This window comes from Pseudophryne corroboree, chromosome 3 (assembly GCF_028390025.1).
Source record: "Pseudophryne corroboree isolate aPseCor3 chromosome 3, aPseCor3.hap2, whole genome shotgun sequence".
NCBI lineage: Eukaryota > Metazoa > Chordata > Amphibia > Anura > Myobatrachidae > Pseudophryne > Pseudophryne corroboree.
Genome location: NC_086446.1, coordinates 68,736,095 through 68,857,990, shown reverse-complemented (window position 1 = coordinate 68,857,990; position 121,896 = coordinate 68,736,095). Strand labels below are relative to the sequence as shown.

General features: G+C 48.7%; 1 protein-coding gene and 1 non-coding gene across 3 annotated transcripts; both read left to right on the top strand.

Annotated features, from left to right (window-relative positions):
• Positions 1-321: 321 nt before the first annotated feature.
• LOC135054768 (uncharacterized) lies at positions 322-112,330 on the top strand. Of its 2 annotated transcripts, XM_063958090.1 has the most exons (4): positions 322-517; positions 2,610-2,765; positions 46,077-46,183; positions 109,963-112,330. In XM_063958090.1, exons 3-4 carry the CDS (start codon positions 46,102-46,104, stop codon positions 111,933-111,935), a joined length of 2,055 nt encoding a protein of 684 aa, XP_063814160.1. In that variant the 5' UTR covers positions 322-517; positions 2,610-2,765; positions 46,077-46,101; the 3' UTR covers positions 111,936-112,330. The 2 variants fall into 2 exon arrangements, with proteins under 2 accessions (XP_063814160.1, XP_063814159.1); XM_063958089.1 differs by lacking the exon at positions 2,610-2,765.
• Positions 13,712-13,822, top strand: LOC134899912 (U5 spliceosomal RNA). Its single transcript, XR_010173456.1, has one exon. It is a non-coding gene; the product is annotated as a U5 spliceosomal RNA (small nuclear RNA).
• Positions 112,331-121,896: the final 9,566 nt, after the last annotated feature.

Sequence of the window (121,896 nt, the reverse complement as noted above, 5' to 3'; positions counted from 1 at the left end):
GTAAATACTGGCTGCTTTATTTTTACACTGCAAATTAGATTGCAGATTGAACACACCCCACCCAAATCTAACTCTCTCTACACATGTTATATCTACCCCTCCTGCAGTACACATGGTTTTGCCCAATTGCTAACTTTCTTGCTGCTGCGATCAACTCAGAATGAGGGCCATTGTTTATAAGTTTAAGATTTTTTAAAATATACAATACATAAATGTTCAATCTGCTCCCATTATACATTGGCATTCCATCTACGCAGAGCAGAGTGTCATTCCTTATTAGTATCTCCTCCCTCCCTTGTTCCCTCCCCCTGACACTGAAGACACAGACAGCAGTCTTCAAGTTCAGCACCCCCCTCCTCCTCTCTCCCCTCTCCCCTCCGTGGATTCACAACACACAGGAAGTCACGTGGTGCCCATGTCCACGTGCTTTGGAGGAGCGTGCAGCACGTGAGTAGAGGAGCAGCCGCACCGCGGGAACACAGTCACAGAGAGGAGCTGAGACACTGCAGAGGCGCGGGTACATTTTGCTGCAGATGAGGGGGGAATGTCATGTTAAATGTGTGCTGGGGGGGAGTGTAGGTGTAATATTAATGTGTGCTGAGGAGGGGGGAGTGTAGGTGTAATATTAATGTGTGCTGGGGAGGGGGGATTGTAGGTGTAATATTAATGTGTGCTGAGGAGGGGGGAGTGTAGGTGTAATATTAATGTGTGCTGAGGAGGGGGGAGTGTAGGTGTAATATTAATGTGTGCTGGGGAGGGGGGAGTGTAGGTGTAATATTAATGTGTGCTGAGGAGGGGGGAGTGTAGGTGTAATATTAATGTGTGCTGGGGAGGGGGGATTGTAGGTGTAATATTAATGTGTGCTGAGGAGGGGGGAGTGTAGGTGTAATATTAATGTGTGCTGAGGAGGGGGGAGTGTAGGTGTAATATTAATGTGTGCTGAGGAGGGGGGAGTGTAGGTGTAATATTAATGTGTGCTGAGGAGGGGGGAGTGTAGGTGTAATATTAATGTGTGCTGAGGAGGGGGGAGTGTAGGTGTAATATTAATGTGTGCTGAGGAGGGGGGAGTGTAGGTGTAATATTAATGTGTGCTGAGGAGGGGGGAGTGTAGGTGTAATATTAATGTGTGCTGAGGAGGGGGGAGTGTAGGTGTAATATTAATGTGTGCTGAGGAGGGGGGAGTGTAGGTGTAATATTAATGTGTGCTGAGGAGGGGGGAGTGTAGGTGTAATATTAATGTGTGCTGAGGAGGGGGGATTGTAGGTGTAATATTAATGTGTGCTGAGGAGGGGGGAGTGTAGGTGTAATATTAATGTGTGCTGGGGAGGGGGGATTGTAGGTGTAATATTAATGTGTGCTGAGGAGGGGGGAGTGTAGGTGTAATATTAATGTGTGCTGAGGAGGGGGGAGTGTAGGTGTAATATTAATGTGTGCTGAGGAGGGGGGATTGTAGGTGTAATATTAATGTGTGCTGAGGAGGGGGGAGTGTAGGTGTAATATTAATGTGTGCTGAGGAGGGGGGAGTGTAGGTGTAATATTAATGTGTGCTGGGGAGGGGGGATTGTAGGTGTAATATTAATGTGTGCTGAGGAGGGGGGAGTGTAGGTGTAATATTAATGTGTGCTGAGGAGGGGGGAGTGTAGGTGTAATATTAATGTGTGCTGAGGAGGGGGGAGTGTAGGTGTAATATTAATGTGTGCTGGGGAGTGTAGGTGTAATATTAATGTGTGCTGAGGAGGGGGGAGTGTAGGTGTAATATTAATGTGTGCTGAGGAGGGGGGATTGTAGGTGTAATATTAATGTGTGCTGAGGAGGGGGGAGTGTAGGTGTAATATTAATGTGTGCTGAGGAGGGGGGAGTGTAGGTGTAATATTAATGTGTGCTGGGGAGGGGGGATTGTAGGTGTAATATTAATGTGTGCTGAGGAGGGGGGAGTGTAGGTGTAATATTAATGTGTGCTGAGGAGGGGGGAGTGTAGGTGTAATATTAATGTGTGCTGAGGAGGGGGGAGTGTAGGTGTAATATTAATGTGTGCTGAGGAGGGGGGAGTGTAGGTGTAATATTAATGTGTGCTGAGGAGGGGGGAGTGTAGGTGTAATATTAATGTGTGCTGGGGAGGGGGGAATGTAGGTGTAATATTAATGTGTGCTGAGGAGGGGGGAGTGTAGGTGTAATATTAATGTGTGCTGAGGAGGGGGGAGTGTAGGTGTAATATTAATGTGTGCTGAGGAGGGGGGAGTGTAGGTGTAATATTAATGTGTGCTGGGGAGGGGGGAATGTAGGTGTAATATTAATGTGTGCTGGGGAGGGGGGAATGTAGGTGTAATATTAATGTGTGCTGAGGAGGGGGGAGTGTAGGTGTAATATTAATGTGTGCTGAGGAGGGGGGAGTGTAGGTGTAATATTGGTGTAATATTAATGTGTGCTGGGGAGGGGGGAATGTAGGTGTAATATTAATGTGTGCTGGGGAGGGGGGAATGTAGGTGTAATATTAATGTGTGCTGGGGAGAGGGGGGCATGTTAATGTGTTATGGGAAGGGGAGTGTTATATTAATGTGTACAGGGGAGGGGGGATTGCTGGCATATTAAAAATATGTTCTGCACGCTAGGTTTTCTGCTCTGAAAACCCAGTGGTGCAAGCAAAAAAATGAAAAAAAGGGGGAATACTCGCCGGCTCCGGCGGTCCGCTGTCATCTGTTCCTGGCTGCTGTATTCTCTGACCGCCGGACCAACTCCTGCATGAAGAAAGAAACCAGTCAGAGAAGGTAAGTGTAGTATAGTATGTGCAGGAGGGATACTATTGGTTGACCACGATTGGTCGACAGGGTTGCTAGGTCGACATGTGATACTGTAGGTCGATATGAGTTTTTCACAATTTATATTTTGTCCTAGAGGATGTTGGGGACACCAAAAGAACCATGGGGTATAGACTGGATGCGCAGGAGACATGGGCACTTTAAGACTTTCAAAGGGACGTGACCTGGCTCCTCCCTCTATACCCCTCCCCAGACTCCGTTTTATAAATATGCCCTGCGAGACGGAGGCACTCGGGGGAGCTCTACTGAGTTTCTCTGAAAATACTTATGTTAGGTTTTTTATTTGCAGTGAGGTCTGCTGGCAACAGTCTCCCTGCTTTGTGGGATTGAGGGGAGAGCAGTCTAGATCCACTTCTATTGAGTTTCAGGGCTCTGCTGCTGCTGACAGGATGCCTCCGCTCCTGAGGGGAGATGAACAGTCTGCCGTCACCCCTTTTCAGAGCCAGACAGGTGAGTATTTAGAAGAAAGAAGACATCTCTTCATGAATGACGGCATTACAGAGGTACCGCGCAGCGGCAAGCAGTGCGCACCGGGCTCCCGTACAGACACACCGCTGGGTGCAGGGTGCTGGGAGGGGACACCCTGGGGAGCTTAGATATACCTCAATAAGGCTGGCATGTGAAGATACAGTGTCTAGGCACTGTATTTCTCTATCGTCCTAAGTGGATGCTGGGGTTCCTGAAAGGACCATGGGGAATAGCGGCTCCGCAGGAGACAGGGCACAAAAAAGTAAAGCTTTACTAGGTCAGGTGGTGTGCACTGGCTCCTCCCCCTATGACCCTCCTCCAGACTCCAGTTAGATTTTGTGCCCGAACGAGAAGGGTGCAATCTAGGTGGCTCTCCTAAAGAGCTGCTTAGAGAAAGTTTAGTTTAGGTTTTTTTACTTTACAGTGAGTCCTGCTGGCAACAGGATCACTGCAACGAGGGACTTAGGGGAGAAGTAGTAAACTCACCTGCGTGCAGAGTGGATTTGCTGCTTGGCTACTGGACACCATTAGCTCCAGAGGGATCGAACACAGGCCCAGCCATGGAGTCCGGTCCCGGAGCCGCGCCGCCGACCCCCTTGCAGATGCTGAAGCGTGAAGAGGTCCAGAAACCGGCGGCTGAAGACTCCTCAGTCTTCATAAGGTAGCGCACAGCACTGCAGCTGTGCGCCATTTTCCTCTCAGCACACTTCACACGGCAGTCACTGAGGGTGCAGAGCGCTGGGGGGGGGGCGCTCTGAGAGGCAAATAAAAACCTTATAAAAGGCTAAAAATACCTCACATATAGCCCACAGGGGCTATATGGAGATATTTAACCCCTGCCTGACTAAAATAATAGCGGGAGAAGAAACCGCCGAGAAAGGGGCGGGGCCTATCTCCTCAGCACACGGCGCCATTTTCTGTCACAGCTCCGCTGGTCAGGACGGCTCCCAGGTCTCTCCCCTGCACTGCACTACAGAAACAGGGTAAAACAGAGAGGGGGGGCACATTAATGGCTATATATTGTATATATTAAAGCAGCTATAAGGGAGCACTTAATTATAAGGCTATCCCTGTTTTATATAGCGCTTTTTGGTGTGTGCTGGCAGACTCTCCCTCTGTCTCCCCAAAAGGGCTAGTGGGTCCTGTCTTCATTAGAGCATTCCCTGTGTGTTTGCTGTGTGTGTCGGTACGTGGTGTCGACATGTATGAGGACGATATTGGTGTGGAGGCGGAGCAATTGCCAAATATGCAGATGTCACCCCCCAGGGGGTCGACACCAGAATGGATGCCTTTATTTGTGGAATTACGTGATAGTTTATCTTCACTTAAACAGTCGGTTGAGGACATGAGGCGGCCGGACAATCAATTAATGCCTGTCCAGGCGCCTCAAACACCGTCAGGGGCTGTAAAACGCCCTTTGCCTCAGTCGGTCGACACAGACCCAGACACAGGCACTGATTCTAGTGACGACGGTGGAAATTCAAACGTATTTTCCAGTAGGGCCACACGTTATATGATTTTGGCAATGAAGGAGACGTTACATTTAGCTGATACTACAGATACCGTAAAACAGGGTATTATGTATGGTGTGAAAAAACTACCAACAGTTTTTCCTGAATCAGAAGAGTTAAATGACGTGTGTGATGAAGCGTGGGTTGCTCCTGATAGAAAGTTGATAATTTCAAAAAAAAAAATTATTGGCATTATACCCTTTCCCGCCAGAGGTTAGGGCGCGCTGGGAAACACCCCCTAAGGTGGACAAGGCGCTCACACGCTTATCTAAACAAGTGGCGTTACCCTCTCCTGAGACGGCCGCACTTAAGGATCCATCAGATAGGAGGATGGAAGTTATTCAAAAGAGTATATACACACATGCAGGTGTTATACTACGACCAGCTATAGCAACTGCCTGGATGTGCAGTGCTGGAGTAGTTTGGTCAGAATCCCTGATTGAAAATATTGATACCCTAGATAGGGACAAGGTTTTGCTGTCGTTAGAACAAATAAAGGATGCATTTATCTATATGCGTGATGCACAGAGAGATATCTGCACACTGGCATCTCGGGTGAGTGCTATGTCCATTTCAGCCAGAAGAGCCTTATGGACACGACAGTGGACAGGTGATGCGGATTCAAAACGTCATATGGAAGTTTTGCCGTATAAAGGGGAGGAGTTATTTGGAGTCGGTCTATCAGACTTGGTGGCCACGGCTACTGCCGGGAAATCCACCTTTTTACCTCAAGTCACTCCCCAACAGAAAAAGGCACCGACCTTTCAACCGCAGCCCTTTCGCTCCTACAAAAATAAGAGAGCAAAGGGCTTGTCGTACCTGCCACGAGGCAGAGGCAGAGGGAAGAGACACCAACAGGCAGCTCCTTCCCAGGAACAGAAGCCCTCCCCGGCTCCTGCAAAAACCTCAGCATGACGCTGGGGCCTCTCAAGCGGACTCGGGGACAGTGGGCGGCCGTCTCAAAAATTACAGCGCGCAGTGGGCTCACTCGCAGGTAGACCCCTGGATCCTGCAGATAATATCTCAGGGGTACAGGTTGGAATTAGAGACGGATCCTCCTCATCGTTTCCTGAAGTCTGCGTTACCAACCGTCTCGTCCGAAAGGGAGATGGTTTTGGACGCCATTCACAAGCTGTACTCTCAGCAGGTGATAGTCAAAGTACCCCTCTTACAACAAGGAAAGGGGTATTATTCCACTCTATTTGTGGTACCGAAGCCGGATGGCTCGGTAAGGCCTATTCTAAATCTAAAGTCCTTGAACATCTACATAAAAAAGTTCAAGTTCAAGATGGAGTCACTCAGAGCAGTGATAGCGAACCTGGAAGAAGGGGACTTTATGGTATCCTTGGACATCAAGGATGCGTATCTCCACGTTCCGATTTACCCCGCACACCAGGGGTACCTCAGGTTCGTTGTTCAAAACTGTCACTATCAATTTCAGACGCTGCCGTTCGGATTGTCCACGGCGCCTCGGGTCTTTACCAAGGTAATGGCCGAGATGATGATTCTTCTTCGAAGAAAAGGCGTATTAGTTATCCCATACTTGGACGATCTCCTGATAAGGGCAAGGTCCAGAGAACAGCTGGAGACAGGATTAGCACTATCTCAAGAGGTGCTAAGACAACACGGGTGGATTCTGAATATTCCAAAATCCCAATTAATCCCGACAACTCGTCTGCTGTTCCTAGGAATGATTCTGGACACGGTCCAGAAAAAGGTTTTCCTTCCCGAGGAAAAAGCCAAGGAGTTATCCGACCTGGTCAGGAACCTCCTAAAACCAGGAAAGGTGTCAGTACATCAATGCACAAGAGTCCTGGGAAAAATGGTGGCTTCTTACGAAGCAATTCCATTCGGCAGATTCCATGCAAGAATATTCCAAAGGGATCTGTTGGACAAATGGTCAGGGTCGCATCTGCAGATGCACCTGCGAATAACCCTGTCACCAAAGACAAGGGTGTCACTTCTGTGGTGGTTGCAGAAGGCTCACCTATTAGAAGGCCGCAGATTCGGCATTCAGGATTGGATCCTGGTGACCACGGACGCCAGCCTGAGAGGCTGGGGAGCAGTCACACAAGGAAGAAACTTCCAGGGAGTATGGACGAGCCTGGAAAAGTCTCTTCACATAAACATTCTGGAACTAAGAGCAATCTACAATGCTCTAAGCCAGGCGGAACTTCTCCTGCAAGGGAAGCCGGTGTTGATTCAGTCGGACAACATCACGGCGGTCGCCCATGTAAACAGGCAGGGCGGCACAAGAAGCAGGAGTGCAATGGCAGAAGCTGCCAAGATTCTTCGCTGGGCGGAGAATCACGTGATAGCACTGTCAGCAGTGTTCATCCCGGGCGTGGACAACTGGGAAGCAGACTTCCTCAGCAGACACGATCTTCATCCGGGAGAGTGGGGTCTACATCCAGAGGTCTTCAACATGTTAATAGACCGTTGGGAAAGACCAATTGTAGACATGATGGCGTCTCGCCTCAACAAGAAACTGGACAAATATTGCGCCAGGTCAAGAGATCCACAGGCAATAGCTGTGGACGCACTGGTAACTCCTTGGGTGTACCAGTCAGTGTATGTGTTTCCTCCTCTGCCGCTCATACCAAAGGTATTGAAGATCATACGGCAAAGAAGAGTAAGAACAATACTAGTGGTTCCGGATTGGCCGAGAAGAACTTGGTACCCGGAACTTCAAGAGATGCTCACGGACGAACCGTGGCCTCTACCTCTGAGAAGGGACCTGCTACAGCAGGGTCCCTGTCTCTTTCAAGACTTACCGCGGCTGCGTTTGACGGCATGGCGGTTGAACGCCAGATCCTAAAAGGGAAAGGCATTCCAGAAGAAGTCATTCCTACCTTGATTAAGGCACGGAAGGAAGTCACCGTGAAACATTATCACCGCATTTGGCGAAAATATGTTGCGTGGTGCGAGGATCGGAGTGTTCCGACGGAGGAATTTCAACTGGGTCGTTTCCTACATTTCCTACAATCAGGATTGTCTATGGGTCTCAAATTGGGATCCATTAAGGTTCAAATTTCGGCCCTGTCAATATTCTTCCAAAAAGAATTGGCCTCTGTCCCTGAGGTCCAGACTTTTGTCAAAGGAGTACTGCATATACAGCCTCCTGTGGTGCCTCCGGTGGCACCGTGGGATCTAAATGTAGTTTTAGATTTCCTCAAATCCCATTGGTTTGAACCATTGAAAAAGGTGGATTTGAAATATCTCACATGGAAAGTGACTATGTTACTGGCCCTGGCTTCTGCCAGGAGAGTATCTGAATTGGCGGCTTTATCTTATAAAAGCCCTTATCTAATCTTCCATTCGGATAGGGCAGAACTGCGGACTCGTCCGCATTTTCTCCCTAAAGTGGTATCAGCATTTCATCTGAACCAACCTATTGTGGTGCCTGCGGCCACTAGCGACTTGGAGGACTCCAAGTTGTTGGACGTTGTCAGAGCTTTAAAAATATACATTTCAAGGACGGCTGGAGTCAGAAAATCTGACTCGCTGTTTATACTGTATGCACCCAACAAGTTGGGCGCACCTGCTTCTAAGCAGTCGATTGCTCGTTGGATTTGTAACACAATTCAACTTGCACATTCTGTGGCAGGCCTGCCACAGCCTAAAACTGTAAAAGCCCACTCCACAAGGAAGGTGGGCTCATCTTGGGCGGCTGCCCGAGGGGTCTCGGCATTACAACTCTGCCGAGCAGCTACGTGGTCGGGGGAGAACACGTTTGTAAAATTTTACAAATTTGATACCCTGGCAAAGGAGGACCTGGAGTTCTCTCATTCGGTGCTGCAGAGTCATCCGCACTCTCCCGCCCGTTTGGGAGCTTTGGTATAATCCCCATGGTCCTTTCAGGAACCCCAGCATCCACTTAGGACGATAGAGAAAATAAGAATTTACTTACCGATAATTCTATTTCTCGGAGTCCGTAGTGGATGCTGGGCGCCCATCCCAAGTGCGGATTATCTGCAATACTTGTACATAGTTATTGTTAACTAATTCGGGTTATTGTTAAGGAGCCATCTTTAAGAGGTCCTTTCTGTTATCATACTGTTAACTGGGTTTAGATCACAAGTTGTACGGTGTGATTGGTGTGGCTGGTATGAGTCTTACCCGGGATTCAAAATGCCTCCCTTATTGTGTATGCTCGTCCGGGCACAGTACCTAACTGGAGTCTGGAGGAGGGTCATAGGGGGAGGAGCCAGTGCACACCACCTGACCTAGTAAAGCTTTACTTTTTTGTGCCCTGTCTCCTGCGGAGCCGCTATTCCCCATGGTCCTTTCAGGAACCCCAGCATCCACTACGGACTCCGAGAAATAGAATTATCGGTAAGTAAATTCTTATTTTTACCCCCGCCAGGATAAATAATTATATAATAGCGGGACCAAAGCGCGCCATTATCGGGGGCGGAGCTTCGTCCCCACAGCTCACTTGGCGCCATTTCCTCCTCCAAGCAGCAGCGCTAGTCCTTCCTCATGGCAGCGGGTACCAGGGGCAGATAAAAGAGAGGGGGGGGGGGGAGGGCATAAACATATCTATATATATATATATAAAATTTATATAGCGCTGCAGCTCTGGTACACTTCAGGGTGTTTCAGACCTGCACATTGGCGCTGGGGTGTGAGCTGGCTATCTCCCTTTGTGTTCCCTGACTGGCTTTGATTTGGGTGCTGTCCTTCTGTAGACGACATGTCTGAGGCTGATTATTCCTCTCCGGGGGATAATTTATTGGGGACACCAAATGTGTTGGGGGTGGCCCTGTTGGCACAGTCGACTACTGACTGGTTGACTACTTTGAATGCTAATGTCACACTTTTGAATCAAAAGTTTTGCTCAGTCTGAATCTCAGATCCAGCTATGGCAGAGATCAATGGAGGATGCTTTATTGCACCAGTACCCTACGGGGTCACATAAACGTAATATTGACCAGTTAGTTGACACCGATACCGACACGGACTCAGGACGATGTCGACTATGCTGATTCCAGGTTGGATCCAAAATTAGCAAAGAGTATTCAGTATATGATTGTAGCTGTTAAAGACATCTTGCATATTGATGAGGACCCTATTACACCTGAAACTAGGGTCCTTATTTACAAGGAAAAGAAGCGCTCGATTACGTTTCCTCCTTGCTTTGAACTGAACTCTTTTTCTCTGACGTCCTAGTGGATGCTGGGAACTCCGTAAGGACCATGGGCAATAGCGGCTCCGCAGGAGACTGGGCACAACTAAAGAAAGCTTTAGGACTACCTGGTGTGCACTGGCTCCTCCCCCTATGACCCTCCTCCAGACCTCAGTTAGAATCTTGTGCCCTGCTGAGCTGGATGCACACTAAGGGCTCTCCTGAGCTCCTAGAAAAGAAAGTATAATTTTAGGTTTTTTATTTTCAGTGAGATCTGCTGGCAACAGACTCACTGCTACGAGGGACTAAGGGGAGAAGAAGCGAACCTACCTGCTTGCAGCTAGCTTGGGCTTCTTAGGCTACTGGACACCATTAGCTCCAGAGGGATCGAACACAGGACCCGACCTCGATCGTTCGGTCCCGGAGCCGCGCCGCCGTCCCCCTTACAGAGCCAGAAGCAAGAAGTTGGTCCGGAAAATCGGCGGCAGAAGACTTCGGTCTTCAACAAGGTAGCGCACAGCACTGCAGCTGTGCGCCATTGCTCCTCATGCACACCTCACACTCCGGTCACTGATGGGTGCAGGGCGCTGGGGGGGGGGGGGGGGGCGCCCTGAGCAGCAATATTAACACCTTGGCTGGCATAGAAAGTCACAATTATATAGTCCTAGAGGCTATATATGTGACAAATACCCCTGCCAGAGATCCAGAAAAAAGCGGGAGAAGTCTGCCGAAAAAGGGGCGGAGCTAGCTCCCTCAGCACACTGGCGCCATTTTCCCTCACAGCTCCGCTGGAAGGATCGCTCCCAGGCTCTCCCCTGCAGTTTCAGACTACAAAAGGGTAAAAAAGAGAGGGGGGGGGGGGCACTAAATTTAGACGCAGTAGTAGATATATAAGCAGCTATAAGGGAAAATCACTCAGTATATTGTTTATCCCTGTGTTATATAGCGCTCTGGTGTGTGCTGGCATACTCTCTCTCTGTCTCCCCAAAGGGCTTTGTGGGGTTTTGTCCTTTGTCAGAGCATTCCCTGTGTGTGTGCGGTGTGTCGGTACGACTGTGTCGACATGTTTGATGAGGAAGCTTATGTGGAGGCGGAGCAGATGCCAATAAATGTGATGTCACCCCCTGCGGGGCCGACACCTGAGTGGATGGACTTATGGAAGGAATTACGTGAAAGTGTCAACTCTTTACATAAGAGGTTTGACGACATACCAAATATGGGACAGCTGGCTTCTCAGCCTGTGCCTGCCCAGGCGTCTCAAAAGCCATCAGGGGCTCTAAAACGCCCGCTACCTCAGATGGCAGACACAGATGTCGACACGGATACTGACTCCAGTGTCGACGACGAGGAGACTAATGTAACTTCCAATAGGGCCACACGTTACATGATTGAGGCTATGAAAAATGTGTTGCACATTTCTGATATTACCCCAGCTACCACAAAAAAGGGTATTATGTTTGGGGAGAAAAAACTACCAGTGGTTTTTCCCCCATCTGATGAGTTAAATGAGGTGTGTGAAGAAGCGTAGGCTTCCCCCGATAAGAAACTAGTAATTTCTAAAAGGTTACTAATGACGTACCCTTTCCCGCCAGAGGAAAGGTCACGTTGGGAGACATCCCCTAGAGTGGATAAAGCGCTCACACGCTTGTCAAAGAAAGTGGCTCTACCGTCTCCGGATACGGCCGCCCTGAAGGAGCCTGCTGATAGGAAACAGGAGGCTATCCTGAAGTCTATATATACACATACCGGTATTATACTGAGACCATCCATTCAGCATGGATGTGCAGTGCTGCAGCTGCGTGGTCAGATTCCCTGTCAGAAAATATTGATACCCTAGACAGGGACACTGTATTGCTAACCGTAGAGCATATAAAAGACGCAGTCTTATACATGAGAGATGCACAGAGGGATATTTGCCGGCTGGCATCTAAAATAAGTGCAATGTCCATTTCTGCCAGGAGAGGGTTATGGACCCGGCAGTGGACAGGGGATGCAGATTCTAAAAGGCACATGGAAGTTTTGCCTTATAAAGGTGAGTTGTTCGGGGATGGTCTCTCGGACCTCGTTTTAACAGCGACATCTGGGAAGTCAGCATTTTTACCCCATGTTCCCTCACAGCCAAAGAAAGCACCGTATTATCAGGTACAGTCCTTTCGGCCCCATAAGGGCAAGCGGGTTAAAGGCGCGTCCTTTCTTTTTCATCCACTAGGGGTCACTGGAGTACTCTTGGGATATGGACGGCGTAGCAGAACAAAGGCACTGAATATTTAAATTTAGAACTCTCCACCCCTCCATATCCCAGAGTACCTCAGTGTACGAACCCAGTGTTTTTTCTGTGCTCAAAGCACTAACATCGGCTTGTGGGATTCCCACACTTGGATGGAAGATTTTATTAATTTTTCATTTTGACTTTTTAATTTTTAATTTTACACTTAGCACATCCCTTCCCAGTTTCTGGAAAAACATGGGTCCGGGATGGTGCCGCTGCAAGGCAGCGCATGGCGTGTCGGTCCTCACAAAGAGCACCCTCACAGCCACAGGCAGCCCACTGTCTCCTGCAACAGCTGGACGGAGCTTACAGAAAGAAGCCCCGTCACAGCCAGGAAAAGATCAAAGAGCTGGACGGAGCTTACATAAAGAAGCCCCGTCACAGCCAGCAAGAAGTTATCAAGAGCTGGACGGAGCTTACAGAAGAAGCCCCGTCGCAGCCAGGAACAAGATGACTTGAAAGCTGGACGGAGCTTACACATAGAAGCCCCGTCGCAGCCTTGAATAGGAGAAAGGTAAGCTGGGGAACGGGGCGGTCAGCGCAGGCTGCCGCCCCGCTAGGTGGGTCACAGTGAATGCCGCTTCCACGCACCGCCCGCCACAGCGCCCAGCCGCTACGTCTGAGACTCGCTCCAGACGGCAGCGCTACGTCCGCCCGTCCCAGCCGCTCCGTCCGGCCGCCCAGCACATCCACCCGCAGACGCTCACTAACAGCGTTAACAGGGTGACAACCGGGCCGCTGCTCCGTCCGGCCGCCCAGCACCGCAGATGAATGCCAGCCTCCCTGCAAGTCTTCCCGGCTTTTCCTGAGAAGACACAGCGTTACAGGGGGGGAAGGGGGGCGGTGGAATCTGGCGGCTCACTGCGGAAAGGGTATGTAAAATACATATATAAACAGCAGTTATGTATGCAGCTATATGTGACAGTAATAATGCAGACATGTATTATAACCTGTCCTGTGATATCAGACCTATATTAATGATTATCATGTATAATAGGCTATTGAGCCTATATATTAATATCTGTGATTATCACTGTATAATAGGCTATTGAGCCTATATTAATGTATGTGATTATCACTGTATAATAGGCTATTGAGCCTATATATTAATATCTGTGATTATCAAATAGGCTATTGAGCCTATATTAATGCTGTATAATAGGCTATTGAGCATATATTAATGTCTGTAATTATCATAGGCTATTGAGCCTATATATATATATATATATATATATATATATATATATATATATATTATTCATAGAGCATGTGTTGTAACCATACTGTGATTATACTGTATAAGAGGCTATATTAACCACTGAACAATTGTAACTTGTTCGGTGATTATCACAGTCAGCATGGCAAAGGGGGCCATTTTAACATGCTTCCTGTTGTTTTTCCAGTTTGTAATTCTGGAACATTCCTGCCCTACATCTCTAAGCCACCAGAGGCGCAGGGGTGTTAGTGGGAATTTGGTTCGGGTTTCACATGCCCATGTGAATTGCTTTTCACATAAAGAATACTCTGGTTTCTCTTCAGATCGAATAAATCTTTCGCTTTTTACTACAGATTTCCGTAGAGAGAAACAACCATGAGTTTCATATAAATATGCTTTTCAGCAATAAAATATATATATGACACATAATAACTTCAATAAGTCGTGCAAGTGTCTGTCCGTTGACTATTGTGGTGTCTGTCTGCATAGCGAGTAAGGCTCTAGCGCAGACTAAAAATAATTTTAAAGATCCTATGTTAAGCATTGGCAATTCAAATTAAAAGAGCGGTAATCGGAGTCTCGGAAGTTACTCCACCAGCTCTAACGAAGGACAGTCTTTCCAAAGGGCCAATTTCCCTTTGGGTACCAGGGTGTTTATTTAACTGGTCTTATAATTTAATGCACGATTCTATGTCAAATCTCACACCGATAACTACGAGTGAGAAGGGTACATTACACCAGCACTCAGATAGTGCGGGGTTTTTGACAACAATTCATTGCTAAATCCCAGTGAGGCACTGTCTCCATATTTACAGAGACTGAGAGACTCTAACCACTATTTAATCGTTTCCAAAATGACGCGATCCGCCATTGGTAAATGCGTCTGTGTCAAAAGATACATTGGGGTCACTAGACTCTATGTATGAAAACAATGACGATCACTGTTAAGAGAAGCTGCAGAGTATATCTGTAAAGCTTCTGCTAACGCCGGTTACTTCGATTCTCACTTTTCATCGTCGCTAGTTTAAGCGCGACAAGGCCAGAGCTTGTTGGTCCTAAATTTGATATTCAGCCATTACCGCATCTAGTATCAAAACGGAAATACTTGGCCCGGCGTTTAATCCCTTTAGACTTCAGTTTTTTCAAGGCGGTGGTACAAAACAGTCACGCCTTGTAACGACAAGACGCTACAGTCAGCAAGCCAGTGGCTTGATGACCTCTTAGGCCATCTCCATTTTCCAATTGTGGAAGCGCGTCTTTACACGTTACATTGGCGGGGTTTCCAGATGGATGTATCTGCTATTTACAGATTAAAAGACAAGACTGCCTTTGTCGAACGGTTTTGCAGGTTGGCATTTAGTCTCTGCTGGTTTCAGCGGTTTTTATATCCAGGGTAGTACACCAACAGAGTCAGGGTTACTTATTCCCCTCTGTTTGGGGTAACAAAACCAGACAGCTCCGTCGCAGTCTCAATCAGCAAGTCACTTAATGCAGTTTGAAAATGGATTTTCTGCGGTTAGTATTTGCATATTGGAGCCACAAAATTGCATAATTGCACTTGATCTTCACAATGCGTATTTACCCATATCAGTTTGGTCATTACAGGTTCTAGCGTTTGCAAAACGCCACAACCATTAACCATTTCAGATCTACCATTTGGCTTCTTGTCAACGCCTCGGGTATTTATCAAAGTGATGTTGGTGAGGATAGCTCATCTCAGAGCCCTGCCAGTGACAATCGTTCCATACTTAGACGATCTGCTCATAAAAACTCTGTCTCAACAGAGTTCCTCTAACTTGCGCTACTAATATATACTGCGGTGGCAGGTCAAGTTAAAAAACAATCGCATCTAATTCCGTCTGAACGACTTCAATTCCTAGGCATGAGTATAAATACGGTAAATCAAAGACATTTACCTACTACACCAGCAAGAACAAATGTACATTTAGTAATTAGTGCAAAAGCCACGCACACTAGTGGTACATTGGTGTATTCGCCTGTTACAAATAATGATGTGTTTTCACAGCGCTTTAGTTCACCGGCCTTCACTCGCTTTTCCCTCAGGGGGGCGAGGGAGTATATACTCTGGACGAGAGTCTCAGAGGTTGAGCAGTTGTAGTTAAAAGTTCTAAAACGAATTACGACAGATTGCTGTCTATAAATGTCCTGGAACTCCGTGCAATTTACAATGCATTACATGCTTCGCTTTCAGTCTGGACAAGTGTCAGACAACGCAACGGGAGTTGCATACACAACAACAGTGAAGACCAAGAAGCCGCATGGCAATGCTGCAGGTAGCTCGAATCCTCAATTGCCCAGAACACCATTAGGTAATGTTGTCGACGGGGTTCATCCGGTAGTGGACATTTGTTAGACAGATGATCTCACCCGTCGGGATTTATATCCTAAAAAATTGGGCATTAAATCCAGAGGTGTTTCATATGTGAATCCACAGGTGGAGTTACTCTCAGGTATACATGATGGCATCTCGCCACAATTACAAACGCTCAGTATGTGTACAGAACGACAGTCAACAAGGGCAGTGGCGGTGGAGGGTATCACATTCGTGTGGTCATTCAGCCTCGTGTATCTGGCTCCACAATTTTCAGCTGCTCTCTCCGTTGCTAACACGGATCATAAGACAGTTCGTCACAGTCATACTAGTGATATCTCATGGGTTTCGAAGAGCTTGCGTCTCCAATCTCCAAAGAATACTTGCACACGATCTTGGCCCGCTCATAATACGTCCAACCTGTTACAACAGGGACCGTTCTTTTACCCCTAGTTACCTAGGTTCTGCGGTTGACGGGGTGGGGGTTCAGACCACCCTTTTAAGAGAAGAAATAGGGCGTTACAGTATCGGTTATACCAACCATGTTACGAGCTAGGAAGCCGCTTACAGCAGCTCATTATTACAACATTTTGGTGTGCCTATAGGTGGTGAAGCTCGGAAGTTCCGACATCATCTTTCAAGTTACCCGTATTCTGTTGTGTTACAGACGGGCTGGGATGGAGAACTGCGTTTATCTGCACTGAGGGTACAGGTATCTGTGGGGTCAAGTTATTTTCAAATACCTTTGACTCTATTGCGTCGGTACATACCTTTCTACAAGGTGTCATCAAAGTGCACCCTCCATTTATCCCATCTACAGCGCCAGGCGACAAGTGGGCATTAATTTTCTCACTTGGAAAACATTTTTCTTCTAGCCTTGGCTTCGCCAAGGGGTTTGTTTTCATATTTGGGTGCCTTGTATTCCAAGACACCGTATTTGAGTTTTCTCATGACAAAGCAGAAATTCGGACAAATTCCGATTTCTTATTCTTCACATCAATACACCAATAGGGGTTCCTGTGTTGACAGCACATTCTAGAATTCTGAATGTGGTACACGCATTACGCGTCTATATGTACCGAAAGTCTACAGTACGTAATACGGATACGTTGCTTGTTCTCTATGATGCTGCCAACTGAGGTTAGCCAGTTTTCTCAGCAGACATTATCCAGTTGGATAACAATGACTACAAGTCAGGCTTACTTTAAGGCTAAGTTACAGTCGCCTACGTAAGTAATAGCACATCCCACAGGTTCTGTGGGAATGTCAAGACCAGCTGGTCGTGGAGCGTCTACAACGCGGCTACATAGCATTCAGGGCACACGTTTGTGCGCGTTTACACGTTATAAGACAGTTGCGGCATCAGCATCTAGCTTTGGCTGCCTACGGTTACAAGTGTCAAACAGCTCTCCCGCCCACGAGGGAAGCTTTGGTACGTCCCAAGAGTACTCCAGTGACCCCTAGTGGATGAAAAAGAAAATAGGATTTTGGTACTTACCAGGTAAATCCTTTTCTTTGAATCCATAGGGGGCACTGGACGCCCACCCAGAGCAGTTTTACCTGGGTTGTTTTAAGCTCAGAGGAGCTTAGGGTAACACGTTTTACCTGGTTTGTATTAAGCTCAAAGGAGCTTATGGTAACACATTTTCACCGATTGGTTCAAACTATAAAGGTCTATCGGTTATGCTGTCAACTGTTTAGTTGACATTAACGTTATGGGTCAACTTTGTTGTTGTCCGTTATGTTATAGGAATTCTCCATTGTCAACCTCTCTATAGTAGTTCGCTCAGTAAAAACACTGGGTTCGTACACTGAGGTACTCTGGGATATGGAGGGGTGGAGAGTTCTAAATTTAAATATTCAGTGCCTTTGTTCTGCTACGCCGTCCATATCCCAAGAGTAGTCCAGTGCCCCCTATGGATTCAAAGAAAAGGATTTACCTGGTAAGTACCAAAATCCTATTTTCTGCCCAGAGGCAGAGGTAGAGGAAAAAACCTGCAGCAGACAGCCAGTTCCCAGGAGCAAAAGCCCTCCCCCGCTTCCTCTAAGTCCACAGCATGAGGCTGGGGCTCCACAGGCGGAGCCAGGTATGGTGGGGGCCCGTATCAAAAACTTCAGCAATCAGTGGGCTCGCTCACAGGTGGATCCCTGGATCCTTCAAGTAGTATCTCAGGGGTACAAGCTGGAATTCGAGACGTCTCCCCTCCGCCGTTTCCTCAAATCTGCCTTGCCAACAACTCCCTCAGGCAGGGAGGCGGTGTTAGAGGCAATACACAAGCTGTATTCCCAGCAGGTGATGGTCAAGGTGCCCCTCCTTCAACAAGGACGGGGTTACTATTCCACAATGTTTGTGGTACCGAAACCGGACGGTTCGGTGAGACCCATTTGAAATTTGAAATCCTTGAACACATATATAAAAAAATTCAAGTTCAAGATGGAATCGCTCAGGGCGGTTATTGCAAGCCTGGACGAGGGGGATTACATGGTATCACTGGACATCAAGGATGCCTACCTGCATGTCCCCATTTACCATCCTCACCAGGAGTACCTCAGATTTGTGTTACAGGATTGTCATTACCAATTCCAGACATTGCCGTTCGGTCTGTCCACGGCACTGAGGGTATTTACCAAGGTAATGGCCGAAATGATGATACTCCTTCGGAGAAAGGGAGTTTTAATTATCCCATACTTGGACGATCTCCTGATAAAGGCGAGGTCCAGGGAGCAGTTGTTGGTCGGGGTAGCACTATCTCAGGAGGTGCTACAACAGCACGGTTGGATTCTAAATATTCCAAAGTCACAGCTGGTCCCTACGACACGTCTACTGTTCCTGGGGATGGTTCTGGACACAGACCAGAAAAAAGTGTTTCTCCCGGAGGAGAAAGCCAAGGAGCTGTCCTCTCTAGCCGGAGGCCTCCTGAAACCAAAACAGGTGTCGGTGCATCACTGCACGCCAATCCTGGGAAAGATGGTAGCTTCCTACGAAGCAATTCCATTCGGCAGGTTCCATGCAAGAACTTTTCAGTGGGACCTGTTGGACAAGTGGTACGGATCGCATCTCCAGATGCATCGGTTGATAACCCTGTCTACAAGGACCAGGGTGTCTCTGCTGTGGTGGCTGCAGAGTGCTCATCTTCGAGAGGGCCGCAGATTCGGCACATAGGACTGGGTCCTGGTGACCACGGATGCCAGCCTTCGAGGCTGGGGGGCAGTCACACAGGGAAGAAACTTCCAAGGACTATGGTCAAGCCAGGAGACTTCCCTTCACATAAATATTCTGGAACTGAGGGCCATTTACAATGCCCTAAGTCAGGCAAGACCCCTGCTTCAAAACCAACCGGTACTGATTCAGTCAGACAACATCACGGCGATCGCCCATGTAAACCGACAGGGCGGCACAAGAAGCAGGAGGGCGATGGCAGAAGCCACAAGGATTCTCCGATGGGCGGAAAATCACGTGTTAGCACTGTCAGCAGTGTTCATTCCGGGAGTGGACAACTGGGAAGCAGACTTCCTCAGCAGGCACGACCTCCACCCGGGAGAGTGGGACTTCATCCAGAAGTTTACCAAATGATTGTAAACCTTTGGGAAAGGCCACAGGTTGACATGATGGCATTCCGCCTCAACAAAATGCTAAAAAGATATTGCGCCAGGTCAAGGGACACTCAGGCGATAGCTGTGGACGCTCTAGTGACACCGTGGGTGTACCAGTCGGTTTATGTGTTCCCTCCTCTGCCTCTCATACCCAAGGTGCTGAGAATGATAAGGAGAGGAGTAAGAACTATACTCGTGGTTCCGGATTGGCCAAGAAGAGCTTGGTACCCAGAACTTCAAGAAATGATCTCAGAGGACCCATGGCCTCTGCCGCTCAGACAGGACCTGCTGCAGCAGGGGCCCTGTCTGTTCCAAGACTTACCGCGGCTACGTTTGACGGCATGGCTGTTGAACACCGGATCCTAAAAGAGAAGGGCATTCCGGAGGAAGTAATTCCTACGCTGGTTAAAGCTAGGAAAGATGTAACGGCAAAACATCACCGCATATGGCGAAAATATGTTGCGTGGTGTGAGGCCAGGAAGGCCCCAACGGAGGAATTTCAGCTGGGTCGATTTCTGCATTTCCTACAGTCAGGGGTGACTATGGGCCTCAAATTGGGTTCCATTAAGGCCCAGATTTCGGCGCTGTCGATTTTCTTCCAAAAAGAACTGGCTTCGTTGCCTGAAGTTCAGACATTTGTTAAGGGAGTGCTGCATATTCAGCCCCCTTTTGTGCCTCCAGTGGCACCTTGGGATCTCAACGTGGTGTTGGGTTTCCTAAAGTCACATTGGTTCGAGCCACTTAAAACCGTGGATTTAAAATATCTCACGTGGAAAGTGGTCATGTTGTTGGCCTTGGCTTCGGCCAGGCGGGTGTCAGATTTGGCGTCTTTGTCGCGTAAAAGCCCTTATCTGATTTTCCATATGGATAGGGCAGAATTGAGGACTCGTCCCCAGTTTCTCCCTGAGGTGGTATCAGCTTTTCATTTGAACCAACCTATTGTGGTGCCTGCGGCTACTAGGGACTTGGAGGATTCTAAGTTACTGGACGTAGTCAGGGCCTTGAAAATATATGTTTCCAGGACGGCTGGAGTCAGGAAAACTGACTCGCTATTTATCCTGTATGCACCCAACAAGCTGGGTGCTCCTGCTTCAAAGCAGTCTATTGTCTGCATTACTTTTATATAGTTATTGTTAACTAAAGGGTTATTGTTGAGCCATCTGTTGAGAGGCTTAGTTATATTTCATACTGTTAACTGGGTATAGTATCACGAGTTATATGGTGTGATTGGTGTGGCTGGTATGAGTCTTACCCGGGATTCCAAATCCTTCCTTATTGTGTCAGCTCTTCCGGGCACAGTATCCTAACAGGTCTGGAGGAGGGTCATAGGGGGAGGAGCCAGTGCACACCAGGTAGTCCTAAAGCTTTCTTTAGTTGTGCCCAGTCTCCTGCGGAGACACTATTCCCCATGGTCCTTACGGAGTTCCCAGCATCCACTACGGACTACGAGAAATAGATTTACCGGTGAGTAAAATCTTATTATTTGATGGTATATGGAACAGCCCTGATAAAAAGTTCCTGATACCTAAACGGATCAAGGTGGCGTTCTCCATTCCCGCTGCTGATAGGGAAAAGTGGGAGATACTCTCCCCCCCCCCCCCCCCCACACACACACACAGTAGACAAAGCCCTAGCGCGCTTATCTAAACAGGTGGCCCTCCCTGCGGCTCAGTCGACGGCCCTTAAGGAGCCGGCTGACCGTAAGCAGGAGGCTACTTTGAAAGCTATTTTTACGACCACTGGGACGCAACTCAGACCTTGTTGCGTCTGCGTGGGTGAGTAGCGCTATTGAAAAGTGGGCAGATGGTTTGTCTGCTGATTTGGATACTCTTGATAAGGATAGCATCCAAGTGACGCTCGGTTATATCAGAGATGCGGCTGTGTACTTGAAAGAGGCTGCAAGAGATGCTGGCCTGCTGTGTGCTAAGGCAAATGCTGTGTCAATTGCGGCTAGGCGAGCGCTCTGGACTCGCCAGTGGAATGCTGACGCAGATTCCAAGAAAAGTATGGAGTTTCTTCCCTTTAAGGGTGGAGAGCTCTTTAGTGACGGCCTTACTGATTCAGTGTCGGCAGCTACCGCGGGTAAGTCGACCTATTTGCCTTATGTTCCTGCGCAACAAAAGAAACCGCACCACTATAACATGCAGTCCTTTCTTCCCAACAAATATAAAAGAGGCCGAGGAAATTCCTTTCTTGCTAACAGAGGCAGAGGAAGGGGGAAGAGGGCACCCGCCTCGGGTTACCAGGAGCAGAAGTCCTCCCCGGCTTCTGCAAAATCCACAGCATGACGCTGGGTCTCCCCTACAGGAGACCGCACCGGTGGGGGCACGTCTAAAGCTTTTCAGTCAGGTCTTGATTCGCTCTGACCTAGACCCTTGGGTGCAAAAAAAAATTGTGTCCCAAGGCTACAAACTGGAGTTTCAAGACGTTCCCACTCAACGTTTTTTCAAATCAGCCTTACCAGCTTCGCTCCCAGACAGGGTTCTAGTCTGTGGAGCGATACAAAAATTATGTCAAAATCAGGTTGTGGTGCCTGTTCCCCTGGCACAGCAAGGGGAGGGCTTTTATTCAAGCCTGTTTGTAGTACCAAAGCCGGACGGCTCGGTAAGACCAATCCTCAACCTGAAATCTCTCAACTTCTTCCTGAAGAAGTTCAAATTCAAGATGGAGTCTCTCAGGGCGGTGTGATCTCCAGTCTGGAAGAAGGGGAATTTATGGTATCATTGGACATAAAGGATGCATACCTTCATGTCCCCATCTATCCCCCTCATCAAAGTTATCTGAGGTTTGCTATCCAGGATACTCATTACCAATTTCAGACGTTGCCTTTTGGCCTATCCACCGCTCCGCGGATTTTCTCCAAGGTAATGGTGGAAATGATGGTTCTCCTCCGCAAGCAAGGAGTTACAATTATCCCGTACTTGGGACGATCTCCTGATAAAGGCGAGGTCCACAGACAATATGGGGAGAAGAATTGGCTGCGCTTGTAATGTGGCCAAAAAAAACCAACCTGGTTAATGGAGAGCTGACAAAAACAAAAATGATAATAAAAATTGTTTATTTAAAATATAAATATACCAATGAAATTAGCACAATATCCTGAAATATTGATTATATAGGTGTACTCTGAGCTGACCCTAAATATCAAACAACAAGTAGCAGCATTGATACAATTATTAGATGATTATGAGGGAAAGTTATAACAATAATGTAACAAACATGTGGCTTCTCACTGAGATCAATCATTCACAGAATTCATGAGATTAATATTATCTAGGAGTACAGAGGCAGCATGTACTCCGAGAAATAGGAGAGTCCCAACAGCAAATGGTTTAGCTTGAGGAAAAATGATTAGCTTATCTCTTAAGGGCTATTTGTACCGGGCGTCCCCGGTAAGATCCAGTAATGCCCTTTTGATGGATAAATGATTCTAGCAGACTGCCCTAATGGGAGCTATTCCCGTATGCTGGGAAATAGCTCTGCTAAGTTGGTACAGGACATTGTGCTGTCCCTGTCGATTCTCCAACAGCACAAAAACAGTCTCCATTCATCAATGCAATCGGTTGCAGGGAAAAATGGTGGCGGCATACGAGGCCCTCTAGTTCGGGAGGTTCCATGCCAGAGTGTTTAAGTGGGACCTGTTAGACAAGTGGTCAGGATTCCACCTTCATATGCACCGGAGAATAGTTCTATCTCCCAACACCAGAATCTCACTCCTGTGGTGGCTCCACAGCTCTCACGTCTTAGCGGGACGCAGGTTCGGGATCCAGGACTGGATCCTAGTGACCACGGATGCAAGTCTCCGAGGTTGGGGGGCAGTCACTCGGGGTGAACTTCCAAGGAAGATGGTCAAGTCCAGAAACTTATCTTCACATAAACGTTCTGGAACTGAGAGCCATTTACAACGGCCTTCTACAAGCGGAACATCTTCAAAACCTGCCAGTCCTGATCCAGTCGGACAATGTCACGGCAGTAGCATACATAAACCGCCAAGGCGGCACAAAAAGCAGAGCAGCAATGGCAGAAGCCACAAGAATTCTTCGCTGGGCGGAGAAGCATGCGAGCGCTCTGTCAGCAATATTCATTCCAGGAGTGTAGAACTGGGAAGCAGACTTCCTCAGCAGACACGACCTACACCCAGGAGAATGGAGTCTCCACCAGGAGGTATTCACACTAGTTACAAGTCTTTGGGGAGTTCCCCATATGGACATAATGGCATCTCACTTCAACAAGAAACTTCTGAGGTATTGTTCCTGCACTCCTTGTAGTTCCAGACTGGCCAAGGAGAATTTGGTATCCGGATCTTCAAGCACTACTGGTAGTAGATCCCTGGCCTCTTCCTCCTTGCAAGGACCTGCTGCGGCAGGGGCCGTTCGTCTTTCAAGACTTACAGCGGCTACGATTGACGGCATGGCGGTTGAACGCCAGATTTTAGCCCGAAAGGGTATTCCCAGTGAAGTCATCCCTACCCTTATTCTTGCTAGGAAGGGTGTGACGTCAAAGCACTATCACCGTATCTGGAGGAAATATATTTCCTGGTGCGAGTCCAAGAAAGCTCCAGTGGAGAAATTTGACCTTGGACGTTTTCTCCATTTTCTACAAAATGGAGTGGATGCGGGCCTTAAATTAGGCTCCATAGAGGTGCAGATTTCTGCTTTGTCAATTTTCTTTCAGAAACAATTGGCCTCACTTCCTGAGGTGCAGACCTTTGTAAAAGGGGTCCTGCACATCCAACCTCCCTTTGTGCCCCCTGTGGCACCTTGGGACCTTAATGTGGTATTAACATTCCTTCAATCACATTGGTTTGAACCTTTACGTAAAGTGGAGTTGAAATTCCTCACTTGGAAGGTTGTCATATTGTTAGCTTTAGCATCCGCAAGGCGGGTATCTGAGTTAGCGGCCGTGTCTCACAGGAGCCCTTATTTGATTTTTCATGAAGATAGAGCAGAATTGAGAACTAGACAACAATTTCTGCCAAAGGTGGTTTCCTCCTTTCATATCAACCAACCTATTGTGGTGCCAGTGGCTACTGGCGCTTTGGCTGAGGAAAAGTCTCTGTATGTGGTCAGAGCTTTGAAAATGTATGTTGCCAGAACGGCTCCAGTTAGGAAAACAGGGTCTCTGTTTGTCCTCTATGCTCCCAATAAAATTGGGTGTCCTGCTTCCAAGCAGGCCATTGCCCGCTGGATATGTCAGACAATTCAGCAGGCTCATTTCACGGCAGGTTTGCCGTTACCGAAATCGGTAAAGGCCTATTCCACTAGGAAGGTGGGCTCGTCCTGGGCGGCTGCCCGGGGTGTCTCGGCATTGCAACTTTGCCGAGCTGCTACTTGGTCGGGGTCAAACACGTTTGCTAAGTTTTACAAGTTTGATACCTTGGCCGATGAAGACCTAAAGTATGGTCAATCGGTGCTGCAGAGTCGTTCGCACTCTCCCGCCCGCTATAGAGCTTTGGTATAAACCCCATGGTTCTTTTGGTGTCCCCAACATCCTCTAGGACGAAATAGAAAATAGGATTTTAATACTTACCGGTAAATCCTTTCTCTTACGTCCTAGAGGATGCTGGGGACATGACCATGGGGTATAGACGGGCTCCGCAGGAGACATGGGCACCTATAAAGAACTTTTAGTATGGGTGGGCACTGGCTCCTCCCTCTATGCCCCTCCTCCAGACCTCAGTTAGATCTTGTGCCCAGAGGAGAAGGGTGCACTGCAGAGAGCTCTCCTGAGTTTTCTGTGGAAAAAGTATTTTGTTAGGTTTTTTTATTTTCAGGGAGCACTGCTGGCAACAGGCTCCCTGCATCGTGGGACTGAGGGGAGAGAAGCAGACCTACTTAAATGATAGGCTCTGCTTCTGAGGCTACTGGACACCATTACCTCCAGAGGGAGTCGGGACACAGGTCTCACCCTGGGGTTCATCCCGGGGCCGCACGGCCGTCCTCCTCACAGAGCCGGAAGATAGAAGCCGGGTGAGTATGAGAAGCAAGAAGACTTCAAAGGCGGCAGAAGACTTCAGATCTTCCTGAGGTAAGCGCGCAGCGGTAAGCTGCGCGCCATTGCTCCCACACACAGAACACACACAGAGCACTGATGGGCGCAGGGGGGGCGCCCTGGGCAGCAATAAACCTAGTTTTTGGCTAAAATGGACATATTAGGCTGCGGAGGCAGCAAATAGATGATCCCCCGCCATTTTTATTAAAATTGTAGCGGGACCGAAGCCCGCCGCTGGAGGGACGGAGCTTGATCCCTCAGCACTAACCAGCGCCATTTTCTCCACAGAAGCTGCAGAGAACGCTGGCTCCCCGGACTCTCCCCTGCTGAACGCTTCAGAGGGCTGAAAAGTGGAGGGGGGCACAATATATATATATATATATATATATATATATATATATATATATATATATATATACTAAAAGTGGGGGTGGTAAATGGCGCTAATTCCTTCTTAAAACGACGTTTCTCTGACGTCCTAGTGGATGCTGGGAACTCCGTAAGGACCATGAAAAAAAAGAAAGATTAGGTACTATCTGGTGTGCACTGGCTCCTCCCTCTATGCCCCTCCTCCAGACCTCAGTTAGATCTGTGCCCAGCCAGAGCTGGATGCACCTAGTGGGCTCTCCTGAGGTTGCTAGAAAAGAAAGTATTTGTTAGGTTTTTCATTTTCATTGAGATCTGCTGGCAACAGACTCACTGCCACGAGGGACTGAGGGGAGAGAAGCAAACCTACCTGCTTGCAGCGAGCTTGTGCTTCTAAGGCTACTGGATACGATTAGCTCCAGAGGGTTCGAACACAGGGCCCGACCTCGATCGTCCGTTCCCGGAGCCGCGCTGCCGTCCCCCTTGCAGAGCAAGAAGACAGAAGAAACAACGAAAACGGCGGCTGAAGACTCCCGTCTTCATTAAGGTAGCGCACAGCACTGCAGCTGTGCGCCATTGCTCCCACAGCACACCACAAACTCTGGTCACTGTTGGGTGCAGGGCGCTGGGGGGGGGGGGGGGAGCGCCCTGGGCAGCAATTAGATTACCTTTTGGCACAAAATGCACATAATACAGTCTATAAAATTGTATATGTGCAAAAAAAAACGCCATTAACATTATACAAAACGCGGGAGAAGCGGGATGATGACTCATCTGTCCCTGACACGAGAGTACACATGTTTAAGGGGAAGAATGCTGAGGTAAATTTCCCTCCTCTCATGAGGAAAAAGAGCGGGAATCTCCAAACAAGAGACTGCAGCTTCTCACAAGAGAATTCTCAGGCTGTATCCTTTCCCCACTAGGGCCAGGATGTGTTGAGAATCTTCCCCTAGGGTGTCCTGTTTGCACAGACGGTAGCACTTGCTATTCTCAGGGATCCTGCAGATAGCGTGCACATTCTAGTATACTACCCAGACCGGCGATTGTGTCGGCATGGGTTTATAGCGCTGTGGCAGCGTGGACAGGTACCTTATCAGCAGAGATTCAGACCCTAATATAAATATATTAAAGATGCTGTCTTAAGTGATAGATATATAATTATAAAGCATGCTCAAAGAGACATGAGTATACTGGGTCCTAGAGTCAAAGCTATGTCGATCTCTGCTTGACGTGTCCTGTAGAATGTGCATTGGACAGATGATACCGACTTAAGAGGCATATGGAAGGCTGAGGATTGTGTGGAGAAGGGTTCTCGGGCCTGGTCTCCACAGCTATGGCTGGTAATTCTGCTAGTTTGCCTTATATTACTGCACAGCCTAAGAAAGCACAACATTATTAAATGCAGCCTTTCGAATAAAGAAACAAGAAAGTCTGACGTGCGTCCTTTCTTGTCAGAGCAGGGGACAGAGGAAAGAAGCTGCACAACACAGCTAGTTCCCAGGAACAGAAGTCCTCCCCGGCCTCTACAAAAATCCACCAATGTCGCTGGAGCTCCACAGGCGGAGCTAGGCCCGGTGGGGACACGCCTTCGTAAGTTCAGCCACAAGTGGGTTCACTCCCTGTTAGATCCCTCGGGCAATAGATATTGTGTCTCAGGGATACAAGCTGGACTGTGAGAAGATGCCCCCTCACAGACGGCCCTGCGGGCTTCCCCCCTAGAGAGGGAGCCAGTGTTAACTGCAATTCACAAATTGTATCTTTAACAGGTGGTGGTCAAGGGTCCCCTCCTTCAATAAGAGGGTGTTATTATTCGACCATGTTGTAATCCCGAAACCAGACTGTTCGGTCAGATCCATATTGAATTAAAAATCCCTGAACATATACCTGAGAAGGTTCAAGTTCAAGATGGAATCGCTAAGAGCGGTCAGTGCAAGCCTAAAAAGGGGAGAATTTATTGTGAATCGCTGACATAAGGGATGCATACCTTCATGTCCCCATTTATCCACCTCATTAGGCGTACCTCAGAATTGCGGTACGGGATTGTCGTTACCAATTTCTGATGTTGCCGTTTGGTCTCTCCACGGCCCTGAGAATATTCACCAAGGTAATGGCGGATATGATTGTGCTCCTGCGGAAGCAGGGTGTCACTATTATCACGTACTTGGACGATCTCCTCATAAAAGCGAGATCAAGAGAGCAGTTGCTGAACAGTGTATCACTTTCTCTGGAAGTGTAACGGCAACACGGCTGGATTCTCTATATTCCAAAGTCGCAGTTGGTTCCTACAGCTCACCTGCCTCTCCTAGACACAGACCAGAAAGCGGTTTATCTCCCGATAGAGAGAGCTCAGGAGCTCATGACACTGGTCAGGAATCTATTAAAACCAAAACAGGTATCAGTGCATCACTGCACTCGAGTCCTGGGACGGATGGTGGCATCATACGAGGCCATCCCCTTAGGAAGGTTCCATGCGAGGACCTTCCAATGGGACTTACTGGACAAGTGGTCCGCATCACCTCTTCAGATGCATCGGTTAATCACCCTATCCCCCAGGGCCAGGGTGTCTCTCCTGTGGTGGCTGCAGAGTGCTCGCCTTCTCGAGGGCCGCAGATTCGGCATTCAGGACTGGGTCCTGGTGACCACGGATGCAAGGCTCCAAGGGTGGGGGGCAGTTACACAGGGAAGAAATTTCCAAGGTCTGTGGTCAATTCAACAGACTTGCCTTCACATCAATATCTTGGAACTAAGGGCTATATACAACGCCCTAAGTCAAGCGGAGATCCTGTTTCGCGACCAACCGGTTCTGATCCAGTCAGACCGCAGGGGTTCATGTAAACCGCCAAGGCGGCACAAGGAGCAGGGTGGCGAGGGTAGAAGCCACCAGAATTCTTCGCTGGGCGGAGAATCACGTAAGAGCACTGTCAGCAGTGTTCATTCCGGGAGTGGACAACTGGGAAGCAGACTTCCTCAGCAGGCATGACCTCCACCCACGAGAGTGGGGACTTCATCCAGAAGTCTTCACACGGATTGTAAATCGTTGGGCCACAGGTGGACATGAGGGCGTCCCGCCTCAACAAAAAGCTAAAAAGATATTGCGCCAGGTCAAGGGACCGTGGGTGTACCAGTCGGTTTATGTGTTCCCTCTTCCTCTCATACCCAAGATACTGAGGATAATAAGAAAGAGAGGAGTAAGAACTATACTCATCGTTCCGGATTGGCCAAGAAGAACTTGGTATCCAGAATTACAAGAAATGATCTCAGAGGACCCATGGCCTCTGCCTCTCAGACAGGACCTGTTACAGAAGGGGCCCTGTCTGTTCCAAGACTTACCGCGGCTGCGTTTGACGGCATGGCGGTTGAACGCCGGATCCTAACGGAAAAAAGGGCATTCCAGATGAAGTGATTCCTACGCTGATAAAAGTTAGGAAGGATGTGACAGCAAAACATTATCACCGCATATGGCGGAAATATGTTGCTTGGTGTGAGGCCAGAAAGGCCTCAACAGAGGAATTCTAGCTGAGTCGATTTCTGCACTTCCTACAGTCAGGAGTGACTATGGGCCTAAAATTAGGGTCCATAAAAGGTCCAGATTTCGGCCCTATCTATTTTTCTTCAAAGAGAACTGGCTTCACTGCCTGAAATTCAGACGTTTGTTAAGGGAGTGCTGCATATTCAGCCCCCTTTTGTGCCTCCAGTGGCACCTTGGGATCTTAACGTTGTGTTGGATTTCCTGAAATCCCATTGGTTTGAGCCACTTAAGACCGTGGAGCTAAAGTATCTCACGTGGAAGGTGGTCATGCTGTTGGCCTTGGCTTCTGCTAGGCGTGTGTCAGAATTGGCGGCTTTGTCATGTAAAAGCCCATATCTGATCTTCCATATGGACAGGGCAGAATTGAGGACTCGTCCCCAATTTCTCCAAAAGGTGGGATCAGCGTTTCATTTGAACCAACCTATTGTGGTGCCTGCGGCTACTCGGGACTTGGAGGATTCCAAGTTGCTGGACATAGTCCGGGCTCTGAAAATTTATGTTTCCAGGACGGCTGGAGTCAAGAAAACTGACTCGCTATTTATCCTGCATGCACCCAACAAGCTGGGTGCTCCTGCTTCAAAGCAGACTATTGTTCGCTGGATCTGTAGCACGATTCAGCTGGCACATTAGAAACATACATGGAAACATACATAGAAATTGTCGGCAGATAAGAACCACTTGACCCATCTAGTCTGCCCCCCTTTTTTTTTTTTTATATTATTTTTATCTCTAACCTTATTTGATCCTTATTTCATTGTAAGGATATCCTTATGTCTATCCCATGCATGTTTAAATTACTCTACTGTCTTAGCCTCTACCACCTCTCATGGGAGGCTATTCCACTTGTCCACTACCCTTTCTGTGAAATAATTTTTCCGCAAATTTCCCCTGAACCTCCCCCCCTCCAGTCTCAGTGTATGTCCTCGTGTCCTATTGCTTCTCTTCATTTGGAGAATGTTTCCCTCCTGGACTTTGTTAAAACCCTTGATATATTTGAAAGTTTCTATCATGTCCCCCCTTTCTCTTCTCTGCTCCAAACTATACATATTGAGATTTCTTAGTCTTTCTGGGTATGTTTTGTGATGTAGGCCATGCACCATTTTAGTTGCCCTCCTTTGTACAGTTTCTAATGTATTAATATCCTTTTGAAGATATGGCCTCCAGAACTGAATACAGTATTCTAGATGAGGCCGTACCAATGACCTATACAGTGGCATTATTACTTCTTTCTTTCTGCTGCTGATTCCTCTCCCAATGCAGCCAAGCATCTGACTTGCCTTCCTCATTGCCTTGTTACATTGCTTACCTGCCTTTAAGTCATCTGGACTGCCGCATCCTAAATCAGTAAAAGCCCATTCCACGAGGGAGGTGGGCTCTTCTTGGGCGGCTGCCCGAGGGGTCTCGGCTTTACAGCTTTGCCGAGCTGCTACTTGGTCGGGTTCAAACACATTTGCTAAGTTCTACAAGTTTGATACCCTGGCTGAGGAGGACCTTGAGTTTGCTCATTCGGTGCTGCAGAGTCATCCGCACTCTCCCGCCCGTTTGGGAGCTGTCACAACTGAGGGCCTGAGTTGACGGGAGGCAACCTCAGTTGTAGGGGCTGAGATGTAACGGAACCTGGGAGGTTGTATCAGACCCCTAGACATGTAAGTAACATGTAGAATAACTGCCCGAAGGCGTGACCACGACAACCAGGATAAAAGTCAATGATGTTTATTATGACAAACTCCGTAACACAGCAGCAAATAAGAAAACATAAAAGTCAGCAGGGCAATAATACAGTTCCTGGGTACTACAGGGTGGCAAGGGCCATAGGCACTGGTAGTGTGAGACAGTTCTTATAATCTTCTAGTTGGAAAGTCCTTACCAGGCCTGACTGTAGCAATGGAGAGAACCCAGGATCGTACCAGCTGGTGTTCCAGGAAAGGCTGGGCTGCTGAAGATAAAACGGCTGCTGTGGATACTGGCTGGAACCAGACTGTTGTTGGTACGGAGTGGATACTGGCTGGAACCAGTTAAATAATAAACGAACTTGAGAGCGATGAAATAATAATACCGGTGGAGAGTGGTAAACTGCAGAAAGGACACCGGCCCTTTAAGGGAAGCTGTACACTGCTGGAAGCTGGGCTGGAAGCAGGTGATTGACTTGAGAGCGATGAAATAATAATACCGGTGGAGAGTGGTAAACTGCAGAAAGGACACCGGCCCTTTAAGAGAAGCTGTACACTGCTGGAAGCAGGTGATTGCTGTAGCTGGAAACAGGTGAGTCCAGAATGGATCGGAGAGTCAGGCTACACCGCAGATGGAATGCTGGTGCGGGTCTCTATAGCAGAAGTCTGGAGACAGGAGCTGGAACCTGGAAGACAACCACAGGAGAGAGACAAACTGGAACTAGGTTAGACAACCAAAGCACTGACGCCTTCCTTGCTCAGGCACAGCTTACTTATACCTGCAGCAAGGAAGGGGTTGGCTAGGCAATTATGCAAATCAACAATACAGACAGCAGATTGGTGGAAATGATCAGATGACAAAATCCAAGATGGCTGCGCCCATGCAGACACTTGGAGGGAAGTTTGGTTTGTAATCCATGTGAGAATTGAAACAGTAATGGCGACGCCGGCCACAGGAGACAGGAGACGCCAGACTGACAAGCGCACATTTAACCACGCGGGCACAGCGGAGGCCGCGGCTGATGAAATCACCACTCTGACATTCTGCATGTGGAAACTCAGGAACAGCGGGATCCGGTCCTGGAACGCTGAGCCAGCCTTAGGAGGCATCTGAAGGGTAAGTAATGGCGTCCAGATACCCGGATCGTGACAGCACCCCCCCCCCCCCCCTTTAGGAGTGGCCCCAGGACACTTCTTAGGCTTTAAAGGAAACTTTGCGTGGAAATTTCGGACCAAGGCAGGAGCATGGACATCTGAGGCATTGGTCCAAGAGCGTTCTTCAGGACCATAGCCCTTCCAGTCAATGAGGTATTGTAACTGACCGCAACGGAAACGTGAGTCCAAAATCTTGGCCACCTCGTACTCGACTCCCCGTTGAGGCTGAACTTTGGGAGCTGGAGGAAGTGCGAAATGAAACCGATTCAGGATCAGCGGTTTCAACAAAGAAACATGAAATGTCCTGGGTATTTTCAAGAAGGATGGTAACTGTAACCTGTAGGCAACAGGATTGATGACTTGTTCAATCTTGAAGGGTCCGATGTAGCGAGGTGCAAATTTCATGCTGGGAACTCTCAACCTCAAATTCTTCGTGGACAACCACACACGATCACCCACCTTGAGAGCAGGAACCGCTCTACGCTTCCTATCGGCAAACTTCTTATACCTGAATGAGGCTTTAAGCAGGGCTGTGCGGACGTTCCTCCAGTTATTTGAAAACTGACGCAAGGTGACATCCACTGCTGGAACAGAAGTTGCGGGAAGCGGTTGGAATTCTGGGACTTTAGGGTGGAATCCATAATTAATGAAGAATGGTGTAGAAGAAGATGAGGAATGGTATTGATTGTTGTGGCTGAACTCGGCCCAAGGAAGGAGTTGAACCCAGTCATCTTGAGAGGAAGACACATATATACGGAGGAAGGCCTCCAAGTCCTGATTCACCCTCTCGGTTTGACCATTGGTCTGAGGATGGTAAGCCGTGGAAAACTTTAACTTGACTTGGAGGGCTTGACACAAACTTCGCCAAAATTTGGCTACAAATTGTACTCCACGATCCGAGATGATCTCTTCAGGAAGACCGTGAAGTCGGAAGATCTCTTGTATAAACACTTGAGCCAACTTGGAACCTGACGGAAGACCGGTGAGAGTGATGAAATGTGCCATCTTGGTGAATCGGTCAACTACCACCCAGATGGTATTAAACTTGTTGCAGATAGGTAGATCGGAAACAAAGTCCATCGACAAATGGGTCCATGGTCGACGGGGAACAGATAATGGAACCAGTTGCCCCGCAGGCGACTGGCGGGAGACTTTGTGTTGGGCACACTTTGGGCAGGAGGCAATAAATTCCATAACGTCCTTCTTCAGAGTTGGCCACCAGTAGGACCTAGAAATAAATTCAAGGGTTTTCTGAATGCCTGTATGTCCAGCAAAACGGGAAGCATGGGCCCAATGCATGAGCTTCTTCCTTAGAACTGGCTTAACAAAACTTTTCCCTGGTGGAGGCGTAGAGTCCATCCCTACCGTGGAGAATGCCAACGGATTAATAATAGGATGCTTGTCTGCAGACTCGGACTCATTTTCTTGCTCCCATGAGCGGGAAAGGGCATCGGCCTTACGATTCTGAGAACCCGGACAGAACTGGAGTTTAAAGTCAAACCTAGAGAAGAAAAGTGCCCATCTGGCCTGACGAGGATTCAGACATTGGGCGCCTTTGAGATATAAAAGATTTTTGTGGTCGGTAAGTATGGTGATTGAGTGGGAAGCTCCCTCCAACAGGTATCTCCACTCCTCCAGAGCGAGCTTGATGGCTAGCAACTCCTGATCGCCAATGGCATAGTTGCGCTCAGCTGGGGAGAACTTCCGGGAGAAGAAACTGCAAGGATGTAGATGTCCATCTTTGGCCCTCTGGGATAACACTGCTCCTACTCCAACGGAGGAGGCATCTACCTCTAAGATAAAAGGAGAGTCGGTGTCAGGCTGTTTCAGAACTGGTGCAGAGATGAACCGTTGCTTCAGAAGGTGAAAGGCCTGTGTCGCTTCCTCGGACCACTTGGACGGATTAGCACCTTTCTTGGTTAATGCAGTGATAGGCGCCACAATGGTGGAAAAGTCTCGTATAAATTTTCTATAATAATTGGCGAACCCTAAGAACCTCTGGACCCCTTTGAGGCTTAAGGGTATAGGCCAATTCTGGATTGCTTGGAGTTTCTCAGGATCCATCTCTAGTCCGGAACCGGACACAATGTAACCTAGAAACGGAATGGTTTTAACTTCAAACACACACTTCTCCAATTTACAATAGAGGTGATTGACACAGAGACGGGAAAGAACCTCTTTTACCCAGAAACGATGATCTTCGAGATTATTAGCAAAGATGAGGATGTCGTCTAGATAAACCACGACATGGCGGTACAAGATGTCCCTGAAGATCTCATTCACGAAGTGCTGGAAGACTGCTGGAGCGTTGCTCAATCCGAAGGGCATGACGAGGTACTCATAGTGTCCGTCACGGGTGTTAAAGGCGGTCTTCCACTCGTCACCCTCACGGATTCGGATGAGATTGTAGGCACCCCTCAAGTCCAGCTTTGTGAAAATGGTTGCACCACTAACTCTATCAAAGAGCTCAGTAATCAGGGGTAAAGGGTATCGGTTCTTGACGGTAATGTCGTTCAGACCTCTGTAGTCGATGCACGGACGCAGACCACCGTCTTTCTTCTTAACGAAGAAGAAGCCTGCGCCGGCTGGAGAAGAAGATGGTCGGATGAAACCCTTCGCCAGGTTCTCTTTGATGTACTCTTCCATGGAGTGTGTCTCGGGCAGAGACAACGGATAAGTTCGGCCTCGCGGTGGAACCTTCCCTGGAATGAGGTCGATTGGGCAATCCCATTCTCTATTAGGAGGAAGGATATCAGCAGAGGCTTTACTGAACACATCCGTGAAGTCTTGATATGGAGGAGGCGGAACATCAGTTGACCTGGGGAAGGAAGAACAAACAGGAAGAACCTTGGCTAAACAAGTCTCAGCACAGGAGGGACCCCATGCCAGTATTTGCGTAGTCGTCCAGTCAATTGATGGGTTGTGGAGACGGAGCCATGGAAGGCCTAAAACCACTGGATGTGTGGCTCTTGGAATCACTAAAAAAAGAAATATACTCAGAATGAAGAACTCCCACTCTCAGACGAACTGGAAGAGTCCTTAAGGAAATGACTGCGTCAAAAATCTTGCTGCCATCCACGGCAGTCAAAGAGATGGACGAGGACAGTCTCTCGGTGGGTTGGGACCACCGTTTAACATAAGCTTCGGTTATGAAATTCCCAGCTGCTCCGGAATCAAGGAGGGCAATGACGTTCCTGTAACGTTGAGCAATTTGGAGCGACACTGGGAGGTTACAGTCATGAGGAGATCATTACTCCTAGCCGGCCCTCTCCTTGGCGAGCTAGGATCTGGAGTTTCCCGGACGTTTGGGACAGGCATTGATAGTGTGCGACGGAGCTGCACAGTAGAGACAGAGAGACGTCTTCGGCGCTCAGCGGGAGATAGACGGGAACGACTAATTTGCATAGGCTCATCCTTGGATGGAGATGGTTGACGAGGAGGAGGAGCAGAAGATTTAGGAGTAGATGATCTTCCTCGCTCGGTTGCTCTCTCTCTAAAACGTAGATCAACCTTCGTGCAAAGAGAAATTAGCTCATCCAACTTAGAGGGCAAGTCTCTGGTAGCTAACTCATCCTTGATACGTTCTGATAAGCCATGCCAGAATGCAGCATACAGGGCCTCGTCGTTCCATGCCAGTTCGGATGCCAGGATTTTAAACTGTATAAGATACTGTCCCACAGTACGTGTTCCCTGGCGTAAACGAAGAATCTCAGATGAAGCAGATGTTATCCTGCCTGGCTCGTCGAAGATGCGCCTGAATGTAGCTACAAAGTCAGTATAGGAGGATAGCAGGGGATCAGACTTCTCCCATAAAGGTGATGCCCAGTCAAGGGCTGAGCCACTGAGAAGGGAGATGATATAGGCAATTTTGGTACGGTCACTGAAGAAATTGCCAGGTAGAAGCTCAAAGTGGATTTCACATTGATTGAGAAATCCCCTGCAGAACCTTGGAGATCCATCAAATTTTGCTGGCGTTGGAAGATGAAGATGTGGACTGTAAATGGGTAAGGTGGGTGGGGTTACAGCTGGTGTCACTGTAGTGGATGCACCGGACGTGCCAGGTCCACGGAGGGTCGTTTGAATCCCATCCAGCCGTGTAGAGATCCTGGAGACAGCGGATGATGTGGCCCTGTGCAGCCTCCTGATGTTCAAGTCGGGCTGCCAGTTCTTGCATCGGCCTGGCCGCTTGATCCTGGTCTCCGGCTGGATTCATTAGGTCAGTGCTTACTGTCACAACTGAGGGCCTGAGTTGACGGGAGGCAACCTCAGTTGTAGGGGCTGAGATGTAACGGAACCTGGGAGGTTGTATCAGACCCCTAGACATGTAAGTAACATGTAGAATAACTGCCCGAAGGCGTGACCACGACAACCAGGATAAAAGTCAATGATGTTTATTATGACAAACTCCGTAACACAGCAGCAAATAAGAAAACATAAAAGTCAGCAGGGCAATAATACAGTTCCTGGGTACTACAGGGTGGCAAGGGCCACAGGCACTGGTAGTGTGAGACAATTCTTATAATCTTCTAGTTGGAAAGTCCTTACCAGGCCTGACTGTAGCAATGGAGAGAACCCAGGATCGTACCAGCTGGTGTTCCAGGAAAGGCTGGGCTGCTGAAGATAAAACGGCTGCTGTGGATACTGGCTGGAACCAGACTGTTGTTGGTACGGAGTGGATACTGGCTGGAACCAGTTAAATAATAAACGAACTTGAGAGCGATGAAATAATAATACCGGTGGAGAGTGGTAAACTGCAGAAAGGACACCGGCCCTTTAAGGGAAGCTGTACACTGCTGGAAGCTGGGCTGGAAGCAGGTGATTGACTTGAGAGCGATGAAATAATAATACCGGTGGAGAGTGGTAAACTGCAGAAAGGACACCGGCCCTTTAAGAGAAGCTGTACACTGCTGGAAGCAGGTGATTGCTGTAGCTGGAAACAGGTGAGTCCAGAATGGATCGGAGAGTCAGGCTACACCGCAGATGGAATGCTGGTGCGGGTCTCTATAGCAGAAGTCTGGAGACAGGAGCTGGAACCTGGAAGACAACCACAGGAGAGAGACAAACTGGAACTAGGTTAGACAACCAAAGCACTGACGCCTTCCTTGCTCAGGCACAGCTTACTTATACCTGCAGCAAGGAAGGGGTTGGCTAGGCAATTATGCAAATCAACAATACAGACAGCAGATTGGTGGAAATGATCAGATGACAAAATCCAAGATGGCTGCGCCCATGCAGACACTTGGAGGGAAGTTTGGTTTGTAATCCATGTGGGAATTGAAACAGTAATGGCGACGCCGGCCACAGGAGACAGGAGACGCCAGACTGACAAGCGCACATTTAACCACGCGGGCACAGCGGAGGCCGCGGCTGATGAAATCACCACTCTGACATTCTGCATGTGGAAACTCAGGAACAGCGGGATCCGGTCCTGGAACGCTGAGCCAGCCTTAGGAGGCATCTGAAGGGTAAGTAATGGCGTCCAGATACCCGGATCGTGACAGGAGCTTTGGTATAATCCCCATGGTCCTTACGGAGTTCCCAGCATCCACTAGGACGTCAGAGAAAATAATAAGAATGTACTCACCGGTAATTCTATTTCTCGTAGTCCGTAGTGGATGCTGGGCGCCGTCCCAAGTGCGGACTCTCTGGAATACATGTATATAGTTATTGCTTAACTAAAGGGTTATTGTTATGAGCCATCCGTTAAATGAGGCTCAGTTGTTGTTCATACTGTTAACTGGGTATGGTTATCACAAGTTGTACAGTGTGATTGGTGTGGCTGGTATGAGTCTTACCCTGGATTCCAAATCCCTTCCTTGTTGTGTCAGCTCTTCCGGGCACAGTTTCCCTAACTGAGGTCTGGAGGAGGGGCATAGAGGGAGGAGCCAGTGCACACCAGATAGTACCTAATCTTTCTTTTAGAGTGCCCAGTCTCCTGCAGAGCCCGTCTATTCCCCATGGTCCTTACGGAGTTCCCAGCATCCACTACGGACTACGAGAAATAGAATTACCGGTGAGTAAATTCTTATTTTTTCTGATAATGCCAGACAGTGTCTTTCATATATTATCACAGTCTCTCGTTATATTTAGGAGGCGGCCTCTGATGCCGGTGTTCTGGCGGCCAAAGCGTCTACTACGTCCATTCTTGCTCGTCAGATTCTGTGGTTGCAGTTCTGGTCTGTGGATCTGGATCTAAAAAGACCTTTTATGGGAGACCTCCTTTTTGGGGAAGATTTGAACAAGATTATTGCTGACTTGGCGTCTGCTAAAACTACATGTCTGCCGAGTACTAATCCTTCTGCTACGAAGGCTAAAAGTACCACTTTTCGTTCGACCTCCAAGTAAAGCAAAGGGTCGGGTGTACCCAAAACAGGCTCACACTTCCAAAACCTCTGAGCCCAAACCTAAACGTTCCTCGGCGGCCCGTCAGCCGGCTTCCAAACCAGAAAAGCCTGCTGCATGACGGGGCGGGTCTTTCCTTGGGGGATCCCAGGGTGGGAGACAGACTTCTAGCGTTTGCTCAGGTATGGTTACAGACCACTTCAGACGCCTGGGTAAGGGAAGTCGTCACTCACTGATATCCCATCTCTCTCAAGAAACGTCCCCCTCACCAGTTTTGCTTGACAAATATCCCTTAGGACCCGGTAAAAGCAAAACTCTCCATTTGGTGGTACAATCACTCCTGGACACAGGAGTGGTAATGCCGGTGCTTCTGGCTCAGAGAGGCAGGGGGTACTAGTCAACTTTGTTCCTAGTTCCGAAACCGAATGGTTCCTCCAGGCCCATTCTCAACCTCAAGTCTTTGAACAAATTTGTGAAGGTTTCGAAGTCCCGTATGGAATCTCTTCGCTCTATTGTTCTGGCCTTGGAGCCCATGGACTATATGGTATCCCTGGACATACAGGATGCTTACCTGTATATCTCTATTGCCATGTTGCATCAACAATACCTACAGTTTGCTATTGGCAACCTACAATATCAATTCCAGGCATTACCATTTGGCCTGATCACGGCTCCGCGAATCTTCACCAAGGTCATGGCGGTTATGACGGCCCTGCTCCGCCATCAGAGTATCAGGATCCTGCCGTATCTGGAGTACTTGTTGGTCCTGGCGAACTCCCCAGGGGTTCTCCTCCGTCATCTGTAAATAGCGGTCCAATTCCTGCAAGCCCACGGGTGGCTCATCAACTGGGAGAAATCCTCCCTGGTCCCTGCTCAGAGCATGGTGCACCTTGGGGCATTGTTGGACACACTCAACCAACAGTTGTTCTTGTCTCCAGGGAAGGTCCTGAAGCTTCAGGACAGGATAAGATGCTTCCTTTCTCATCCGCGAGTGTCGATACACTCTGCGATGCAAGTACTAGGCCTCATGGTGTTGGCTTTCTACGTGGTGGAGTACGCTCAGTTTCACTCTCGCCCTCTGCAGAAGCTAATCCTTGCCAAGTGGGACGGCCTGCCTCACCGGATCAGGTCTCACATGATATCCTTGACTCCGGAGGTTCGTCTGTCACTGACCTGGTGGCTACAGGACCAACAATTGAGCAGGGGTTGTCCCTTCTGGATCTCCAACTAGGTCCTTCTGAAGATGGATGCCACTCTGAGAGGTTTAGGCGCGGTGTTTGAGCAACACACTCTACAGCAGGCTTTTTCAACCAGTGTGCTGTGCACACTAGTGTGCCGCGACCAGTTGCAAGGTGTGCCGCGGAGCTAGAGCAGCTTCCTGCACCTTCAGCGTGAACTGTTGGCACGGGCTCTTAGAGGATTAGTCGTGCTCCGGCCGTGACCTATGCATTCAAGACGCGGCGGTGTGATATCATAGGTCACGGCTGCAGCATCTCACCAGCCAGCCCACCCGCCTGCATACACATCTTCCAGTTCCTGCCTACATACACAGCTTTCCTTGCCCACACACATCCACACCTGCCGGACTGCCCATTGCACAGTATTCGCAGCACTCCACTTTGAACAATCCCCTGCCACTGAGGGACAGGACGGAGGACAGCTGACCGGTAGGGGCTAATATTTGTTATTTGATTTCTCCTGTGGGTAACAACAGGATTTATGTGGGGAGAATAAGGATTTATGGGGGGGAACAATGTGAATAATTCATGTGGGGAGAAATAGGATTTATGTGGGGAGAACTGTAATTGATTTATGTGGTGAGCAATAGGATTTATGCATTGAGCAACATGATTTATGTGGGAAGCAATGTGATTGTTTTTTCTGTGTAGGCCAATGTATGTGTGGATTATAATTTTTTTTACTGTGAGGGCCAATGTGTGTGTTTTGTTTTTTCTGTGGGGAACTTATTGTGTGCCTTGGCAATTTTAAAATATTGGTGGTCATTCCGAGTTGTTCGCTCGTTATTTTTTTCTCGCAACGGAGCGATTAGTCGCTAATGCACATGCGCAATGTCCGCAGTGCGACTACGCCAAGTAAATTTGCTATGCAGTTAGGTATTTTACTCACGGCATTACGAGGGTTTTTTCTTCGTTCTGGTGATCGTAATGTGATTGACAGGAAGTGGGTGTTTCAGGGCGGAAGCTGGCCGTTTTATGGGTGTGTGCAAAAAAACGCTACCGTTTCTGGGAAAAACGCGGGAGTGGCTGGAGAAACGGAGGAGTGTCTGGGCGAACGCTGGATGTGTTTGTGATGTCAAACCAGGAACGACAAGCACTGAACTGATCGCAGATGCCGAGTAAGTGTGGAGCTACTCAGAAACTGCTAAGAAGTGTCTATTCGCAATTCTGCTAATCTTTGGTTCGCAATTTTGATAAGCTAAGATTCACTCCCAGTAGGCGGTGGCTTAGCGTGTGCAAAGCTGCTAAAAGCAGCTTGCAAGCGAACAACTCGGAATGAGGGCCACTGTTCGGTGTGCCGCGAGTAAAAAAAGGTTGAAAATCACTACTCTACAGAGTCGGTGGACCCGTGAGGAATCTCTCCTCCCGATAAATATTCTGGAGTTGCGGGCGGTGTTCAGTGCTCTGAAACTTGCCCTGCCTTTGGTAGAGAACAGGCCTGTTCAAGTACTGTCGGACAACGCCACCGTACATAAATCATCAAGGCGGCACTCGAAGCCGCATGGCAATGATGGAAGTGTCAAAGATTCTTCAATGGGCGGAACGCCATCTGCCAGCCATATCGGCAGTGTTCATTCCGGGCGTCCTCAACCGGGAATCGGACTTTCTCAGTCGTCAGGACGTACACGCCGGAGAGTGGAGCCTTCATCCAGAAGTATTTCAACTCCTAGTGGACAAGTTGGGCCTACCAGTTGACCTGATGGCGTCTCGACACAATCACAAGGTTCCGGTCTTCGGAGCAAGAACAAGGGATCCTCAAGCAGTGTTCGTGGACGTTCTGGCTATTCCATGGAACTTTCAGCTGCCGTACGTGTTCTCTCCGGTGTCACTACTGCTCAGGGTAATAAGGAAGTTCAAACAAGAAGGAGGAATCCTACTTCTACTCGCTCCAGCGTGGCACAGACGGCATTGGTTCTTAGACCTACAGGGTCTCTCGATAGAGCGTCCCCTTCTACTTCCACAACGTCCGGACCTCCTAGTTCAGGGCCTCTGTGTCTACCAGGATTTGGCCCGACTGGCTTTGGCGGCGTGGCTCTTGAAGCTTCCGTCCTAAGGGCCAAAGGTTTTTCTGAGGTGGTCATTCAAACGATGTTGAAAGCCCGTAAACCGGCTTTGGCTCGGATTTATTATAGAGTCTGGAATTCTTACTTCACCTGGTGTGCGGCTAAGAATTATGATGCATGCAAGTTCAGTACTGCCAAACTTTTGGCGTTTCTGCAACAGGGCCTGGACTTAGGCCTTCGTCTGGCCTCCCTCAAGGTTCATATTTCAGCCTTGTCGATATGGTTTCAGAGAAAAATTGCGTCTCTGCCTGACGTTCATACTTTCACTCAGGGTGTTCTAAGGATTAAATCTCCCTATGTCACTCCAGTGGCTTCTTGGGATTTGTCTGTTCTGGACGCCCAGCAAGAGGCTCCGTTTGAACCTCTTGAGTCTGTGTACCTTAAATGGCTTACGCTTAAGGTCTTATTTTTGCTTACTATTGCCTCTGCTAGACGGGTTTCAGACTTGTGCCTTGACATGTCGGTCACCCTTTCTGATTTTTCAACGTGACCATGCAGTTCTTAGAACTCGCCCTCGTTATTTACCTAAGGTGGTGTCATATTTCCACCTTAACCAAGAGATTGTGGTTCCGGCCTTTATCTCTCCTGATTTGTCCTCCAAAGAGCGGTCTTTGGATGTGGTACGGGCTCTCCGTATCTATGTGAAGAGAACCGCCTCCCTTAGTAGATCGGATTCTCTTTGTTCTTTTTGGTTTTCATAAACATGGCTGGCCTGCTAATAAGCAGACCTTGGCCAGATGGATTAGAATGGTGGTTGCACAAACTTATGTACAGGGTGGTCTTCCAGCGCCTGCTGCTATCGAGGCTCATTCTACTCGGTCTGTTGGACCTTTTTGGGCGGCCCGCCGAGGCGCGTCCCTCGAACAATTGTGCAAGGCGGCTATGTGGTCCTCAGTGAACACGTTCATAAGGTTCTATGCCTTCGATACTTCCTCCTCCCAGGATGCTTCCTTTGGACGCCGGGTTCTTGTGCCCGCTACAGTGCGTCCCCTCCTATGAGGATCTGCTTTAGGACATCACCGATGTTGTTCACTGTGGAATACCAGTGTACCCCGCTGCAGAAAGGGAGATTTATGGTAAGAACTTACCTTTGTTAAATCTTTTTCTGCGAGGTACGCTGGATTCCACAGGGCGCCCACCCTGACGCACTTAGCTTCTTTGGGTTTGTATGGCATTAGCCGCTAGTACCTTCTCCTGTTGTGAGAATGTGGGTCTGTGTGGCTACTGACTGTTATCGTCTCTTTTACCTGCTATTGCATTGGACTGGTTAACAAAACTGGGCTTCTGTGCACGGAGGCGGGGTTATAGAGGAGGCGGTGCAAGGCATCCTGGGAACAGTCAAAGCTTTAATCTGTTGGTGCCTCGGATCAAGATCCAACTCTACACCTCAATGTTATGCCCTGTGGAATCCAGTGTACCTCGCAGAAAGAGATTTAACAAAGGTAAGTTCTTACCATAAATCTCCTTTTATTTATTAACAGTTTCTTATATAGTGCAGGAAATTCCGTTGCGCTTTACAATTGGAAACAGTGATAACATAAAACAAAACAATTGGAAACAGTGAAAAAACAAGACTGGGTAATAACAGAAAGTCATAGAGGTAGAAAGGCCCTGCTCACAAGATTACAATCTATAGGGAAGTAGGCCGTGATACTCAATGATCTATTGCAGGGGTGTCCAACCTTTCACCTTCCCTGGGCCACATTAGAAGATGAAAATTTGGTTTGGGCCGCACATAAAATAAAATAACAGTAACGATACCTGATCATCCAAAAAAACCATAGGAAACATAGTTAACATATTAAACTTACTTGTAGCTGTGCCCCTGTAGCTGCGTCCCTTGTAGCTGTGCCCCTGTAGCTGCGTCCCTTGTAGCTGTGCCCCTGTAGCTGCGTCCCTTGTAGCTGTGCCCCTGTAGCTGCGTCCCTTGTAGTTGTGCCCCTGTAGCTGTGCCCCTTGTAGCTGTGCCCCTTGTAGCTGTGCCCCTTGTAGCTGTGCCCCTTGTAGCTGTGCCCCTGTAGCTGCGTCCCTTGTAGTTGTGCCCCTGTAGCTGTGCCCCTTGTAGCTGTGCCCCTTGTAGCTGTGCCCCTTGTAGCTGTGCCCCTGTAGCTGCGCCCCTGTAGCTGCGTCCCTTGTAGCTGTGCCCCTGTAGCTGCGTCCCTTGTAGCTGTGCCCCTGTAGCTGCGTCCCTTGTAGCTGTGCCCCTGTAGCTGCGCCCCTTGTAGCTGTGCCCCTGTAGCTGCGTCCCTTGTAGTTGTGCCCCTGTAGCTGCCCCCTTGTACTGTGCCCCTGTAGCTGCCCCCTTGTACTGTGCCCCTTGTAGCTGCCCCCTTGTACTGTGCCCCTTGTACTGTGCCCCTTCTAGTTGTGCCCCTTGTAGTTGTGGCCCTGCAGCTGCCCCCTTGTACTGTGCCTCTTGTACTGTGCCCCTTGTAGTTGTGGCCCTGCAGCTGCCCCCTTGTACTGCGCCCCTTGTAGTTGTGGCCCTGTATCTGCCCCCTTGTACTGTGCCCCTTGTAGCTGCCCCCTTGTACTGTGCCCCTTGTAGTTGTGGCCCTGTAGCTGCCCCCTTATACTGTGCCCCTTGTAGCTGCCCCCTTGTACTGTGCCCCTTGTAGTTGTGTCCCTGTAGCTGCCCCCTTGTACTGTGCCCCTTGTAGCTGCCCCCTTGTACTGTGCCCCTTGTAGTTGTGGCCCTGTAGCTGCCCCCTTGTACTGCGCCCCTTGTAGTTGTGGCCCTGTATCTGCCCCCTTGTACTGTGCCCCTTGTAGCTGCCCCCTTGTACTGTGCCCCTTGTAGTTGTGGCCCTGTAGCTGCCCCCTTATACTGTGCCCCTTGTAGCTGCCCCCTTGTACTGTGCCCCTTGTAGTTGTGTCCCTGTAGCTGCCCCCTTGTACTGTGCCCCTTGTAGTTGTGGCCCTGTAGCTGCCCCCTTGTACTGTGCCCCTTGTAGTTGTGTCCCTGTAGCTGCCCCCTTGTACTGTGCCCCTTGTACTGTGCCCCTTGTAGTTGTGGCCCTGTAGCTGCCCCCTTATACTGTGCCCCTTGTAGCTGAGCCCTTGTACTGTGCCCCTTGTAGCTGCCCCCTTGTACTGTGCCCCTTGTACTGTGCCCCTTCTAGTTGTGCCCCTTGTAGTTGTGGCCCTGCAGCTGCCCCCTTGTACTGTGCCTCTTGTAGTTGTGCCCCTTGTAGTTGTGGCCCTGTATCTGCCCCCTTGTACTGTGCCCCTTGTAGCTGCCCCCTTGTACTGTGCCCCTTGTAGTTGTGGCCCTGTAGCTGCCCCCTTGTACTGTGCCCCTTGTAGCTGCCCCCTTGTACTGTGCCCCTTGTAGTTGTGTCCCTGTAGCTGCCCCCTTGTACTGTGCCCCTTGTAGCTGCCCCCTTGTACTGTGCCCCTTGTAGTTGTGTCCCTGTAGCTGCCCCCTTGTACTGTGCCCCTTGTAGCTGCGCCCTTGTACTGTGCCCCTTGTAGTTGTGGCCCTGTAGCTGCCCCCTTATACTGTGCCCCTTGTAGCTGAGCCCTTGTACTGTGCCCCTTGTAGCTGTAAAAAAAAACACACACACGCACAGACACATACTTACCGCTCCTGCAGCGCTACCTCCGTCTCCGTCCGCCGCTCCACGTGTTCTTGCACAACCATCTTCTCCACTGGGCTCCTCTACTCTCGCGCTGCTCAGTCACGTGTGCCGCTATGCAGCGGAGGAGAGCTACACTGTGACTGACAGCGGAGAGGGCGTGAGCTGTTGCTGGTCCCAGCAGCAGCAATCCAATCAGGATGTGCTGACAGCCTGCTGGGGCCGGCTCAGCTTCACGTGTGGTGTCCGTACTCTGCAAAAAAAAAAACCCTCTGCTGCAGCGCTGCTCCTGGGCCGCATTACTAGCCGACTTGGGCCGCATGCGGCCCGCGGGTTGGACAAGCCTGATCTATTGCATAAAGGTCCACCAGATTGCAAAGGTTCTTGGTGGACTGTATGATATGGTCACATATGGTCAATCATTACTGGTGTATCTATAATGGGTGCAGTGGCCCAATCTGGACCTATTTTTTCTATACTTACCTTTCCGGCATCCATCGGTGACCGTGTGTGCCCACTCCTCTCCCGTAGCCGTCACTGCCGCTGCTAGCGCACTGAACCCTAGAGACTCTGACACAGTGCCAGAGTGTACAGCGCATGCACAGAACTCCATAAAAATGGTGCAGCAGCCATTTTTTCGGAGTCCTGCGAATGTGCTGTAGAGCGTGTCGGGAAATGAGGGGGCCCACACATGGAGACTGCACACGGGTCCCCTCCTCTTTTGAGACTACTGTCAATCATGTATTTCTTTGATCCTGATACTGGATGCAGAAGAAGTAGTTTACTGTAAATACCTTTATTTTGTGCTAGGATTTGTTGGAACACTTAAACCATCATGTCAAAACGTCCAATGCCCTCTGGTGCACAAGGGGGGAAAAAAAGAAAAGAAGATGAAGAAAAATGGAAAAAAGACAAAGGTAGTGTAATGAAATGTTATAGCCTATGTGACTGTGCTATTTACTGGCTGTTGCTTGGGTTCTCTACTGTACTTTGGCAGCACTCTCTATTCTTCCTCCTTTCACACCACAGCAGAGAGGCAAGGATATTAACCCAGATGCAGAGAGATAAACCAGATCGGAGATGCACAAAACATATTCAGTATTTATTACTCAAGACTCCACCAGACGGGTGAAAGTGGGACATGTTATGGAAATGGTTAAGTAGCAAAAGATAGCATCTAGGAGTTGAGTGTAGCTGCTGCCTTGCTTGTATAAAGGGCAAGATTCAGAGATGGACATGTTCATACAGAAGCGATTTCTTTAGATGCAGCTGCTGCCAGAAAATATGCTGTTAAGATGCAGCACTAGATCACTCTGTGAACATCAGTCAACTGAATAAACCTCAGGTTAATGCTGCGGTGGCCAGGAAATCTGCATTGGGAGAAGCAGACCCTGGCCTAGGCATTTCTACAAAATGGGCGAAAGAAGTCCCCCCATTTTGTATAACTATCCCCTCTGCCACACTTCCCCACCCCTGAATGGCAGCAGCCTGTCAATCAGGCTTAGAGGCACTGCGTCCAATGATGCAGCACCTGTTCTCCACATAAGCAGAATGGGCCCTGCCCATGCACAGGTTAGTAAACATCAGAGATGTACATAAACCATAATTTCTGTAAATCTAGGTATTTGGCCCAAGATATGGTTCAGGGGGATGCATTCAGCATACCAGCAGATGGGATGCCGATGGTAATGTGACCAATACCAGAATCCTGACACCACTTAGGAAACCGGTGTTGGAATACTGACAGCCGTCATCCTGAAAGTAAGTATTGGGGTTAGGGCCCAGGGTGGGGGAGGGTTAGGCAGTAGGGAGGTGGTTAGGGTTAGGCACTAAGGGGGGGGTTAGCCCTAACCACCACCCCTGGGGGGTTAGCCCTAGTCACTACCCACGGAGGGTTAGAGTAGGGAACAAGGGAGGGTAAAGATACTTACCCCCTCCGAGGTCGGGATCTTCAGTGTCAGGATGCCACTGTTGGTCATGCGACTGCCAGCATTCCGACCGATCATACCAAACCCGGTTCAGGATCTTGTAACACATCTATCGGTGGCACTGATGATGATCCAGAAGTAGAAGATGGTACATGGCATGAGACTGCCTTTTATACACAGTTTTTACACACAGCTTGACAATCCAGCTCATGTCCCTATAACCAATACATTCTAAATCATACTCTTGCTTATAAATCAGCTTTGATGTTTTCACACTTTCTAAAATTGGGGCTTATGTAGTGTTGGATGCATGTTTCCTACTGTGCATATGCACCCAATAGCTTCATGCATCTTTAGTCATGCCAACTCAAGACGCATTTCATACTTTTGAATCCTTTATAAAGACATGACCAAAGTACTGTTTGGAGGCTGATTACTTATGGGTGCTTGACCGCAGGAGCAGGTGACAAACTGATAATGATGACAAACTATCTAACCTTCTATCTTGGCCTCTCCTAGTGGAGTGACTCCTACTCATCAGGAGGGCCACTGCCTTGATCTTGTTGACTATGGCCCTCATTCCGAGTTGTTCGCTCGCTAGCTGCTTTTAGTAGCTTTGCACACGCTAAGCCGCCGCCTACTGGGAGTGAATCTTAGCTTTGCAGAAGTGCGAACGAAAGATTAGCAGAATTGCGAATAGAATAGTGATAAGAAATTTCTTTACAGTTTCTGAGTAGCTCGAGACTTACTCTGCCACTACGATCAGTTCAGTCAGTTTCGTTCCTGGTTTGACGTCAGAAACACAGCCAGCGTTCGCCCAGACACTCCCCGTTTCTCCAGCCACTCCCGCGTTTTTTCCAGAAACGCCAGCATTTTTTCATACACACCCATAAAACGGTCAGTTTCCGCCCAGAAACACCCTCTTCCTGTCAATCACACTACGATCAGCAGAACGATGATATTTCTTCGTTACGCCTTGAGTAAAATACCAAACTTTTTTGCTAATTTACTTGGCGCAGGCGCACTGCGAACATTGCGCATGCGCAGTTTGCGACTTATCACACCGATGCAAAGAAAAAGAACGAGCGAACAACTCGGAATGAGGGCCTATGTTCGTTTTCTGAATTATAGAATTCTTTCTCTCAGATCACAACCTTATCACCTGAAAGCTCTCCTCCATTACTTCAAACTCAATGTCACTGAAGTCCTTCAATCCTCCTCAAATCCATAGAAATATTAATTAATGCTATTAATTTTCAAAAACTTTCCACCTCTCTGCAATATCTGCTCTCGCCAATTTCTACATTCACTTCTCCTGAGATGGCTGTATCACACCTTAACCACTCTAGAAATAGCCCTTGATGAAGTGGCAGCTACCTATCACACTCCATGTAGAGTTAGATGTCAACCGTGGCACTTTAAATTAACAAGGCACCTACAAAAACTCACAATAAAAAAGTAGAATGCCAGTGGCATAAATTTTGTACTCTAAGTGACTTTTTCACATAGGAGACTCTCCCAGACATTATACCTCATCTACTGACATACCCCTCACCAACTTTCCCTAATATCATTTCTCTAATGTCCTTGAGGATGCTGGGACTCCGTAAGGACCATGGGGAATAGATGGGCTCCGCAGGAGATAGGGCACTTTAAGAAACCTTTGGACTCTGGGTGTGCACTGGCTCCTCCCTCTGTGCCCCTCCTCCAGACCTCTGTTTTACACTGTGCCCAGAGCAAGATGGGTGCACTGCAGAGAGCTCTCCAGAGTTCTCTGCCTAGAAGCATTTTTGTTTGGATTTTTTTTTCTGCGTTTTACTACTTTTTCACAGGGAGCACTGCTGGCAACAGGCTCCCTGCATCGTGGGACTGAGGAGAGAGGAGCAGACCTTCTTGTCAAAGATAGGCTCTGCTTCCTCGGCTACTGGACACCATTAGCTCCAGAGGGGGTGAACGCAGGTTCTTACTGGGCGTCCACCCCCGGAGCTGCGCCGCCGTTCTCCTCACAGAGCTAGAAGTACAGAAGACAGAAGTCGTCAGGCGGCAGAAGCCTTCAGCTTCACTGAGGTAACGCACAACACTGCAGCTGTGCGTCATTGCTCCCATACACCTCACATACTCCGGTCACTGTAAGGGTGCAGGGAGGGGGGGGTGCCCTGGGCAGCAATATAAACCTCTGCATGGCAAAAAGACTACATACATGTACAGGTGGGCTCTGTACATGTATATAAAAGAGCCCCCGCCATATTTTACTAAGTTTGAGCGGGACAGAAGCCCGTCGCCGAGGTGGCGGGGCTTCTCCCTCAGCACTCACCAGCGCCATTTTCTCTCCACAGCACTGCTGAGAGGAAACTCCCCGGAATCTCCCCTGCTTACACACGGTGAAAGGGTGCTTAAAAGAGAGTGGGGGACACATAATTGGCGGTTTACATATTATACAGCGCTGCTGGGGAAAAACATTTTGTGTTGGTCTCAAGGGTTATTGCGCTGGGGTGTGTGCTTGCATACTCTCTCTCTCTGTCTCTCCAAAGGGCCTTGACAGGGATACTGTCTTCAGGAAAGGGGTTCCCTGTGTGTGTGTGTGTGTGAAGTGTGTCGGTACGCGTGTGTCGACATGTTTGACGAGGAAGGCTCGCTTAATGTGGAGGGGAAGTGCTTGAATGTCAGGTCGCAGTCAGCAACGCCGACACCAGAATGGGTGGATATGCTGAATGTCTTGAATGCAAATGTCAATCTATTGCATAAAAGATTAGACAAGGCAGAAGCTAGGGATCAGTTAGGTAGCCAGTCCATGCCTGTCCCTGGGGCACCAGGTCCTTCGGGGTCTCAGAAGCGCACCATATCTCAGATCGATGACACAGATACTGATTCTAGTGTCGACTATGAAGATGCAAAATTACAGCCAAAGGTGGCTAAGGGTATACGGTACATGATTATTGCCATTAAAGAGGCTTTGCATATTACTGAGGAACCCCGTCCCTGACACGAGGGTACACATGTATAAAGGGAAAAAGCCTGAATTCACTTTTCGATCCTTATTTGAATTAAGTGACTTGTGCGAAAAGGCTTGGGAATCTCCGGATAGGAGACCACCAGTTCCCAAAAGGATTCTCATGGCGTATCCTTTTCCACAAACTGATAGGATACGCTGGGAATCTTCGCCAAAAGTTGACAAGGCGCTGACACGTTTGTCCAAAAAGGTGGCACTGCCTTCTCAGGATAGGGCTTCCCTCAAGGAACCTGCTGATCGCAGATAGGAAATTACCTTAAAGCACATTTACAATCATTCCGGTACTATTGCTCGACCGGCTATGGCGTCGGCCTGGGTTTGTAGTGCGGTTGTAGCATGGGCAGATTCCTTATCTACGGAAATTGACACCTTAGATAGGGACGCCATTCAATTGACCATAGAGCATATCAGAGATGCTGCCTTGTATATGAGGGATGCTCAGAGAGACATTTGTTTATTAAGCTCCAGAATAAATGCTATGTCTATTTCTGCTAGGCGGCTCTTGTGGACCCGACAGTGGACGGGAGATTCAAAGCGGCATATGGAGTCCTTGACTTACAAAGGGGTGGAGTTGTTTGGAGACAGCCTCTCGGATCTTGTCTCTACAGCTACGGCTGGTAAGTCAAATTTCTTACCTTATGTCCCCCCCGCCGCATACAAAAAAGGCACCTCATTATCAAATGCAGTCCTTTCGTTGCAATAAAAACAAGAAGGTAAGTGGATCATCCTTTGTTGCTAGACGGAAAGGCAGGGGAAAAAAGCTGCACACAGCTAGTTCCCAAGAGCAGAAGTCCTCCCCTGCGTCTGTAAAGTCCACCGCATTAGCGGAGGCAGATCTGGTGGGGGCTCGTCTTGGATTTTTCAGCCACGTCTGGGTTCACTCGCAGGTGGATCCCTGGGCATTAGAGATGGTTTCTCAGGGATACAGGCTGGAATTCGAAGACTTGCCTCATCGCCGATTTTTCAAATCGGCTCTGCCGGATTCCCCCGTCAGAGAGGGAGCTAGTGTTGGCAGCAATCCAAAAATTGTATATTCAACAGGTGATTGTCACAGTTCTTCATCTCCAGCAAGGAGAGGGATATTACTCAACCCTGTTTGTGGTCCCGAAACCGGACGGTTCGGTCAGACCCATTTTAAACCTGAAATCTCTAAACCCGTACTTGAAGAGGTTCAAGTTCAAAATGGAATCACTCAGGGCGGTCATCGCCAGCCTGGAGGGGGTGATTGGATGATGTCCCTGGACATAAAGGATGCTTACCTTCATGTTCCGATATTCCCCCCGCATCAGGCGTTCCTGAGATTTGCAGTGCAGGACTGTCACTACCAATTTCAGATGTTGCCGTTTGGGCTTTCCACGGCCCCGAGAATTTTCACCAAGGTAATGGCGGAAATTATGGTGCTCCTGCGCAGGCAGGGGGTCACAATTATACCATACTTGGACGATCTTCTCATAAAGGCGAGATCTCGGGAGAGGTTGCTGGACAGCGTGTCTCTGTCCATGAAGACGTTGCAGATACACGGCTGGATTCTCAATATACCGAAGTCTTAGCTAGTCCCTACAACGCGTCTGACCTTTTTGGGGCTGATTCTAGACACAGACCAGAAAAAGGTTTTTCTTCCGATCGAAAAGGTTCAGGAACTCATAGCCATGGTCAGGAACCTATTAAACCAAAAAAGGTTTCAGTGCACGCGGGTCCTGGGGAAGATGGTGGCTTCCTACGAGGCCATCCCTTTCGGCAGGTTCCATGCAGGGACTTTTCAATGGGACCTCTTGGACAAGTGGTCCGGGTCCCATTTACAAATGCATCAAAGGATCACCCTGTCTCCCAGGACCAGGGTATCTCTCCTGTGGTGGCTGAACAGTGCTCACCTACTAGAAGGTCGCAGGTTCGGCATTCAGGACTGGGTCCTGGTTACCACGGACGCAAGCCTCCGAGGCTGGGGAGCAGTGACACTGGGAAGAAATTACCAAGGTCTCTGGTCAAACCTAGAGTCTTGTCTCCACCTCAACGTCCTGGAGTTGAGGGCCATATACGCCCTGCGTCAAGCGGAGGAATTGCTTCGAAGAAAAACGGTTCTGATTCAGTCAGACAATGTCATGGCAATGGCTCATATAAACCGCCAAGGCGGAACAAGGAGCAGAATGACCATGGCAGAAGCGACCAGGATTCTACGCTGGGCGTAAGGCCATGTAAGCGCGCTGTCAGCGGTGTTCATCCCGGGGGTGGACAACGGGGATGCAGACTTCCTCAGCAGGCACGACCTGCATCCAGGAGAGTGGGGACTTCATCAAGAAGTCTTCGCACAGATCACGGATCGTTGGGGACTGCCTCAAATCGACATGATGGCATCCCGTCTCAACAAAAAGCTAAAGCGGTATTGCGCCAGGTCAAGGGACCCTCAGGCGGTAGCGGTAGACGCTCTGGTGACACCTTGGGTGTTGAGATCGGTCTATGTGTTTCCTCCTCTTCCTCTCATACCCAAGGTGTTGAGAATAATACGAAGAAGCAGGGTCAGAACAATACTCATTGTTCCGGATTGGCCACGGAGGACTTGGTATCCGGAGCTGCAAGAGTTGCTCGCAGGGGATCCGTGGTCTCTTCCTCTAAGGCAGGACCTGCTGCGGCAGGGGCCCTGTCTGTTCCAAGACTCACCGCGGCTGCGTTTGACGGCATGGCGGTTGAACGCGGGATCCTAGCGGAAAAGGGGATTCCGGAGGAAGTCATTCTTACCCTGATCAAGGCTAGGAAAGACGTGACGTTAAAACATTATCACCGTATAAGGCGGCAATATGTTTCTTGGTGTGAGGCCAGAGCTGCTCCTACGGAGGAGTTCCATTTGGGCCGTCGACTTCACTTCCTTCAAACAGGAGTGACTTTGGGCCTAAAATTGGGGTCCATAAAGATCGAGATTTCTGCCTTATCCATTTTCTTTCAAAGAGAATTGGTCTCTATTCCTGAAGTACAGACCTTTGTGAAGGGAGTGCTGCATATTCAGCCTCCCTTTGTGCCTCCGGTGGCACCTTGGGATCTTAACGTGGTGTTACGTTTCCTCAAGTCACCTTGGTTTGAACCACTCAAAACTGTGGAGTTGAAATACCTCACGTGGAAAGTGGTCATGTTGTTGGCGTTAGCTTCGGCAAGACGTGTTTCCGAATTGGCGGCTTTATCACATAAAAGCCCATACTTGGTTTTTCACGTGGATAGGGCAGAGTTGAGGACTTGCCCTCACTTTCTGCCAAAAGTGGTCTCATCTTTTCATGTGAACCTACCTATTGTCATGCCTTTGGCTACACGTGACTTGGAGGATTCCGAGTCCCTGGATGTAGTCAGGGCTTTGAAGATTTATGTGACCAGAACGGCTAGAATCAGGGAGACTGAAGCTTTGTTCGTTCTGTATGCGGCCAACAAGGTTGGCGCTCCTGCTTCAAAGCAGACTATTTCTCGCTGGATCTGTAACACGATTCAGCAAGTGCATTCTACGGCTGGATTGCCGTTACCAAAATCGGTCAAGGCCCATTCCACTAGGAAGGTGGGCTCTTCTTGGGCGGCTGCCCGGGGGGTCTCGGCACTACAGCTGTGTCGAGCTGCTACTTGGTCGGGTTCAAACACTTTTGCAAAATTCTATAAGTTTGATACCCTGGCTGAGGAGGACCTCATGTTTGCTCAATCGGTGCTGCAGAGTCATCCGCACTCTCCCGCCCGTTTGGGAGCTTTGGTATAATCCCCATGTTCCTTACGGAGTCCCCAGCATCCTCTAGGACGTTAGAGAAAATACGATTTTACTTACCGGTAAATCTATTTCTCGTAGTCCGTAGAGGATGCTGGGTGCCCGTCCCAAGTGCGGACTTCTGCAATACTTGTATATATTGCTTGAATAAGAGTTACGTTATAGTTGCATCGGGCCTTCACTGATGCTATGTTGTTTGTCATACTGTTAACTGGGTTGTTATCACAAGTTATACGGTGTGATTGGTGTGGCTGGTATGAATCTTGTCCTGGATTAACAAAATCCTTTCCTCGTACTGTCAGTCTCCTCTGGGCACAGTTTCTCTAACTGAGGTCTGGAGGAGGGGCATAGAGGGAGGAGCCAGTGCACACCAGGAACTAAATTCTTTCTTAAAGTGCCCATGTCTCCTGCGGAGCCCGTCTATCCCCATGGTCCTTACGGAGTCCCCAGCATCCTCTACGGACTACGAGAAATAGATTTACCGGTAAGTAAAATCTTATTATTTCACTTACGTCCTAGAGGATGCTGGGGACTCCATAAGGACCATGGGGTATAGACGGGCTCCGCAGGAGACACGGGCACCTATAAAGAACTTTTAGTATGGGTGTGCACTGGTGTCTCCCTCCTCTAGACCTCAGTTAGATCTTGTGCCCAGAGGAGATAGGGTTCATGACAGGGAGCTCTCCTGAGTTTTCTGTTTTAAAGAATTTTGTTAGGTTTATTATTTTCAGGGAGCACTGCTGGCAACAGGCTCCCTGCAACGTGGGACTGAGGAGAGAGAAGCAGACCGACTTAAATGATAGGCTCTGCTTCTTAGGCTACTGGACACCATTAGCTCCAGAGGGAGTCGGAACACAGGTGAGTATGAGAAGCAAGAAGACTTCAAAGGCGACAGAAGACTTCAGATCTTCCTGAGGTCAGCCGCTGCGCGCCATTGTTCCCACACACAGCAACACACACAGAGCACTGATAGGTGCAGGGCGCAGGGGGGGGGCGGCCTGGGCAGCAATAAACCTCGTTTTTGGCAGAAATAGGCATATTAGGCTGCGGAGGCAGCAAATAGATAACCCCGCCATTTTTTATAAAAATTGATGCGGGACCGGAGCCCGCCGCTGGCGGGGGCAGAGCTTGATCCCTCAGCACTAACCAGCGCCATTTTCTCCACAGAAGCTGCAGAAAATGCTGGCTCCCCGGACTCTCCCCTGCTGAACACATCAAAGAGCTGAAAAAAGAGGAGGGGGGCACATTATCAAGCGCAGTGAGTGGGAAAATCATATAAATATATATATATATATATATATATATATATTTTTTTTTTTTATTTATTTCTCTGACGTCCTAGTGGATGCTGGGGACTCCGTAAGGACCATAGGGAATAGACGGGCTCTGCAGGAGACTGGGCACTCTATAGAAATATTTAGGACTATCTGGTGTGCACTGGCTCCTCCCCCTATGACCCTTCTCCAAGCCTCAGTTAGATTTCTGTGCCCGGCCGAGCTAGATGCACACTAGGGGCTCTCCTGAGCTCCTAGGAAGAAAGTATATGTTAGGTTTTTTATTTTCAGTGAGACCTGCTGGCAACAGGCTTACTGCATCGAGGGACTAAGGGGAGAAGAAGCGAACCTACCTAAGTGGTGGTAGCTTGGGCTTCTTAGGCTACTGGACACCATTAGCTCCAGAGGGATCGAACACAAGACCCGACCTCGTTGTCCGTTCCCGGAGCCGCGCCGCCGTCCCCCTTACAGAGCCAGAAGCAAGAAGGTCCGGAAAATCGGCGGCTGAAGACTTCTGTCTTCTCCAAGGTAGCGCACAGCACTGCAGCTGTGCGCCATTGCTCCTCATGCACACCACCCACTGCGGTCACTGATGGGTGCAGGGCGCTGGGGGGGGCGCCCTGAGCAGCAATAAATAACACCTTGGCTGGCAAACTGACACCATATATAGCCCCAGGGGCTATATAGGTGTTAATTAACCCCTGCCAGAATCCATAAAAATGCGGGAGAAAAGTCCGCGAAAAAGGGGCGGGGCTATCTCTCTCAGCACACTGGCGCCATTTTTCCCTCACAGCTCCGCTGGAGGGAAGCTCCCTGGCTCTCCCCTGCAGTTAATACACTACAGAAAGGGTTAAAAAGAGAGGGGGGGCACAATTTAGGCACAGTATACAATATATATAGGCAGCTATAAGGGAAAACACTCTTTATAGGTGATATCCCTGTGATATATAGCGCCCTGGTGTGTGCTGGCATACTCTCCCTCTTTCTCCCCAAAGGGCTTTGTGGGGTCCTGTCCTCTGTCAGAGCATTCCCTGTGTGTGTGCTGTGTGTCGGTACGGCTGTGTCGACATGTATGAGGAGGATAATGATGTGGAGGCGGAGCATGTGCCTGTAAATGTGATGTCACCCCCTGCAGGGTCGACACCTGTGTGGATGGACTTATGGAAGGAATTACGTGACAGTGTCAGCTCCTTACATAAAAGGTTGACGACATAGGACAGCCGGCTACTCAGCTTGTGCCTGTCCAAGCGTCTCAAATGTCATCAGGGGCTGTAAAACGCCCGCTACCTCAGATGACAGATACCGATGTCGACACGGATACTGACTCCAGTGTCGACGACGATGAGCCTAGTGTACCCTCCAATAGGTCCACACGTTACATGATTGAGTGTTAGGCGCCGAGGGTCCGCCCGTCAGTGCGGCCCGGCGCCTATCAACTAGGGACGCCGCAGGCAGACAGCCGCCGGCTCCCTAGCAACGCTAGACGCCGGGCGCACGGAGCCGCTCAGACCATAGCAACGGGGACGCCACTGTCGGACCGCGTTCCCCGTTGCTGGGTCTAATCAATCAGTTCTAATTGTTCCTGGCCGTGCAGCATGCAGCTGCACGGCATGATAATCATTACCCTGTCTGGATCCTGATTGGGGGGTTTTCAAATAAAAGCACTCTCAGGACTTCTCACAGACGCCGGTGTTAGCTTCCTGTTTGCTGTGTCAGTTACAGAGAGTTTCCAGTCCTGCTCTATCCGGTGGTTCCTGACCTCAGTGATCCAGTACTCGGAATTTGTCATCTATTCCTGGAGTCCTACCGAGCACCTTTAACATCCTGTGGTGTTCGTGAGTCGCGGCGTAGCCGTGTGTTGCGGCTTGACCGCTTACTATTTATTATTTCGTTTTATTGTGTTCCGGAGCTTTTGCGGAGGATTCCGCTCCCACAAGTCCACTCTGGTATCCAGCGGTGCTGGATAGGAGTAACGGATCAGTGGATCTTTTGTTGTCCTTTTCCCTGGCGGTTTGTCCGCACATACTTTTGGTTAAGTTAGATAGCTTGTAACCCCTGGCCTGGTTGCTTAGTCAGAGGGCCCCTTGTTATCACCCTGTCTCGGATTTCCCTTTGTCTCTCATTAAGACCTGAGGGGGCATCGGGGTTGGGCAGACATAATCCGCCCTTCGAACGCGGCTGCCATGGGCTCAAGCAACCATAGTCTCGCAGGGGATCTCTGATAACACGGGCGAGACAACGGAGTTAGGGCGCCAGGGGTTACTAGGCTTTCCTGCTCCCGTAACCAGCATATCTTTCCAGTACTCAGACCTCTGCCATAAGATCTCATCTGGTCTGGAGTACGGGAATCATAACATTAACACCGGCCAAACTAAAAATTAAAATTAACAGGAGTTAATTTTTTCCCTTATTCAGTTGGGAGATTTGTCAGCCTCATGAATCCCACCGGTGTTGGGCCAAATCCTGGCCAGCTTTTAGTTAGCCAGATTCAAGAGCTTACTCAGATGGTTCAGGATCTGTCTCTTCGGGTGAGGTCACAGGAAGATCTGTTACGGACTTCCCAGAGGGTCATTCCTGAACCAAAAATGCATCTGCCTGACCGTTTTTCTGGGGATAGAAAGCAGTTTTTTAATTTTAAAGAGTCTTGTAAACTGTATTTTCGTTTAAGACCAGTCTCCTCAGGCACGGAATCTCAGCGGGTAGGAATTATTATTTCTTTGCTACAGGGGGATCCTCAGACCTGGGCTTTTGGTTTAAAGACAGACGATCCGGCCTTATTGTCTGTAGACGCCTTTCTAGGGTCTTTAGGGCTATTGTATGACGACCCAGATAGAGAGGCATCCGCTGAGAGTCAGTTGCGTGCTCTCAGACAGGGTAGGAATCCCGCAGAGATTTATTGTACAGAGTTTCGCCGTTGGTCGAACGACTGTGGATGGAATGACCCAGCCTTGCGTTGTCAGTTTCGCCTCGGCTTATCCGAGTCTATAAAAGACAGTCTCCTTCAGTATCCCGCTCCTGAGACTCTCGATAAACTCATGGAGCTCTCTATTAAGATTGATCGTCGTCTCAGAGAGCGGAAGGCTGAAAAAGGAGCATCTGTCGGGTCTACTCCTTGTGTTTTTTCCATTCCTGTGGACATAGAGGAGCCCATGCAGATAGGCCTCTCCAAACTGTCTCCGGAAGAAAGAACCAGAAGGCAAAATTCTGGTCTTTGTTTATACTGTGGGGGTAAGGGACATTTTGCCCGTAGTTGTCCGAACAAGTCGGGAAACGCCTCGACCAAGTGAGTTGTGAGGGGGTTCACTTTGGTCTACAGCTTATCTCCTCAAGTAATTCATTGTTGGTTCCAGCTAAAGTTTCCTTTGGCAGCCTCTGTTCCTCGGTCTCGGCTTTTGTGGACAGTGGAGCTGCAGGGAACTTTATGGATTTAACATGGGCTAAGGCCTTAGGTATTCCTCAGGTAGCCTTGGGTAGGCATATCACCATGCATGGTTTAGATGGGAGTCCCTTGTCCAATGGGGTAATTTCTCTCTGTACCCCTCCTGTTCTACTTTCAGTAGGAGCCCTGCATTCTGAAAAGATTGAGTTTTTCCTTACCCATTGCCCAGCAGTTCCTGTGGTTCTGGGTCACCCTTGGCTGGCCTTTCATAATCCCATCATTGATTGGCAGTCGGGGGAGATCTTACAATGGGGTACCATCTGTAATAAAGAATGTATTATGCTTCCCATCAGAATAGCTGCTGTCATTCCCGCACCCATTCCTGTGGAATACCAGGATTTTGTTGATGTATTTTCCAAGGGCAATGCGGATATTCTGCCTCCCCATAGGCCTTATGATTGTGCCATCGAGTTAATTCCTGGTGCCACTTTGCCTAAGGGAAGGTTATATGCATTGTCCGGACCTGAAACTGTGGCCATGAATGAGTATGTTAAAGAAAGCCTAGGGAAAGGATTTATCAGGCCATCTAAATCCCCTTTAAGTGCTGGCTTCTTCTTCGTGGAGAAGAAGGATGGATCACTCAGACCTTGCATTGACTTTAGAGCCTTGAATAAAATCTCAGTGAAGAATACTTACCCTTTGCCGCTGATTTCTGTCCTCTTCGATCAGCTACGTTCGGCTGTGATTTTTTCTAAGATTGACCTGAGAGGAGCATATAACCTCATCAGAATCAAGTCAGGGGATGAGTGGAAAACGGCATTCAGTACTCAATCAGGCCACTATGAGTATCTGGTTATGCCATTCGGCCTGTCCAACGCTCCGGCAGTTTTCCAGGATCTCATTAATGATGTGCTCCGTGAATTTCTTGGAAAATTCGTTGTAGTCTACTTAGACGATATTTTTATATATTCTGACTCCATTGAACAACATGTTACCCAGGTGCGTCAGGTTCTGAAAAAATTACGTGAAAATCACCTTTATGCCAAGCTGGAGAAGTGTGAATTTCATGTCACGGAGGTATCCTTTTTAGGGTACATTATTTCCCCTCGGGGATTCTGTATGGAACCAAAGAAGCTCCAAGCCATCCTTAGTTGGGCGCAACCCACCAATTTAAAAGCAATTCAGCGCTTTTTAGGGTTTGCGAATTACTATAGAAGATTTATTCACTCCTTCTCTGACCTAGTTGCTCCCATTGTGGCACTGACAAAAAAGGGAGCAGATCCTACCAACTGGTCACGTGAAGCGGAGTTATCTTTTCAGGCCTTGAAACAAGCCTTTGTCTCAGCCCCTGTCCTCAGACATCCCAACCCAGAATTGCCTTTCATTGTTGAGGTCGATGCCTCGGAGGTTGGAGTAGGGGCTATCCTATCTCAGAAGGATCCGGATTCCCTAGAATTACATCCTTGTGCCTTTATGTCCAGGAAATTTTCATCTGCCGAATCCAACTACGATGTTGGTAACCGGGAACTACTGGCTATTAAATGGGCTTTTGAGGAGTGGAGGCATTGGCTTGAAGGAGCCACTCATACCATTTTAGTTTTGACTGATCACAAAAATCTTCAATACATTGAATCAGCTAAACGGCTGAATGCCCGGCAAGCTCGTTGGGCTTTATTTTTTACTCGTTTCAAGTTCATTATCACCTTCAGGCCAGGTTCCAAGAATACCAAGGCAGATGCCCTGTCACGCAGTTTTCTTCCAGTTCAAGACAACAGTCCTGTTACTCCCATACTTCCGTCTTCAGTCATTCGGGCAGGCCTCACACAAGATTTATTTACCCAGTTAAAGCAGCTTCAACATCAAGCTCCTGGAAATACTCCTGCTGGTCGTCTTTATGTCCCCGAGTTTTTGAGAGCAACAGTTTTGACGGAGTTTCACGATAGCAAAGTTGCCGGGCATCCGGGGATCGCTAAAACCTTTGAATTAGTCTCCCGCTCGGTATGGTGGCCTGGTCTTTCCAAAGACATTAAGGAATTTGTTTTTTCTTGTCAGGTCTGTGCACAGCATAAGGTTCCCCGTTCCTTGCCCATCGGTCAACTTATGCCCTTGAATGTCCCTCTTAGGCCATGGTCTCATATTTCCATGGATTTTGTGGTGGACCTCCCTCTGTCAGCCGGATGCCGAGTCATATGGGTGGTAGTGGACCGTTTTAGCAAAATGGCCCATTTCATTGCTCTTCCCCGTTTGCCATCTGCCCAAGGATTGGCAGTCTTGTTCCTCCGCCATGTTTTCAGACTCCATGGGTTACCCACTGATATTGTTTCTGATCGGGGTCCACAATTCATTGCACAATTTTGGAAGTCTTTTTGTGCCTCATTAAAGATGAAATTATCTTTAACGTCTGGCTATCATCCCCAATCCAACGGGCAGACTGAGCGAGTTAATCAGTCATTAAAACAATATTTGCGTTTGTACTCGGCCAAACTCCAAAATGACTGGTCTGAGTTCCTTCCGTTTGCAGAGTTTGCTTACAACAATGCCTGTCATTCCTCCACCAATGTATCTCCATTTTTTACAGTTTTTGGTTTTCACCCCAGAGCTAATTCCTTTTTTCAACATTCCTCTGTCTCCTCGCTGACCTTGACCTCTCATCTCAAACTCATTTGGAGAAAAGTGCACCTGGCTCTCAGAAAAGCGGCATTTCGGGAGAAAAAATTTTCTGACAGGCTCCGGCGGCCATGCACTTAAGTTGGAGATAGGGTATGGTTGTCGACTCGCAACATTAAACTTCGACAAACCTCAGCCAGATTGGGTCCTAAATTTATTGGACCATTTCATATTATCAAAAAAGTCAATCCAGTGGCTTTCCGGTTACGGTTACCAAAAACTTTACGGATCGGAAATACCTTCCATTGCTCATTGCTGAAACCATATGTTTCGTCCAGTAGATTTCCTCGCAAGATCTCTCAGGGGAAATCACCAATAGATGTACAGGGTCAGCAGGAGTTCTTAGTGGAGAAGGTTCTTGATTCCAAGTTGTCCCGGGGTCGGCTTTATTTTTTGGTACATTGGAGAGGTTATGGTCCAGAAGAAAGGTCTTGGGTCCGGGATGAGGATCTCCATGCCCCGAGGCTCAAAAGGGAATTTTTTCGAGAATTTCCTCAGAAACCTGGCCTTAGGGGTTCCTTGACCCCTCCTCAAGGGGGGGGTACTGTTAGGCGCCGAGGGTCCGCCCGTCAGTGCGGCCCGGCGCCTATCAACTAGGGACGCCGCAGGCAGACAGCCGCCGGCTCCCTAGCAACGCTAGACGCCGGGCGCACGGAGCCGCTCAGACCATAGCAACGGGGACGCCACTGTCGGACCGCGTTCCCCGTTGCTGGGTCTAATCAGTTCTAATTGTTCCTGGCCGTGCAGCATGCAGCTGCACGGCATGATAATCATTACCCTGTCTGGATCCTGATTGGGGGGTTTTCAAATAAAAGCACTCTCGGGACTTCTCACAGACGCCGGTGTTAGCTTCCTGTTTGCTGTGTCAGTTACAGAGAGTTTCCAGTCCTGCTCTATCCGGTGGTTCCTGACCTCAGTGATCCAGTACTCGGAATTTGTCATCTATTCCTGGAGTCCTACCGAGCACCTTTAACATCCTGTGGTGTTCGTGAGTCGCGGCGTAGCCGTGTGTTGCGGCTTGACCGCTTACTATTTATTATTTAGTTTTATTGTGTTCCGGAGCTTTTGCGGAGGATTCCGCTCCCACAAGTCCACTCTGGTATCCAGCGGTGCTGGATAGGAGTAACGGATCAGTGGATCTTTTGTTGTCCTTTTCCCTGGCGGTTTGTCCGCACATACTTTTGGTTAAGTTAGATAGCTTGTAACCCCTGGCCTGGTTGCTTAGTCAGAGGGCCCCTTGTTATCACCCTGTCTCGGATTTCCCTTTGTCTCTCATTAAGACCTGAGGGGGCATCGGGGTTGGGCAGACATAATCCGCCCTTCGAACGCGGCTGCCATGGGCTCAAGCAACCATAGTCTCGCAGGGGATCTCTGATAACACGGGCGAGACAACGGAGTTAGGGCGCCAGGGGTTACTAGGCTTTCCTGCTCCCGTAACCAGCATATCTTTCCAGTACTCAGACCTCTGCCATAAGATCTCATCTGGTCTGGAGTACGGGAATCATAACATTGAGGCAATAAAAAATGTATTACACATTTCTGACAATACCCCAGGTACCACAAAAAAGGGTATTATGTTTGGTGAGAAAAAACTACCAGTAGTTTTTCCTGCATCTGAGGAATTAAATGAGGTGTGTGAGGAAGCGTGGACTTCCCTAGATAAGAAATTAATAATTTCTATACAGTTACGGGCAGCGTACCCTTTCCCGCCAGAGGATAGGTCACGTTGGAAAACACGCCCTAGGGTAGATAAAGCGCTGACACGCTTATCAAAAAAGGTGGCACTACCGTCTCCTGATACGGCCGACCTAAAAGAACCTGCTGATAGTAAGCAGGAAAATACCCTAAAAGCTATATACACACACATGAGACCCGCTATTGCATCGGCTTGGATGTGCAGTGCTGCAGCTGCGTGGTCAGATTCCCTGTCAGACAATATTTTGCTGACGATAGAGCATATAAAAGACGCCGTCTTATAAATGCGTGATGCACAGAGGGATATTTGCCGGCTGGCATTAAAAATAAGCGCTATGTCCATTGCCGCCAGAAGGGGGTTATGGACTCGGCAATGGTCAGGTGATGCCGACTCTAAGCGGCACATGGAAGTTTTACCCTATAAAGGGGTGGAACTTTTTGGGGAGGGTCTTTCAGACCTCGTTTCCACAGCTACTGCTGGGAAATCGACCTTTTTGCCACAGGCTACCCCACAGCAAAAGAAAGCACCGTATTATCAGGTACAGTCCTTTCAGCCCCAGAAAAGCAAGAGGGCTAGAGGCTCATCCTTTCTGCCGAGGGGCAGAGGAAGGGGGAAAAAGCTGCAGCACACAGCTAGTTCCCAGGAGCAGAAGTCCTCCCCTGCGTCCGGTAAGTCCACAGCATGACGCTGGGGCTGCTCAGGCGGAACCGGGATCGGTGGGGGCCCGTCTCAGGAATTTCAGCGCACAGTGGGCTCTCTCACAAGTGGATCCCTGGGTCCTTCAAGTAGTATCTCAGGGGTACAGGCTGGAGTTCGAGACGTCTCCCCCCCCCCCCCCCCCCCCCCGCCGTTTCCTAAAATCTGCCTTTACCGGCAACTCCCTCTGCCAGGGAGGCAGTGTTGGTGGCTATTCAAAAACTGTATTCACAGCAAGTGATTGTCAAGGTACCCCTCCTTTAACAAGGCAAGGGTTACTATTCCACAATGTTTGTGGTACCGAAACTGGACGGTTCGGTGAGACCCATCTTAAATTTAAAAGCCTTGAACACTTATATCAAAAGGTTCAAGTTCAAGATGGAATCGCCCAGGGCGGTTATTGCGAGCCTGGAAGAGGGGGATTACATGGTCTCCCTGGACATCAAGGATGCGTACCTGCATGTCCCCATTTACCCTCCGCACCAGGAGTACCTCAGATTTGTGGTACAGGACTGTCAATATCAGTTCCAGACGCTGCCGTTTGGGTTATCCACGGCACCGATGGTCTTTACCAAGGTAATGGCCGAAATGAGGATACTCCTTCGCAAGAAGGGTGTTTAATTATCCCGTACTTGGACGATCTCCTGATAAAGGCAAGGTCCAAGGAACAGTTGGTAGTGGGGGTAGCACTTTCTCGGAAGTGCTACAACAGCACGGCTGGATTCTCAATATTCCAAAGTCACAGCTGGTCCCGACGACACGTCTTCTGTTCCTGGGAATGATTCTGGACACAGACCAGAAAAGAAGGTTTTCTTCCAGTGGAAAAAGCCGAGTAGTTGTCATCTCTAGTCAGAGACCTCCTAAAACCAGGAAAAGTGTCGGTACATCAATGCACACGAGTCCTGGGAAAAATGGTAGCTTCATACGAAGCAATTCCATTCGGAAGGTTCCACGCAAGGACGTTCCAGTGGGACCTGTTGGACAAATGGTCCGGGTCCCATCTCCAGTTGCAACAGCGGATAACCCTATCGTCAAGAACCAGGGTGTCGCTGCAGAGGGCTCATCTACTAGAGGGCCGCAGATTCGGAATACAGGACTGGGTCCTGGTGACCACGCATGCCAGCCTTCGGGGCTGGGGGGCAGTCACAAAGGGAAGACATTTCCAAGGACTGTGGTCAGATCAGGAGATTTCTCTTCACATAAATATCCTGGAGCTAAGGGCCGTGTACAATGCCCTAAGCCAGGCAAGGCCCCTGCTTCAGAACCAGCCGGTACTGATCCAGTCAGACAACATCACGGCGGTCGCCCATGTAAACAGACAGGGCGGCACAAGAAGCAGGATGGCGATGGCAGAAGCCACAAGGATTCTCCGATGGGCAGAGAATCATGTGTTCGCACTGACAGCAGTGTTCATTCCGGGAGTGGACAACTGGGAAGCAGACTTCCTCAGCAGGCACGACCTCCACCCGGGAGAATGGGGACTTCATCCAGAAGTCTTCAAAATGCTGGTAAACCGGTGGGAAAAACCACAGCTAGACATGATGGCGTCCCGCCTCAACAAGAAGTTGAAAAGATATTGCACCAGGTCAAGAGACCCTCAGGCGATCGCTGTGGACGCTCTAGTGACACCATGGGTGTACCAGTCGGTTTTTATGTGTTTCCTCCTCTACCTCTCATACCAAAGGTACTGAGAATAATAAGAAGGCGAGGAGTGAAAACTATACTCGTGGTTCCGGATTGGCCAAGAAGAGCTTGGTACCCGGAACTTCAAGAGATGCTTGCAGAGGACCCTTGGCCTCTGCCGCTCAGACAAGACCTGCTGCAGCAGGGACCCTGTCTGTTCCAAGACTTACCGCGGCTGTGTTTGACGGCATGGCGGTTGAACGCCGGATACTAAAGGAAAAGGGTATTCCGGAGGAAGTCATCCCTACCCTGATCAGAGCCAGGATGGATGTCACCGCAAGACATTATCACCGCATTTGGCGGAAATATGTTGCTTGGTGTGAGGCCATGAAGGCCCCGACGGAGGAATTTCAACTGGGTCGATTCCTGCACTTCCTGCACGCAGGGGTGACGTTGGGCCTCAAATTGGGGTCCATCAAGGTCCAGATTTCGGCTCGAGTTTCTTCCAGAAAGAACTGGCTTCATTGCCTGAAGTTCAGACTTTTGTCAAAGGAGTTCTGCATATTCAGCCTCCCTTTGTGCCTCCGGTGGCACCTTGGGATCTCAATGTGGTTTTGGCATTCCTGAAATCACATTGGTTCGAACCACTTAAGACTGTGGATTTAAAATATCTAACGCGGAAAGTGGTCATGCTGTTAGCCCTGGCTTCGGCCAGGCGGGTTTTCAGAATTGGCGGCTTTGTCTTGTAAAAGCCCTTATCTGATTTTCCATATGGATAGGGCAGAATTGAGGACTCGTCCCCAGTTTCTCCCAAAGGTGGTCTCAGCTTTTCACTTGAACCATCCTATTGTGGTGCCGGCGGCTACTAGGGACTTGGAGGATTCCAAGTTACTGGACGTAGTCAGGGCCCTGAAAATGTATTGTTTCCAGGACGGCTGGAGTCAGGAAAACTGACTCGCTGTTTATCCTGTATGCACCCAACAAGCTGGGTGCTCCTGCTTCTAAGCAGTCTATTGCGCGCTGGATTTGTAGCACTATTCAGCTGGCGCATTATGCGGTAGGATTACCGCAGCTTAAATCAATAAAAGCCCATTCCACAAGGAAGGTGGGCTCATCTTGGGCGGCTGCCCGAGGGGTCTCGGCTTTACAACTTTGCCGAGCAGCTACTTGGTCAGGGGCAAACACATTTGCAAAATTCTACAAATTTGATACCCTGGCTGAGGAGGACCTGGAGTTCTCTCATTCGGTGCTGCAGAGTCATCCGCACTCTCCCGCCCGTTTGGGAGCTTTGGTATAATCCCCATGGTCCTTACGGAGTCCCCAGCATCCACTAGGACGTCAGAGAAAATAAGAATTTACTCACCGGTAATTCTATTTCTCGTAGTCCGTAGTGGATGCTGGGCGCCCATCCCAAGTGCGGATTGTCTGCAATACTTGTACATGGTTATTGTACAAAAATCGGGTTGTTATTGCGAGCCATCTATTCAGAGGCTCCATTGTTATCATACTGTTAACCGGGGTTCCTATCACGTGTTATATGGTGTGATTGGTGTGGCTGGTACGAGTCTTACCCGGGATTCAAATTCTTTCCTTATTGTGTCAGCCCTTCCGGGCACAGTTCCTAACTGAGGCTTGGAGGAGGGTCATAGGGGGAGGAGCCAGTGCACACAAGATAGTCCTAAATCTTTCTATAGAGTGCCCAGTCTCCTGCGGAGCCCATCTATTCCCCATGGTCCTTACGGAGTCCCCAGCATCCACTACGGACTAGGAGAAATAGAATTACCGGTGAGTAAATTCTTATTAAAAGCGCTGTCTGGGTTTTCCAGGGTCAGTTTGGCGCTGGGTGTGTGCTGGCATACTCTCTCTCTGTCTCTCCAAAGGGCCTGGTTGGGGATTTGTCCCTTTATAGGTATATCCCTGTGTGTGTGGGGTGTCGGTACGTGCGTGTCGGCATGTCTGAAGCGGAAGGCTTCTCCAAGGAGGAGGTGGAGCAGATGAGTGGTGTGTCCCCGTCGGTAGTGCCGGCTCAGGAATGGATGGACATGTGGCATATGTTGAATGCAAGTGTAGCATCCTTACATAAGAGGCTAGATAAAGCTGAATCCAGGGAGGCATCAGGGGGTCAATCCTCGGATTGTACCGACTTACAGGGCCCATCGGGGTCTCAAAAGCGTCCCTTGTCACAAATTGTGGACACATACTGACACGGACTCTGATTCCAGTGTCGACTATGATGAAGCTAGATTGCACCCTAGGGTGACAGAGTATTCAGTGTATGATTATTGCAATAAGAGATCTGTTGCATATCACTGATGAACTCTCTGTTCCCGACACGAGGGTACACATGTTTAAGGGAAAGAAACAGATAATAAACTTTCCCCCATCTCATGAACTTAACGAGTTATTTGAAAAAGCTTGGGAGACTCCAGATAAGAGACTGCAGATTCCCAAAAGAATTAATATGGCATACCCTTTCCCTACACAGGACAGGGTACGTTGGGATTCCTCTCCCACTGTGGACAAGGCTTTAACACGCCTGTCCTTGAAGGTGGGGCTGCCGTCTCCAGACACAGCAGCCCTCAAGGATCCTGCGGACCGCAGGCAGGAGACTACACTAAAGTCTATTTATACACATACTGGTGCTTTGCTCAGACCGGCAATTGTGTAGGCATGGGTATGTAGCGCAGTTGCAGCTTGGACAGGTACCCTGTCGGCTGAACTTGATACCCTAGATAGGGATACTATTTTGTTATCTCTAGCCCATATTAAAGACGCAGTCTTGTATATGAGAGACGCTAAAAGGGACATCAGCGAGACGATACTTATGGACCCGCCAATGGACGGGTGATGCGGATTCGAAAAAGCATATAAGGGTGACGTGTTGTTTGGGGATGGGCTCATGGACCTGGTGTCCACAGCTACCGCAGGTAAATCTACCTTTTTACCTTTTGTTCCCCAACAGCAAAAGAAAACTTGGATCCTTGGGCGTTGGAATTCAAAGAGGTGCCCCCACGCCGATTTTTCAAGTCGGCCTTACCAGCTTCTACCCCAGATCGGGAAGTAGTGTTAGCTGCAATTCAAACGCTGTGTCAACAGCAAGTAATTATCAGGGTTCCCCTGATCCAACAGGGAAGAGGGTACTATTCGACCCTCTTTGTGGTCCCGAAGCCGGATGGTTCGGTCAGACTTATTTTAAATCTAAAGTCCCTAAACCTGTACTTGAAAAGATTCAAATTCAAGATGGAATCGCTCCGAGCGGTAATAGCCAGCCTGGAGGGGGGGGATTTTATGGTGTCACTGGACATAAAGGATGCTTACCTTTATGTCCCCATATATCCCTTTCATCAGGAGTATCTGAGATTCGCTGTACAGGATTGTCATACCAGTTTCAGACGTTGCCGTTTGGGCTTTCCACGGCCCCGAGGATTTTCACCAAGATAATGGCGGAAAGGATTGTGGTCCTGCGCAAGCAAGGAGTCACAATTATCCCATACTTGGACGATCTCCTGATAAAGGTGAGATCAAAAGATCAATTACTGAAAAACGTGTCACTCTCTGAGAGTGCTCCAGCAACACGGTTGGATTCTCAATCTACCAAAGTCACAGTTGGTTCCAACAACTCGACTAGCGTTCCTAGGTATGATACTGGACACGGAACGAAAGAAGGTTTTTCTCCCGTTGGAAAAAGCCCAGGACCTCCAGAACATGGTCAGGGACCTGTTAAAGCCAAAAAGAGTGTCAGTTCATCAATGTACTCGTGTTCTGGGAAAAATGGTGGCAGCCTACGAGGCCATTCCCTACGGCAGGTTCCATGCGAGGACGTTTCAATGGGACCTTCTGGACAAATGGTCCGGGTCCCATCTACAATTACATAAAAAGATAACACTGTCCCCCAGGGCCAGGGTGTCTCTTCTATGGTTTCGTGCAAAAAAATAGGTTACCCAAGGGTGCTCGGGCGCTTTGGAGATGTTTCACCAAGCTGCAGCCTCTAAGAAAAGGGAAGTCACTCCCGTTTACAATGCAAAAAGAGGGGGGTTGATGCTGCGCTATATTTGATCAATATGACAACAATAGTATTAGAATTAATAAAAACACATTTTATTCCTAAAAACAATATTGTATGTTTCAATTCAGAAATGAATACATAATAAAAAATGCATGCATATCAGAAACAGATAATTGATGATATATGTTTCATAAGAACAATTGAATGGGATTACCGAATTCGCCAGGATATAAAATGTTAATATATTAGGTGGCCGTTCCAAATTGTTCCCCTATAAAGCTAAAGTCCAGCATTGGCAAGAGTCTCAGAGATAAGCAATATCCAGTGGATAGGCAAATTACCGGTAGAGGATAGTATTCTCCGGGATCTTTTGGTAAAGAGCTCCTCATGCAATACGGTTGATGCGGTCCTTTCGTGCAGTTATTGCTATTTGGATTCTCAGAGTTGAACTGGATAGCCTGGACAAGGTTAGGGGATGGTCCGGTCCTCCTTTAGAAAGGTTCCTGGCGGGGGTCCCTTGTACATCTGACGCGTTTCGCTGCAGTCAGCTTGTAGCTTTGATAAAGCTACAAACTGACTGCAGCGAACCTAGACCTGTTGCAGCAGGGGCCCTGCATGTTCCAAGACTTACCGCGGTTACGTTTGACGGCATGGGGGTGGAACGCCGGATCCTAGCTGAGAAGGGTATTCCGGAGGAGGTCATACCTACTCTAATAAAGGCTGGGAAGGAGGTGACGGCGAAACATTATCACCGTATCTGGAGGAATTATGTCTCTTGGTGTGAAACCAAAAATGCTCCTACGGAAGATTTCCATCTGGGTCGTTTTCTCCACTTCCTACAGACAGGAGTGGATATGGGCCTGAAGTTAGGCTCTGTTAAAGTACAGATTTCAGCCCTGTCGATATTCTTTCAGAAGGAATTGGCTTCTCTTCCAGAAGTCCAGACTTTTGTAAAGGGAGTGCTACACATCCAGCCTCCTTTTGTGCCCCCAGTGGCACCATGGGACCTGAACGTGGTGTAAAATCATACTGGTTTGAACCCCTTAAAACGGTTGAGTTGAAATTTCTCACCTGGAAGGTGGTCATGTTGTTGGCCTTGGCATCTGCAAGGCGTGTGTCAGAATTGGCGGCCTTGTCTCACAAGAGCCCCTACTTGATTTTTCATGTTGATAGAGCGGAATTGAGGACTCGTCCTCAATTTTTACCTAAGGTGGTGTCTTCATTCCATATGAACCAACCTATTGTGGTGCCTGTGGCTACGAGTGACTTGGAGGATTCCATGTCCCTGGATGTAGTCAGGGCCTTAAAGATTTATGTAGCCAGGACGGCTAGAATTAGGAAAACAGAGGCTCTGTTTGTCCTGTATGCAGGCAACAAGATTGGCGCGCCTGCTTCAAAGCAGGCTATTGCTCGCTGGATCTGCAAACATGATTCAGCAGGCGTATGTTACGGCTGGATTGCCGTTACCACATTCCGTAAAGGCCCATTCAACTAGGAAGGTGGGCTCTTCTTGGGCGGCTGCCCGGGGGGCGTCTCGGCATTACAGCTTTGCCGAGCAGCGACTTGGTCGGGTTCAAACACTTTTGCTAAATTCTACAAGTTTGATACCCTGGCTGATGAGGACCTAGTGTTTGCTCATTCGGTGTTGCAGAGTCATCCGCACTCTCCCGTCCAATTGGGAGCTTTGGTATAAACCCCATTGTCCTTACGGAGTCCCCAGCATCCTCTAGGAAGTAAGATAAAATAAGATTTTAAACCTACCGGTAAATCTATTTCTCCTAGTCCGTAGAGGATGCTGGGCGCCCGTCCCAGTGCGGAAAATCTGCAAGACGTGTATATAGTTATTGCTTACATAAGGGTTATGTTACAGTTGGAATCGGTCTTGGACCGTTGCTGTTGTTTGTTCATACTGTTAACTGTGTTATGCATACCAGTGCCTGCAGGAAAGTACTGGTGTCAGGACTGTTATGCACTCCAGTGCCTGCAGGAATGTACTGGTGTTTGAACTGTTATGCAAAACAAATGGACTCACAGACAGACTGGGGAAAATGACATAACGTACACAGAAGGTGATAGGGTAACAAAATACACACAAAGTGAACAGAGAAGCCCAGAGGCTAAGGAACTGGGTATCTCCCTTGTATTAGAACTGCTCAGATGGGAAAAGCAAGATGTTGTGTTTTAATACGTAGAGAACCCGAAATGCTGTTGCTAAGGGCAACAGCAAAACCCTAAAGGGTTACCAACGGGTGTGGCAGTAAACTCCTTGGTCAGAGATGGAATGATAGACACAAGGAGAGTTTCCACAATCCTAATTCTCACTTGCAGTGCACAGGTTCAGCTTACTGCCACTAAACTGACCCCTGACACCTAGCACAGTAGACAGGAGTAGACAGGCAAGTCTTAGAATACAGCCGCAAACTTGCTAAGTTCACAGAGTAGTAACAGAACCCCAGCAAGCTAAACGACTGACTCCAGTCTTACTGCTAGGTCTGGATTGGCAGAGTGTAATACCAAATCCCCAGGCCTATTTGCAGTAAGCAACAAACAAATACAAAGCTACACAGTACTGGCTAACTTTCAGAAACTGACTAACCAACAAAGATTCAGCAGCATCTGCTTACCCTGAGAAGAGGCCTTATAAAGCAGGTGCTGTCCACGCCCCACTCAGACCTCACAGACTGTGAGCACAAAAACCAGCACCGGATCCCCTGCCATGCACAGAGCCTATAACCACTGCACAGCAAAAGACCCGAACCGGAGTATCAGCTGCGCTCAGGTTACTCCGCTAGCACTTGTCTCCCGGTTGCCATGACGACGTGGCAGCACAGGGCAGGAGACCCTAACAAACTGGTTATGTGTATTCCAGGTTATATGGTATGATTGGTGTGGGCTGGTATGAATCTTGCCCTTAGATTTACAAAATCCTTTCCTTGTATTGTCCATCTCCTCTGGGCACAGTTCTCTAACTGAGGTTGGAGGAGGGGCATAGAGGGAGGAGCCAGTGCACACCCATACTAAAAGTTCTTTATAGGTGCCCTTGTCTCCTGCGGAGCCGTCTATACCCCATGGTCTTTACGGAGTCCCCAGCATCCTCTACGGACTAGGAGAAATAGATTTACCGGTAGGTTTAAAATCTTATTATTTGTAGCATCCAGTCTGGAGATGGATAATTACCAAATCCCTTGTGGTATTTCAGCCGGGTATTCCACCTAGCGAGGGTCCAGAGTGTTCTCTTTATCCAGCGCCATAACCGTGGTGGTTCTCCCTTTATTACTGTCCACAATAAGGGTACTGGAATCTCCCATAGTGCAGATGACTTGTGCAAAGTCCTTTAGAATTCTCAGCAATGCCCTGGTCAGAGATGTGGCTCTCTAACGCGTTTCGCTGTCACTTGTCAGCTTTATCAAAGGTAATATAACAGTGGCTCAACTCCCCTTATATAGGGGCTACAATAAACACACATAATTAGCACAGGTCACACCTGTGAAGATTTAATGCAAACATAGTTATCAAAGCAATCCTATAATCTTTAGGTAGCAGCAGGAAGACAAACCTTTTCTATTTATACCAATAAATTAAAAAAAAACAATCTCCAAACTATAAATCGGGTATAGGAAACTCATTAAACTTTATTTAGCCCGATCAGATGACCACGATCACATGACATTCTGACCCCATGGGCCAACTCCCTATTGGTCCTCTCATGGATACTTTCACCCATCATATTGCACAACTCTGTGATCCCGGTCATGTGACCAAACAACAACTCCCTATTAGGAGTTCCGCCATCCTCCGTATTTCCGGTCACATGGCCGTGGTCCCCGAAGGGCAACTTCCGGGTATGACGCGCTGGACCACGTGAGCGGTTGACGCGTAAACACAACTGAGAATCCCTCATCAACAGCTGGTACTCTGTCACTGCCAGAATCACGTGATGTCCCCATAACTTTTTCCTCGTACGTCACGCCTGGTCATATGATCGGCCGCCCAGTAATCTTGTAAACAACCAGGGAAACCTCATTGTGCCAATTTTAACAATACCTGACTTTCTTTCTCCTTTTTTATTTTTATTCATTAGGCCAAACTCTAAACTAAATGAATAAAAAATGAATAAAATTAAGGCTCTGTTTTAAGTGTGTTTTTTGTTGTTTTGTTTTTACATATGAATTTTGTTCTTTATTTAATATATACATTCTTATTAAATGCTCAGATACTGGTTTCTTAGTGAATGCAGAATTGTGATCATTTTCATAAGCGCAGTTGGTTTCTTTTGTGTTTATATGTTCATGTTATGCTGAGGTGACCAACTATCACCTTATCCAACGGCAGCTCAGAGAACCAGTCCAGTTGCAGCGCCTGTTCATTTACCATTTCTTGGTAAAATTACTTTTCCTTTGCTGCAGCAGTTGTCAGACCTGGATTCATAAGTCTGGTTCCTTGCTTGAGTTCTGGGTTCGAACTTTAGCTTCAGTAATGCACAGCTCTGAGTTCTCTAGTGGCTTATCCAGGTATTCAGCTGGAGTACCAGTCCTGTATCCTGGTACTGACTTCAGTCTGTGCTGTCTTTCAGCATCACCTAGTATATATCCAGTTCCTCAAGCTTCTGCACTCTCTACTCCATAAGTAGACAACTCGTCAAACCTCCGGACTTTACTCATACTCCAAGCTGAGCTACAGGGTCCTGATATCTTAAACGTTTTACAATCTTGACAACCTATTCTTCTGTTACAGAAGAAGAAGTGTCTTTGTTGTTGTTCTTCCAGGTTTTCAAATCTCTTCCTATTGTTCATGTGAGGATACGGATTCTCTGATCACTCAGGTAAACAGTTTAGTAAAGTGGCAAATGCCCTTTATTGCAAATATACACACACAGGCCCTCATTCCGAGTTGATCGGTCGCAAGGCGAATTTAGCAGAGTTACACACGCTAAGCCGCCGCCTACTGGGAGTGAATCTTAGCATCTTAAAATTGCGAACGAAGTATTCGCAATATTGCGATCACAAACTACTTAGCAGTTTCAGAGTAGCTTCAGACTTACTCTGCCTGTGCGATCAGTTCAGTGCTTGTCGTTCCTGGTTTGACGTCATAAACACACCCAGCGTTCGCTCAGACACTCCCCCGTTTCTCCGGCCACTCCTGCGTTTTTCCCGGAAACGGTAGCGTTCTCATCCACACGCCCATAAAACGCAGTGTTTCCGCCCAGTAACACCCATTTCCTGTCAATCACACTACGATCGCCTGAGCGAAGAAAAAGCCGTGAGTAAAAATACTATCTTCATTATAAAATTACTTGGCGCAGTCGCAGTGCGAATATTGCGCATGCGTACTAAGCGGATTTTCACTGCGATGCGATGAAAAATACAGAGCGAACGACTCGGAATGAGGGCCACAGTACACAATAACATTAACAATTACAAGCCGTGATGGTATCTTACTTACTAATAGGCCCTACACACTGGTCGATCTGACTGAAAGATATGAACGATCTTGTTTATTGAGGAACGAGATAAAGTTCATATTTTTGAGTGTGGAGGCACCAACGATGAACGATGCACGGCCCTGCGCTCGTTCATCGCTGGTGCCCCGTCGGCTGTGCATGCAGGCCAATATGGACGATCTCGTCCATATTTGCCTGCACTTCTATGGATCCTTGTCACGGGGGAATGAAGAAACCCCATCACTGCCCACCCGCCGCTGGGTCGGCCGTATCCGCCGTCGGGCAGCTCGGTGACGGATCGTTAAATGTGTAGGGCCCTTAAGTCCCCACAGTAGTATGTGATTACAGATGCCTGATTACTCCTGCTGTTACACGCTGGCCGTGGTTCTGTGTACCCTGGCCTGAGATATCAGCTCACACAGCATCCTGCGCCGTGGATTCTCACCACTGACGGCACTGCAATGCCTAGTCAGCGCCTGCACTACAGAAGCACATCCACTCTCTGGACCTTCTCTGCAGATCTCTCTCTCCAGTAGAAGCTCACTCCTCTTGTTATTCCCCACCCTGTCTATTCATCACACAAGCTGTTCAGTGAGGAGGTCACAGAGGAGTGGAGACGAGGTGTCTGGGCTCCTGTACACAATGGGGTGTATAGGATCAGATTACCTGCAGCTGCATCCATAACCTATTTACTATTTAACCTACTCATCCTAATCACATCTGATTGTACAGCTAGGAAACTTTGAACAATGGGCATATTTAACTATATTAAATAACACTCTGGCCTAGACTTATTCAGTTAACAATTACATTGAATACATAATAACCAAATAAACTACATATACCAAATATAACAGATAAAATATAACTACAATATAATCACAACACAATACAATACAATATTGCCTAATATATAACTAATAACATATTGGCAATTGGTGAAGTCCATGTGTAGGACCAGGGCTAGGAAAGTAACCACGTGTCTTTTACCACTGTGCAACACGACGCGCAGGCTGTGTCATCACGTGTCGTCACAGTTCAAACCTGCAAAGTCAACCATGTCTTCAGCTTTCTCTATTATGGTACTGAACCTTTCTTTCTCATGCATTAACTACCTCTTTGTATCTTTCTTTTTCATTTCTCTAACGTCCTAGTGGCTACTGGGAATTGAAGATTTACCATGGGGTATAGATCAGGTCCACTGGAGCCTGGCACTTTAAAAAAATGAATAGTGTGTGCTGGCTCCTCCCCTCTATGCCCCTCCTAGCAGACTGCGTTTAGAAAATGTGCCCAAGGAGCTGGTTGTGTTCTGTTGCTCTCCAGAGAGTTTTCTTCAAAAATGTAGTTTATTATTTTCAGGCACACTGGTTGGCAACCAGTCTGCCTGCATCGTGGGACTTAAGCTGGCCATACATCAGGACGATATCTTTCCAACCAGCCAACTAGTTGGCTGGTTGGAAAGATAATGTGGCAGTGTGTGGGAGCAAACGATTATCAGCCGTAGGTGTAGGGGAAACTTTCCCCCTAACTGAAGGATAAGTAGGCGGGCACTGCCTGCTAGTGTCCGCCTACTGCGCCGGCAGCATGAAAAGCCCCCCCCCCCCCAAATCACCTGTGACAGAGGGCTGTGCAGTGCAGGGTCTGAAAAGGGAGTGGAGCTATGGTGGAACGAGGGGCGGAGCTACACGGAATAGAGGGGCGGAGCTACACGGGACCAGCCAGCTTTGCAGTGACGGCCAGCAAGACTTGGTAAGTGGAGGGTGAGAGAGAAGTGTGTGTGTGTGTGTGTGTGTGTGTGTGTGTGTGTGTTTGTATATATATATATGTGTGTGTGTGTGTGTGTATGGTGGGGGTGTGTGTGTTTGTATATATGTGTGAAGTGTGTGAGGTATGTCTGTGTACGCGCTTTATGGACGCCACTGCTGGGGGGGGCCATTACATGCAAGGACGCTACTACTATAGGGGGGGCATTACGTATAAGGACGCTACTATTGCTGGGGGGGGGGGGCATTACATATAACGATACTACTGCTGGGGGGGCATTATGTATAAGGACGCTACTATTACTGGGGGGGCATTACCTATAACAATGCTACTACTACTGGGGGGCATTATGTATAAGAACGCTACTACTACAGGGGGGCACTACATATAACGATGCTACTACTACTGGGGGGGCATTATGTATAAGGAGGCTAATAATACTGGGGAGGCATTACATATAAGGACGCTACTACTGGGGGGGCATTATGTATAAGGACTCTTACTACTGGGGGGCATTATGTATAAGGACGGTGCTACTACTACTGGGAGGGCATTATGTATAAGGACGGTGCTACTACTACTGGGAGGGCATTACATGTAAGGATGCTACTACTACTGGGAGGGCATTATGTATAAGGACGGTGCTACTACTACTGGGAGGGCATTACATGTAAGGATGCTACTACTACTGGGGGCACATTACGTATAAGGATGCTACTACTACAGGGGTGGCATTACGTATAAGGACGCTGGATCAGATGAGTATAATTATCTTTCTCTGACGTCCTAGTGGATGCTGGGAACTCCGAAAGGACCATGGGGAATAGCGGGCTCCGAAGGAGGCTTAGACTACCTGGTGTGCACTGGCTCCTCCCACTATGACCCTCCTCCAAGCCTCAGTTAGATTTTGTGCCCGGCCGAGGTTGGATGCACACTAGGGGCTCTCCTGAGCTCTTAGAAGAAAGATAGACTTAGGTTTTTTATTTTCAGTGAGACATGCTGGCAACAGGCTCACTGCAGCGAGGGACTAAGGGGAGAAGAAGCGAACTCGCCTGCTTGCAGCCGGATTGGGCTTCTTAGGCTACTGGACACCATTAGCTCCAGAGGGATCGACCGCAGGCCCAGCCTTGATGTTCGGTCCCGGAGCCGCGCCGCCGTCACCCTTACAGAGCCAGAAGCAAGAAGATGGTCCGGAAAATCGGCGGCATGAAGACATCAGTCTTCACCAAGGTAGCGCACAGCACTGCAGCTGTGCGCCATTGCTCCTCTCACACTTCACACTCCGGTCACTGAGGGTGCAGGGCGCTGGGGGGGGGCGCCCTGAGGCAGCAATAAAAACACCTTGGCTGGCAAAAATACCTCAATATATAGCCCCAGGGGCTATATATGAGGTAAATACCCCTGCCAGAATTCATATAAAAGCGGGAGAATAGGCCGCGGAAAAGGGGCGGAGCTATCTCCCTCAGCACACTGGCGCCATTTTTCCCTCACAGCTCCGCTGGAAGGAAGCTCCCTGGCTCTCCCCTGCAGACTACACTACAGAAAAGGGTAAAAAAGAGAGAGGGGGGGCATTTATTTGGGCGCAGTATATAATATATATTAAAAAGCAGCTATAAGGGACATAACTTAGTTAGTCCCTGCCTTATATAGCGCTCTGGTGTGTGCTGGCATACTCTCACTCTGTCCCCCCAAAGGGCTTTTGTGGGTCCTATCCTCTATTAGAGCATTCCCTGTGTGTGTGGAGTGGGTCGGTACGGCTGTGTCGACATGTTTGATGAGGATAATGATGTGGAGGCGGAGCAGATGCCTTTAGCAGGGATGTCACCCCCTGGGGGCAGACACCTGAGTGGATGAGCTTATGGAAGGAAATGAGTGCACGTATAGACTCATTACATAAAAAATTTGACGACATGCCGACGGTGGCACAGCCGTGTTCTCAGCTCGTGCCGGTCCAGGTGTCTCAAAAGTCATCAGGGGCTCTAAAACGCCCGCTTTCTCAGATCGCACAAGTAGATGTCGACACGGATACTGACACCAATGTCGACGACGATGAGTCAAATTTAATGTCCATTAAGGCCATTCACTGCATGATTGAGGCAATGAAAGAGGTGTTAAATATTTCTGATTTACATCCAGGTACCACAAAAAAGGGTATTATGTTTGGGGAGAAAAAACTACCCGTAGTTTTTCCCCCGTCAGATGAATTAAATGAGGTGTGTGAAGAAGCGTGGGCTTCCCCTGATAAGAAATTGGTAATTCCTAAGAAGGTACTAATGGCGTTTCCTTTCCCGCCAGAGGATAGGTCACGTTGGGAAACACCTCCTAGGGTGGATAAAGCGCTCACACGTTTTTCTAAAAAGGTGGCACTACCGTCTCAGGATACGGCCGCCCTTAAGGAACCTGCTGATAGGAAGCAGGAGGCGATCCTGAAGTCTGTATATACACACTCAGGCATTCTACTTAGACCAGCTATTGCGTCAGTATGGATGTGCAGTGCTGCCGCTGCATGGTCAGATAAACTGTCAGAAAATATTGACACATTAGACAGAGACACGATTCTGCTAACAATTGAACATATTAAGGATTCAGTCCTATATATGAGAGATGCACAGAGGGAAATCTGCCGGCTGGCATCTAAAGTAAGTGCATTGTCCATATCTGCTAGAAGATGCTTATGGACTCGCCAGTGGACTGGAGATGCAGATTCCAAAAGGCACATGGAAGTTTTGCCTTATAGGGGGGAGGAATTATTTGGGGATGGTGTCTCCGACCTAGTTTCCACAGCAACGTCTGGGAAGTCAGCATTTTTACCCCATGTCCCCTCACAGCCTAAGAAGGCGCCATTTTATCAGGTACAGTCCTTTCGGACCCAGAAAAACAAGCGTGGAAAAGGAGGGTCTTTTCTGTCTAGAGGCAGAGGCAGGGGAAAAAGGCTGCAACAGACAGCAGGTTCCCAGGAGCAAAAGTCCTCCCCCGCTTCTTCTTCCAAGTCCGCCGCATGACGGTGGGGCTCCCCAGGCGGAGCCAGGTACGGTGGGGGCCCGCCTCAAGAATTTCAGCGATCAGTGGGCTCGCTCACAGGTGGATCCCTGGATCCTTCAAATAGTATCTCAGGGGTACAAGCTGGAATTCGAGGCATCTCCACCCCACCGGTTCCTAAAATCTGCCTTGCCGATTGCTCCCTCAGACAGGGAGGCGGTGGCTAGCGGCAATTCACAAGCTGTATTCCCAGCAAGTGATAATCAAGGCCGGGGTTACTATTCCACACTATTTGTGGTGCCGAAACCGGACGGTTCGGTGAGACCCATTTTAAATTTGAAATCCTTGAACACAAACATAAAAAAATTCAAGTTCAAGATGGAATCGCTCAGAGCGGTTATTGCGAGCCTGGACGAGGGGGATTACATGGTATCCCTGGACATCAAGGATGCTTACCTGCATGTCCCCATTTACCATCCTCACCAGGAGTACCTCAGATTTGTGGTACAGGATTGCCATTACCAATTCCAGACGCTGCCGTTTGGACTCTCCACGGCACCGGGGGTATTTACCAAGGTTATGGCGGAAATGATGATACTCCTTCGAAAAAAGGGAGTTTTAATTATCCCGTACTTGGACGATCTCCTAATAAAGGCACGATCCAAGGAACAGTTGTTAGTGGGAGTAGCACTATCTCAGGAAGTGCTGCGCCAGCACGGCTGGATTCTGAATATCCCAAAGTCACAGCTGGTCCCGACGACACGTCTAATGTTCCTGGGAATTATTCTGGACACCGTCCAGAAGAAAGTGTTTCTCCCGGAGGAGAAAGCCAGGGAGTTGTCTTCTCTAGTCAGAGACCTCCTAAAACCAAAACAGGTATCGGTGCATCACTGCACGCGGGTCCTGGGAAAGATGGTAGCTTCTTACGAAGCAATTCCATTCGGCAGGTTCCATGCCAGAATCCTTCAGTGGGACCTGTTGGAAAAGTGGTGTGGATCGCTTGAGTGCTCATCTTCTGGAGGGCCGCAGATTCGGCATACAGGACTGGGTCCTGGTGACCACGGATGCCAGCCTACGAGGCTGGGGGGCAGTCACAAAGGGAAGAAACTTCCAAGGGCTTTGGTCGAGTCAGGAGACTTCCCTTCACATAAATATTCTGGAACTAAGGGCCATTTACAATGCCCTAAGTCAAGCAAAATCCCTGCTCCTACACCAGCCGGTGCTGATCCAGTCAGACAACATCACGGCAGTCACCCATGTGAATCGACAGGGCGGCACAAGAAGCAGGATGGCAATGGCAGAAGCCACAAGAATTCTCCGATGGGCGGAAAATCATGTACTAGCACTGTCAGCAGTGTTCATCCCGGGAGTGGACAACTGGGAAGCAGACTTTCTCAGCAGGAACGACCTCCACCCGGGAGAGTGGGGACTTCATCCAGAAGTCTTCCAAATGATTGTAAATCAGTGGGGTCGTCCACAGGTGGACATGATGGTGTCCCGTCTAAACAAAAAACTAGAGAGGTATTGCGCCAGGTCAAGAGACCCTCAGGCGATAGCTGTGGACGCTCTAGTGACACCATGGGTGTACCAGTCAGTTTATGTGTTCCCTCCTCTACCTCTCATACCAAAGGTATTGAGAATAATAAAAAAGCGAGGAGTAAACACAATTCTCGTGGTTCCGGATTGGCCAAGGAGAGCGTGGTATCCGGAACTTCAAGAGATGATCTCAGAGGACCCGTGGTCTCTGCCGCTCAGACAAGACCTGCTACAGCAGTGGCCCTGTCTGTTCCAAGACTTACCGTGGCTGCGTTTGACGGCATGGCGGTTGAACGCCGGATCCTGAAGGAAAAGGGCATTCCGGAGGAAGTCATTCCAACGCTTATTAAAGCTAGAAAAGAGGTTACAGCAAATCATTATCACCACATATGGCGGAGGTATGTTGCTTGGTGTGAGGCCAAAGAGGCCCCAACAGAGGAATTTCAACTAGGTCGATTTCTGCATTTCCTGCAAGCAGGAGTTAATATGGGCCTAAAATTGGGCTCCATTAAGGTACAGATCTTGGCTCTGTCGATTTTCTTTCAAAAAGAACTAGCTTCAGTACCTGAAGTTCAGACATTTGTTAAAGGAGTGCTGCATATTCAGCCCCCGTTTGTGCCCCCTGTGGCACCTTGGGATCTCAACGTGGTGTTGAGTTTCTTAAAATCACATTGGTTTGAGCCACTAAAAACCGTGGATCTGAAATATCTCACGTGGAAGGTGGTCATGTTATTGGCCTTGGCTTCTGCCAGGCGAGTATCAGAATTGGCGGCTTTGTCTTGTAAAAGCCCTTATCTGATTTTCCATATGGATAGGGCAGAATTGAGGTCTCGTCCCCAGTTTCTTCCTAAGGTGGTGTCAGCATTTCATCTGAACCAGCCTATTGTGGTGCCTGCGGCTACTAGGGACTTGGAGGACTCCAAGTTGCTAGACGTGGTCAGGGCCCTGAAAATATATGTTTCCAGGACGGCTAGAGTCAGAAAATCTGACTCGCTGTTTATCCTATATGCACCCAACAAGCTGGGTGCTCCTGCTTGTAAGCAGACTATTGCTCGTTGGATTTGTAGTACAATCCAGCTTGCACATTCTGTGGCAGGCCTGCCACAGCCAAAATCTATTAATGCCCTTTCCACAAGGAAGGTGGGCTCATCTTGGGCGGCTGCCCGAGGGGTCTCGGCTTTACAACTTTGCCGAGCAGCTACTTGGTCAGGGGCAAACACGTTTGCTAAATTCTACAAATTTGATACCCTGGCTGAGGAGGACCTGGAGTTCTCTCATTCGGTGCTGCATAGTCATCCGCACTCTCCCGCCCGTTTGGGAGCTTTGGTATAACCCCATGGTCCTTTCGGAGTTCCCAGCATCCACTAGGACGTCAGAGAAAATAAGAATTTACTCACCGGTAATTCTATTTCTCGTAGTCCGTAGTGGATGCTGGGCGCCCATCCAGAGTGCGGTTTATCTGCAATACTTGTACATAGTTATTGTTAACTAAATCGGGTTATTGTTGAGCCATCTGTTGAGTGGGTCAGTTGTTTCATACTGTTTACTGGGTTTAATATCACGAGTTATTTGGTGTGGCTGGTATGAGTCTTACCCGGGATTCAAAATCCTTCCTTATTGTGTACGCTCGTCCGGGCACAGTGTCCTAACTGAGGCTTGGAGGAGGGTCATATTGGGAGGAGCCAGTGCACACCAGGTAGTCTAAGATCTTTCTAGAGTGCCCAGCCTCCTTCGGAGCCCGCTATTCCCCATGGTCCTTTCGGAGTTCCCAGCATCCACTACGGACTACGAGAAATAGAATTACCGGTGAGTAAATTCTTATTTTTATTTCTCTGACGTCCTAGTGGATGCTGGGAACTCCGTAAGGACCATGGGGAATAGACGGCCCCGCAGGAGACTGGGCACTCTAAAGAAAGATTTAGGACTATCTGGTGTGCACTGGCTCCTCCCCCTATGACCCTCCTACAAGCCTCAGTTAGATTTCTGTGCCCCGACGAGCTGGATGCACACTAGGGGCTCTCCTGAGCTCCTAGGAAGAAAGTATATGTTAGTTTTTTTATTTTCAGTGAGACCTGCTGGCAACAGGCTCACTGCATCGAGGGACTAAGGGGAGAAGAAGCGAACCTACCTAAGTGGTGGTAGCTTGGGCTTCTTAGGCTACTGGACACCATTAGCTCCAGAGGGACGAACACAGGACCCGACCTCGTCGTTCGTTCCCGGAGCTGCGCCGCCGTCCCCCTTACAGAGCCAAAAGCAAGAAGGTGGTCCGGAAAATCGGCGGCTGAAGACTTCTGTCTTCTCCAGGGTAGCGCACAGCACTGCAGCTGTGCGCCATTGCTCCTCATGCACACCACACACTTCGGTCACTGATGGGTGAAGGGCGCTGGGGGGGGGCACCCTAAGCAGCATTACTGACACCTTGGCTGGCAAACTGGCACCATATATAGCCCCAGAGGCTATATAGGTGCTTTTTAACCCCTGCCAGAATCCATAAAAATGCGGGAGAAAAGTGTGTGAAAAAGGGGCGGAGCTATCCCTCAGCACACTGGCGCCATTTTCCCTCACAGCTCCGCTGGAGGGAAGCTCCCTGGCTCTCCCCTGCAGTCAATACACTACAGCAAGGGTTAAAAAGAGAGGGGGGGGGCACAATTTAGGCGCAGTATACAATATATATATATATATATATAGGCAGCTATAAGGGAAAACACTCTTTATAGGTGATATCCCTGTGATATATAGCGCCCTGGTGTGTGCTGGCATACTCTCCCTCTGTCTCCCCAAAGGGCTTTGTGGGGTCCTGTCCTCTGTCAGAGCATTCCCTGTGTGTGTGCTGTGTGTCGGTACGGCTGTGTCGACATGTATGAGGAGGATAATGATGTGGAGGCGGAGCGAATGCCTGTAAATGTGATGTCACCCCCCTGCGGGGTCGACACCGGAGTGGTTGGACTTATGGAAGGATTACGTAAAAGTGTCAACTCCTTACACAAAAGGTCGACGACACAGAACAGCCGGCTACTCAGCTTATGCCTGTTCCAGCGTCTCAAATGTCATGGGGGGCTCTGAAAACGCCCGCTACCTCAGATGGCAGACACAGATGTCGACACGGATACCGTCTCCAGTGTCGACGACGATGAGACTAGTGTACCCTCCAAATAGGTCCACCCGTTACATGATTGAGGCAATGAAAAATGTATTACACATTTATGATAATACTCCAGGTACCACATAAAAGGGTATTATGTTGGTAAGAGAAAACTACCAGTAGTTATTCCTGCATCTGAGAAATTAAATGAGGTGTGTGAGGAAGCGTAGTCTTCCCCCGGTCAGAAATTGATCATTTCTAAACGGTTATTGGCAGCGTACCATTTCCCGCCAGAGGATAGGTCACGTTGGGAAACACCCCATAGGGTAGATACAGCGCTTACAGAAAAGGTGGCACTACCGTCTCCGGATACGGCCGCCCTAAGCAGGTGGTTACCCTAAAAGATATAGTCACACCATCGGGCATTATATTGCGACCAGACATTGCTTCGGCATGGATGTGCAGTGCTCCCGCTGCGTGGTCAGATTCCCTGTCGGAAAATAACTATGGATAGGGACAATATTTTGCTGAAAATAGAGCATATAAAAGACGTGGTCTTATACATGCGTGATGCACAGAGGGATATTTGCCGGCTGGCATCAAAAATAAGCGCTAGGTCCATTGCCGCCAGACGGGGGTTATGGACTTGGCAATGGTCAGGCGATGCCGACTCGAATCGGCACATGGAAGTTTGCCCTATAAGGGGGTAAAACTGTTTGGGGATGGTCTTTCAGACCTCGTTTCCACAGCTACTGCTGGGAAATCGACTTTTTTGCCACAGGCTACCCCACTACAAAAGAAAGCACCGTATCATCAAGTACAGTCCTTTCGGCCCCAGAAAAGCAAGAGGGCTAGAGGCTCATCCTTTCTGCCGAGAGGCAAAGGTAGAGGAAAAAGCTGCAGCACACAGCTAGTTCCCAAGAGCAGAAGTCCTCCCCTGCGTCCGGTAAGTCCACAGCATGACGCTGGGGCTGCCCAGGCGGACCCGGGTACGGTGGGGGCCCGTCTCAGAAATTTCAGCGCACAGTGGGCTCTCTCACAGGTGGATCCCTGGGTCCTTCAAGTAGTATCTCAGGGGTACAGGCTAGAATTCGAGACATCTCCCCCCCGCCGTTTCCTAAAATCTGCCTTACCGGCAACTCCCTCTGCCAGGTAGTGTTTGTTAGTGGCTATTCAAAAACTGTATTCACAGCAAGTGATTGTCAAGGTACCCCTCCTTCAGCAAGGAAAGAGTTACTACTCCACAATGTTTGTGGTACCGAAACCGGACGGTTCGGTGAGACCCATCTTAAATTTAAAAGCCTTGAACACATATCAAAAGGTTCAAGTTCAAGATGGAATCGCTCAGGGCGGTTATTGCGAGCCTGGAGGAGGGGGATTACATGGTATCCCTGGACATCAAGGATGCGTACCTGCATGTCCCCATTTACCCTCCGCACCAGGAGTACCTCAGATTTGTGGTACAGGACTGTCACTATCAGTTCCAGACGCTGCCGTTTGGGTTATCCACTGCACCGAGGGTCTTTACCAAGGTAATGGCCGAAATGAGGATACTCCTTCGCAAGAAGGGAGTTTTAATTATCCCGTACTTAGACGATCTCCTGATAAAGGCGAGGTCCAAAGAACAGTTGATAGTGGGAGTGGTACTTTCTCAGGAAGTGCTACAACAGCACGGCTGGATTCTCAATATTCCAAAGTCACAGCTGGTCCCGACGACACGTCATCTGTTCCTGGGAATGATTCTGGACACAGACCAGAAAAGAGTGTTTCTTCCACTGGAAAAAGCAGAGGAATTGTCATCTCTGGTCAGAGACATCCTAAAACCAGGAAAAGTGTCGGTACATCAATGCACACGAGTCCTGGGAAAAATGGTAGCTTCGTACGAAGCAATTCCATTCGGAAGGTTCCACGCAAGGACGATCCAGTGGGACCTGTTAGACAAATGGTCCGGGTCCCATCTCCAGATGCAACAGCGGATAACCCTATCGGCCAGAACCAGGGTGTCGCTGCTGTGGTGGCTGCAGAGGGCTCATCTACTAGAGGGCCGCAGATTCGGAATACAGGACTGGGTCCTGGTGACCACGGATGCCAGCCTTCGGGGCTGGGGGGCAGTCACAAAGGGAAGACATTTCCAAGGCCTGTGGTCACATCAGGAGATTTCTCTTCACGTAAATATCCTGGAGCTAAGGGCCATTTACAATGCCCTAAGCCAGGCAAAACCCCTGCTTCAAAACCAGCCGGTACTGATCCAGTCAGACAACATCACGGCGGTCGCCCATGTAAACAGACAGGGAGGCACGAGAAGCAGGATGGCGATGGCAGAAGCCACAAGGATTCTCAAATGGGAAGAGAATCATGTGTTAGCACTGACGGCAGTGTTCATTCCGGGAGTGGACAACTGGGTAGCAGACTTCCTCAGCAGGCACGACCTCCACCCGGGAGAGTAGGGACTTCATCCAGAAGTCTTCCAAATGCTGGTCAACCGGTGGTAAAAACCACAGCTAGACATGATGGCGTCCCGCCTCAACAAGAAGTTGAAAAGATATTGCGCCCGGTCAAGAGACCCTCAGGCGATAGCGGTGGACGCTCTAGTGACACCATGGGTGTACCAGTCGGTTTATGTGTATCCTCCTCTACCTCTCATACCCAAGGTACTGAGAATAATAAGAAGGCGAGGAGTAAGAACCATACTCGTGGTTCCGGACTGGACAAGAAGAGCTTGGTACCCGGAACTTCAAGAGATGCTTACAGAGGACCTTTGGCCTCTGCCGCTCAGACAAGACCTGCTGCAGCAGGGACCCTGTCTGTTCCAAGACTTACCGCGGCTGCGTTTGACGGCATGGCGGTTGAACACCGGATCCTAAGGAAAAGGGTATTCCGGAGGAAGTCATTCCTCCCCTGATCAAAGCCAGGAAGGATGTCACCGCAAGACATTATCACCGCATTTGGCGGAAATATGTTGCTTGGTGTGAGTCCATGAAGGCCCCGACGGAGAAATTTCAACTGGGTCGATTCCTGCACTTCCTGCAAGCAGGGGTGACGTTGGGCCTCAAATTGGGGTCCATAAAGGTCCAGATTTCGGCTCTGTCGATTTTCTTCCAGAAAGAACTGGCTTCACTACCTGAAGTTCAGACTTTTGTCAAAGGAGTACTGCATATTCAGCCTCCTTTTGTGCCCCCAGTGGCACCTTGGGATCTCAATGTGGTTTTGGCATTCCTGAAATCACATTGGTTCGAACCACTTAAGACTGTGGATTTAAAATATCTCACGTGGAAAGTGGTCATGCTGTTGGCCCTGGCGACAGCCAGGCGGGTTTCAGAATTGGCGGCTTTGTCCTGTAAAAGCCCTTATCTGTTTTTCCATATGGATAGGGCAGAATTGAGCACTCGTCCTCAGTTTCTCCCAAAGGTGGTCTCAGCTTTTCACTTGAACCAACCTATTGTGGTGCCTGCGGCTACTAGGGACTTGGAGGATTCCAAGTTGCTGGACGTAGTCAGGGCCCTGAAAATTTATGTTTCCAGGACGGCTGGAGTCAGAAAAACTGACTCGCTGTTTATCCTGTATGCACCCAACAAGCTGGGTGCTCCTGCTTGTAAGCAGTCTATTGCGCGCTGGATTTGTAGCACTATTCAGCTGGCGCATTCTGCGGTAGGCTTACCGCAGCCTAAATCTGTAAAAGCCCATTCCGCACGGAAAGTGGGCTCATCTTGGGCGGCTGCCCGAGGGGTTTCGGCTTTACAACTTTGCCGAGCAGCTACTTGCTCAGGGGCAAACACGTTTGCTAAATTCTACAAATTTGATACCCTGGCTGAGGAGGACCTGGAGTTCTCTCATTCGGTGCTGCAGAGTCATCCGCACTCTCCCGCCCGTTTGGGAGCTTTGGTATAATCCCCATGGTCCTACGAGAAATAGATTTACCGGTGAGTAAAATCTTATTTTCTCTTAACTTCCTAAGTGGATGCTGGGGACTCCGTAAGGACCATGGGGGATAGCGGCTCCGCAGGAGACTGGGCACATCTAAAGAAAGCTTTAGGACTATCTGGTGTGCACTGGCTCCTCCCCATATGACCCTCCTCCAAGCCTCAGTTAGATCTCTGTGCCCGAACGAGAAGGGTGCACACTAGGGGCTCTCCTGAGCTTCTTAGTGAAAGTTTTAGTTTAGGTTTGTTATTTTCAGTGAGACCTGCTGGCAACAGGCTCACTGCATCGAGGGACTAAGGGGAGAAGAAGCGAACTCACCTGCGTGCAGAGTGGATTGGGCTTCTTAGGCTACTGGACATTAGCTCCAGAGGGACGATCACAGGCCCAGCTTTGATGGGTCCCAGAGCCGCGCCGCCGGCCCCCTTACAGAGCCAGAAGGCAGAAGTGGTCCATTAAATCGGCGGCAGAAGACGTCCTGTCTTCAACAAGGTACCCCTGCTAGAATACATAGAAAAACGGGAGATAAGGCCGCCGATAAGGGGGCGGAGCCTATCTCCTCAGCACACTGGCGCCATTTCCCTCACAGCTCCGTTGGAGGGAAGCTCCCTGTCTCTCCCCTGCAGTCACTACACTACAGAAAGGGTTAAAAAAGAGAGGGGGGGCACTAATTAAGCGCAGTATTAAAGATACAGCAGCTATAAGGGGAAAAACACTTATATAAGGTTATCCCTGTATATATATATAGCGCTCTGGTGTGTGCTGGCAAACTCTCCCTCTGTCTCCCCAAAGGGCTAGTGGGGTCCTGTCCTCTATCAGAGCATTCCCTGTGTGTGTGCTGTATGTCGGTACGTTTGTGTCGACATGTATGAGGAGAAAAATGATGTGGAGACGGAGCAGATTGCCTGTAATAGTGATGTCACCCCCTAGGGGGTCGACACCTGAGTGGATGAACTGTTGGAAGGAATTACGTGACAATGTCAGCTCTGTATAAAAGACAGTTGTTGACATGAGACAGCCGGCTACTCAGCTTGTGCCTGTCCAGACGTCTCATAGGCCGTCAGGGGCTCTAAAGCGCCCGTTACCTCAGATGGCAGATATAGACGCCGACACGGATACTGACTCCAGTGTCGACGGTGAAGAGACAAATGTGACTTCCAGTAGGGCCACACGTTACATGATTGAGGCAATGAAAAATTTTTTACACATTTCTGATAATACGAGTACCACCAAAAAGGGGTATTATGTTCGGTGAGGAAAAACTACCTGTAGTTTTCCTGAATCTGAGAAATTAAATGAGGTGTGTGATGATGCGTGGGTTTCCCCCGATAACAACTGATAATTTCTAAAATGTTATTGGCATTATATCCTTTCCCGCCAGAGGTTAGGGTGCGTTGGGAAACACCCCCTAGGGGGGATAAAGCGCTCACACGCTTGTAAGGGCTCTACCCTCTCCTGAGATGGCCGCCCTTAAGGATCCTGCTGATAGAAAGCAGGAGGGTATCCTAAAATGTATTTACACACATACTGGTGTTATACTGCGACCAGCAATAGCCTCAGCCTGGATGTGCAGTGCTGGGTTGGCGTGGTCGGATTCCCTGACTGAAAATATTGATACCCTAGATAGGGACAGTATATTTTTGCCTATAGAGCATTTAAAAGATGCTTTTCTATATATACGTGATGCATAGCGGAATATTTGCCGACTGGCATCAAGTCTAAGTGCGTTGTCCATTTCTACCAGTAGAGGGTTATGGACACGTCAGTGGTCAGGTGATGCGTATTCCAAACGGCATTTGGAAGTAATGCCTTATTAAGGGGATGAGTTATTTGGGGTCGGTCTTTCAGACCTGGTGGCCACGGCAACAGCTGGGAAATCCACGTTTGTACCCCAGGTCGCCTCTCAACATGAGAAGACGCCGTATTATCAGGCGCAGTCTTTTCGTGGACAAGGCAAAAGGTTCCTCATTTCTGCCCCGTGACAGAGGAGAGGAAAAAGGCTGCAGAAATCAGCCAGTTCCCAGGAACAGAAACCCTCTCCCGCCTCTGCCAAGCCCTCAGTATGACGCTGGGGCTTTACAAGCAGAATCAGGCACGGTGGGGGGCCCGTCTCAATGAATTTCAGCGCACAGTGGGCTCACTCGCAAGTAGACCCCTGGATCCTTCAGGTGATATCTCAGGGGTACAAATTAGAATTCGAGACGTCTCCCCCTCGCCGTTTCCTAAAGTCGGCTTTACCGATGTCTCCTTCTGACACGGAGACAGTTCTGGAAGCCATTCACAAACTGTATTCCCAGCAGGTGATAATCAAGGTACCCCTCCTGCAACAGGGAACGGGGTATTATTCCACACTGTGGTGGTACCGAAGCCAGACGGCTCGGTGAGACCAATTCTAAATCTAAAATCTTTGAACACTTACATACAGAGGTTCAAATTCAAGATTGAGTCACTCAGAGCAGTGATTGCGAACCTGGAAGAAGGGGACTACATGATGTCTCGGGACATCAAGGATGCTTACCTTCATGTCAAAATTTACCCTTCTCACCAAGGGTACCTCAGGTTTATGGTACAGAACTGTCACTATCAGTTCAGACGCTGCCGTATGGATGGTCCACGGCACCCCGGGTCTTTACCAAGGTAATGGCCGAAATGATGATATTCCTTCGAAGGAAGGGAATTTTAGTTATCCCTTACTTGGACGATTCCCTGATAAGGGTAAGATCCAGGGAACAGTTGGAGGTCGGTGTAGCACTATCTCATGTAGTGTTGCGACAGCACGATTGGATTCTCAATATTCCAAAATCGCAGCTGGTTCCGACGACTTGTCTTCTGTTCCTAGGGATGATCCTGGACACAGTCCAGAAAAAGGTGTTTCTCCCGGAGGAGAAAGCCAGGGAGTTATCCGAGCTAGTCAGGAACCTCCTAAAACCGAGCCAAGGCTCAGTGCATCAATGCACAAGGGGTCTGGGTAAAAATGGTGGCTTCCTACGAAGCAATCCCATTCGGCAGATTCCACGCAAGAACTTTCCAGTGGGACCTGCTGGACAAATGGTCTGGGTTGCATCTTCAGATGCATCAGCGGATAACCCTGTCATCAAGGACAAGGGTATCCCTCCTGTGGTGGTTGCAGAGTGCTCATCTTCTAGAGGGCCGCAGATTCGGCATTCAGGACTGGGTCCTGGTGACCACGGATGCCAGCCTGCGAGGCTGGGGAGCAGTCACACAGGGAAGGAATATCCAGGGCTTATGGTCAAGCCTGGAGACATCACTTCACATAAATATCTTGAAGCTAAGGGCCATTTAGCAAGGCCTCTGCTTCAAGGTCAGCCGGTGTTGATCCAGTCGGACAACATCACGGCAGTCACCCACGTAAACAGACAGGGTGGCACAAGAAGCAGGAGGGCAATGGCAGAAGCTGCAAGGATTCTTCGCTGGGCGGAAAATCATGTGATAGCACTGTCAGCAGTATTCATTCCGGGAGTGGACAACTGGGAAGCAGATTTCCTCAGCACGACCTCCACCCGGGAGAGTGGGGACTTCACCCAGAAGTCTTCCACATGATTATAAACCGTTGGGAAAAACTCGACAGGTATTGCGCCAGGTCAAGGGACCCTCAGGCAATAGCTGTAGACGCTCTGGTAACACCGTGGGTGTACCAGTCAGTGTATGTGTTCCCTCCTCTGCCTCTCATACCCAAGGTACTGAGATTGATAAGATGGAGAGGAGTAAGCACTATATTCGTGGCTCCGGATTGGCCAAGAAGAACTTGGTAACCGGAATTTCAAGAGATGCTCACGGAGGATCCGTGGCATCTACCTCTAAGAAGGGACCTGCTCCAGCAAGGACCCTGTCTGTTCCAAGACTTACCGCGGCTGCGTTTGACGGCATGGCGGTTGAACGCCGGATCCTGAAGGAAAAAAGGCATTCCGGATGAAGTCATCCCTATCCTGATCAAAGCCAGGAAGGATGTAACCGCAAAACATTATCACCGCTTTTGACGAAAATATGTTGCGTGGTGCGAGGCCAGTAAGGCCCGACGGAGGAAATTCAACTGGGTCGAGTCCTACATTTCCTGCAAACAGGAGTGTCTATGGGCCTGAAATTCGGGTCCATTAAGGTTCAAATTTCGGCTCTGTCAATTTTCTTCCAAAAAGAACTAGCTTCAGTCCCTGAAGTTCAGACGTTTGTAAAAGGGGTACTGCATATACAGACTCCACTACGGACTACGAGAAATAGAATTATCGGTAAGTAAATTCTTATTTTTCAGGTACCCGTGGATTCTACTTGGAGAAGAGGACCGATTGCTTCGTGTCAACATAGGTAAGTATGTGTGTGTCGACATGTGTGAAATAAAGTTTTACTGTCACGGTGTGTGTCTCCTGTTTTTATTTGGGTATTTTTTTTCCATTAGAACTGCAGGTACCAGCGGGCCCGTTTTTCTCCCGCATGCTGGTACTTGTGGTTCTCCAAGTACCAGCTTGCGGGGGAGGCTTGCTGGGACTTGTAGTACTACTGGGGAAAAAAACAATATTCTTTAAATTTTCTCAAGGCTATCAGCCCCCCATCCGCAGCCTTTGGATGGGGGGGACAGCCTCGGGCTTCACCCCTGGCCCTTGGGTGGGGGTCCCCACTCCCCCAGGGTACCCCGGCCAGGGGTGACTAGTTGGATATTTAATGCCATGGCCGCAGGGCACTGTATAAAAGTGACCCCCGGCTGTGGCATTATCTGTCCAGCTAGTGGAGCCTGATGCTGGTGTAAAAAATATGAGGGACCCCTACTTTTTTTGTCCCCCGTATTTTTGGCACCAGCACCAGGCGCAGAGCCCGGTGCTGGTTTTAAAAATACGGGGGATCCCCTGTCCCTTTTTCCCCCGGATTTTTAGAACCAGTACCGGCTCGAAGAGCCCGAGGCTGGTTATGCTTTGGAGGGGGGACCCCACGCAATTTTTTTGGGGTTTTTCCCATTCCATTTAAAAAAAAAATATATATATTAATATATATATATATATATATAATACTCTTTGTAAAAATATATAAATAATACTTGTGCCTCCAAAAAAGAGGGCACCAGGCAAGCTGTACATTTTACTACATAGGGAGTGCCGAATATCTACATCTTTTATACATATATATATATATATATATATATATATATATATATATATATATTTGCCTTGGCAGCCCAACCATGCTGGTATCCATAGTTCAGTATAAAAATAAGTAAATCTAATAAATGTATGGTGGTGAAAGAAAAGCCCAGTTTCACTGAAAAAAAGACACTTCTGCATGTTTTGAAATTAAAAAACAAAACAAAACTGAAGAACTGTAGGCAGGCACTATCCGCCTACTTCGGTGACATCACAAGTTGGACAGAAGTTGGAAGGTTGGTTGGTCTGATGAAAAGTTGGTTAGATGTGTGGGGCACTGTTTTAGTTGAACAGACAAGTTGGAAGTTTGGAGTGTTGGAGAAAAGTTGGTCTGATGTATGGCTAGCATTAGGGGGGCACAGAACCAACTTCCTCAGAGTTAATGGTTCGTATCCCCACTGACAGGACACTGAGCTCCTGAGGTGATGTTTCTCATACACCTCGGGTGTGAGCCCACGCCGGCAGCATGCCGCCACCCCTAACAGATGCCGAAGACGCGGTGCGGTGAGTAATACGCCGGGGTCCTGGTTAGCGGTTCCCCAGTGCAAATGGCGGCATGAAGGGACAGCGATCACCCAGCTAAGGGCTGATGTGCCCGCTGAGGGGTTCACTACGGTATGCCAGCGGTCGGGCTCCCGGCGACCAGCATACCGGTGCCGGGAGCCCCCAGTGTGGCTGAGTACCCACACTGGCGATTAGATGAAAAAAGAGGGTTGCGCACTCACTTTTCTCTAACGTCCTAGTGGATGCTGGGAACTCCGTAAGGACCATGGGGAATAGACGGGCTCCGCAGGAGACTGGGCACTCTAAAGAAAGATTAGGTACTATATCTGGTGTGCACTGGCTCCTCCCTCTATGCTCCTCCTCCAGACCTCAGTTAGAATCTGTGCCCGGCCAGAGCTGGGTGCTCCTAGTAGGCTCTCCTGAGCCTGCTAGAAAAAGAAAGTATTTGTTAGGTTTTTTATTTTCAGTGAGCTCTGCTGGCAACAGACTCCCTGCTATGTGGGACTGAGGGGAGAGAAGCAAACCTACCTGCTTGAAGCTAGGTTGCGCTTCTTAGGCTACTGGACACCATTAGCTCCAGAGGGATTGAACACAGGCACCTGTCCTCGATCGTCCGGAGCCGCGCCGCCGTCCCCCTCGCAGAGCCAGAAGCTCTGAGAAGATGTCGAAATCGGAGGCATGAAGACTCCTGTCTTCAATAAGGTAGCGCACAGCACCGCAGCTGTGCGCCATTGCTCCCACAGCACACCTTCAAACTCCGGTCACTGTAGGGTGCAGGGGGGGGGGGGCACCCTGGGGAGCAATTTCAGTACCTTTGGCATAAATAAGCATATATACAGTCATAGACTGTATATATGCAAAAAAAACACAGCCATTTTTACACAGGAGAAGCGGGACAGAAGTCCGCCGCTGAGGGGGGCGGGGCCTTCTTTCTCAGCACACCAGCGCCATTATTTCTTCACAGCTCCGCTGGAAGCAGCTCCCCAGGCTCTCCCCTGCAGTATCCGGGTACAAGAAGGGCAAAAGAGAGGGGGGGCACATAAATGTAGGCGCAAAAAAGCATAAAATCAGCAGCTATTGGGTAAACACAAATTATAGTGTAAATCCCTGGGTTATATAGCGCTGTGGTGTGTGCTGGCATACTCCTCCTCTGTCTCCCCAAAAGCCTTAGTGGGGTCCTGTGCTCAGTCAGAGCATTCCCTGTGTGCGTTCGGTGTGTCGGTACGTCAGTGTCGACATGTTTGATGAGGAAGGGTATGTGGAGGCGGAGCAAGTGCATATGGATGTGGTGCCGACACCGGATTGGATGGATATGTGGAAGGTGTTAAATGGTAATGTAAACTCTTTACAAAAAAGGTTGGACAAAGCTGAAGCCTTGGGACAGTCAGGGTCTCACCCAGTGCCTGATCCCACAGTACAGAGGCCGTCGGGGTCTCCTAAGCGTCCACTATCCCAGTTAGTCGACACAGATGTCGACACGGAGTCTGACTCCAGTGTCGACGATGATGAGGCTAAATTGCAGCCTAAAATGACTAAAGCCATCCAATACATGATTATAGCAATGAAAGTTGTATTGCACATTGCTGAGGAAATCCCTGTCCCTGACAAGAGGATTCATGTGTTTGGGGAGAAAAAACAAGAAGTGACTTTCCCTCCCTTCACATGAATTATGTGAAAAAGCCTGGGAATCCCCTGAAAGGAAGGTAATAATTCCCAAAAGATTACTTATGGCGTATCCTTTCCCGCCAATGGACAGGTTACTCTGGGAATCCCTTCCCAGAGTAGACAAGGCGTTAACGCGCTTATCTAAGAAGGTGGCCCTGCCGTCTCAGGATACGGCCGCCCTAAAGGATCCTGAAGATAGAAAGCAGGAAGATATCCTGAAGTCTGTGTATACACATTCTGGTACTCTCCTGAGGCCAGCCATTGCTTCGGCATGGATGTGCAGCGCAGTAGCAGCATGGACAGATACTCTGTCGGAGGAGTTAGATACCCTGGACAGGGATACTATCTTGCTGACCCTGGGACATATCAAAGACGCTGTCCTATATATGCTGGATGCCCAGAGAGACATTTGCTCACTGAGTTCTAGGGTAAGCGCAATGTCCATTTCTGCCAGAAGGCAATGGACAGGGGATGCTGATTCTAAAACACATATGGAAGTTTTACCATATAAGGGTGAGGAATTGTTTGGGGACGGTCTCTCGGACCTGGTTTCCACAGCTACAGATGGGAAGTCAAAATTCTTGCCGTATGTTTCCTCACAGCCTAAGAAAGCACTGTATTATCAAATGCAGTCCTTTCGTCCCCAAAAGAGCAAAAAGGGCAGAGGTGCATCTTTCCTTGCCAGAGGCAAGGGAAAAAAGCTGCATCATGCAGCCAGTTCCCAGGAGCAAAAGTCCTCCCCGGCCTCCTCTAAATCTACCGCATGACGCTGGGGCTCCACAGGCGGAGCCAGGAGCGGTGGGGGCGCGTCTCAAGAATTTCTGCCACCAGTGGGTTTGTTCACAGGTGGATCCTTGGGCGATACAAATTGTGTCTCAGGGGTACAAGCTGGAATTCGAAGAGACGCCTCCTCAACGTTTCCTGAAATCTGCCTTGCCGGCTTCCCCCATGGAAAGGGAAGTAGTGCTGGCGCCAATTCACAAACTGTATCTCCAGCAGGTGGTGGTAAAGGTTCCCCTACTTCAGCAGGGAAGGGGTTGCTATTACACTATGTTTGTGGTACCGAAACCGGACGGTTCGGTCAGGCCTATTTTGAATTTAAAGTCCCTGAACATTTACATAAAAAAATTCAAGTTCAAAATGGAATCGCTCAGAGCGGTCATTGCAAGCCTGGAAGAGGGGGATTTCATGGTGTCGCTGGACATCAAGGATGCTTACTTGCATGTCCCCATTTATCCTACTCATCAGGAGTACCTCAGGTTTGTGGTACAGGACTGTCATTACCAATTCCAGACGTTGCCGTTTGGCCTGTCCACGGCACCAAGAATATTTACCAAGGTGATGGCGGAGATGATGGTACTCCTTCGGAAGCAAGGAGTTACAGTTATCCCATACTTGGACGATCTCCTCATAAAGGCGAGGTCCAGGGAGCAGTTGCTGATCAACGTAGCACACTCTCAGGACGTGTTGCGACAGCACGGCTGGATCCTGAATATTCCAAAGTCGCAGCTGATTCCTACGACACGTCTGCCCTTCCTGGTCATGATTCTGGACACAGACCAGAAGAAGGTGTTTCTACGGGAGGAGAAGACTCAGGAGCTCGTGACTCTGGTCAGAGGCCTCCTAAAACCGAAACAGGTATCGGTGCATCACTGCTTGCGAGTCCTGGGAAAGATGGTGGCGTCATACGAAGCCATTCCCTTCGGCAGGTTCCATGCGAGGATCTTTCAGTGGGATCTGCTGGACAAGTGGTCCGTATCGCATCTTCAGATGCATCGGCTGATCACCCTGTCCCCCAGGGCCAGGGTGTCTCTTCTGTGGTGGCTGCAGAGTGCTCATCTACTCGAGGGTCGCAGGTTCGGCATACAGGACTCGGTCCTGGTGACCACGGATGCAAGCCTCTGAGGGTGGGGGGGCAGTTACTCAGGGAAGAAACTTCCAAGGACTGTGGTCAAGTCAGGAGACTTGTCTGCACATCAATATCCTGGAACTAAGGGCAATGTACAACGCCCTGAGTTAAGCGGAGCCTCTGCTCCGAGACCAACCAGTGCTGATCCAGTCAGACAACATCACTGCGGTCGCCCATGTAAATCGCCAGGGCGGCACAAGAAGCAGGGTGGCAATGGCGGAAGCCACCAGGATTCTTCGTTGGGCGGAGAATCACGTACAAGCACTGTCAGCAGTGTTCATTCCGGGAGTGGACAACTGGGAAGCAGACTTCCTCAGCAGACACGACCTTCACACGGGAGAGTGGGGACTTCATCAAGAAGTCTTCTCGCAGATTGTAAATCGATGGGAACTGCCACAGGTGGACAGGATGGCGTCCCGTCTCAACATAAGAAAAAGAGGTGGGAGAACAATACTCATTGTTCCGGATTGGCCAAGAAGAACCAGTACCCGGAACTGCAAGAGATGCTCTCAGAGGACCCGTGGCCTCTGCCTCTCAGACAGGACCTGTTGCAACAGGGGTCCTGTCTGTTCCAAGACTTACCACGGCTGCGTTTCACGGCATGGCGGTTGAACGCCGGATGCTAGCGGAGAAAGGCATACCGGATGAGGTAATTCCTACGCTGATAAAGGCTAGAAAGAACGTGACAGCTCCACATTATCACCGTATATGGCGAAAATATGTTGCTTGGTGTGAGGCCAGGAATGCCCCTACAGAGGAATTCCAGCTGGGCCGTTTACTTCACTTCCTAGAGTCAGGAGGGAATTTTGGCCTAAAATTGGGTTCCATTAAGGTCCAGATTTCGTCCCTATCCATTTTCTTTCAAAAGGAGTTGACTTCTCTATCTGAAGTTCAGACGTTTGTAAAGGGAGTGCTACATATTCAACCCCCTTTTGTGCCTCCAGTGGCACCTTGGGATCTTAACGTGGTGTTGAGTTTCCTGAAATCACACTGGTTTGAACCACTCAAAACGGTGGAGTTCAAATATCTCAGGTGGAAGGTGGTCATGCTATTAGCCTTGGCTTTGGCTAGGCGGGTGTCAGAGTTGGCGGCTTTGTCACATAAAATAAACCAACCTATTGTGGTGCCTGTGGCTACTACTGACTTGGAGGATTCCGAGTTGCTTGATGTAGTCAGGGCTTTGAAGGTTTATGTAGCCAGAACGGCTAGGGTCAGGAAAACAAAGTCTTTGTTTATCCTGTATGCTTCCAACTAGCTTGGTGCTCCTGCTTCAAAGCAGACTATTGCTCGCTGGATCTGTAACACGATTCAGCAGGCTCATTCTGCGACTGGATTGCCCTGCCAAAATCAGTTATGGCCCATTCCACTAGGAAGGTGGGCTCTTCTTGGGCTGATGCCCAAGGGGTCTCGGCACTACAGCTTTGCCGAGCGGCTACTTGGTCAGTGTCACAACTGAGGGCCTGAGCTGACGGGAGGCAGCCTCAGTTGTAGGGGCTGAGATGTAACGGAACCTGGGAGGTTGTATCAGACCCCTAGACATGTAAGTACATGTAGAAGAATTGCCCGAAGGCGTGACCACGACAACCAGGGTAAAAGTCAATGATGTTTATTATGACATACTCCGTAACACAGCAGCAAATAAAAGCAAACAAACTCAGCAGGGAATAATACAGTTCCTGGGTACTACAGGGTGGCAAGGGCCACAGGGCTCTGGTAGTGTGAGACAGTTCTTATAATCTTCTAGTTGGAAAGTCCTTACCAGGCCCGACTGTAGCAATGGAGATAGCCCAGGATCGTACCAGCTGGTGTTCCAGGAAAAGCTGGGCTGCTGTGGGTAAAATGGCTGCTGTGGGTACTGGCTGAAACCAGACTGATGTTGGCACGGAGTGGATACTGGCTGGAACCAGTTAAATAATGGAATGTAGCTTGAGAGCGATGAAATATGGAATGATGTGTGGAGCTTGAGAGCGGTGAAATAATAATACCAAAGGTGAATGGTAATCTGCAGAAAAGGGTACCGGCACTTTAAGAAGAGCTGACCTCTGCTGGATGCTGGAAGCAGGTGGATCTGTGGCTGGAAGCAGATGAGTCCAAATGGATAGGAGAGTCAGGCTACACCGCAGGTGGAAGGCTGGAGCGGGTCTCTTTAGTGGAGGTTTGGAAATAGGATCTGGAACCTGGAAAACAACCACAGGAGAGAGACAAACTGGAACTAGGTTTGACAACCAAAGCACTGACGCCCTCCTTGCTCAGGCACAGAATATTTATACCTGCAGCAAGGAAGGGATTGGCTAGGCAATTATGCAGATTAACAATGCAGACAGCAGATTGGTGGAAATGAACAGATGACAGAATCCAAGATGGCTGCGCCCATGCAGACACTTGGAGGGAAGTTTGGTTTGTAATCCATGTGGGAATCAAAACAGTAATGGCGGCGCCGGCCACAGGAGACAGGGGACGCCAGACTGATAAGTGCACATTTAACCACGCGGGCACAGCGGAGGCCGCGGCTGACGTAATCACCACTCTGACATTCTGCATGTAGAAACTCAGGAACAGCGGCGGAGGACGCGGGAGACGCCATTCCGGATGTCACAGACGTTGCGGTGACCGCGTCTCAGAGTGACAGGAGAGGAGGCAGGAATGTGGACATCAGTAGAACAGATGGGATCCGGTCCTGGAACGCTGAGCCAGCCTTAGGAGGCATCTGAAGGGTAAGTAATGGCGTCCAGATACCCGGATCGTGACAGCACACCCCCCCCCCCCCCTTTAGGAGTGGCCCCAGGACACTTCTTTGGCTTTTGAGGAAACTTGGAATGGAATTTCCGGACCAAGGCAGGTGCATGGACATCAGAAGCATTGGTCCATGAGCGTTCTTCAGGGCCGTAACCCTTCCAGTCAATAAGATACTGTAATTGACCGTAACGGTGACGCGAGTCCATGATCTTGGCCACTTCATACTCAACGCCTCGTTGAGTTTGGACTTTCGGAGTTGGAGGAAGTGAGGAATGTAACCGATTCAGGATCAGCGGTTTCAACAGGGAAACATGGAATGTCCTGGGTATTTTTAAGAAGGGAGGTAACAGAAGTCTGTAAGCAACAGGATTGATGACTTGCTCAATTTTGAAAGGACCAATGTAGCGAGGTGCAAACTTCATACTGGGAACTCTTAACCTCAAATTCTTCGTGGATAACCATACCCAATCACCCACCTTGAGAGCAGGAACCGCTCTACGCTTCTTGTCCGCAAACTTCTTATACCTGAACGATGCCTTGAGCAGAGCTGCTCGTACATTCTTCCAGTTGTTTGCAAACTGATGCAAGGTGATATCCACTGCTGGAACAGAAGTTGCTGGGAGAGGTTGGAATTCAGGAACTTTAGGATGGAATCCATAGTTAGTGAAGAATGGTGTTGAATAAGATGAGGAATGATACTGGCTGTTATGACAGAACTCGGCCCAGGGAAGTAATTGAACCCAGTCATCTTGAGAGGAAGACACATAGATGCGGAGGAAGGCCTCCAAGTCCTGATTCACCCTCTCAGTTTGACCATTGGTCAGAGGATGGTAAGCCGTGGAAAACTTTAGTTTGACTTGGAGGACTTGACATAAACTTCGCCAGAATTTGGCTGTGAATTGGACTCCTCGATCTGAGATAATTTCTTCAGGAAGACCGTGAAGTCGGAAGATCTCTTGTATGAACACTTGAGCCAACTTGGAAGCTGACGGAAGACTGGTGAGAGGAATGAAGTGTGCCATCTTGGTGAACCGGTCAACTACCACCCAGATGGTATTGAACTTGTTACACATGGGTAAGTCTGTAATGAAATCCATCGGCAAATGGGTCCATGGTCGACGGGGAACGGATAGTGGAACCAGTTGCCCCGCAGGCGACTGGCGGGATACTTTATGTTGGGCACACTTTGGGCAAGATGTAATAAACTCCATGACGTCCTTTCTCAGAGTTTGCCACCAATAGGACCTAGAGATAAACTCCAGGGTTTTTTGGATATCTGTATGTCCGGCAAAACGGGAAGCATGGGCCCAATGCATGAGCTTCTTCCTTAGCACCGGCTTCACAAAACTTTTCCCTAGTGGGGGCGTAGAGTCCATCCCTACCGTGGAGAATGCCAACGGATTAATAATAGGATGCTTGTCTGAAGACTCTGACTCATTTTCTTGCTCCCAAGAGCGGGAAAGGGCATCGGCCTTGCGATTCTGAGAGCCCGGACAAAACTGGAGCTTAAAGTCGAACCTGGAAAAGAAAAGTGCCCATCTGGCCTGACGAGGGTTGAGACATTGTGCGCCTTTCAGATATAAAAGATTCTTGTGGTCGGTAAGTATGGTGATTGAATGTGAAGCTCCCTCCAACAGATATCTCCACTCCTCTAGAGCGAGCTTGATGGCTAGCAACTCCTGGTCGCCAATGGCATAGTTGCGCTCAGCTGGGGAGAACTTCCGGGAGAAGAAACTGCAAGGGTGTAAATGGCCATCTTTAGCCCTCTGAGATAACACCGCTCCAACTCCAACAGAGGAGGCATCCACCTCTAAGATGAAAGGAGAGTCGACGTTGGGCTGCCTCAGAACTGGTGCAGAGATGAACCGTTGTTATAAAAGATGAAAAGCTTGCGTAGCTTCTTCAGACCACTTAGACGGGTTAGCACCCTTCTTAGTTAAAGCAGTAATAGGCGCCACAATGGTGGAAAAGTCTAGTATAAACTTTCTGTAATAATTGGCGAACCCTAAGAACCTCTGGACCCCTTTGAGGGTTAAGGGTATCGGCCAATTCTGGATTGCTTGTAGTTTCTCAGGATCCATCTCTTGTCCGGAACCGGACACAATGTAACCTAGAAACGGAATGGACTTAACTTCAAAGACGCATTTCTCTAATTTGCAATAGAGATGATTGACACGGAGACGGGACAGAACCTCTTTTACCCAAAAACGATGTTCCTCTAAATTGTTGGCAAAAATGAGGATATCATCTAGATAGACCACGACATGACGGTATAAAATGTCTCTGAAGATCTCATTGACAAAATGCTGGAAGATAGCTGGAGCATTGCTCAATCCGAAGGGCATGACGAGGTACTCATAATGTCCGTCAAGGGTGTTAAAGGCGGTCTTCCACTCGTCACCCTCACGGATCCGGATGAGAATGTATGCACCTCTCAAGTCCAGCTTTGTGAAGATGGTAGCTCCACTAACTCTTATCAAAGAGCTCAGTAATCAGAGGTAGTGGATAGCGGTTCTTGATGGTAATGTCGTTCAGACCTCTGTAGTCGATGCACGGCCGCAGACCACCATCTTTTTTCTTTACGAAAAGGAAGCCTGCGCCAGCTGGAGAAGAGGAAGGTCGAATGAACCCCTTTGCTAGGTTCTCTTTAATGTATTCCTCCATAGAATGCGTCTCAGGCAGAGACAACGGGTAAGTTCGGCCTCGAGGTGGAACCTTCCCTGGAACGAAATCAATCGGGCAGTCCCATTCTCTATGAGGAGGAAGGATACCAGCAGAAGCTTTACTGAACACATCCGTGAAATCTTGATATGGAGGAGGTGGAACATCAGACGACCTGGGGGAGGACGAACAGACAGGCAATACTTTAAACAAACATGTCTCAGCACAGGAGGGACCCCATGCCAGAATCTGCGTAGTCGTCCAATCAATAGATGGATTGTGAAGACGGAGCCATGGAAGGCCCAGGACCACAGGATGTGTGGCTCTTAAAATCACTAAAAAAGAAATAAATTCGGAATGAAGAACTCTCACTCTCAGACGAACTGGTAGAGTCCTTAGGGAAATAACTGCATCAAAAATCTTGCTGCCATCCACGGCAATTAAGGAGATGGACGAAGGAAGTCTCTCGGTGGGTAGGGACCACCGTTTAACATAGGCTTCGGTAATAAAGTTCCCAGCTGCTCCGAAATCAAGGAGGGCAATGACGTTCCGATAACGTTGAGCAACTTGAAGCGAGACTGGGAGATTACAATCATGAGGAGATGGAGAGGAGATCATTACTCCTAGCCGGCCCTCTCCTTGGCGAGCTAGGATTTGGAGTTTCCCGGACGTTTGGAACAGGCATTAATGGTGTGAGATGGAGCTGCACAATAAAGACAAAGAGACTCAGAGAGACGTCTTCGGGGCTCAGCAGGAGTTAAACGGGAGCGGCCAATTTGCATGGGCTCGTCTTTAGATGGTGACAGTTGGCGAGGAGGAGGAGCAGAAGATTTTGGAGCAGATGATCTTTCACGCTCAGTTGCTCTCTCTCTGAAACGTAAATCAACTTTCGTGCAGAGTGAGATTAGCTCATCTAACTTGGAAGGTAGCTAACTCATCTTTAATACGCTCAGATAAGCCATGCCAGAATGCAGCATACAGGGCCTCGTCGTTCCATGCCAGTTCGGATGCCAGGATCTGGAACTGTATAAGATATTGTCCTACAGTACGTGATCCCTGGCGTAAACGGAGAATCTCAGATGAAGCTGAAGTTGCCTGGCTCGTCGAAGATACGCCTGAATGTTGACACGAATGCAGTGTAGGAGGATAGCAGGGTGTCGGACCTCTCCCATAACGGTGATGCCCAATCAAGGGCTGAACCACTGAGAAGAGAGATAATGTAGGCAATTTTTGTATGGTCACTGGGAAAATTGCCAGGTTGTAGCTCAAACTGAATCTCACACTGGTTGAGAAATCCCCTGCAGAATCTTGGAGATCCGTCAAATTTTGCTGGCGTTGGAAGATGAAGACGTGGAGCAGAAATGGGTAAGGTGGGTGGGGTTATAGCTGGAGTCACTGTGGTTGACGCACCGGACGCGCCTGATCCACGGAGGGTTGTCTGAATCCCATCCAGCCGAGTAGAGAGATCCTGGAGACAGCGGATGATGTGGCCTTGTGCAGCCTCCTGATGTTCAAGTCGGGCTGCCAGTTCTTGCATCGGCCTGGCCGCTTGATCCTGGTCTCCGGCTGGATTCATATGGTCAGTGCTTACTGTCACAACTGAGGGCCTGAGCTGACGGGAGGCAGCCTCAGTTGTAGGGGCTGAGATGTAACTTAACCTGGGAGGTTGTATCAGACCCCTAGACATGTAAGTACATGTAGAAGAATTGCCCGAAGGCGTGACCACGACAACCAGGGTAAAAGTCAATTATGTTTATTATGGAGATAGCCCAGGATCGTACCAGCTGGTGTTTCAGGAAAAGCTGGGCTGCTGTGGGTAAAACTGTTGCTGTGGGTACTGGCTGAAACCAGACTGATGTTGGCACGGAGTGAATACTGGCTGGAACCAGTTAAATAATGGAATGTAGCTTGAGAGCGATGAAATATGGAATGATGTGTGGAGCTTGAGAGCGGTGAAATAATAATACCAAAGGTGAATGGTAATCTGCAGAAAAGGGTACCGGCACTTTAAGAAGAGCTGACCTCTGCTGGATGCTGGAAGCAGGTGGATCTGTGGCTGGAAGCAGATGAGTCCAAATGGATAGGAGAGTCAGGCTACACCGCAGGTGGAAGGCTGGAGCGGGTCTCTTTAGTGGAGGTTTGGAAATAGGATCTGGAACCTGGAAAAAACCACAGGAGAGAGACAAACTGGAACTAGGTTTGACAACCAAAGCACTGACGCCCTCCTTGCTCAGGCACAGAATATTTATATTGGCTAGGCAATTATGCAGATTAACAATGCAGACAGCAGATTGGTGGAAATGAACAGATGACAGAATCCAAGATGGCTGCGCCCATGCAGACACTTGGAGGGAAGTTTGGTTTGTAATCCATGTGGGAATCAAAACAGTAATGGCGGCGCCGGCCACAGGAGACGGGACGCCAGACTGATAAGTGCACATTTAACCACGCGGGCACAGCGGAGGCCGCGGCTGACGTAATCACCACTCTGACATTCTGCATGTAGAAACTGAGGAACACCGGCGGAGGCCGCGGGAGACGCCATTCCAGGTGTAACAGGCGTTGCGGTGACCGCGTCTCAGAGTGACAGGAGAGGAGGCAGCAATGTGGACATCAGTATAACAGATGGGATCCGGTCCTGGAACGCTGAGCCAGCCTTAGGAGGCATCTGAAGGGTAAGTAATGGCGTCCAGATACCCGGATCGTGACAGTCAGGTTCGAACACTTTTTCAAGGTTCTACAAGTGTGATACCCTGGCCTAGGAGGACCTTGTGTTTGCTCAATCGGTGCTGTAGAGTCATCCGCACTCTCCCGCCCGTTTGAGAGCTTTGGTATAATCCCCCTGGTCCTTACGGAGTCCCCGGCATCCACTAGGACGTTAGAGAAAATAAGATTTTACTTACCGGTAAATCTATTTCTCGTTGTCCGTAGTGGATGCTGGGCACCCGTACCAAGTGCGGACTTCTTCTGCAATGCTTGTACATAGTTATTGCATAAATAAGGGTTATGTTATGGTTGCATCAGGGTTGACCTGTTGCTCTGTTGTTGTTCATACTGTTGACTGGGTATGTTTATCTCAAGTTATACGGTGTGATTGGTGTGGCTGGTATGAATCTTGCCCTGGATTACCAAAATCCTTTCCTTTTACTGTCAGCTCTTCCGGGCACAGTTTCTCTAACTGAGGTCTGGAGGAGGGGCATAGAGGGAGGAGCCAGAGCACACCAGAATCTATATTCTTTCTTAAAGTGCCCATGTCTCCGGCTGAGCCCGTCTATTCCCCATTGTCCTTACGGAGTCCCCAGCATCCACTGCGGACTACGAGAAATAGATTTACCGGTAAGTAAAATCTTATTTTTCGAGTGTTCAAATTCAAGATGGAATCACTGAGAACAGTGATAGCAAGTTTGGAGAAGGGGGAGTTTCTGGTATCCCTGGATGTCAAGGATGCAATACAGTACCTGCATATCCCAATATGGCCACCTCATGAAGCGTTCCTCCGATTCGCTGTACTGGACCAACACTTTCAGTTTCAGAACTTACCCTTTGGTCTCTCCACAGCCCCAGGGGTATTCATGAAGGTCATGGCAGAGATGATGCTGCAATTGCGCATGATGGGTGTCAACATAATCCCATACCTGGATGATCTCCTGATAAAGGCTATGTCCCAAGAACAACTGCTGTGCAGCATCAACTTGACTACTCGACTGCTTACGGATCACGGATGGTTCCTCAATTTCAAGAAATCTCACCTGGAACCAACGCAGAGAATTCAGTTCCTGTGAAAGATCCTGGATACGGATATGTTGTCTCAGAAGGTTTACCTTCCAATGGACAAGGCCATGACTATTCAGTCTATGGTCCGTTTGGTATTAAAACCACGCTGGACCTCAATTCATCTTTGCATTCGCTTGCTGGGAAAGATGGTAGCCTCTTACGAGGCAATACAGTATGGCCGGTTTCATGCACGGCCATTTCAACTGGATCTGTTGGACAAATGGTCGGCTACTCACCTATGCATGCATCAGAATATAACCATGTCGCTGAAAGCAAAGATATCCCTACTATGTTGTCTACAAGTCTCCCATCTTGTGGAGGGTCGGAGTTTCAATACCCAGTCTTGGACTCTGTTAATAACGGATGCCAGCCTCCGGGGTTGGGGGGCTGTGACCCAAGTAGCGCAGTTCCAGGAGGAATGGTTGTGTCAAGAATCTGCACATCCATTCAACATCCTGGAACTCAGAGCAATTTACAGTGCTCTCCTGCAAGCCTCATACCTCCTTCGGGATCAGGCCATCCAGGTGCAGTCGGACAACGCCACGGCAGTGGCGTACATCAATCGACGGAGGAACAAGAAGCAGGGCCGCAATGCGAGTGGTGTCAAGAATATTCCTCTGGGCGATAGCCAACACAAGGGCCATCTCTGCCATATACATTCCAGAAGTGGATAACTGGGAAGCGGACTTCCTAAGCAGGCACGACCTCCATCCGGGGGAATGGGGCCTTCACCCTCAGGTTTTTCAACAACTGATTTACCGGTGGGGCTGTCCGCAAATAGACCTGATGGCTTCTCGTCTCAACAAGAAGCTCCGTCGTTACTGCTCCAGAACAAGGGACCCGCAGGCGATAACCGTGGACGCTCTGATGATACAATAGACTTACCAGTTCGTGTACCTGTTTCCTCCACTTCCTCTCATTCCGAGAGTTTTAAAAAGAATCAAAAAGGAAAGAGTTCAGGCAATTCTAATTGCCCCAGATTGGCCTCGACGGGCCTGGTATGCGGACCTCCTGACTTTGGCTCAGGAGGAACCCTGGCCTCTGCCGCTACGCAAGGACCTTCTTCAACAAGTACCGTTTGTCTATCCAGACTTACAGCGGCTACGTTTGATGGCTTGGAAGGAGAGGGAGATTTTGACTAAAAAGGGTCTCCCATCCAAGGTTATTTCGACTATGGTCCAGGCCCATAAGGTGGTTGCATCCAAACATTACCACCGTATTTGGAAAATATATGTTTCTTGGCACAAGGGTAGAAAATATTCCCCTGTGGAATTTTGTCTGGGCCGGTTTCTACTGTTCCTGCAAGCAGGCGTGGATAAGGGCCTAAGATTAGGCTCTATCAAGGTTCAGATTTTGTCTCTATCTTCTTCCAGAAACAACTGGCGATACTTCCAGAAGTACAGACCTTTCTAAAGGGGGTTATGCACATTCAACCGCCCTTTGTCCCTCCCTTCGCTCCGTGGGACCTCAATGTGGCATTGACCTTTCTCCAGTCCGACTGGTTTGAACCCTTGCATAGGGTAGACTTGAACGTGGAAGACAGTAATGTTACTGGCTTTAGATTCTGCTTGACGGGTGTCGGAATTGAGGGCCTTATCCTTTAAGAGCCCGTAATTGATCATTCATGAGGATAGGGAGGAGCTCAGAACTTGCCCGCACTTTTTGCCGAAGGTAGTGTCTGCCTTTCATGTGAATCAACCGATTGTGGTTCCAGTGCTATCCGACACTTCCATTGCTCCAAAGTCCCTGGATGTGGTTAAGGCTATGAAGATCTACATCAAAAGGACTGCTCGTCTCAAGAAGTCTTATTCGCTTTTTGTCCTTTATGATGCTACTAAAATTGGTCGCCCTGCCTCTAAGCAGTCCATTGCTAGGTGGCTCAAATTGACTATTCAACAAGCCTATACTTTAGCAGCTCTACCGCTGCCGGTTCTACTCAGGCCCACTCCACAAGGTCGGTGGGTTCTTGCTGGGTGGTTGACCGAGGTGTCTTGTCCTTACAGTTGTGCCGGGCAGTACTTGGTCTGGTTTGAACATGTTTGTAAAGTTCGACACCTTGGCCAAGGATGACCTTCAGTTTGGTCAGGCGGTTATGCAAGGGTCTCGGCACTCTCCAACCCGTTCTGGGAGCTTTGGGACATCCCCATGGTAATCTTCAATTCCCAGTATCCACCAGGACGTTGGAGAAAGGGGGAATTTAATACCTACCGGTAATTCCTTTTCAATTAGTCCGTAGTGGATACTGGGCGCCCGCCTCAGTGCTTCGTTTCCTGCTTACCTGGTCATAATTGTTCTTGGTTGGGTTTGCTGTTTTTTTTCCTGTTCCATGTTGAATTAGCGCTGCTACCCTTTTATAGTAAGCGTTGCTTTCCTCTGTTCTGATTAGCTCTGATATCTTTGTTATTGTGTGCATTGGTTCGTTACCTCACCGCTGTTTGTGTTATATCCTTCTCTCAAAGTATGTCCGTCTCCTCGGGCACAGTTTTCCTAGACCGAGTCTGCTAGGAGGGGCATAGAGGGGAGTAGCCAGCACACACTATTAATTTCTTAAAGTGCCAGGCTCCAGTGGGCCCGATCTATACCCCATTGTAATGTTCAATTCCCAGTATCCACTACAGACTAAGAGAACAGGAGTTACCGATAGGTATTAAATACCCCTTTTATCTTTAAATATATATATATATATATATATATATATATATAAATTAGGCTAGAAACCACAGCACTCATACATCTGTGGTGCCAGTTCTATTTGTGACCACACCATTTAAATTATAAAAATCATACAAATTCAGCACTCACCTAATAACACTTCAAACTGTAATTCATCTGAATTCAAGGAATGTTCCAAAATATTGCAATAGTTTGTTAAGCTGACCAGCCCCGTCACGGCCATTCCCTGTTGTGCCCTACGCTGTGTTTCAGAAATCTGAGCTTTGATGTCAGGCATCTTTTGGATTTTTACTCTTTTTTAAAGAGACGGTAACCACACCGAGCATATCCGTTAATAAACACCTGTGGAATTTCTTAAGATTTAATTTACATATGGACAATAGAGGTGAAAGAAAAAGTGCGAGCACAAAAATGTTATATAAACAATAGGCTAGAACCCACAGCACTCATACATTTGTAGTGCCAGTGGTATGTGTGACCACACCATTTAAATAAACAAATCATACAAATTCAGCACTCACCTAATATTAACACTTCAAACAGTAATTCATGGGAATTCAGGAAATGTTCCAAAATATTGCAATAATTTATGATGACCAGCCCCTTCACGGCCATTCCCTGTTGGTCAGTCCCTACACTGACTTCAAGTCACTGACCAAATGTGTATGGCCGTGACGGGGCTGCTCAGCTGAACAAACTTGCAATATTTTGGAACTAACATTCCCTGAATTCAGATGAATTACAGAAGTGTTAATATTAGGTGAGTGCTGAATTTGTATGATTTTTTTATATATTTATTATAATGCAATTTGTTCTTTGTAGCACATGTAACATTTACAAAATAAAAAGTTTACAGCTGATACAGGATAGATGACCGTATATATTTTGTTATTATTCAGGTATAACATTGAGTAACCCAGGACTCGGTGCTGTCAGTGATGTTACAGAAGATGAGAGAACCTTTCCCACTAGTCCACCTGAAGCCATACTCGTCACTGCTGAACTCTCCTCTCTTATATTACATTTCAAGGAACCAACTATAATCGGAGATGGAGCCACAATAACTGAGTATAAAGTCGAATACAAGGAAAAAGATGAAAAGCAGGATGGGAGGTGGCTGGAATATAGATCAGGAAGGAAAGTAGAGTTTTGTATTATTGAGGGGCTAAAGCCAATGACATCCTACATAATACGTGTGTCAGCCATATGTGGTGACTCTGGGGCCAGTGCTCCCAGTGATGAGATTGTAATTATGACAAAAAAGGAAGGATCCTATTATGACAAACATCAACATATTAAAGAAAATATGATGCTAGCAAAGGGAACAGAAGAGGGAAATCCTTCCATATATCAGCTGAACACAGATCTTTGTGACTCTGGATATCGTAAGTACAGTTTGGGAAAAGAAAACCTACAGATACATAATAAAGTTATTTTATTAGTAGGAGCTACAGGATCAGGAAAAACAACCCTGATCAATGGGATGGCCAACTACATCTTGGGTGTGGACTGGAAAGATGACTTTAGGTTCAAACTTGTACACGAGGTAACAGGCAAATCTCAAGCTCACAGCCAGACCTCTCTAGTTACAGCCTACAAGATGAACCATGAAAGTGGCTACAGAATCCCTTATTCCCTCACCATTATAGACACACCAGGGTTTGGAGACACAAGAGGAATAGAGCAGGACAAGAAGATCACAGATGACATAGATGCATTTTTTACAGCAGACAATGGCATTGATCAGGTTGATGCTGTGTGCTTTGTAGTACAGTCATCTTTAGCTCGGCTGACACACACCCAGAAATATATTTTCAATTCTGTGTTTTCTATCTTTGGGAAAGATATCAGAGACAACATAATGATCCTGATCAACTTCTCAGATGGTGCAAAACCTCCAGTACTACAAGCCATCAGAGATGCTGGCATCCCCTGCCCTGTGGACAGTAATGGTGACCCTGTTCACTTCAAGTTCAACAATTCAGCTTTATTCGCTTGCAATCAGGCCAGTAACATGAGCTTTGATGAGATGTTCTGGATGATGGGGGAGCAAAGTATGGGAACATTTTTCAGTGAACTTTGTAAAATAGAAACAACAAGTCTGATGCTGACCAAGGAAGTCCTCAGGGAAAGGAAACAGCTTGAGATTAATGTTCAGGCCTTACAGCCACAGATAACGGCTGGGCTAATGAAACTGGATGAAATCAGAAGGACACAGGAAGCTCTGCAGCAGAACAAGGACCGAATGGCGGCAAATGAGGACTTTGAGTATAAGGTCACCATAACTGTCCCTGTACAGGAAGTGATAACAAGTGGCTTCATAACCAACTGCCAGCAATGTCACTTTACCTGTCACTATCCCTGTGGGGTTGCTAATGACAAAAGAAAATATAAGTGTGCTGCTATGTCAGATGGATACTGTAGACAATGCCCAGGTAAATGTATCTGGAATGTTCATTTCAATCAGAGGTATAAGTGGGAGTATGTGGCTAAAACAGAAAAAAGAACATACGATGAGTTGAAAAAAAATTATCAAGAAGCTTCTGGAGAGGTGATGACTGCAGAAAGGTTGGTTAAACAATTGAACAGGGATTATCACAAGGTAAAAATAGGAGTGTTTGGTCTTATTGACCAGTCCTCCAAGAGTCTGAAGCGCCTCCGGGAAATTGCTTTGGTACCAAACCCTCTGTCAACCACTGAACACATTGATCTGATAATACAGAGTGAGGAACAAGAAGCCAAACCAGGATATAAGGAGAGAATCCAGTCCCTGATGGAGGTCAGAGAGCAGGCAATGTTGTTAGAGAAGATAGAGAGGGGGGAAGAGTTGCTGTCTGATGAACAGAAAAGCCGTCCCTTTATGGAATTGTGAAATACGTTGAATACTGTGAAGGATACTGTGACAGATAAATTTAACAATGTACTGCTTTCCCTCTCTGGAAAAAGTACACAACAAGTGACATAACATCAACGGTCATTATTTGCAGAAAGTACCAATATGTGTTCATACATAGATACCTACATTCTATAATCTATAGTTTTTATATTTTCTATAATATTGATATTTTTCTTCTCTCTATTTTTCTTTCAAAAGTGTTTTTATTGCAATATGCAGAAGTTATATACAATCGAGCCGTACAAGAAATTGATACATACATTTTCTTACATTTTCTTTCCCCAGTTATAACAATACAGAGAAATACATAAAGATTCATGTTATATGGAAACAAAAATGGCGTTAATTAAAGAACAAATTGTACGACCAAAGACAGTCTCCTAGTCGATCTTTTTGTTAAGCAATACGTGTTCGAGCAATATTTTGCTAGAGATTTCTCCGAGAACATGGATATTGTGCATCTGCGTAACAAATATCACTTTCTTGCAGATATTTTGGACTACCTTGTGGCAGTGATCAATTTAAATTCGAAACACCAAATACAGCGAAATTATAGGGAAAAGAGGAGAAATAAGATTACAGAGGTAAGGGGTTGAGAAATATAGAAGTCTCGAAAGTAGGGGTTAAGGAAAGCAAAGAAGGATAGAAAGGAGGGAAAGAAGAAGGGTAGGGTGGAAGAGAGTGGAAATCCATGCATGTCCACGTCATCCTTCATACTTAAATTTAAAGAGATAGGTGGATCTTGCAAGAATATTCTGATCTCATACCAAAGAGTCATATGGAAACATTTGTGTATTTACTGTCTAATTTCTATGGGTAAGGTATCTATATAACTTTCCCATAAAGAAAAGACATTTTCTCTGACGTCCTAGTGGATGCTGGGAACTCCGTAAGGACCATGGGGAATAGCGGCTCCGCAGGAGTCTGGGCACAACTAAAAGAAAGCTTTTAGACTACCTGGTGTGCACTGGCTCCTCCCACCATGACCCTCCTCCAAGCCTCAGTTAGATTTTTGTGCCCGGCCAAGCTGGATGCACACTAGGGGCTCTCCTGAGCTCTTAGAAAGAAAGTATAATTTAGGTTTTTTATTTCTCTGACGTCCTAGTGGATGCTGGGACTTCCTTAAGGACCATGGGGAATAGCGGCTCCGCAGGAGACTGGGCACATCTAAAGAAAGCTTTAGGACTAGCTGGTGTGCACTGGCTCCTCCCCCTATGACCCTCCTCCAAGCCTCAGTTAGATTTCTGTGCCCGAACGAGAAGGGTGCATACTAGGTGGCTCTCCTGAGCTGCTTAGTGTAAAGTTAGTTTTAGGTTTTTTATTTTCAGTGAGACCTGCTGGCAACAGGCTCACTGCATCGAGGGACTAAGGGGAGAAGAAGCGAACTCACCTGCGTGCAGAGTGGATTGGGCTTCTTAGGCTACTGGACATTAGCTCCAGAGGGACGATCACAGGTTCAGCCTGGATGGGTCCCGGAGCCGCACCGCCGGCCCCTTTACAGAGCCAGAAGCCTGAAGAGATCCGGAAAAATCGGCGGCAGAAGACATCCTGTCTTCAATAAGGTAGCGCACAGCACCGCAGCTGTGCGCCATTGCTCTCAGCACACTTCACACTCCGGTCACTGAGGGTGCAGGGCGCTGGGTGGGGGCGCCCTGAGACGCAATGAAAACACCTTAGATGGCAAAAGATGCATCACATATAGCTCCTGGGCTATATGGATGCATTTACCCATGCCAAAAATGTACAGAAAAACGGGAGATAAGGCCGCCGATAAGGGGGCGGAGCCTATCTCCTCAGCACACTGGCGCCATTTTCCCTCACAGCTCCGTTGGAGGGAAGCTCCCTGTCTCTCCCCTGCAGTCACTACACTACAGAAAGGGTTAAAAAAAAGAGAGGGGGGCACAAATTAGGCGCAGTATAAAACAATACAGGAGCTATAAGGGGAAAAACACTTATATAAGGTTATCCCTGTATATATATAGCGCTCTGGTGTGTGCTGGCAAACTCTCCCTCTGTCTCCCCAAAGGGCTAGTGGGGTCCTGTCCTCTGTCAGAGCATTCCCTGTGTGTGTGCTGTGTGTCGGTATGTTTGTGTCGACATGTATGAGGAGAAAAATGATGTGGAGACGGAGCAGAGTGTCTGTTATAGTGATGTCACCCCCTAGGGGGTCGACACCTGAGTGGATGTACGGTTGAAAATTACGTGACAGTGTCAGCTCTGTATAAAAGACAGTTGTTGACATGAGACAGCCGGCTACTCAGCTTGTGTATGTCCAGACGTCTCATAGGCCGTCAGGGGCTCTAAAGCGCCCGTTACCTCAGATGGCAGATACAGACGCCGACACGGATACTGACTCCTGTGTCGACGGTGAAGAGACAACCGTGTTTTCCAATAGGGCCACACGTTACATGATTGAGGCAAAGGAAAATGGTTACACATTTCTGATAATATGAGTACCACCAAAAAGGGGTATTATGTTGGTGAGGAAAAACTACTTGTAGTTTTCCTGAATCTGAGAAATAAAATGAGGTGTGTGATGATGCGTGGGTTTCCCCCCGATAACAATTGATAATTTCTAAAAAGTTATTGGCAGTATACCTTTTCCCACCAGAGGTTAGGGTGCGTTGGGAAACACCCCCTAGGGGGGATAAGGCGCTCACACGCTTGCAAGAACAAGGGCTCTACCCTCTCCTGAGATGGCCGCCCTTAAGGATCCTGCTGATAGAAAGCAGGAGGGTATCCTAAAATGTATTTACACACATACTGGTGTTATACTGCGACCAGTAATCGCCTCAGCCTGGATGTGCAGTGCTGGGTTGGCGTGGTCGGATTCCCTGACTGGAAATATTGATATCCTAGATAAGGACAGTATATTATTGCCTATAGAGCAATTAAAAGATGCATTTCTATATATGCATGATGCACAGCGGAATATTTGCCGACTGGCATCAAGTATAAGTGTGTTGTCCAATTCTACCAGTAAAGTGGTCAGGTGATGCGGATTCCAAACGGCATTTGGAAGTATTGCCTTAAAAAAGGGGACATTTGGGGTCGGTCTTTCAGACCGGGTGGCCACGGCAACAGCTGGGATATCCACGTTTGTACCCCAGGTCGCCTCTCAAAATAAGACGCCGTATTATCAGGCGCAGTCCTTGTTGGCAAGCGGACAAAAGGGTTCCTCTTTTCTGCTCGTGACAGAGGGAGAGGAAAAAGGCTGCGGAGATCAGCCAGTTCCCAGGAACAGAAACCCTTTCCCGCCTCTGCCAAGCTCTCAAACGCTAGGGCTTTACAAGCTCAGGCACAGTGGGGGCCCGTTCTCAATGAATTTCAGTGCGCAGTGGGCTCACTCGCAAGTAGACCCCTGGATCCTTCAGGTAATATTTCAGGGGTACAAATTGGAATTCGAGACGTATTCCCCTCGCCGTTTCCAAAAGTCTGTTTTACCGACGTCTCCCGCTGACAGGGAGGCAGTTTTGGAAGCCATTCACAAGCTGTATTCCCAGCAGGTGAAAATCAAGGTACCCCTCCTGCAACAGGGAACGGGGTATTATTCCACACTATTGTGGTACCGAAGCCAGACGGCTCGGTGAGACCGATTCTAAAATCTTTGAACACTGACATACAGAGGTTCAAATTCAAGATTGAGTCACTCAGAACAGTGATTGCGAACCTGGAAGAAGGGGATTACATGATGTCTCGGGACATCAAGGATGCTTACCTTCATGTCAAAAATTTACCCTTCTCACCAAGGGTATCTCAGGTTATGGTACAGAACTGTCACTATCAGTTCAGACGCTGCCGTAGGGATGGTCCACGGCACCCCGGGTCTTTACTGAAGTAATGACCGAAATGATTATATTCCTTCGAAGGAAGGGAATTTTAGTTATCCTTTACTTGGACGATTCCCTGATAAGGGTAAGATCCAGGGAACAGTTGGAGGTCGGTGTAGCACTATCTCAGGTAGTGTTGCGGCAGCACGATTGGATTCTCAATATTCCAAAATCGCAGCTGGTTCCGACGACTTGTCTTCTGTTCCTAGGGATGATCCTGGACACAGTCCAGAAAGAAGGTGTTTCTCCCGGAGGAGAAAGCCAGGGAGTTATCCGAGCTAGTCAGGAACCTCCTAAAACCAAACCAAGTCTCAGTGCATCAATGCACAAGGGTTCTGGGTAAAAATGGTGGCTTCCTACGAAGCAATCCCATTCGGCAGATTCCACGCAAGAACTTTCCAGTGGAACCTACTGGACAAATGGTCCGGGTCGCATCTTCAGATGCATCAGCGGATAACCCGGTCACCAAGGACAAGGGTGTCCCTCCTGTGGTGGTTGCAGAGTGCTCATCTTCTAGAGGGCCGCAGATTCGGCATTCAGGACTGGGTCCTGGTGACCACGGATGCCAGCCTGCGAGGCTGGGGAGCAGTCACACAGGGAAGGAATATCCAGGGCTTATGGTCAAGCCTGGAGACATCACTTCACATAAATATCCTGGAACTAAGGGCCATTTACAATGCCCTAAGTCAAGCAAAGCCTCTGCTTCAGGGTCAACCGGTATTGATCCAGTCGGACAACATCACGGCTGTCGCCCACGTAAACAGACAGGGCGGCACAAGAAGCAGGAGGACAATGGCAGAAGCTGCAAGGATTCTCCGCTGGGCGGAAAATCATGTGATAGCACTGTCAGCAGTGTTCATTCCGGGAGTGGACAACTGGGAAGCAGACTTCCTTAGCAGTCACGACCTCCACCCGGGGGAGTGGGGACTTCACCCAGAAGTCTTCCAACTGATTGTAAACCGTTGGGAAAAACCAAAGGTGGACATGATGGCGTCCCGTCTCAACAAGAAACTGAACAGATATTGCGCAAGGTCAAGGGACCCTCAGGCAATAACGGTGGACGCTCTGGTAACACCGTGGGTGTACCAGTCGGTGTATGTGTTCCCTCCTCTGCCTCTCATACCAAAAGTACTGAGAATCATAAGAAAGAGAGGAGTAAGAACTATACTCGTGGCGCCGGATTGGCCAAGAAGAACTTGGTACCCGGAACTGCAAGAGATGCTCACGGAGGATCCGTGGCCTTTACCTCTAAGAAAGGACCTGCTCCAGCAGGGACCTTGTCTGTTCCAAGACTTACCGCGGCTGCGTTTGACGGCATGGCGGTTGAACGCCGGATCCTGATGGAAAAAGGCATTCCAGATGAAGTCATCCCTACCCTGATCAAAGCCAGGAAGGATGTAACCGCGAAACATTATAACCGCATTTTGCAAAAATATGTTGCGTGGTGTGAGGCCAAGAAGGCCCCACAGAGGAATTTCAACTGGGTCGTTTCTTACATTTCCTGCAAGCAGGACTGTCTATGGGCCTAAAATTAGGATCCATTAAGGTTCAAATTTCGGCCCTGTCGATTTTCTTCCAGAAAGAACTGGCTTCAGTACCTGAAGTTCAGACGTTTGTCAAGGGGGTACTGCATATACAGCCTCCTTTTGTGCCACCAGTGGCACTTTGGGATCTCAATGTAGTTTTTAGGGTTCCTAAAATCACATTGGTTTGAACCACTCACCACTGTGGACTTGAAATATCTCACATGGAAAGTGGTAATGCTGTTAGCCCTGGCTTCAGCCAGGCGTGTCTCAGAATGGGCGGCTTTATCATATAAAAGCCCTTAACTAATTTTTCATTCAGACAGGGCAGAATTGAGGACTCGTCAGGCTCACTGCAACGAGGGACTAAGGGGAGAAGAAGCGAACCTACCTGCTTGCAGCTAGCTTGGGCTTCTTAGGCTACTGGACACCATTAGCTCCAGAGGGATCGACCGCATGGAACTGGCCTTGGTGTTCGGACCCGGAGCCGCGCCGCCGTCCCCCTTACAGAGCCAGAAGCAAGAAGAAGTCCGGAAAATCGGCGGCATGAAGACTTCTGTCTTCACCAAGGTAGCGCACAGCACTGCAGCTGTGCGCCATTGCTCCTCATACACACTTCACACTCCGATCACTGAGGGTGCAGGGCGCTGGGGGGGGCGCCCTGAGCAGCAATAAAAACACCTTGGCTGGCAAAACAATCACAATATATAGCCCCAGAGGCTATATATGTGATAATTACCCCTGCCAGAATCCTTAAAAAAGCGGGAGAAGAGTCCGCGAAAAAGGGGCGGAGCTATCTCCCTCAGCACACTGGCGCCATTTCTCCCCCACAGTTCCGCTGGAAGGAAGCTCCCTGGCTCTCCCCTGCAGTCTACACTATAGAAAAGGGTAAAAAAGAGAGGGGGGGCACTAAATTTAGGCGCAGTAAATATAGCAGCTATAGGGGACATCATTCAGTTAGTCCCTGCATTATATAGCACTCTGGTGTGTGCTGGCATACTCTCTCTCTGTCTCCCCAAAGGGCTTCTGTGGGGTCCTGTCCTCTGTTAGAGCATTCCCGGTGTGTGTGCGGTGTGTCGGTACGGCTGTGTCGACATGTTTGATGAGGAAAATTATGTGGAGGCGGAGCAGATGCCTATAGAAGTGATGTCACCCCCTGCGGGGCAGACACCTGCGTGGATGGTTTTATGGAAGGAATTACGTGCAAGTGTCGACTCCTTACACAAAAAAATTTGACGACATGCCAAATGCGGGACAGCCGGCTTCTCAGCTCGTGCCTGCCCAGGTGTCTCAAAGGCCATCAGGGGCTGTAAAACGCCCGCTACCTCAGATGGCAGACGCAGATGTTGACACGGATACTGATACCAGTGTCGACGACGATGAGTCAAATCTAATGTCCACTAGGGCCATTCGTTGCATGATTGAGGCAATGAAGGAGGTATTACACATTTCGGATATAAACCCAAGTACCACTAAAAAGGGTATTATGTTTGGGGAGAAAAAAATACCCGTAGTTTTTCCCCATCTGAAGAATTAAATGAAGTGTGTGAAGAAGCGTGGGCTTTCCCCGATAAAAGATTGGTAATCCCTAAAAAATTACTAATGGCGTTCCCTTTCCCACCAGAGGATAGGGCACGTTGGGAAACACCTCCTAGGGTGGATAAAGCGCTCACACGTTTGTCTAAAAAGGTGGCACTTCCGTCTCCGGATACGGCCGCCCTAAAGGAGCCTGCGGATAGAAAGCAGGAGGCGATCCTGAAGGCTGTATATACACACTCAGGCATTATACTTAGACCAGCTATTGCGTCAGCATGGATGTGCAGTGCTGCCGCTGCATGGTTAGATTCCCTGTCAGGAAATATTGACACCCTAGACAGGGACACTATTCTCCTAACCATAGAGCATATAAAAGACTCAGTCTTATACATGAGAGATGCACAGAGGGAAATCTGCCGGCTGGCATCTAAAATAAGTGCATTGTCCATTTCTGCTAGGAGAGGCTTATGGACTCGGCAGTGGACAGGGGATGCAGATTCCAAAAGGCACATGGAAGTTTTGCCTTATAAGGGTGAGGAGTTATTCGGGGATGGTCTCTCAGACCTAGTTTCCACAGCGACAGCTGGGAAATCAGCATTTTTACCCCAGGTTCCCTCACAGCCTAAAAAAGCGCAGTTTTAACAAGTACAGTCCTTTCGGACCCAGAGAAACAGGTGAGGAAAAGGCGGGTCCTTTCTGTCCAGAGGCAGAGTTAGGGGAAAAAGGCTGCAACAAACAGCAGGTTCCCAGGAGCAAAAGTCCTCCCCCACTTCTTCCAAGTCCGCCGCATGACGGTGGGGCTCCACAGGCGGAGCCAGGTACGGTGGGGGGCCGTCTCAAAAATTTCAGCGATCAGTGGGCTCGCTCACAGGTGGATCCCTGGATCTTGTAAGTAGTATCTCAGGGGTACAAACTGGAATTCGAGGAGTCTCCCCCCCCCCCCCCCCCGCCGTTTCCTCAAATCTGCCTTGCCGACGACTCCCTCAGGCAGGGAGGTTGTGCTAGAGGCAATTCACAAGCTGTATTCCCAGCAGGTGATAGTCAAGGTGCCCCTACTTCAACAAGGACGGGGTTACTATTCCACACTGTTTGTGGTACCGAAACCGGACGGTTCGGTGAGACCCATTTTAAATTTGAAATCCTTGAACACATACATAAAAAAGTTCAAGTTCAAGATGGAATCGCTCAGGGCGGTTATTGCAAGCCTGGACGAGGGGGATTACATGGTATCCCTGGACATCAAGGATGCTTACCTGCATGTCCCCATTTATCATCCTCACCAGGAGTACCTCAGATTTGCGGTACAAAATTGCCATTACCAATTCCAGACGCTGCCGTTTGGACTGTCCACGACACCGAGGGTGTTTACCAAGGTAATGGCGGAAATGATGATACTCCTTCGAAAAAAGGGAGTTTTAATTATCCCGTACTTGGACGATCTCCTAATAAAGGCGAGATCCAGTGAGCAGTTGTTGGTAGGAGTAGCACTATCTCAGGAGGTGCTACACCAGCACGGTTGGATTCTGAATATTCCAAAGTCACAGCTGGTTCCGACGACACGCCTACTGTTCCTGGGAATGATTTTGGACACATTCCAGAAAAAAGTTTCTCCCGGAGGAGAAAGCCCAGGAGCTGTCATCTCTAGTCAGAGACCTCCTGAAACCAAAACAGGTGTCGGTGCATCACTGCACGCGAGTCCTGGGAAAGATGGTGGCTTCTTACGAAGCAATTCCTTTCGGCAGGTTCCATGCCAGAATCTTTCAGTGGGACCTGTTGGACCAATGGTCCGGATCACATCTTCAGATGCATCGTCTAATAACCCTGTCTCCAAGAACCAGGATGTCTCTGTTGTGGTGGCTGCAGAGTGCTCATCTCCTAGAGGGCCGCAGATTCGGCATACAGGACTGGGTCCTGGTGACCACGGATGCCAGCCTTCGAGGCTGGGGGGCAGTCACACAGGGAAGAAACTTCCAAGGACTATGGTCGAGTCAGGAGACTTCCTTGCACATAAATATTCTAGAACTAAGGGCCATTTACAATGCCCTAAGTCAGGCAAAACCCTTGCTTCTACACCAGCCGGTACTGATCCAGTCAGACATCACGGCGGTCGCCCATGTAAACCGACAGGGCGGCACAAGAAGCAGGACGGCAATGGCAGAAGCCACAAGGATTCTCCGATGGGCGGAAAATCACGTGCTAGCACTGTCAGCAGTGTTCATTCCGGGAGTGGACAACTGGGAAGCAGACTTCCTCAGCAGGCACGACCTCCACCCGGGAGAGTGGGGACTTCATCCAGAAGTCTTCACACTGATTGTAAATCGTTGGGAACGGCCACAGGTGGACATGATGGCGTCCTGCCTAAACAAAAAACTGGAGAGATATTGCGCCAGGTCAAGGGACCCTCAGGCGATAGCGGTGGACGCTCTAGTGACACCGTGGGTGTACCAGTCAGTTTGTGTTCCCTCCTCTACCTCTCATACCAAAGGTACTGAGAATAATAAGAAAACGAGGAGTAAAGACAATACTCGTGGTTCCGGATTGGCCAAGAAGAGCTTGGTACCCGGAACTTCAAGAGATGATCTCAGAGGACCCATGGCCTCTGCCGCTCAGACAGGACCTGCTGCAGCAGGGGCCCTGTCTGTTCCAAGACTTACCGCGGCTGCGTTTGACGGCATGGCGGTTGAACGCCGGATCCTAAAGGAAAAGGGCATTCCGGAGGATGTCATTCCTACGCTGATTAAAGCCAGGAAAGATGTAATGGTAAAACATTATCACCGCATATGGCGGAAATATGTTGCTTGGTGTGAGGCCAATAAGGCCCCAACAGAGGAATTTCAGCTGGGTCGATTTCTGCACTTCCTACAGGCAGGAGTGACTATGGGCCTAAAATTAGGCTCCATAAAGGTACAGATATCGGCTCCTGTCGATTTTTTTCCAAAAAGAACTAGCTTCACTACCTGAAGTTCAGACATTTGTAAAAGGAGTGCTGCATATTCAGCCCCCCTTTGTGCCTCCAGTGGCACCCTGGGATCTCAACGTGGTGTTGAA

Bases quoted from the DNA above. Each gene is read 5' to 3' on its own strand.
- LOC135054768 (XM_063958089.1), top strand. From the start codon at position 46,102: ATGTCAAAACGTCCAATGCCCTCTGGTGCACAAGGGGGGAAAAAAAGA. The intron at 46,184-109,962 runs GTAGTGTAATGA...GTTATTATTCAG, and splicing joins AAAATGGAAAAAAGACAAAG to GTATAACATTGAGTAACCCA.